The sequence below is a fragment of the Scyliorhinus canicula genome, chromosome 13 (assembly GCF_902713615.1).
Source record: "Scyliorhinus canicula chromosome 13, sScyCan1.1, whole genome shotgun sequence".
Taxonomy (NCBI): Eukaryota; Metazoa; Chordata; class Chondrichthyes; order Carcharhiniformes; family Scyliorhinidae; genus Scyliorhinus; species Scyliorhinus canicula.
Window position 1 is genome coordinate 143839125 of NC_052158.1, and position 144179 is coordinate 143983303.

The window sequence follows — 144179 nt, forward strand, 5'->3', positions numbered from 1 at the left end:
TTTCCAACTCATCAGCGAGATTGAAGTTGAATGTAATGGCTTCCCGGGAGTTAATCAGCTTCCCAGCGAGAATTCTCGTAGGCGTTGTTTAGTACTCCTTTTTAAAAACAAAAAGCTGCTGCAGTGGCTACTGAGGGGAACTGAGGAGGTGAATAGCCATTTCGCCTTTCCAGTATGAAACTCATCGACATTGGAGCCCTAGTGCTCGGGAATGGGGGGGGGCAGGAACGAGGTGTGGGGGAATGGGTGACCCAAAAGGGGGCTGGGCTTGGTCGGGGTGGGGTGCTGAAGCTTTCCAGATCGGGCATCACCCCTGGGCGGTGGGTGATGGGGGGGCCGGCAGGTGAGAGGCTTTTTGTCCATGAGACCTTCAAGCTATCTTTGAATATTTTGGATAGCCATAACAAGGGCAACTACAGCTGCTTCCTGTCTTTTCTCCCAAAAACATTCAGGACAGAGCTCTGTTCTTGAAGGTCACTTTAACTCCCTTTGACTGTGAGCAGCCTCAAGCTTCACAACTGAAGGCTATTGCTGATAAGGAACTGGCCTTGTCAGGTGTGAGAGCACTTCACAGCTGCAGGTTGCGTTTGCTGCTTGCTCCTGCTCCTGCAGATGCCTGGAGGCTGTTGCTGTTTCCTTCCTTTTCTGTAGCCAGAAAGAAGGACCATTTTTTCTAAGATATCTGGGACCTGGAACACCTGGCTCAGGGGTGCGTATGAGTAGAGAAGGTAATCCGGTTTGAATCAAGAAGACGTTGCGGGACCTGGTGAGCAACATTGTTCCAAATGGGTTACCTAATGATGCCCTTGAAGAAATGCTTTCACAGATTGCTGATGCTTTTGTTGCAGGTGAGGCGAGTGCTGCTTGTATCTGACACATTACCGCGGGTTAAACACGCTGGAAGTCAAAGATATTCGACTGCACCTTGAGCACCAGTGGAATATGTGGGTGGCAGGATTTGGTTCCGGTGAGATTGGGCCGTGTGGGAGGGGCCTGCACAGCTGGACTCCTGGATGGAGAATGGCACTGATACATGGGACTAGTAACACATTGATGGACAGATCATTGCTACGACAAAGTTCTGGGTCATGATAACACTTCCCAGGCTTAACCTCCATTTCTGTTAGGGAATCTGCATGGAGTGAGACCGCCTGTGTCTATTTTTATTTTGGCAACATGAGCTGATATAGCTTTGTATTGGTACCAATATGGAACAATGACATTTTCTTGCTATTTAATGGTTAGTGTAATGTGTGGAATGTTCCGTAGTTGATTTTCAAATCTTTGTTACTGTTGACCTTTTAATAAACAAAATATTCTCAAGTGGATTCTCATGGGTACACATGCAATGTCTCAGATGATGATTTATTTCATCGCATTTCAATCAAACTTTGAAGCCTGAACAATTTGCCTGACCTACAGAAGCTTCTCACCGTAGAGGCAGCAGCAAACAATCATACATAAAGATCTGAGCTTCAGTACTGGGGATATCCTCACGACCAAAGGGTGAGTGTGTGGATCAGGGATGAGCATCTGAGCACGGTCTCCCTAATGTTCCTGGCAGGGGTCTGGGGCCAGGGGTCTTGGGGCTCCTGCTGTGGCCGGGGGTGAGTGTTCAGAGCAAGGTTTCCCAGCACACCTGGCTCGCTGGATGGCACGCTGAGGGAAGGTGGGACACTTGGAGATTTGTGGGTCTTGGGGTGGAAGCCCTAACTGGTTGTCAGTCTATCTCGTTCTCCAATTCTTTACAGAGACCAAAATAGATGGTGGAATCAGTCCCAGAGAGGATACCCTCACAGTGCTGGTGGCAGCCCAGGTGGCCAGACGCCAGAGAAGGCAGCAGCATCGACGCAGGCTGGAGGTGGAAACCCATGTGCAGGGGACCACCGTACACCCTGAAGACCCGGCCGCCCATCAGGCCAAGGAGGAACCCAGAGGGGAACACCAATGATAGCCCAAAGTGTTCAGGCGTTGTTGGTCTTTAGAGGAGATGACAGACAGCATGTATGACAGGAGAAACCATCTCAACAAAGATGGAGGAGGACACCCACTCCCAATGGCCATGAAGGTCACAGCAGCCATGAACTTCTATGCAACCGGTTCATTCCAGGGTTTGAGCGGGGATTTGTGTAGCATTTCACAGGCATTCCACAAGTGCATCCATGAGGTTACAGATGCCCTGTATGTCCGGGCAGCAGACTATATCAACTTGGTGCTGGTCAAGCTCACCCAGATGCCCAGGCTGCAAGACACTCCATCAAGGCCAGAATGCCCCAGGACCAGGGCATAATTGGTGGCATACATGTGACCTTGCGCGCACCAGGGATTCAGGGTGTGCCCTTCATTAGCAGGAAGGGGCTCCACTCCCTGCATGTTCAACTCTTGTGTGACCACCGCCTCCAGATCATGCACGTGTGTGCACACTTCCCAGGGTGCGTGCATGACAGATACACCCTGGGACACTCGGAAATCCCCGGCAGCTTCGAGGACCACCCCAGGATGACAGGTTGGCACTTGGGGGTAAGGATACCCGCTGAAGCCCTGGCTAATGGCTCCAGTGCAGAGGCCGGAGACTGAAGCGGAGACCCGATATAACGAGGCCCATGTTACCACACGTGCTGTCATTGAGCGGTGCATTGAACTGCTCAAACCGGGTTCCGGTCACTGGGCTGCTCTGGTGGTGCGCTGCAGTACACCCCCCAGAGAGTCTCACGCTTTGTGGTGGCCTGCTGTGCCCTCCACAATCTGGCAGCGGGGTGACATGCTGGGAGGAGGAGGAGGAAAGACATGCCGCCTCGTCTGAGGAGGAGGAGATGGTCAAGGCAGAGCTTGTGAATGATCTCAGGGAGGAGCCGCAGTAGGTGCGGGAGGGTGGAGGACAGGGGGCGGCAAAGGTCCAGCATGCGCCGAGGACCAGGCAGGTCCTCATCTTGGCCCGCTTCTCATAGGACGAGGCTTTGTCCATCAGCTCAACCCTAACATTCCCCTCCTTCCCCCATTCCCCTCCTTCCCCCCATTCCCCTCCTTCCCCCATTCCCCTCCTTCCCCCCATTCCCCTCCTTCCCCCATTCCCCTCCTTCCCCATTCCCTCCTTCCCCATTCCCCTCCTTCCCATTTCCCTCCTTCCCCATTCCCTCCTTCCCCATTCCCTCCTTCCCCATTCCCCTCCTTCCCCCCATTCCCCTCCCTTCCCCCATTCCCCTCCTTCCCCCATTCCCTCCTTCCCCCATTACCCCTCCCTCCCCCATTCCCCTCCTTCCCATCCCCCCTTCCCCATTCCCCTCCTTCCCCCATTCCCCTCCTTCCTCCCCATTCCCCTCCTTCCCCATTCCCCTCCTTCCCCATTCCCCTCCTTCCCCCATTCCCCTCCCCCCCATCCCCTCCTTCCCCCCATTCCCCTTCTTCCCTCCATTCCCTCCTTCCCCCATTCCCCTCCCCTCCCCATTCCCCCCTTCCCCCATTCCCCATTCCCTCCTTCCCCCATTCCCCTCCTTCCCCATTCCCTCCTTCCCCATTCCCTCCTTCCCCATTCCCCATTCCCTCCTTCCCCATTCCCTCCTTCCCCATTCCCTCCTTCCCCCCATCCCCCCCCCTCCCCCCCCCCCCCCCCCCATTTCCCTCCTGCTGACCGCACAATTCTCCGACCCCAACCACTGATTACCCTGCTCCACCCTCCCAGGATCTGTGCAACATCACCCAAGGGTGATGGGCCTATATTGGCACTGTCAGCGGGCCAATATACAAGGCAGGAGAGTGATGATAGCTCGCTGTGAGGAAAGCTCCTCAGTTTATTCCAAATTCTGACTCCTGTCTTTCTGCTGACAGCGCACGCACAGCCATCCTCTGAACAGGGTCTGCATCGGGGGCGTTTGATTTTGGGCCTGGAGTCTCCATGGGACTTAGGGGCAGATGGAGTGATGTCTAGAGGCCTGTGCATCATCTGTCTCTGCCAGTCCTGGCGTCTACCCGTTGTCTGCATCATGGTGTCAACGTACTTGGCAATGATCCTCAGTGACTGGACCATGCTCTGCGGTGCCTCAGCAAAGTCCACCTGCATCTGGGACATGTCCCTCAGTGACTGGGACATGATGTTAAGGCCCTCAGCCATGGTCATCACAGACTGAGCCACACCCTGGACACCGCCAGTCAAGATTCTGACCTCGTGCTGCAGGCTTTGCACTGCTGGCACCATACTAGCAGTGTTGACCTCTGTGCCACAGATTGTCATCATCTCCTGCACCCCGTAGCCTTTGGGGCTCCTCCAATCGGTCATGCACAGGCTGATATTGCACCCTGAATCTCACAGCCATTTCCTGGCATCTGCATCTGCTCTGGGACAATCTCGTCCAGAGGCTCAGCATCTGACTGGGACTCAGCAGAACCCTGGGATCCAGCAGACCCCCGACTGGTCACTCCCTTGGATGTTCCTGCCCCCACCCGAAATGCATCAGCAACTGGGTGGTTCCCAGCAGATTGTGCCCCAAAAGTCTGTCCACTAATGTCGCCCACCGAGGTGTGTGTCTCTGCGCTGATGCAACGTGGCGGTGATAGCTGTGACCCCTCGATGGTGGTCTCTTGGCTGGTGTTGGGGGGGGATATGATGCCGAATGACACAGCCCCATCAGATGGAGATCCTGTGAGGGAATTCAGATGTGGTCAGTGAGAGGAAAGGATCATGTTGTCTGACATGAACAATTCACGAGATAGGTGAAGGGTCAGTGGATCTTCACCTCTGCGGGCCATGCCAACCTTGGGCTGCAACCCCGCGATTCCCAGCGGCCGTTACTCACAGGAGGTGAGAGCCCTGATCTCTGTACTCTGTCCCTGCCTTGCTCCTTTCCCGCTTAATATGGGCTATCTTCTCTTGTGAGGACAAAGAGAGAGCTTTGCGAGCAGTGCGCTTGTTGGATCAAGGGGGTCTATGGCAGGTGACATGTGTGGGCACCGCAACTAGACATGAAAGGGTTGAGCTGGTGGGCGCCGGGGGTGCTGAGGAACAAGCAGGAAGATCGGATGTGGGGAGGGTACGAGGTGTCATGTCGGAGAGGTTGGGAGTTTAAGGGGTGACAGGCGGGACTGATGCCTGGAGAGAGGTGGTAGCTTATCCTTGCAATTCAGTTTAGGTCATTGGTCTTCTTCCTACATTAGACGCTGGTCCTTCTGGTCCTGCTGCCCGCACTGATAGCCGCTGCCGCTGCCTCCCAAGGGGTATTGATTTTTCTTTTTAAATTTAGAGTACCCAATTCATTTTTTTTTCCAATTAAGGGGCAATTTAGTGTGGCCAATCCACCTACCCTGCACATCTTTGGGTTATGGGAGTGAAACCCACACAAACACGGGGAGAATGTGCAAACTCCACATGGACAATGACCAGAGCCGGGGTCGAACCTGGGATCGGCGCCGTGAGGCAGCAGTGCTAACCCACTGTGCCACCTTTCTCAAGGGGTATTGATGACTCTCGAGGGAATTAGGCATTCCGTCTCGCATCCACAGCGTCGAGAAGCCTGGCAAGGTTGGCATCGCCAAGGAGAGGAGCAGGTCTGTACACTGCCATCCTTATATGTTGATTGGGAATGAGTGGTGAGGGACCCTTTAAAAGCAGTTCCCCCCTTGTTAGCGGCGAGATACTGAGGCGCGGATCTAACCAATCAGACGGCGCGACAGTCAGTATTGGCGAGAAGTTCAAAGGGGCTCATTTCCGGCACTAAGTGCCGTTAAATACGGGCTACGATCACGCCAACACCCCGTCGGGAAACATCCTGCCAATTGCACCCAGAATTGCACTTAGAAATGTTTCCGTTAAATCGCGTCCAAAGTTACTGCTCAAAGTTCAATCTTGTTCAACAGTTATAATCTGGCTGCTGTTAAGGGTGATGGAAATGAAGAATCCGCAGAAGCAAAGATGATCAATGATTTCAAAAGGAGACTGGGTGGGCACTTGCGGTGAGGGGGTGGGGGGGGGGGACTTGCAGGTTACGGGACTAGTGCGAGAGAATGGGACTTATTGGATTGCTCGATGAAGAGCTTGTACGGACTCGATGGGCTGAATGGCCTCCTGTGTTATGATGACTCTTTGACAACAGAGAAGGCAATTAGGTCATCTTCGTCAAATTAGCTGTAAAGGGAAATAATAAGAGGAAAAGAAAGATTGGATCACGTGAAAGAGGTGAAGAGACATCAAGAGGTAATGAGAAAAAATTTACTTTTTTAAATCTCCAAGAAGAATTTATTGCCTGTAGGAATGAGACTCAACTGTTTCAACAGTTCCCTGTCTGGGCAAAGAGAGTTTGATTGACATAAAAGGATGCTTATGCTGTTAAGTATCAGCTCTAACTTTCTGCAGTGAGTCTAATTTGAGGTTAATGTACAAATTCAGCAAGTTCTTAAAAATGACAGGGAGAACGAAAGCAAGTGCGGCTCACAGAGGAACTGTGCAAATCACCCAGCAATTTGTGACAATTTGCAATTCATGGGGTATCTCTTGTCATAAGCTGCAATGTGATTTACCCAATAATAATGGTGAGCCCCAATAAACTAGCTTATGCCAGGAACAAAGTTGCTGGTAGGATGTGACTTAGTCAAAGTAACAACCTCCCAGCTCTGTTTCCTTCAGTAAAAAGACAGAGATTGCTACATAATTTGTGACTTACAATTGTCCAACTATCTGTAGGCTGCCAAGATCCAGCTTGGTCCTGTTTCAGAAAAAGACTTACTAGCCCTTAAATTGATGCATAGTGTCTACTTCTGGCCTTCCTCTGTTACTCTGGGGAGATGCAGGTTGGACATCATGGTGCAATGCACACAAAGAGAACACTACAGATCTTGAGTGATAATTGGAAAAAATATGGCTAACGTTAAAATACAGTTTTCTGTATCGATTGGTCAGATATCCCCAGGAGAGTTTCCAGTAGCAATAGCACAGATGTATCTTGGCAGCAAAAGATTTTTTTTCAAAGTAGCACCTGCATAAATTGCTGAAGCGAGACATTTCAGGGCAATTTACAGAGAGGTAACTCGAAGAGTGGACAGGGACCGTGGGGTGAAAATCAAAAGAGGGCTCAGGGAGCAGGTGGTGATAAAAACCTGAATTTAAAAAAAGAGAGATGCATTCCCAGATGGTCACTTTGTCGGACTCTACACCACCCCACGTGTAAAGCGTGACATAATGGACCATCTGGCTGGAGTAGAATGTTGAGGTAAATTTTACGGCCCCGCCCACCTTGGAAATTGTGGCGGCGGGATGGCAAACTTGACGGATTGTCGCCCTTGAGTGGGATTTTCCATCTCAGGATCGGCGGGACTGGAAAACCTCCTTTGTTATGTCTAGTGATTGTGGCTGTGACAGCAAGTGGAGGGAACAGGGAATCACTTTTTGATTGAGTCTATTTTAGTTTGAGCGTTCCTGACAAGCATTTATTTTGAACCCAGGTTTTGAGCTTTTCCCGTCCCACCCCCGTTACCATGGAATCCATAGAAGCCCCGCAGTGCAGAAGGAGGCTATTCGGCCCGACGAGTCTGCACCGACCCTGCGAAAGAGCACCCTAACTAGGCCCACTCCCTCGCCCTAGCCATGTAAACCCGCAACCCCAGTTAAACCCGCAAATCTTTGGACACCAAGGGGCAATTTTCCACAATTGGAAATATCTTCTTTATGCCAATCCAAACTCAAACCCTTTCATAATCTTTTCAGGCCACCTCTTTTTAACCTGCATCTGACCATATTAAAAGTGTACAAGTGGACGGTAAAGGCACGTTGCATGGACGGCAGTCATTTCAGTTAGCAGCTCACCACCACACCACCACCTTCTCAAGAGCGATCAGGGATGGGTAGCCAGCATTGCTCGCACCCCATGAACGACTGAAAAAAATTATAGAAACAAACGAAATAATAAAGGAAAAGACATTATAAGCAAATCAATGGGAGCACTTAAGTCTAAAGCATGTACAAAGTTATAAAGAAAAACATATGCATAAACTGCTGCAAAAACAGATTTGGTGACTACAGGGTTAAGGCAGGATACTTCTGGAGTGCATGAGACCCTACTTTGTGATCATTTCCGTTACTCTCAGAACTTAATTAATGACGCAAAAGATGATTGCAAACAAACTGGAAACAAGATTCATAGCCCAGGTCACTCGAGACGATAGCTGCACAGCCACTGAAGCACAACAGTCAGCAATAAACAACTCTCAGCAAATTGGGCTGTGACTGGTTGGGTGCTTCTCAGTGGCAGAATCAATCGCCTCTTGCAGATGAGAAATGGGGGCGGATCATCCCCACGTGTGCCTGACAGTGTCCGCACCTCCCCGTGGATGTCAGGCTGAATATAAAGCGAAGATCGGCAGTCATCCTTCCAGTGATCGAAATGCAACATGTGCTTGCCTTGCCCATTCGACAGCCTTAGTTTGCAAACAGACTGAGGATTCCAGGCGAGGTTCTCGTTGGTCGATCGTCGGGTAAGAAGGTCATCCTGCTTCGTTTAAAGTCTCTGGCGCTGTATTGTCTCCCCCTTGAACGTCACACTTGTAGAATGACAGCCAGATTAATTTCCAGCTTTTTCATCCCTTTCCCTGACTACAGAAATGTTTATTCCTTTGACACATTTGGCTTTGCTGGGCTGTGCCGTCACGATTGTAATTCCATTGTTATGCAGTCATTTTTAACCAAAGCCTTAAAGTGTTATTATTATGTGTCTCTTTCTCTTGACACATTTTACAGATTAGTACAGAATGGGGGAGTTACTATTGTCATCATCTGAGGACATTTCACTTTAACACAGCTCAGTAAAGGGTTCAGTAATTATTGAGATGTGCATGTTATTTTAACCTAACTAGCCAACCAAAGTTCACGTTTGTGTGAAGGGCCGTGCGTATTTCTCACTGGCAATCCAGTAACCAGAACAAGAGGCTTGTGCAAGGTGGAAGGAGTGAGACTTCACTTTGCCATCGTGCATCAGCAGCATTCAGTCAAGTACCCCACGAAAGGCTGCTGAATCAGATTGGATTGGATTGGTTTATTGTCACCTGTACCAAGGTGCAGTGAAAAGTATTTCTCTCAGAGCAGCTCAAACAGATCATTTAGTACATGAAAGGAAAAGAAAATACATAATAGGCCAACACAAGGTACACAATGTAAATACATAGACACAGACATTGGGTGAAGCATACAGAGGTGTAGTATTAATCAGGTCAGTCCTTAAGAGGGTCATTTAGGAGTCTGGTAACAGCGCAGAAGAAGCTGTTTTTGATTCTCTTTGTGCGTGTTCTCAGACTTTTGTATCTCCTGCCCAACGGAAAAAGTTGGAAGAATGAGTAAGCTGGGTGGGTGGGGTCTTTGACTATGCTGTCCGCTTTCCCAAGGCAGTGGGAGGTGTAGATAGAGTCAATGGATGGGAGGCAGGTTCGTGTGATGGACTGCAAGATAATGGTCCATGGTGATGGGGGTAGTATATTAGCATGGATAGAGGATTGGTTAACTAATAGAAGACAGAGAGTTGGGGTAAGTGAATCATTTTCAGTTAGACAATCTGTAGCTAGTGGACTGCTACAGGGATCTGTGCTGAGGCCCCAATTATTTAATATAAATGGATGACTTGAATAAGGGAAGTGAGTGCACTATTGCCAAATTTGTAGATGAGACAAAAATAGGTGGGAAAACAATTGATGAACAAAGGGCACAAAGGGCGGGATTCTCCGCCCCGCCGCGCCACATTTCTGCCCCCGACCAGCCGGCGGGATTCTCCGTTACGCCAGCCGGTCAATGGGGTTTCCCATTGTGGGGCAGCCCCACGCCGCCGGGAAAACCCCGGGCGCCATCACAACGGAGAATCACGCCGGGGGAGAATCTCGGCCCAAGAGTCTATAGAGGGATATAGACAGGTTAGGTGAGTAGGCAAAAGCTGTATGTTCGGGCAGCACGGTAGCACAAGTGGATAGCACTGTGGCTTCACAGCGACAGGGTCCTAGGTTCGCTTCCCCGCTGGATCACTGTATGTGCGGAGTCTGCAAGTTCTCCCCGTGTCTGCATGGGTTTCTTCCGGGTGCTCCGGTTTCCTCCCACAGTCCAAAGACGTGCAGGTTAGATGGATTGGCCATGATAAATTGCCCTTCGTGACCAAAAAAGTTTAGGAGGGGTTATTGGGTTGCGGGGATAGGGTGGAAGTGAGGGCTTAAGTGTGTCGGCAGAGTCGATGGGCCGAATGGCCTCCTTCTGCACTGTTTGTTCTATGTTCTATAGAATATAATGTAGGAAAATGTGAAGTTATGCACTTTGGTAGGAAGATTGAAGGAGTTAAATATTATTTAAATGGAGAAAGACGTTATTGAGGCAGAGGGATTTGGCAACCCTCCTGCATAAATAACAAAAATCTAGCATGCGGGTTCGGCAGGTAATAGGGAGGCAAATGAAATGTTGCCCTTTATTTAAAAGGGCATGGAGTATAAAAAGAGGGAAAGATTTGCTAAAACAACACAAGGCACTAGTTAGACAACACCTGACACCATCTACACCTCCCGCTGCCGGTGGAAAGCGGGCAGCATAATCAAAGGCCCCTCCGACCCGGCTTCCTCACTCTTCCAACTTCTTCCATCGGGCAGGAGATACAGAAGTCTGAGAACACGCACGAACAGACTCAAAAACAGCTTCTTCCCCACTGCCACCAGACTCCTCTTATGGGCTGACCTGATTAATACTACATCCCTGTATGCTTCACCCAATGTCAGTGTCTAGGTATTTACATTGTGTACCTTATGTTGCCCTGTTTTCTTTTTATTTTATTTTCATGTACTTAATGATCTGTTGAGTTGCTTGCAGAAAAATACTTTTCACTGTACCTCGGTACACGTGTCAATAAACAAAAAAAAACAGTTTTCATCCCCCTATCTAAGGAAAGATATGGCCCGGGATTCTCTGATCCCGCGCCAGGTCAGAGGATGGCCGTGGGGGGGGGGGGGGGGGGGGGGGGATATGCGAGAAACGCGCCACGCCACTCCGATGCTGGGCCTTTAATTCTACGGCGCTGTTGTAAGCGGCCGCACTGGCGATTCTCTGGCCGAGTGCCCGCCAAGGTCAGCCGAGTCCCGTCGTCGTTGATTACGTATGGTCCCACCCGGCAGGACCTTGGAGTTCTGGCTGCGGGGGCCGCCTGGTGTGGGGGGGGGGGGTGCCTCCAAGGTGGCCTGGCCTGCGTTCGGGGCCTACCGATCGGCGGGCAGGCTAATTCTATGAGGGGCCTATGTTCCTCCGCGCTGGGCCCCTGTCGGGCTCCGCTATATTGCCCGGGGGCCGGCGCGGAGACAGGAACACACGCGCATGTGCTGACCCGCGCCGCCCGTGGAGCGCCAGTTTTCTAGCGCCATAGTAGAACTCTGGCGCCATACTAGCTCCCTAGGAAGGGGTGAATGCCTGGGCCTGGAGGCCCATTGACACCAGAGTGGTTCACGCTGCTTTTGACGCCGGCGTCAGAACTTGGCCGCGGGATCAGAGAATCCCGGCCATACTGGCATTAGAGGCAATCCAGGGAAGGGTTGCTGCATTGATCCCGGGTATGGAGGGATTTTCTAATGAGGAGAGGTTGAGTAGATCAGGCCTGTCCTCTTTGGAGTTCAGGAGAATGAGTCATGGAGGATTCTCGGGGGCTTGACAGGGTAGATGGTGAGAGGCTGTTTCCTCTTGTGGAAGAATCTGGGACGAAAGGCATAATCTCTGAGTATGGGGTTGCCCATTTAAGAAAGAGATGAGGAGGAATTTTGTCTCTCAGAAGGTAGTGAATCTGTGGGATTCTTTACCACACAGGGCTACACAGGCTAGCTTGTTAGATATGTTTAAAGCTGAGATGGACAAGTTTTTAATCAATAAGAGAATCAAGGGTTATGGGGATAAGGCGAGAAAGTGAAGTTAAGGATTATCACATCATATCCATCATGACCTCACTGAATAGCGGAGCAGACTCAATGGGCCAAATAGCCTACTTCTGCTCCTATGTTGTGGCCTAATATGACATTGGCCACCCATTGACACCATGGAAACGAGAATCGGCAGGGGTGAAAAGTGAGTGACGGTAAAAGTGAAAACTGAGCCCCATGTGTCACGTGGTTGTGAAAGTCCTTTGTGTGGAATTTTATGCTCCAATCGTGGCGGTGGCGGGGCGGAAAATGTGGTGAACTGTTGAAGTTTCCATTGACTCTGGTGGGATGGGAAAATCCCGTCGGTAAGAGGGGTGTAAAATTCCAGCCCTCATCTATAAGGTGTCCATAACAGCAATCGTTTCCAGCCAGCCGAATTTATGGGCAAAAAAAAATTGGGTTAGTTGGATTAAGGACATGCAAAAATCTGACTGTTAACTTTCATTCATGCCTTGCACCGAGACAAGATTTACACCCAAGGCCTGAAGCAAAACTCCACCATTAATGTTCAAAGGGAATGGTGACTTCACGACAAATGGTTGGTGTTTTTGTTTCGTTGGTAATGTCAAGGCTCATCACTCTTGTGTGAAACAATGAAGCTCGGCACTTCTAAAGCGAGAAAAGGTTTGCCAAACACGTTTTGTGACTATCCGGCCCTTTTTAGAATCACTGTTAACATGACAGGCGTCAAACCAACTCTGTGTGCTGCTATAGTCCAACATTTATGACCCATGATGCACAAACCAAATGTAATTGCAAAGATAACTGACACGTTATCAGATAGACTTGCACGTATGCAGCACTTTTCACAATCTCAGGATGTCACAAAGCACTTCATGAACAATGAAGTGCTTTGAATTGTGATCGCTGTTGTAATGTAGGAAATGCAGCAGACAATCTGTACATCGAAAACTCCCACAAACATTAATGAGTTGATCATCAGATAATCTGTTTTTTTGGGATGTTGGCTGAGGAATAAACATTGGCCATGATCATTGAAGAACTCCCTTTGAAATAGTGCCATGGGATCTTTTACATCATGGAGGAAGCAGACAGGAGCCTGGATGTTCCAGCCTTGTCTATCACTAGGATCATCTGGTCCCACTGAAAGTCAGCGGACTTTTGTCTGACCCACCACTGCATACCCCATGGTAGGTCCCCCCACTACGGAGCCAGAAATCCCAAACCTGTATTACCCTAAGGAAGACACCTCTGACAATGCAACACTCCTTTAGCATTGCACTGAGCGTCACCCTGGATTTCCTCGTCAAATCTCCGGTCTGGCTCTTGAACATCCAACCATTTTGGCTCGAGGCAAGAGTGCTCCCACTTAGACACGGCTACACCTTAAACATGTAGGGGTCGATTCTCCGAGCACCGCGCCGGGCTGGAGAATCACCACAACCGCCACGGCGCCCTGACGCCGGCCCGCAATTCTCCGAAGTGCGCTGTTGGCACGGCGCCGGCTGCGGGCCACTGGAATCGGCGGGGCCACCGATTCTCCGGCCCGGATGGGCCAAGTGGCCGCGCGGATACGACAGAGTCCCGCCGGCGTCGTGTGGGGGGGGGGCTCCGTCCCCGGGGGGGCCTCCGATGGGGTCTGGCCCGCGATCGGCGGCCTCTCCCCCCCACCCCGGGCCTACTTTCCTGCGCGGCCGGTGCCTGAACACCGACGACATGTTGAGTCGGGGCCGGCGCATGGAAGAAGTCTCTCGCGCATGCGCAGGTTGGCGCGGTGCCCATTTGGCATTGGGAAGCGAGGCTGGAGTTGTGTGAACCGCTCCAGCGCCGTGTTGGCCCCCTGTGGGAGACAGAATAGGTCATACCTGGGCCCTTCACGACGGCGTTCACGATGGTGCGAACACTCGGGCTCCATTTCGGAGAATCACCCCCGTACTCTTTGCTGAGAAGTGCAAATTCACAGAAACCGAGATTAATAATGTTTACGTTGGGCCAGTGAATCCTGAACTAGAGTACAAAAGTCAGCTTTGAGTGGTAATTTTATGAGGCTCCTGTTCCAGCCTTAAGCAAGTCAGGCTGAAAATTGCCCTACATCATTACCGTACACACTGTTAGCCCCTGGGCTTGACAAAATCACTGGGAGAAAGGCTCCACAAAATTAATACAGAATACCATGCGGTGTTATCAAAGGTGGAGAAGGAGAGGATTTGGATGGGACTGTGGGCTATTTAATGAAATAATCCAGTCAATGCAAAACTGGTAGAGAATCATAGAAATGTTGGCATAGATGAATGCTATTGGTCCTTTATCCCAGTGCTGGGCTGATATCTGCCCTGACAGAACAACTTACTGTGATCCCATTTCCCTGCACTTTCCATTTAATATTTATCATCTTTGAGTGTTTATTGCCTTCTTTAATGTTGCTATGATAGGCTCAGCTTCAGTATTCACTTGTGATAATGTATTTCATAGTTGAATAACCCTTTGGATGAATACATTTGCTGTAATCTCCTCGCTGTGCTTCCAGTGCAAAGCCTGGGTGTTTTTCCCTTCTTACTCATTCGCTCACCATTAGAAATAATCTCATGCTCTTCAAGCCCTTATATAGTCTTCAGTACATAGTAGATCCCCATTATAAATAATTAGCTGGGCATTAACTTCCTTTCGTTCTAGAGCTAAACAAATGTTCCATTACATTTTGTGAGAATTTATTGTACAAATAACCAATGGGGCCTAACATTTAAGAGAAGGGAAATGTTAAAGGCCACAGTTTGTTTAGGATTCATAATGTAGAGTGTTACGTTCGTGGGCTCTTGAAAATTACAGCGTTAACGTGTCACTTCCCACCAAAAACTGAATAGGACTTACAAATAAATTTAAGATGGGGCCATCGCTAAAGACTTTTGATAACCCCAGTTTGGAGATTTTAAAAGATCAAGGGAATTGAAGCAAGGGTGAATAAATGTTGAGGTGCAGGTCAGTCACGATCTAATTGAATGGCCAAGTAGGTTCGAGGGATTTCTCTTTTCGTTATTCATTCATGGCATGTGGAAGTTGCTGGCATTCCCGTACCCACCTCCCCGGACAGGCGCCGGAATGTGGCGACTAGGGGCTTTTCACAGTAACTTCATTGAAGCTTACTCGTGACAATAAGCAATTTTAGTTTTTCATTTTCATTTGTGGCCCATCCCTAATTGCTCTTGAACTGAGTGGTTTAATAGGCCACTTCAAGAAGTCAACAATCGCCGTGGGTCTGGAGCCACATATCGGCCAAACCAGGTAAAGGATGGCAGATTTCCTTCCCGAAAGGGCATTAGTGAACCAGATAGGTTTCCATGCCAATCAGTGATAGTTTCATGATCGCCATTACTAAGACCAGATTTTCAATTCCAGATTCATCAATTGATTTGATCTCATGTCCCCAAGGCATTGGCCTGGGCTTCTGGATGACTTTGTCTCTTGCCTATTCCTGTTCCTATGTTCATGCTCTTGGGATCAGCTTCTTGTTGGTCAATAATGGGCGTTAACATGTTGATGATGCAATTAAACTGCAGAAAGTGAGGCCAGATGCGCTCTCAGTGGGCTCGCGTTCACAAGAGAAAAAGTGTGACCCGAATGATACAAAACCGCTTGTGGTAAAGAATCGTATTCCATTTCTGGATGTGATTCAAACAACAAGAGGTCAAAGAGCTATACCCTCATGTTCTGAAGAGATCACTGGAATTAGAGATTACAGATTCTACCTTCCACAGAATTTTAACTGGGGAGTTGGCTTAACTCCAGTAGATAAGGGGGGGGGGGGGTTGTTGGGTTACGGGTATAGGGTGGATTCGTGGGTTTGAGTAGGGTGATCATTGTTCGGCACAACATCGAGGGCCTAAGGGCCTGTGCTGTATTGTTAAAGAAAATAATATTGCTGGCTTCTGGGCTGCTCCACCATCTGTAGGCTGCTTCTCACCATCACTCATGACAGGATGTACAGTACATACATGATCAGGCTTACTGAAGTAACACATAGCTAATGGAATTATTTCATTTACGCATCGCAACCATGACTGTCCCGGTTGTCCCCGTTTGCCCGATATTTTGCAGTATTGAAATATATTTATGTTTGGAATGGTGGCACGGCCACCATTTAAAATATAAATGCCGCCTAAATATTGCTCGAGTGCTAAACTTGACAAACATTGCAGAGCCTCTTCCTATTGTCCTGACCAACAGCGTCACTTCAAAAGGTTTCTCTGACCATTATTACAGTGCTGTCTGTGGGATCTTGCTGTGCGCCAATTGCCTGTCATGTTTCCAAAGATACAGCAGTGAAAGTATTTCAGAAGTATTTCACTGATGTACATCATTTTGGGACATCCTGCGGTTGTGCCAGGCGCTATATGAATGCAAACCCTTTCCCCTTCTTCACAGCCCACCTCACCGTTAGGGGGGTGTGGCAGGCTGCTGGGTCGACAATTGGCGCCAGTATCCCCAGCAGCAATTTTGGGCAGTCTCATCAGCTGTTGACAGGAAAGCTGCACCCCAGAAATGTCTTTTTGCCCATAACTTCCTGTGGCGTGGTAATTGAGTCGGATCGGCAGTCCTCTCTCCTAGTTTCTTACCTCAAATTGAAGCCACTCCTATCTCACCCAACTGCCCGGCTCAGACCAGGTGAGATCACTCCAGCAAGCCCCGACCCTTTTTTTTTTAACAACACTAGCTGCCATAAACCAGGTAAGTTTAAAGGAGAAGGTAAGTGCACAAGAGAAGTGGGAAGAATTGGATTGGGGAGCGGGTGGAGGAGTGGGGTGAGGTGATTGGGCCGGGCTTTGGCGGGAAAAAGGTGGAGCAGAGTTGGATCAGGTTAGGTCAGCAGTGGGGGAAAGGGATTTCAGGCTGAGGCAAGCAGGGGGAGTGACCCTGGAGGGGAGATGGGAGAGAGAGTGGGGGCAGCCATTACAATAGTTACCCTGAAACTAGAAGAGGCATTCATTCTTCTAACCTTTCCTGGATAACTATTACTGTAAGGAAATCAGAACCATCCGAAGATTGCGAATTAAATCACACTGTCGGATGGAACCCAGTGCAGAGCAATTGTGAAAGGGGAGATTTAACTTCCTGGGCTTTGCGATCCTTACCTCGGAACATACAGAGATGGTTCCCCAGCGTATCTTTGGGGTAACCCCACCATTACACTGTACCGTTACGGGTCCATATAGTTTCTGACTGAAACTGCCCTGGTCTCCTGATGAATTGACAGTCTATCCTTCAATATTCATGGTCCCCTGATGGATCTGTAAAGGTTTCCTCCAGTGTTCATACCCCCCCCCCCCACCCCCAATGGAGTGGCAAAGGGGGTATTCATTCCCCCCCCCCCCCATGGAGTGGCAAAGGGGGTATTCATTCCCCCCTAATGGAGTGGCAAAGGGGGTATTCATACCTCCCCTGACGGAGTGGCAAAGGGATTCCTCCAATATTCAGTGATGAATTGGTGAGGGTTTTCCTCTGGCATTCCAGAACGGACAACTGGGTAGACATCTGCGAAGTACCAGAAATGGAGCAGGGACCTGTCCTTTTCATATTTATGGCACAAACCCAGGAACGTGCAACAAGCTGACCGTCTGACTAGGTTGATCGGCGGAGATCCAGCCACACTATACTGCTCGTGGCAGAATGTGTCTCCAAGACACCCGCCCAGTTATGTTTGGTACTTAGTGAAGCAAAAATGGTAAGCAAACCAAGTGCCTGCACATTCAAACCTACATTTTACACACTCTACATGGAGAATCGTCATTCAGACTTTTGGTTTCATCCCTAGCTCTTCCACGTCTGAGGGCAGTAAATCACACGGCACCGTAGTTAAGAGTAATGTTGCCATCGTCCCAGATGACCATAGGCTGCTTTCCCCTTTGAGGGGGAGGGCTGACTGGTGGTGATTTAACCTAAGGATCACCCACACCTCAGGCGAGGAGCAAGGTTGAGAAGGCAGGGCCTTCATGAATCAGCCGGTGTGCGAATTGAACCCACACTGCTGACCTCGCTCTGCATCATGAACCAGCTGTCTAGCCAACTGAGCTGAATCTGCCCCCTGATTTAGTTAAACAGGCATCATAACTCTCCAATATCTCATTGAAGTGACCATTATTCATGTGGCAGCCTCGGAAGTGAGTGCTGGTATGCATTGGAATGTGGAGGTTTAATCCTGGTGTCCCTCAGAAGCAGATTATCTGCTAACATTGCTGCTTGTGGGAGCTTGGAGCTTGCTGTGCACAGATTGCCTGCTGTATTTATAAAAGAGCTAGGAGAAGACGTAGGCCATTCAGCCCATCAAACCTGCTCCCCAGCAGCTACTATATCTCATTGGCTAAATTGCCAGTTTGTCTTTCTTTCCGCCCCAGTATACGTGACCTAACGCTGAACTTTGTTGCATCACTTTCTGCACTTGAAGGGTTAACTGAAAATAAGCTTTCTGCAGCTTAGCCACCATTCACTTTATTTGATCTGCTGGTTTAGTTTGGAAAATGACATTGGCCCATTTAGTTCCATCCTTCCTAATATGTTCCCTTCGCATAAACTCATTATTTCTTAAATTAGCTCACTGACCTAGCCTCAAGTATCATTAATGAGTGTCTTTTCCCTTCCAAAACAAGAAATAAATAAACTACGCCAGGGAGTACAAAGGAAGACCGCTATGTCCGGGAGATAGGGTAGAGTCAAGTCATAAGGTTGATCTCTTGCTCCGCGATTATGAGGAAAGGCTGGAGATTGTTTTTCAATCTTAGCTCGAGGCTACTGAGTTCACAGAATCACAGAATACTACAGTGCAGAAGAGGCCCTTCGGCCCATCGGGTCTGCACCGACACATGAAAGGCCCTGACCTTCCCATCTAATCCCATTTGCCAGCACTTGGCCCATAGCCTTGAATGTTATGACGTGCCAAGTGCTCATCCAGGTACTTTTCAAAGGATGTGAGGCAACCCGCCTTTCCCACCCTCCCAGCTACTGCATTCCAGACCATCACCACCCTCTGGGTAAAAACATCTTCACTCAAATCCCCCCTAAACCTCCCACCCCTCGTTTTGAACTTGTCATAGAAACAGAGGACGGAACATAGAAGCATGGGCCCAGGATTTTGCCATTCTGGTAAGGATAGCCCGGGAAGTTTAAACTTTCTTTGCACAATTGCCCTGCACAGACAACCATTCGAAAATGTGATTTAAATCACGAACCTCGGATGGTTCCAGCTGTCTTAGTGTTAGGATCCCGGAGAAGAACCCAACCACTTGCTATTTGAAAAACTGTGAGGAAACATTACTACATCACAAGAGTGATGACACTGACCAATAGGTATCGTTTATGCTAAAACAAACTTTAATTTAAACACAGAACTAACCACATTAACAACAAAGATATAGCTTTACAGTTAACAGTTACAACAGTGCTTAAGCAAAAGAGAAAACCTTTGCTGATTTCTAAACCTGTTACTATATTCCAATTAAGCAAATCAATATATTTCAAACGTCACTCACAAATAAAGTTAACAACCCGGTTTTTCTTTGCTATTCTCTGTGCAGAATCTTTGGAGCCTTTCAGGTTCAAACTGAAACACTTCTGTCCAGCTCAGAGTTCTAGGAACAAGTGTCTTTTCAGACCGACCTGGCTCCTCTCATTAACTACATCGTCTGTGCCCAAAACATAAGGCTTTTTTTGCCTCTTCTTACAAGATGCCCCTTGACTTGTTTATCCAGGACCAAACGCCCCTCATAAATAATCTCCACCCTAGAATTCCTACAAACGTAAACAATATTCCAACAGCTAGCTATCAGTAAACAATTAAATAGTTCTCATGATCTATTAACAGAACACTTCACCTGCTAATCAATGATTACCTCACTTTCACAAAATCTCAATCACAGCTCCAGCAATCATGCTGTCTGTATGCATCTTAGCCCAGGTTTTAATAAGATTACTGCAAACAATATGGGGCTGGATTCTCCGATTCTGGGGCTATGTCCCCACGCCGACATGGGGACAGAAAACTGGCACAAAATGGCCACCAATTCCCCGTTTTCCTGGGGCCAGCAGCGAAAAGCACCTGGCTCTAGCTGCCGATACGGCCCGGAGAATTGTCAGGTCCGTGGCCACGCATGCGCACAGCGCCGGCCGCGCTGTGCTACATGTCGCCGGCTGCTCGCAGACCAGGCCTGCAAAATAGTCCCCCATCTTCGGCCGACTTGCACACCCCATCACAGTGTCCCCAGCTCCGAATAATGTCCTCCGCCCCCCTGCCCACGGATTGGCCCTCCCCTGACTATGGCGACGCTGGACTGAGTCCACAGCCGCCACGTTGATTTCCTGATGGGTGACACCACACGCGACCCACGCTGCCGGGAACTCGGCCGGTCGGAGGCGGAGCATCGGGAGGGGCGGACCTCAGGCAATGTCCGGAGGTCGTCGATACAGCGTGCTTTGGAGGGGGCAGAGCATCGCCCCCGATTTGGTCGGGAACTTGGATTCTCAGGCTGTTCGATGAATGCGATTTCAGCGTCGGCAACCAGACAGTCCAGCCCCTGAAATATAAAATATGACAATTTCTTACATTCATCACATTTAGTAATAGTAGTGTGAATCTCGAAAGGCGAGATTTTACTCTCCCACTAAAGTGAATGGACTTTTGAATGGCTCGTTGAATTTTACAGCCCTTCATCCCCCTCCCACCCCCCATCCAATCGGTGATGAGGCCACAAAAGTCTTCCGAAAGTGTGCAGAGTGGACCTGAACAGACAGACAGGAAGTCAGAGACTCTTCACAGGAACGGCAGCTGGTGAGCAGGACACAGACAGGCAGCTCAGATGTAACATAGTATACATGCTGGAGAGAGAATGAACTCATACAAACAAAGTATCTACTTCAACTGTAAGACTACGAGCTTTATTCAGACACAAGGAATAACACATGGTACCAGGAGACTTCAGAACGCTTACCTGAAGATTACACAAGATGCAGACACAGAAAGATCAAAATGACAGGAAACCTCGTACCGGACATTCGACGTGGGGAGACTTCACTGAGTCAATGAAACTCGTTGGAACTCCACCGCAACTGGAAACAACCAGTAAGTCATAGCTGGAAAATTTTTAAGCAAATGTTCGAAATATATATCATAGCTAATGAATGGAGCATGGCCTCAGAAGAAACGAAAATAGCACTGCTCCTAGCAGGACATGAAGCTAGATAAATCTATGACGGCTTTAATTACTTAAAAGGTGAAGACAACACCAAATTAGAGGTAATACTCAAAAAATTTGAAGGTCACTGTAACACCAGTAACAATGCTGCTTTAAGACATTCAATGCTTTGAGACCAAATTGCACAGGGAATGAGTGATGTGAAACTTAAACAATCATTACCAGAACAGAAAGGTTTAACGCTGGAAATCACGATTGAAAAGTGCAGATCAAAAGAAAAAAGTAACATTAACTTTTTATCAAGAAAGAAACGCCAAAATCCACGATAAAATGGCGTCTGAGCACATTTTCAACAGTCCGGGGAACAAAGGACGCAAATCTGGGTCTGCGCATGCGCAGGAAACAGAAGCCATGCATGCGCAGTTGAAAATAGCCATATTGGACTCAGATCATTCTGCACATGCGCAATCCGTGCATGCGCAATTGAAAAAGAAGTTTGGGGCGCAGATCGTTCTGCGCATGCGCAAGCCACGATCCGGGGGGGAAAGTCTGTGGGGGGGGAGGGGGGGCTCTGACGCCGGAGGGTGTCTCCGATGGGGCCTGGCCCTCGATCGGTGCCCACCGATCGTCGGGCTGGCCTCTCGCATCCCAGGCCTATTTTCTTATGCGCCGGCCCCTAAACTCATGCCCCATGTTGCGTCGAGGCCGGCACGTTGAGTGAGGCTACAGTGAATGCGCGGGTTGATGCGGCACACAGTTCACACCAGAATAGGAGGCTGGAGCAGTGTGAACCGCTCCAATGCCGTGCTAGCCCCCTGTAGGGGCCAGAATCGGTACTCCCAGTGGCCCGTTCACACTGTTGTGAAACGTGACGGCGTTTCCGACAGCGTGGACACTCTGCCGCTGAATGGGAGAATTCCGCCCAGGAAATCAGAGACTCTTCACAGGAACGGTAGCTGGTGAGCAGAATACAGACAGGCAGCACAGATGTAACATAGTATAAATGCTGGAAAGAGAACAAACTCATACAAATAAAGCATCTACTTCAACTCGAACACTATGAGTTTTATTCAGACACAAGGAATAACACAACCTTCAGCCCAACCGGCCTCTGAACCCAGCATCCTCATCTCTTCCTCTAGGGTCACCCACAGACGTCTACTATAGCTCTTCCCCCCGACTCCCCCTCCTCTGTACTCCCAACCCCAAACGCCACCCCCCATATCCTTTAATACTCTTACTTAAAAATCTAGCAATCTAGATTTGACAGTCTTCTGAGGGAGAGATAACACTTCCCGGGTTTTTTTACTTGAAATATTTTGAGACATTACGCCTGAACTTCTCAGCTCTAATTTTAGTATTATTCTTCTTGTTTGGGACTCGGCCCATGAGAGGAAATGGTTTCCATATAATCCCTACAGTGTAGAAGGAGGCCATTCAGCCCATCTTGTCTGCACCAACCCTCTGAAAGAGCACCCTACCTAGGCCCACTCCCCTGTCCTATCCCCTTAACCCTGCGCATTAATCATGGCCAATCCACCTGACCGATTTTTTAATTGATTTACGGGATGTGGGCATCGCTGGTTAGGCCAGCGTTTATTGCCCATCCCTAATTGCTCTTCAGAAGGTGGGGGTGAGTTGACCTATTTAACTGCGGCACATCTTTGGGCACTAATGTGCAATTTAGCATGGCCAATACGCAGAACCAGCTCATCTTTGGACTCTGGAAGGAAACCGGAGCATCCGGAGGAAACCCACGCGGCTATTTGAAGAAAGTGCAAACTCCACACAGACAGTCACCCGAAGCCGGAATTGAACCCAGGGGCGGGATTCTCTGACCCCCTGGGGGTCGGAAAATTGCCCAGGGCCGGCGTAAATCCTGCCCCCGCCGTGTCCCGAATTCTCCACCACCTGAGATTCGGCGGGGGCGGGATTCGCACCGCACCGGTCGGCGGGCCCCCTTCCCTCCCCTGCGTATGCGCCGGTATGACGTCAGCAGCCGCTGACGCTCCAGAGCATGCACGGACTTACGTCGGCCTGCTAAGTCATTTCGGCCCCGGCGGGCGTGGCGCCAAAGGCCGTTCACGCCAGCCGGCGAAGTGAGACCACTCCGGTCCGGGCCTAGCCCCTCAATGTGAGGTCTTGGCCCCGATTCTCCGCACCTTTGGGGCGGCCCGACCCCAGAGTGGTTCACGCCACTCCGACACGCCGACACCCCCCGCCCCACCGGGTAGGGGAGAATCCCGGCCCAGGTCTCTGGCGCTGTGAGGCAGCAGTGCTAACCACTGTGCCAACATGCCATCAATCTCAATATCCAGCCTATCAAATTATTCAATCACCTTAAGCACCTCAATCAGATCATCTTTAGTCTCCCAGCATTAAGAGAGTACAAGCTTAAACATTGGGTGGAATTTTCCGAACCATCCCGCAAGTCGGGTCTTCCAGTCCTGCCAATGGTGACCCCTCCCTCCCCCCCTCACTCCTCCCATGACGGGTTCTCCAGCGGTGGGGCAGCGAGCCACACAAAACAATGCAGACTTCAGCAAGCCAGGAAGATACCGCCAGCAGCCAATGGGGTGTCGCCCCCACCGCCGGAAAACACTCCGCGGGGGAGGCCGGACAATCCCGGCGGATATCGAGTTGTATCATTACTTCAAATTAAACCCAGGGTACGCCGGCACATGACTGGGGATAAAGCAAATTCAGAACTGTTCAGGAAAATGCATTATTAAAGATAAGACTTTTCATGAAGTGTTTATATTCCAGAAATTTCTGGGTATCCTATTTAAAAGATAAACTGCCCCATTTAGAAGTGGAATTTTCTGCTCTCGGTATCGTGAGCAGTTACTTCATCCAGTGAGTACTTCTCTCCATACTCGTCTGCTCCCCGAGGTGAAGCAGTCCTTTGGCTTCAGGCTTTGTCCTCCCTTAGTTGCAATTATCTGGACTGGAAGCCGCCTGCCACCTGGTGGTAGGTAGTAAGCATTGCAGGGCCCTGGCAGAGAGGGTGAGATAAAGGTGAGCGATTGAGAATGTGAGGTTACAAATTGCCGCCTGCTCAACGCTGGCTGAGAAAGGGAGAGCAGGCACGATCGGTACAAAGTGAAATTCCGGTGAAAGGGATGGAGGTCTGGGGTATTAACCCCTACCCATGCACAAACCTTAATTCTCCATTTCGTACTTCCAGGCAAGATGACCATGTTCATCATCTGCCATATTTGGTGGGGTTCTGGGCGGCACGGTGGCACAGTGGTTAGCATTGCTGCCTACGGCGCTGAGGACCCGGGTTCGAATCCCGGCCCTGGGTCACTGTCTGTGAGGAGTTTACACATTCTCCCCGTGTCTGCGTGGGTTTCACCCCCACAACCCAAAGATGTGCACGTTAGGTGGATTGGCCACGTTAAATTGCCCCTTAATTGGAAAAAATGAATTGGATATTCTAAATTTATTTAAAAAAAAAAAAAAAAATATTTGGTGGGGTTCTGATGGGGACATAGGTGACTGGTAAGACTGAGCTGATCCTGGAAGGTTCTGCTACAAATAGGACAGGGTTACCACAGGTGATTGAGTTTTGAACAGGTTGCTGGCTTGGGATTTACTCTCCTTGCGTTTATTCTCTGCCTTGGACAAGTGTTTGCTTTGGAGGGAGGCCTCATTTTTATTTGTTTGTACCACAGCACTGATCCTGGGTGAGCTCCTCCCAGAGCTCAAAGTCAGTATCAAAACTCCTCAGCGAATCCTTCAGAGTGTCCTTGTTGTGCTTCCTTTGACCGATATGAGAGCACACCGCAGACTTAAGCTCTCCGCAGCAGACTCGCAAGTGATAGGCGTTCCACCTCCGTGACCAGCCCAATTCAGTCCTGTCTCAGTACGGCACGTGCCAGCTCGGGCAAGCACCTCAGTTTCTGCTATTACGCCCTGTCGCCTGATCTTCAGAAGTTGAAATGAAATGAAAATCGCTTTATTGTCACGAGTAGGCTTCAATGAAGTTACTGCGAAAAGCCCCTAGTCGCCACATTCCGGCGCCTGTCCGGGGAGGCTGGTACGGGAATCGAACCGTGCTGCTGGCCTGCTTGGTCTGCTTTAAAAGCCAGAGATTTAGCGCAGTGAGCTAAACCAGCCCCAACCTTGACCATATTTTATATCTTCCCTCGCCTCAGTCTCAGTGTTTGATTGAGAACAGTAAAATAGAAATTACACGTTAACCCCATTGAACCATTGAATTTTTACTTCTATCTGTCAAAGAACAAAGAAACGTACAGCACAGGAACAGGCCCTTCGGCCCTCCAAGCCTGCGCCGACCATGCTGCCCGTCTAAACTAAAATTGTCTGCACTTCCGGGGTCTGTATCCTTCTATTCCCGTCCTATTCATGTATTTGTCAAGATGCCCATTTCTCAGGTTAATACAATCTAAATGTATTCCAATAGTGAACAACAGCTGTAAAAAAAATGAAGTACTTATAATCATAAAGCCCCTTTCAATAAATTTTTTGCACTGTTGTAATGGGGGAAACACAGAAGCCGCTTTTCACAAAGCAAGCTCCCGCCACCTGGGCGGGTAGGCACTGCTGCAGCTTAGCATCCCATCAGAAAGGAAGCACCTCTGACAGTGCAGCTCTCCCTCGATACTGACACCAGCGCATCAGCGTAAATTTTTTTGCTCAAGATTGTGGAGTGAGGTTTGAACCCACAACCTTCAGCCTGAGACGCAAGCCTCAGCCTAACCCATATCGAGCCCATAGCTGATCCTTGGCCTTTTCAGTTGCCGCTGTTGCAGGTCTGCCTTGCACCAAGCCCCCTTCTCACCTGCCACAACCTTTTCATTTTAACTAGGCCTCTGTCAATGTTTCTCCTTGATGCAACAGGAGGAAGGGATATTTGAGTAGGACAGCAAGGTTCAGCCTCTGATAGTTTTCCTTCGCCTGGGGGGGTGGCCTGGAATTTGGGAACTGAGCTTGGCGCAAAGGGACTGCAGTAGAAGTGTGGGAAGGAACTTGTGCAACTTGGTAACTTGTATCAAAGGATCAATATGCTGCATTGTGACTCAACCTGATAGGTAGCAGAATAATGCCTGTAAAATGTCCAAAACTCAAAAAACATAATGTTCTGCACGGCAACTTCCAGGTCAATAATAAACAAGGAAAATATATGAATAATGCAAAAAATCAGAACCAGTAAATAACATTTTATTGACTCTTCAGATGCGGACATTGCTCATAATTCCAGCTTTTATTGCCCATCCCTACTTACCCTTGAGAAGGTGCTGGTGAGCTTTCTTTTTAACCCTCAAGCCTAGAGCCTCTACCACTTAGAAGGACAAGGGCAGTAAGTGAATGGGAATAACAATATCTCCAGGTCCCCCTCCAAGCCACTCACCATCCTGACTTGGAAATACGTCACCGTCCCTTCACTGTTGCTGGGTCAAAATTCAAGACATCCCTCCCGAACAGCACTGTGGATGTACCTGCACCACACGGACTGCAGCAGTTCAAGAGAGCAACTCCCCACCGCCTTATCAGGGGCAATCCGGAATGGGCAATAAATGGTGGTATAGCCAGTAACACCCACATCAAGTGAACGAACAAGCAGTAAAAATGTAAATCCATGGCAATTAGGTGAGGCCTTACAGGATCCTGATGCAGCAAGCTTGAAGACACCATATAAATATACTTGGGTGGATTTTCACCTCACACCAAGGCTCAGAACTGAATCAAAGAGTTAGCAACTATCCCAGATTCGCGTGAGAAATTTAAGGTCAATCTCCAGGACAGTGCTGCAGTATCTCAAGAGGAAACGTACGGGCTGATTCTGTTGAAGAAGGTGGCACAGTTCAGTAACCGCTACCTTGATCACCATCTGTGTTGCTTCATGTTTTGCTCCTGGGTGAGATGGCAATCTGTTAGGGGCAGGGCTTTATGCATAGAGACTTCTTCCTCTTCCTCCTCCCCCTTCCCCTGCTTTCAGTCCCTGCTCTGTACCTTGGTCATGTTTGCAGGCTTTAAACACTGCAACTACAGCCTCAACACCCCTGGCAGAGTTCAGTGGCCAAATCTTCTGCCCTCCTTGATTGCAGCAGCTCATCCAAAGACCATCAAAAACAGACCTTTCCAAAGCAGCAGTGAGTCGAAAGCACCTCACCTCCAAGGAGGTCCCTTAGTGCAAATGGGGGGTTCTCCATGCAGCTGAATGGATGGACAATCAAGAGTGACGAACAAGCAAAAGGGTTTTGACCTCTCTGGTCTTGTGCTCTAGTCCAGTCTTCACTGGAAGTTCTTTCAGCAGAAATCAAGCACTGAAGAGCAAGTTTGCTTGTCACCAAGAGCAGGACACATTGAAAGATAATGACAAAGGCTCTCTGTGTGGGAGATCAGTGTTAGATGTAAAACTCCCTCTGCTCCCCACCCCTTTCCCACTCTCAACCCATCCCAAAAACTGTCAATCATTATGGGAAGAGCTTAAAGACCTCGCAAAGGTGGCTATAAGGTAAGGCTGGACACTCTTGCCAATGTACATCCTTTGCCAATTAAACAGCCTTCACCCACTTTCCTTCCTCTCGTACCGTTTCCCTCTCAATATCTTTGTGTCCTTGGATCTCAATTCTTCAAAGGACAACCGCTGGAAACATTGATGACACTTTTCCAACTCACATTTCCACCTATAAGCGCAGAATTAGTCTTCAAGGGCACTTGATGATTTGCACATCTCACCATTCATGAATTGTATGTACCTGATGGGGAAGGACAGCCTGGTGCCACTTAAGTCATTGACATTATCTTGTCTCCCTTCTAAGGAAATGATGAATGAACAACTGGTGCTAAAGTGATGGAAAGGTTGATTGGTGTTTCTCGGAGAGGTATGGAGACATGTATAGTTCAACAGAAACTCATAACTGTGTACGTATCCAAGATGCAGCTATGCATTGGTGCATGGTGCTGTTCCCATGAGTTTCAGTGTTGGATTTATATGTTCTGACCTGATTTCTATCTTTTCCCTCTCTATCTGCAGCAGAGCTTTGTCCCAATCCTTCCTTTAGGTTTCACTGCTCGCCAGGTCTGTCCTCGGCGCAGCCTTAACTTGTTTCAGTTCTATAATTGTGCTCATCATGGAGCACCTTCCCACCGACAGGATCTTCCGGACCCGCTGAAGGCGACCCCTGTGGTGTATTTCTCAGCGTGTTGGGACAGCCGAGCCATGCAAAACGCCATTGCCATCGGCGGGACCAGAGATCCCACAATCCCACAATCAGGAGCGGGGTGGGTTGGAATCCTACCCATGGTTTCACTTTCCACTCGCAGATTGGAAAGTTCGACAGCTTTTCCTTTCAATGGTCCTCCTTTCCATTCACCTGGATCTTCAGCTCTTCAGTCTGTTTCTTGTACCTCATGGCTTCCTCCTGGAATAATGAACATTGCTGAGTTTTCACTGTAAAACTGAGAAAACGGGCTTTTTGTGTCGCACACATTCCCTCAATTTTGGGAAAGATAGTGGCACTGGACTGGCTAATGGACTGGGGATATGGGTTCAAATCCCACCATGGCAGCTGGTGGGAATTTAAATTCAGTTCGTCTAGAATTGAAATTGAGTCCTAGTAATGGTGATTGTCATAACAACCGGCAGCACGGTAGCATGGTGGTTAGCATCAATGCTTCACAGCTCCAGGGTCCCAGCTTCAGTTCCCGGCTGGGTCACTGTCTGTGCGGAGTCTGCACGTCCTCCCCGTGTGTGCGTGGGTTTCCTCCGGGTGCTCCGGTTTCCTCCCACAGTCCAAAGATGTGCGGGTTAGGTGGATTGGCCATGCTAAATTGCCCGTAGTGTCGTAAAAAGTAAGGTTAAGGGAGGGGGGGGGAGGTTGTTGGGTTACGGGTATAGGGTGGATACGTGAGTTTGAGTAGGGTGATCATTGCTCGGCACAACATCGAGGGCCGAAGGGCCTGTTCTGTGCTGTACTGTTCTATGTTCTAACCCATCTAATTCACTCATGGGACGGAAGTCTGGCCTATTTGTTATCCCAGGCCAACACAATGATGCTGATTCTTAATTGCCCCCTGAAATGGGGCAGAAAAGTCCTCAGCTCAAAGGCAATTAGAGATGAGAAATAAAAGACGTGCTTGTTCAGTAATTTGGACATTCTGAATTCTCCCTCAGTGTTCCCGAACGGGCGCCGGAATGTGGCGACTAGGGGCTTTTCACAGTAACTTCATTGCAGTGTTAATGTATGCCTACTTGTGACAATAAAGATTATTATTATTAAATGCTAACTTTGTCAGGGACACCCACATCCCAAGAAAAAAACAAAGAAGTAAATGCCAGTGTCATACTCTGTGTGGGAAGAATCATCCATCCTGGAGTTTAAGACTGGAAGCGGGTGGGAAAGTTGTTGTGATTCCAACATGACGGGGGATCAAACGTGATTTTCCATGGTTCAGCTCATTAATTATGCATCCTTGAGGTGCATGAAAAATCACGTGGTGGGGTGGTCAGGAAATCACCCACCATGTTGTTAGCCTATGGGGGTCAAAGGTCCTTGCACTATATTTAAACCGCACCCAGACAGCCACTCACTTAATGAAAACCAGGAGCTCTGCATTATTATTCTTCCAGAGTTCTTACGGTTCGTACTACAGAAGCTCACAGATGTCAACAACTGCATCCCAGGATGTATGTGGGCACCTCCAGCATTGTCTTTCCTTCATCTCTAGGTAAGGGCACCGCCGGTGATACACTCATGGTTGGGCCAATGCTCACCGTTGCAGCATAACTGTTTGCCAAACTCTGCTTCTTCTGCATGCTCAGGACTTTACTCCTCCTGGCCCTGTGTCACCTGCGACGGATCCCCCTTCTCCCCAAATGGATGAGAGCCATTACCAAGGCAAGATGCCAGCAGCCTGCATCTTCGATGCCTCAGTCAATGTGTGAATTAATTGAAGTGATATATTTCATGAGTATGAGCTTTACAGGTTTCCCTCAAGGCCCGCAGGCAAGTGCTACACCCTTGACCTGGACTCTGTCGAGACATGGCATCGCCGCCCCACCCCGTCCAGGTGAAAGCCATCCTGGAGAACCAGAGTCGTATATTATTCTCGTTCATACTCAACCTGTGAATAGAGGCTTCGCTCTTTGACCAGCATGGTAAGAGCTATGTCCAAGAAGTCTTCTTCTGAGATTATTCCACTCGCCTCGAATACCCTCGAGACTCTGTAGAAAGACCATTGCCTTGGCATCATTGAAAGAGTAACCACAGGAGTCCTTGTCAGCCATGACCAATCACCGAGGAAGATAAGGATTTGGTGGTGCAAGTTGACTGCTGTCCACCAGCCATGCCCCTCGGTGGCATCCACCTCCCTCCTCCCTTCATTCCTGCCTCTGAATGTAGCCAATGGAAAATGGCAGAGTGAATGGCAGCCCCACACCTTGCTGGAACTCCAATGTTTTGACACCCAGAAGTCAGGAACAAACCTGCTGCATTGAGGACTTTACCAGAGGGAGGAGAAAATAACTGGGCATGTTTTACATCCAGTTACCTCAGAATTATTTGGCTGTCCCCTTATTTGGCCACTTGGATTGTCTTTGACCTCCACCCACTCAAAATGACACTCCTCCCACTCCCAGGGATCTCACCGACGAATTGCCTGGTCACCTTGCTGACTCACTTCACTAACTTCTACTTACCCCTGGCAGCCCCAACTCCTTCCCCTTCACCCTTGCCCCAGCCAATGTATTTTCTCTCCCTCCTGTCACCCTTGAACCTGCTCCCATTATCTTGGGACCCACTTCCATATGCATTTCTTCCCCTTAGAGATGACACCCATTACCATGCCCATCCTGACCTGCCTCTCCTGTTATCCACACTGACCTCACCCATGGGACCTTCAGCTACCAAATCCTCACCCTGGACCTGCCACCCTATTGTATTCCACTCCCCACAAGCTGTGACCGCTCCCTCCTATCACCAGTTCAGAGTTGACCCCACCTCCGCCCCAGGACCCTACCGTGAACACTGCCCACACCCTCTAAGACACTCATCTACAATAGCCCCATTTCAATTCCGCAGACATTCTACCCCTTTCCCAGGCACTCTCCACTCTCGTTCCCCAAACATTCTCTTCCCCTCCCGAATTCCATGCTTAGCCTGCGTCTCATATCACTCCTTGGTGCAAAGTTCGCTAAAAACACTCACGTGACACTTTAGAAGGTCTCTCCAAGAGGCTTATAAAAGGCAATAGACCATGTAATGGAATGGAAACAATAAAGTTCAAAGCTTTTAGACTTCTAAGCATGCTGAGAAGCTTGAAAAAGGTAAAGGAAATTGAAAATCACTGTGGAAAAAAGCACTTCAAATGTTTCATCTTCTTCACAGGGACTCTGGGACAGAGTTTAAAGGCTTTAAGGTTAGAGAGAGAACACTTTCACCTTCTGACAGATCTTTGAACTTGACATGAGACATCAAACCATTCGAACACATCAGAGGGAAGACTTTTAACTATGACTTGACATGCTGATAGACAGTTTAAAGATTTTCAAAACTACAGAGGGAAGGCCTGCCACACGACAGTCATCCTGGGAAAGACCCTGACCTGAGCCCCTCCAGCCCACCCCAAGCGCCCCCCCCCCCCCATTCCACACCTCCCCTGAAGGATCCCCCTCAGAGCGTAAGACACCAGGTCCCCACTTGTCAGGACTTGCTCCAATTCACGCAAGTTTGACTCCCGGCTGGGAGAGGCTGGAGCATCCTAGGAGGCCGGCGGATCAGGATCGCTGCCCGATAATGATTTTGAAATGAAGTTAAATGAGGCGTTTGAATATTCCCGCCCCTTCTGGGCGTGAACCTCATCGGGGACAACTGGCTGGGGCGGGGCGGGTCGCAAGGTTCGCAACAGGTTTGACGCCCGGCGAAATTTCTGTTTTTCCCCTCACACCCAATACAGCAGGCCATTGTGATTCACACATAGTGGCCCTGGAGCCCCCCCCCCCCCCCCCCCCCCCCACCGCCCTCTCCGCCCCCACACCCCACCCACATTATTTCACTCTTTATCGTAACTCGTTGATTGAGGTGTCAAATGAAAGAAGCATCCAATTCTTCTCAAGTAGATGTAAAAAGATTCCATGGTGCTATTTTGGATAACTGAATGGCGGGGCCGCCTCAAAGGACCGAATGGCCTCCTCCTGCTTCTATTTTCTAAATTTCTATTTTGAAGAAGATACAGGCAGCTAATTTTCTCTGGGTGTCCCGGCTAATGGTTATCTCTCACTTAACATCGCTAGAAACCGATTATATCATTGCTGCATGTTGGGGCCTTCTGTGGCTGGGTTGGCTGCAGTATTTCCACGTTGCAACAAAAATAACTTCTTTAGCTGTAAAACGTTTTCGGATATCCTGAAGTTGCGACCCGTATTGAATATACACCTTTCGTCCTTGTCAATCTTTCTCTGGTTGTCCCTCTCTCTGGAGGTTTTCTCCTCGAGGCTGAAGCACCTGCTCATAATCCCAGGATGGCCGCCAGAACTCTCAGGAGAAAATCTATCACCTCTTTGGTCCTGGGATCTCTGCAGCCATTTTAAAATATAAAATTAAAACTGCTAAAAAGCTGGGGAATCAGAAATAAAAAGAGTTGTCGAAATGTGCAGCGTCTGTAAAAAGACAAATTATGACTTTTTGGGAGCGTGGCCGACATCAGACTGAATATTTCCAAAAGCAGCAACAACCTTTTTTCAATATGTTCATGCGATGTGGGCGTCACAATCTGTGCCAGCATTTATTGACCATCACTAATTGTCCTTGAGGGGACAATTAAGAGTCAACCACATTGTTGTGGGCCTGGAGTGACCAGTAGGCCAGACCAGGTAAGGAATGCAAGCGGACTTCCTTCCCTGAAGGACATTAGTGAACCAGATGTTTTTTTTCCGCCAATCGACAATGGTTTCATGGTCGTCATCAGGCATTTTTAATTCAGGATTTTTATTGAATTCAAATGTCACCATCTGCAATGGCGGGATTTGAACCTGGATAGCCAGAGCATTACTCGCACATTACTGGTTTACTAGCACAGTGACAATACCACGACGTCACCGCTTCCCCTCAACTTGTATTTATCTGCAGTACTTTTACCAGAGTAAGATGTCCTTCCGCCCTACACAGCTGGCAGCAAAATGGCGCCAGGCCAAAGAAGGAGATCAAAGGACAACTCGTCAAACACATGATCAATGTGAAAGTTTTCAACGAGCATCTTAAAGGAGACAGAAAGGCAAAATTGCAATGTTTAGAGCCTAGACAGCTGAAGGTACAGCTGCTAATGTTCAAGGATGAAGGAGGCCAGGGTTCTCAGAGGAGCGCATATTGTTGGAGCTCACAAATACACGGCCAATTCTATGGTTGCAAGTTTTGGTTGATTACCATTCCTCTGATCATACTAGCCAGGGGCTGATCCTAAAAGAAAATGCCAGAATGCATCTAAAAGTACAGTGATGTTTTTATTCATCCTTTCCTGGTGTGTGAGCATTGCTGGCTACGCCAGCATTTGGTACCCAACCCCCATTGCCCCTTGAACTGAGTGGCTTGTTCAGCCATTTCAGATGGGCAATTAAGAGTCAACCACATTGCCACGGATCTGGAGTCGTACGTAGGGCAGACCAGGTAAGGATGGCAGATTTCCTTCATTAAATAACATTAATGAACCAGATGGGTTTCTACAACAATCATTGATTGTTGCATGGTCATCATTAGAGACGCTAGCTTTCATTTCCTTTATTTGTTGAACTTCAATTCTGTAGCTGCGGTGAGATTTGAAACCATGTCCTCCCCTCCCTCCCCCATGTTAGCCTGGGCCTGTGGATTTTTAGTGCAATCGACTTTACCACTATGCCACCAACTTCTCCAAGATGGTTTGCTAACATAGACCTCATCAATATCAGAATGTCGGCTCCTAAAGTGTATAATAAACACTAGACAAAAACTATTCAATAAAATGTGTTCCCTGTGTCCCAGAACAGGATCCAGCAGACTGGGTGGTGTTGGTAATCATGCGTCGTTGTCTGCCATTAGCTTTAACACCGCCACTGCAAATAATAAGTTCCCCAGCACAGAAAATCCAGCCCCATTTCTCCGTTTGCTTTTGATTCACAAAAGTGAGAGGACCAGAGATACATCACTGAAGCCAAAAAGGGCAGGATAATTATCAAAAAACTGAACAGAAGGTTGATTTCTCTTGTTACACTGGGCCTTAAATAGTCAGAAAAGTGTTAATGGTTAAAAATATTCCACCAAAACTAGCTTTTAAATGTAAGTACTGGATTCGGGAAAGCAAAAGGAGAATATATATTAGACCAAACTTTTTGTTTCATAACTTCATGACTATATTGAGATAGAATCAAAAATCTATGAGGAATCAACCAGAAGTGCGAGCAATCACTTTTTTAAGAGTGTCTAGGTTTATAAGTCACCGATTAAGTTAAGCCATTTTCCACACTGTACTTTGCAGCTTTATCCCAAATAAATATAAATTGTTACGAGGGATGACATTTATTCAGCTGTTTTCCATTACAGTTTTTCACACATCGACATGAATAATGTACCAAAAGCCCTTGAGGTAACTTGACCTTTGAGCATTGCCCAAGGAACCTTCCTGCATTTATTGCTAACAGTATGGCACATTTGTGTGAAGGCTTTGCATTACTGACCTGTCAAACCTTTTAGATCAGGTAAACAGCACAAGACCTCGGAGGGAGGGGATTTGTTTCAGGCAGATCAAAAGCACATTAAACATGCTGCGTCCTGAAATGGACATAATCCATCACTTTCATAAGAGGTCAAAGAGGAATCCAAGAGTACTGAGCGCCATCTCTCGAGTGTACTGTGGCAGAGAGGGGTGATGCCCCATGTATGACGGCGAGAGAAAATCTACCTTTATCTTTAAATAGCATGGCCGAGTTCAATGTTAGTTCACAGATATTTACATATTCATGTCAAATCAGTTTGAACGCAAGAGTGAAAGAAAGGGTGGCACGGTAGTTAGCACTGCTGCCTCGTGGTGCCAGGGAGCAGGGTTCGATTTCTGCCTTGGGTAACTGTGGGTGTGAAATTTGCACCTTCTCCCCTGTGTCTGCGTGTGTTTCCTCCGGGTGCTCCAGTTTCCTCCCACAGTCCAAAGATAATGCAGGTTAGGTGGATTGGCCATGCTAAATTGCCCCCTAGTGGCTGAATATGTGAGATAAGGTGGGGTTACGGGGATTGGACAAAGGAGTGGGCCTAGGCAGAGTGCTCTTTCAGAGGGTCAGTGCAGGCTCAATGGGCCGAATGGCCTCCTTCTGAGCTGTAGAGATTCTATGGACTTGCAACACCTTTGCACATTTTGTGGCCGTTGACCATCTTAAAACAGTTTACAGCCAATGAAGTATTTTCATTCCAGTGTGGTCACTGTGGTAATGTAGGAATGTTGCAATGAGTTTGCTTTTCAATTAATTTTTGTGCTTTAACAGAAGCACAATACAGGCAATGGTGAATCACAGACTCAATTTCTAATGCACCCTAATTTTGTTTCCATTGAAGTCAATGGCTTCAGCCTGCTGTGAGCGAGCAGAAGGTAAATATGTATTTTTAAAATGAATTTGCAAGATGTGGTCATCTCTGGCAAGGCCAGAATTTATTGCCCATCCCTAGTTGCCTTTGAGACGGTGGTGGTGAGTTGCCTTCTTGAACCGCTGCAGTCCCTGAGGTGTAGATACACCCACTGTGCTGTTAGGGAGAGAATTCCATGATTTGGAGGCCGTGACGGAACGGTGATATATTTCAAAGTCAGGATTTTGAGTGACTTGGAGGGGAACCTCCAGGTTGTGGTTTTCCCATGATATTCTTCTGAAGAGAACCTTTGCAGGATTGTGATGAAGAAACAGGGAGTGGGACTAATTGTTAGCCCTTCAAAGAGCCAAAATAGGCACAAATGGGTTGAATGGCCTCCTTCTGAGCTGCATGGCTTCATGATTTGAATATCATTTCATTACATTCATCCACACATGGGTGGACAACCTGTTGAGAGTTTCAGGGAGTGACTTGAGGTAGTGTTCTGGGGCTTTGAGAGTTTTTTCTGTGTTGGGCTGAGCACAGTGCGCAACTCTCAGGACATTAGGTTTGGTTTCCCCTGTCACCATTGGGCATTGTTCAGCCCTGCCTGCCTATCTACAGATGGGTATTGTTTTTTTTTTAATAAACAATTTTATTGAGGTAGTTTTTGGCTTTGTAAACAGTTGCAGACATCAACAGAAAGAAAGCAAAAAAGGCAAAAATGTGCAAACATCCACGTACATTCAATACTTCAATCGTAACATACTGCACAAGCCCGCTCCTCTCCCACCGTTACTACATGCCATTTTATCCCTCCTACTCTACTCTACTCTACTCTACCCCCCCCCCCCCCCCCCCCCCCCCCCCCCCCCCCCCCCGCTGACGCTCACTCTCCCGCAAAGAAGTCAATAAATGGTTGCCACCTCCGGGTGAACCCCTGTACAGATGCCCTCAAGGCGAACTTAATTTTTTCCACACCCAGGAAACTCGACATGTCCGCAAGCCACAACTCAGTCTTCGGGGGCTTTGAGTCGCTCCACGCCAATAGTATTCGTCGCCGGGCTATCAGGGAAGCAAAGGACAAAACATCGGCCTCTTTCTCCCCCTGGACTCCCGGGTCTTCCGAAACCCCAAAAATTGCCACCCCTGGACCCATCGCCACCCTTGTTTTTAGCACCCGGGACATGACGCAGATGGGTATTGTTTACTCAGCAGGGAACATCTCCTCTGAGGAGGAGGACAGGAAAGAAAGAGGGAGGGGGCCTAATGGTCGCAGGAACTCCCCTCCTGCCTGCTATGGTCCCCCAGTGCTAACCATTGAGCAGGCAGTGATTCCTCAATGGCTTCTGCCTTTCAACTCTGCAGCACGCCACCATTGGACACATCGCCCACCCTTGGTGACTTCGCTGGCCCAACGTGGCCATGGTTTAGGCTGAGTGCCACTTAAGTGGCCAGCCAGCGTAATGTCAATTCTCAATTGATCTCAGGCGGGACGGGGAATCGTGGCCGCTTTAGGTCCCGCCCGCCAAGCATGCACGTCGCACGTGAAATTCTTCCCCATGTTTTAAATCTATGATCTTGGAATGAGGACTGTTAAATTTGCCTGATCCCAGTGGGTATTCATTCACTGCAGAGTTGTAAGTAATGCAGTATTCAACAGGCAAGAAGGAATGAGACATCAGTAAGATGGATTACACTCGGGTTGTGGGCCGCCTGGAACTTGTACAGTGCATGCACTGTTAGTGTGTAGTGCTGTTTTCTTTCCTTAATGACATAAGAAATCAAATGAACGCTGAACTTGACTGTATTGCAGATTAACAGCTCCCTGTAGGTGAAGGAAAAACACTCATCTATTTTCACATCAACTTGGTATTTTGTTTGAATATGGACATATTACACCCTTAAGTGTATCAGCTTTGCTTTATGGGTCATTTGTGTGAAGGAATTCACGCTCCACATTTGCTACCTATAAATTACCGTGGCATTTTGACAGCAGTTTAATACACCTGAGATACCCCTCAGATGTCATTAATCGTAAGCCTTCTGTCCACTTCACTGACCCTAAAGATGGACGTGACGAACAAGCTATTCCTGACAATTCAAATTTGCATTCCATGTCATGACGTGTCGGCAAGTGAGGGAACATTGATTCCTCATTTTCGACATCTGTGGGTTTGATTCCCAGAACGTTTTTGTCACTTCATTAGAACATTAAATTCAACAACTAAAAGTGCTTTGGACATGATTATTGACCATTTACTTAAGGTAGCTGATCAGCAAGCTTTCATCAAACAGGTATATCAAATACTGGGATGTTGTTAAAGGTCTTTTAACAATTTTATGTGGAAATAGGTTGTATTGATAATGACATATTTGGAATGTGGTGTAAAAGTTTAGGCACTAAATATTAAGGTTATTGATACATCAGAGTTTTAAAAAAGATATATTTTGGCTCAGAATTAAATTTCACATTTTTCCAGTTGAAACTATAGAAATTATAAAAGGATAAACACAGTAGGAGACCATTCAGCAAATCTTGCCTCTGCCAGCTCTTTGAAGGAACTATCAAATAAATCTCACTGCCCTGTTCTTTCCCCAGAGCCCTGAACGTTTTTCCATTTCTTTTTTCTTGTTCTGGGTGGCATGGTGGCACAGTGGTTAGCTCTGCTGCCTCACAATGCCAGGGACCCGGGTTCAATGCCAGCCTTGAGTAACTATCTGTGTGGAGTTTGTGCACTCTCCCCGAGTCTGCATGGGTGCTCGCGTTTCCTCTCACAGTCCAAAGACGTGCAGTTTAGGTGGATTGGCCATGATAAAAATGACACTTAGGGCGCGATTCTCCCAAAACGGGAGAAATCGTAAAGCTGGCGTAAAACCCGGGCGGGTTTTACGGCAGCGCGCCCCTTCCCGACCGGGGACCGATTCTGGTCCCCGGTCGGGGCTAGCAGCCCGACGCCGTAGGCTCCGGCAAGACGGGCTTAACGAAAATCGTTAAGCCCGCTTGCCGGAGTTAGCGCCGGCTGACGCGTCATATGACGTCAGCCGCGCATGCGCAGTTTGGAAGACTCCAACCCGCGCATGCGCGGGTGACGTCATCGCGTTTTTGCGCGAAACCCGCGCATGCGTGGGCCGAGTTGCCCCTCAGCCGCCCCGCGAATGGATACTGCGGGGCGGCGGAAGGACAAGTAGTGCGCGGGCATCGGGCCCGCTGCCCGCGATCGGTGCCCACCGATCGCGGGCCCATGGCACCCTTGGCACGGCCGTGGTACGGCCGTGCCAATCGGTGCCATGGTTATTAATAGCGAGTTAGTCACGCCGTTTTTACGAACGGCAAGACCAGGTGTGTTTGCCGTTCATAAAAACGGCGTAAAGGGCTGGGACTTCGGCCCATCTAACAGCTGAGAATCGCTGCCGGCCGTAAAAAAACGGCGGCAGCGATTCGTGTCGGGACTTCGGCGGGGGGGGGGGGGGAGAATAGCGGGAGGGCAGCAAAAATGTCGGGAAGGCCCTCCCGCTATTCTCCCACCCGTCGTGGGGGGCGGAGAATTTTGCCCGTAGTGTCCAAAGGTTAGGTGGGGTGCTCTTTCGGAGGGTCAGTGCAGACTCAATGGGCCAAAAGGCCTCCTTCTGCACTGTAGGGATTCTATGGAACAAATATGGAACAAACTTTCTAAATGCCCGTCAGACAGTTTCACCAGCCTCTCAGGCTTGGCTGAATTATCTAATCTCGTCCAGTTTCCTGAAGGAAGCTCTGTAGAGATGCTGTGTAATGTCACAAAATATGCCGGGTGGGAAACTGATGGGTTTGGTTCAAACATTGGTTGTACAAAGTGCCTGATTTTACTTTTTACTGAAGTCAATGGAGGCTAAGACTAATGAGAGCAGGAGTAAGACACACATCCCATTTAGCCTATTCCATAAGGTCATGGCTGATCTTCTATGTCCACTCCACTCCCAACACTATCCCCTTATCTGCCTGAAAAGTGACACGATATAAAACTATGATGTCCACTGAACCAAGGTATTTTTTTATGAGGACGGATGTCCCTTTTAATGCTGAGGTGCCTCGGGTATTTCATCTTCTAACTTTCTTTATAAACTTAGAGCACCCAATTTGTTTTTTCCAATTAAGGGGCAATATAGCGTGGCCAATCCACCTACCCTGCACATCTTTGAGTTGTGGGGGTGAATGTGCAAACGCCACACGGACAGTGACCCACGGCCGGGATTCGAACCCGGGTCCTCAGCGCTAACCATTGTGCCACATGCCGTCCAGCATTTCATCTTCTAGAAGGGAACCGGTGCATTAACCTGAAACACGTTTTCAGGGAAAAGGCTAACATAATTTAACTGTCTTTTACAAATGTAATAACGTCATACCTTTTTCTGCCTACAGGTTATGAATTGGATGGAGATGGCTAAAAACGCCAGCATTTTTCACAAATTACCATCTGAACTTACACTGGGCATGGAAGAAACCTCACTGAACAATTCCATGGAGGATACCTCAGTGAAGGCAAACCTGACTTGCATAATCGGTGGGAGATACACTTACATTTTCCTGATGATCCCTGTCGTTTACAGCATCATCTTTGTGATAGGAGTTTTGGGAAACAGCATGGTCATCATTGTTATTTATTATTACCTGAAGCTGAAAACGGTCGCCAATATCTTTCTGCTGAATCTGGCGCTGGCCGACCTGACCTTTGTGATCACCTTGCCGCTCTGGGCGGCCTCCACGGCCATGGAGTACCACTGGCCCTTTGGGGTCTTCCTGTGCAAGATGAGTGCCACTGTCCTGCTGCTGAACATGAACGCCAGTATCTTCCTGGTCACCTGTCTCAGTGTTGACCGCTATCTTGCCATTGTGCATCCCATGAAATCGAGGACCAAACGCACCTTAGTCCATGCTTGGATGGCTTGCATCATGGTCTGGATTCTGGCTGGCTTAGCAAGCCTGCCTGCCATGTTTTTCCGTGACGCTGTTCACTACTCCGACTGGAATAAAACCATCTGTGCTTTCCATTACCCTAAGCAGAACAGGAACCAATGGGTATTTGGCCTTGCTTTGTTGAAGAACCTGCTGGGGTTTCTAATTCCTCTGCTAATTATTTTGATCTGTTACTCCCTAATTTTGAAGAGCCTAGTGCAGGCCTACCAGATCGAAAGAAGCAAGCCTGTGGGCAATGAAGCATTTAAGCTGATTAAGGCCGTCGTGGTGTCGTTCATTTTGTGTTGGCTTCCATTTCAGATATTCGCTTTCATGGATGTCCTTTCCCAGCTGAAGATTATCAAAAGTTGCCACATTCCGGAAGTCATTGACACTTCCATACCATTCACAATCTGTGTGGCCTACTTCAACAGCTGCCTGAACCCCATCCTCTACGGCTTGGTAGGTCGCAATTTCAGAGAAAAGTTCTTCCTTCTTTTGAGGTGCGTGCCGCCCAAGGTCAGACCTCACCCAAGGCTGTCGACCAAGATGAGTTCATTGTCATACCATACCATTGAATCCCTGAATGCAGTGACCAAGAAGTCGGCCACCTCAAGTGAGCTTTGAGCTATCCTACTTCAAGGGGCATTACCAGACCATTGGGATTTTCCAAAAGAGTGCTGAAAATATGTCATCAATGATCTGCTGCCGATAGTGCGTTTGAACAGAGCAATCAGCTTCCAAGACCCAGAAAAAAAAAACCAAAGGTCCTGCCACTAGATTGAAAATGCAATCTGCTCCTTAGTTCTGTGATCCATTTCTCAATTACTTGACTCCTTGGTTCCAAGTGATATCATTGCTGAGCCTCTGCTTCCTAAGAGCTATGTAACTGATTTGGCCTTCGACCAAATGGCCAGTCTGTATTTGACAACTTGGACAGTGAAGCATCGCAACAAAGCCCAATATCTTCCTCATCCAATGTCCATTCAATGCAGTTTTCAGGAGGAGTCACTGGATCGGGAATGGAGATTATGAACCTATGACAATCGAACAAGTACACTGGGGCCTGTTGTAGCACACCTCTACTCTCTAGCCGACTCAGCAAACCCCCCCCCCATCTCCCCCCCCATCCCCCCCCCCCCCCCCATCTCCCCCCCCATCCCCCCGGCTGCATTTAACCTTGCACACTTGCTGAGAGAAATTTCAACTTATAACTTCAACCCCGCAGTATCATTTTACAAATAAGATGTCCTGCACTTTGCTACAGACTTGAAGCATCAAGATAGTGAGCACTGCTCGACAACTTTTAACCAAAGAAGTGTTCTGCTCAAGTCAGGAGTGGATTCGGGCAGCTATTTTATGCAAAACTTCAGGTCGAGGTCAACTTCTAAATTCTGCATTTCAACCAATGTGAAGCAGAAAGGAAAGTATTGTATGCAAAACATAAGGGTCCGGATGTTTTAATATTTGTCTGGGCAGAAGAAAGATTCAAGTTCACTGCAGTTGGCTAACCCTTTTTCAGAAGTTGTCAAAATATGACAGAAGACAGGGGGAGTCACCTTTTTGCACCATTCATTTCACGTTAGCTCAAAGAGTTGGGACTAGTATGCTGACAACTCGCAGGGGTAAATACCCACCATTTTCTCTTTAATCGGACCAAGATAAAGACCACCTGCATGAAACACGAGGGCAGAACTAGTATGGTGATGGGGCTCAATATGTGTTTCCCAGTGACCACCAATTGGAAAGTGGCAAACAAGAACCAGAAACAATTATTTTTCAGTCCTTCAGCTGGAACAAACCGGGCCTCTAGACGGAGTTGCAAGGGAGGGGCTGGTCATAAGGAAGAAATGGTGCAGACAAACAATCTCTTTATTTTGATGGTCATCCACAAGGTCTGAGACAAGGTTGCTGTAAGCAAGACTGGCCTGGCAATGGGGAAGGATTCCAGGAATGTTGGCTCCCATTAAATTTCCAGATTTGTGTTGCCATCTCCTCATAGGATTTGACAAGAAGTATTTAGAGTCTCTGATCATTTGCCAAATCAAAAACCCAGGCAGGACAAAGGCAACGAATGGGGATAAGACCGGGCAAGAACATGACTTGAACCATTCTGTTTACTTTGATTCTGTTGAAATTCAATAAAAGTCACGAACAGCAACTTGCGTTTATATAGAACCTGTAACAGTAAAATTTCCTCAGGACACAGAATATTAATAATCTTTATTAGTGTCACAAGTTGGCTGACATTAACACTGCAATGAAGTTACTGCGAAAATCCCCTTGTCGCCACATTCCGGCGCCTGTTCGGGTACATGGAGGGAGAATTCAGAATGTCCAATTCATCTAACAAGCACGTCTTTCAGGACTTTTGTGGGCGGAAACCGGAGCACCTGGAGGAAACCCACGTCGACACGAGTAGAATATGCAGATTCCGCACAGTGACCAAGCCGGGAATCGAACCAGTATCCCTGGTGCTGTGAAGCAACTGTGCTAACCACTATGCTACCGTGCCACCCTTAAGCTGTGTCAGATAAAAATGGCACTGAGCCACAGTAAAAGATTGTTGTATTCAATTGTATGGTATTCGATTATGAGTGTCTGGATCTGTTTTGTATTCCCATGTGTGATTAATTAAGCCTGGATTTGGCAACGGAGAAAGAGCAATTAAGCTGTAATCAAGCAGCCAGAAATGTGAGAGCAGACATTTTAAAGTATTGACTAAAACCACTGGTCAGACATATGACCTGGGCCATATAATTTCTGCATATACCTGAGGCATAAAATACAGCAGAGATATTCGTACTGGTGACCAAAGGCTTGGTGAAAGAGATGGGTTCTAAGAAGCATGTTCAGGGATGTGGCAGTAGTAGAAGGGTTAAGAGGGTGAGGGAGGGTGTACAAGAATCTAGATCTAAATAGCTGAAGGCATGGCTAACAATGGTGAAGATCCTGAGGGAATTTTAGAGGGCAGATGCTGGAAGGTTGTTTCCACTTGGAAAGGAGTCTAGAACCAGGGGACACAATTTAAGAAGAAGAGGTCTACCATTTAAGATGGAGATGAGAAGGTTATTTTTCTCTCAAAGGGTATGTGGGATTTTCCACTCCAGACAGCAGTGGAGGATTGGCCATTGAAATTATTGAAGGCCGAGCTCGACAGATTTTGGGAGTCAAGGGTTATAAGGAGCAGACAACAAAGTGGAGGTCAGAGACACAATCAGATCAGCAATGATATTATTGAATGGTGGAGCGGACTCGAGGGGCTGAATGGCCTTCTCCAGCTCCTAAACCCTGTGTTCCTCACTGTTTCTGTGGCAGCACCCTCAGCGGTACCCAAACATTGCAGTTAGATTTATTTGATGCCCTGATGTGTATTTTACACGGGTCTACCAATTGACTCAGGGCAGTAGCACACTTCCAGCAGGAGGCCCCAAAAAGGTTGGCATGATAAAGCAGTAAGTGAATCACCATTATTCATGTGGCACTGATTCCTCTGCGTAGAAGACCTCCAAATCAGAAACTGGCCTGCCGTGTGCTAATCCAGCAATTGCCCTGCTCCCCGCTTCCCACCCCCACACCGTGCTGTTCAACTGTTTCCCAAATCTTAGATTACTTATCTTTGATTAAGAATTTAATATATTTGGCATCCATACAATAAGGGCCGGTTAGCTCAGTTGACTAACTATTCAGACTGACGCCAACAGCACAGGTTTGATTCCCATTCCAGCTGAGACAGATTGAGTACCTGCTTCCTTACCCTGTCCCCCAGCATGGAAGACAGCTGATGTAAATAACTCAGGGTGAAGCATCAGTAGACATTGAGGCAAGGCCTTTGGGTAGAGAACAGAGGGTCGTGAGTCTCTGGGATGCTCTTCCTCAAAAGGCGGTGGCAACAGAGTCACAAAATCACAGAATCCCTACAGTGCAGGAGGAGGCCACTCGGCCCATTGAATCTACACTGACCAAAACAGCACCCCACCCAGGCCCAGTCCCACGCCCTATTCCAGGAACCCCATAACCCACCTAACCTTTGGGCAATTTAGCCAATCTTTTGGACACTAAGGGGCATGGTCAATCCACCTAACCTGCACATCTTTGGACTGTGGGAGGAAACGGGGAGAAAATGCAAAACCCCCCCCCACAGACAATCACCCAATGTCAGAATTGAACCCGGGACCCTGCCGTTGTGAGGCAGCAGTGCTATCCACTGTGCCACCATGTCTAAGCTAGATAGATTGTTGATTAACAGGGAGGTGAACGGTTATCAGAGGTAGGCGGGATTTAGGTTACAATCAGATCAGCCACGATCTTATTGAATGGTGGAGCAGGCTCGAGGGGCCGAGTGGCCTACTCCTGCTCCTAATTCGTACATTCGTACGGCAATCGTAGAATATGCAAAACAGCTTGAAAACGTTTGCAAAATTAACCGTCAGTTTCTGAACCACGCTTTTAGGTGACATACTCCAAGGAGACACATACACGCCAAACAAACACAAGCCACGGTGTCCTCAACCACACAATGAAAAATTCCTCAACCGCGTTTCTTCTATCAGTAGTCAGAAGATGAAATGTGGTTAAAACGCAAATGAGCTAGGCTTTAATCTCTCTCTGCCCAGAAGCCAGTTAAACAATAAGCTAATTCATTAGCCTGTTCCATCATTCGAATTGCCCTCTTTGATCCATTGTGTGAGGAGGTCGGCTGGACTGGCCAATTCTCCAACCCACATCCCATCTGAGCCAAAGCTCCTGACTGAGACCAGGGGACAAAAACAGGAAATGCTGGGCAGTCTCAGCAGGTCTGTCAGCATCCGTGGAGAGAGAAGGAAGCTAACGATTCGAGTCTGGACACCTCTTTTGTGAGACCAGGGGATGTCTGCATTCAGCCTGAACGAGAGGAAGGCGGCCGAATGTGCATGTCATTGCGTCAATAACTTTCTCATTGTGTTGCATTGCTGCGACTTTCAGGAAATCGAGTAGAACTTTATTCAGCACAGTGCAGTTTATCATCTATTAGAAATTCAAATGTAGAACCTTTTGACTTGTGTAAAATCTTGCTGTGCATGATAATTTATTGTATCTGTCCTATTTGCTTTGCATTTTTATCAACACATAGCTTTTAAATAAAGTGTTATCTCTATTATCGTTAATTATCTGGAATGACATCTTCAATATTATGTAGTTCATTATGCACAGTTGTGAACCGCCTCCATTACTTAAGTCATGTACTAAATGTAACAAAAATGTTTTTTTTTAAATGAATTGAACAACATCAGAATGGGAGCAACAATAGGCCATTTAGCCCATTGAGTCTGCTTCACCATTCAATGAGATCATGGCTGATTTGATCATGGTCTTGACTACCCGTTCCCAATATCTCTTGAGTCCCGTATAGTTCAAGAATCAGTCTATCCCAGCCTCCATAGTGCACAGGGGTAGAGAACTCCAAAGATTCACAACCCGCAAGAGAAGAAATTCCTCCTCATCTCTGCCTTAATTAGCCCAGCCCTTATTCTGAAACTCTGCCCCGAGTTCCAGATTCCCCCGCAAGGGGAAACAAGCTCTCAACATCTGCCATGTCAAGCCTCCTGAGAATCTTTTACATTTCAATAAGATCACCTCTCAACTTTCTAAGCTTCATGCGTATAAGCCCAAGCTGCTCACGTTTTCTCAAAGGACACAGTGGCACAGTGGTTAGCACTGCTCCCTCACCACACCAGAGAGCTAGGTTCAGCTCCAGCCTCGGGTGACTATGTGGAGTTTGCACTTCCCCCTGTGTCTGTGTGAGTTTCCTCCGGGTGCTCCGGTTTCTTCCCACAGTCCAACATTGTGCAGGTTAGGTGGATTGGCCATGCTAAATTGCCCCTCAGTGTCCAAAACGTGAATTGGTGTTACGGGTATAGGGTTGGGGCATTGGCCTATGTGGAATACTCTTTTGGAGGGTCAGTGCAGATTTGCTTGGCTGAATGGCCTCCTTCTGCACTGGAGGGATTCTATGATCCCATGAAACCCTTCATCCCAGGAATCAACAAAGTCAACCTTCTAAGACCTGCCTCCATTGCAAATATATCGCTTCTGAAGTAAAGAGACCAAAACTGTACCAATGCCCTGTACCAACACTCCCCTCCTTTTATACTTCATTCCCCGTGCAATAAATCCAACTTCCCACTTGCCTTCCTATTTCCTGTACCTGAATGCTAACTTTTTGTGACTCGTGTACAAGGACACCCAGATCTCTGTACCACAGTATTCTATTTTCTCTCTCCGTTTAAATAATATTTTGCTGCACTATTCTTTCAACTGATCTGATGTATTGCATTTACGACCGCGTTTCATGTCTTCAGGGCATCCCAAAGTGCTTCGCAGCCAATTAAGTACTTCAATGCAGTCACTGTAGTGATGTAGGAAATGGAGCAGCCAAAACGCACAAAGCAAACTCCCACAAACTGCAAAGAAATAAACGGTCAACTCATCAGTTTTTTGGCAAGGGTACGGACAAAGCTCAGACAGGGATCCCAATACTGGGGCCTTCCCACATTCTCAGCCTGGTAGATCTCAATGGATCGTCATGAATTTGGGGAACCAGCTGGGCGACTGAACAACACCTGTGGACATCATTAAGGGTCTTTGCCGGGAACTGTCCAATGGGAGGTACAGAATGTTGGACGGCAGGAAGCTGTTTGCAGGGCATGAAGAAACAGAATCTATCAATCACGAGGACAGGCTGGCTGGAGGGATTCCCAATCATGAAGTCAGGGAGCCCAGGTCACGGGAAGTCTTAGCTTTCCCAGTGGGAGCCATGTGAATACAAAAAAACAGATTAAAACTTTACCTCTTTGGACCTCATCTGGCCCGATCTCTTCCACGTGCTAGTTTTATCTGGTGGGGATGCTACAATTGGTTGACTAACATAGAAGACGTTTTGAGACTCTACAGGAGATGATAGAACTTTCTCACTTCAGCAGAGACCCCTGACAAGTCCTCGGCTCAACCACCTTCAGCTGTTTCACCCACGGCCTTCCCGCCTTCATAAACTCAAAAGTCAGGATATTAGCTGATGCTTGCAGCATGTTCAACAACATTTGCAACTTCTCAGACACTGAAGCAATTCATGCCCAAATATAGAAAGATCTGGACAATATCCAGGCTTGGTCTGAAAAGTGATAAGTAATTCTCGCGCCTGAGGTTTGGGTGATCCTCAGGTTAAATCATCACCAGTCAGCTCTCTCTCTCTCCCCCCCCCCCCCTTCCCCTCAAAGGGGAAAGCAGCCTATGGTCATCTGGGACTATGGCGACTTTACCTGACCTAACATTGCACCACACAGGTTCCAGGCAATGACCATCTTCAAAACGAGACAATCTCACCATCACCCCTTGACATTCCTATGAACATACGAAATGTGAGCAGAAATAGTCCATTCGGCCCCTCGAGCGTACTCCCACGTTCAATAAGATCATGCCAGATCTGTTTGTGTTTCCAATTCCACGTTCCCATCTACCCCTTTGTCTCTCTTGCCTAACAAGAATCCATCTGGCTCCCCCTTAAAAATATTCAATCACCCACCCACCACCTCCTCCACTGCCTTCTGAGGCAGAGTTTTCCAAAGCCACACAATCCTCTGAGAGAAAAGTAATTCTGCTCATCTCTGTCCTAAAAGGGCGACCCCTGATTTTTAAAAAGTGCCCCCTTGTTCGGGAATCACCCACAAAAGAAAACACCCTTTCCATGTCCACCGTGTCCAGACCATTCAGGATCATGTATACTTCAAACAAGTCAACTCTCAGCCTTCTAAACTCCAGAGAAAACATGCCTAGACTGTCCAGCCTTTCTTCAGAAGACAACCCACTCATTCCCGGTATTAATCTAGTCAGCCTCCCCTGAAATGCCACCAATCAACTTACATCCTTCCTTACAGAAGGAGACCAAAACTGCACACAATATATGAGATGTGGGGCACGATTTAACTAAATGGGAACAATGTCCCTTAGTGAGCCCGTTTAGCAGCCTGTTTCCTAGCGCTCGCCGTGCTGAGAAACACACGGCTATAAAGCAGCACTTGCATTAAATAAGGGTCCTCAACAGGAACTGCGCGACTGAGGCTGCATATAGCCCCGTTACTACACCGAGGAGCTCCTCTCGCTGGAACTCCTCAATATAGCAGGAGATCGGGACACCATTTTTAAACAGAGTCCCGATCTCTGAGGCCCCTGATGCGACCCCCGACCCACCCCAAGCCTCAAAGCACAATGGGAGCCTCCCCACAACTCCCCCCGCCCTGCCCCCCCCCCCCCCCCCCCCCCCCACAGGATACACCCAGCCCCATACTAAAAATGACTACCTGGTATCCTGGCAGTGCCAACCTGGCAGTGCCCCTGCCAGCTGGTAGTGCTACCTGGGCACCTTCGCAATGCCAGGTTGGCATCCAGGCAGCACTGCCAGTCTGCTAGTACCAGGGTCCCTGGGTGGCACCAGCAGTGGCAGCATACCACAGGGCATACAACTGGGGGCCTCAGTTCCCCTGGGAGACCCCCACAACGGCCATTCTATCTGGTCTCCGTTTCTGGAAACAGGCATTGAATGGTGCTCTCCCAAGGTGTCTGAGGTGAAGGAGATTGATTACAAACTTCAGGTAACTTGGGAATCTCCACATTAAAGTGAGACTAGCTCTCTCACTTTACGATGCAGATTCGCCGAAAAGTGAACCTAAAAACTGTGGGCGGGATTCACATCACAATGTCTTGCAAGATCGCTTTGCGATCTGGGTAGATCCTGGGAGCAGGAAGTCTCCTAGAAGGAGGTGGCCTTCTAACGGCCACGCTGCGGCTGCTTTTCGGGCGGCGTGTGGCCGTTCGATCACACCCGGTGTCTCACCTCATTGCCCATTGCAATCATTAAATCCCCCCCCCCCCCCACCACCACCACCATCACCACCCACACCACCACCAGCAATATCCTGCCGGTTACTATTGACCAGAAACTAAAATGGACTACCCAAGTGACTCACCTGCTGACTCTCCAAAGCCTGTTCACCATCTAGAAGGTACAAATCAGGAGTGTGTTGGAATACCCTCTCTGGATGTGTGCAGTCCAACAACACTCGAAAAGTTTGAAACCATTCAGGACAAAGCTCCCGTTTGATTGGCATCCCTTCCACAAACATTTTTGTCCTCCATCATCAACATACCTTGGTGGCAATGTGTATCACCTACAAGATGCAGTATGGAAACTCACCAACGATCCTTGGATAGCACCTTCCAGACCCACGACCATTACCGTAGAATCACAGAATCACAGAATTGTGCAACAGGAGGCCATTCGATCCATCATATCTGCACTGGCTCTCATAATGAGCATCATGACTTAGCGCCATTCCCCTGCCTTTTCCCTGGACCCCAGCACATTGTTTCTATTCAAATAATCACCTAATACCCTCCTGAATGCCTCGATTGAACCTGCCTCCACCACACTTCCAGGCAGTGCATTCCAAATCCAAGCCACTGGCTGTGTGAAAACATTATTATCACATCACATTTCCTTCTTTTGCAAATCAATTTAAACCTGTGCCTCTTCATTCTTGATCCATCTGGAAGGACAAGGGCAACAGATACATGGGAACACCACCACCTGGAAGTTCCTCTCCAAGTCACTCACCATCCTGACTTGGAAATATATCGCTGTTCCTTCACTGTCGCTGGGTCAAAACACTGGAGCTCCCTCCATAACAGCACTGTGGGTGTACCTACTCTACACTACATGGACTGCAGCAGTTCCAGAAGGCAGCTCTCCACCACCTTCACGAGGGTAATTATGGATGGGCAGTAAATGCTGCCCTACCCCGTGATGCGCACATCTCATGAATTAATTTTTAAAAGTACAAGCCCTGTTTGTAAAAGAAGAATAAGAATTAGTTAACTTGAAAAAGATTTGCACTGCTGTTGTTTCAGTATTTATTGCCTTTCAGAGTCAACCATCATATTGCTGTGGATCTGGAGTCACATGTAAGCCATCCCAGTAAGGACAACAGATTTCCTTCCCCAATGGGCATTAACGAAGTAGATCCATTTTTACAACCATCGACAATGGTTTCATGACCTATTATTTCTATTGAATTCAAATTTTACCACCTGCCAGGGTGGGACTCAAACCCAGATCCCCACAGCATGAGTCTGGGCCCCTGGATTATTAGCGCACCGACAATACCACTACACCACTGCCCCCTCCATGCAGTCTGAACATTTGGATCCCAGTTTCTCAACCTTGAATCCTTGACTGAACTCGCATGTTGATGAGGCCATCAATTCACGCGACACGTGGTTAGAAGCGAACAGTGGTTTTAATCGTCTTACAACAGAGCCTGCCTGTGACAAGATGAACTCTAGATGAACTGGCAGGCAGGCTCACAACAGCAACCTTTATACTTCCGGTTAGGGGGAGGAGTAATGGGCAGAGCCATGGGCGGAGCCAAGGGTGGAGCCCAGTACAAGCTCCTCATCTCCCCCTATGGGTAGAACCGCGCAACTACACATGATCTAGTACAAGGTACAGGCTCAACACACGTTGTACAATACAGTGTGGATTATTAGTGTTTAGAATTCACCACACATGTGGAGCAATCTTGTGACAAGGCCCATTCTAAATGCACTAGACAGTCCACAAAATGCATCTGATTCTCACCGTGTTGTCTGTGTGTGTGTGTGTGTATATGTGGGTGGGTGTCTATCTGGCTGTGTGTAGAATCGCCACCCAGACAGTGGCTGATAAAAATTGCACTTCCAGAGTTGCCAATTCTTGTTCCATTACAATAATTAGGGATATTAATTCCGACAAAGAAAGAACCCTCAAGGTCACTAAAGTCATAAATCGCGCCATATCAGCCAAATAACAAACAACTGGACAAGCCTCTGCTGCCAGTGACAGGGCAACTCCAGCAAATAAAAGGCAGCATTGAGTCAGTTTTTATGGTCAGAAGAATGAAGCTACTTTGTCTCCTCGGGCTGGTGTCGGCTGTCCTGGCTGGCCCTGCCTCACAGCGATTCGATGGGTAAGAGAGCTCTCCTGTGTGTCCTATAGTGTTAAAGGCTTCCGCAAGTAAAGGGCCTGACTCACTGGGTTCCTGCTCATTGTTTGTACTCTGCTTTTTTTTTCTCGCAAAGGGAGAAAGTATTTCGCCTGAAGCCAACGAGTGATCGGGCAGTGTGGTTTGTGAAACGCCTGGCCGCCATTGCAAAGGTTCGACATCCATCCACGAACTGTAAACATCTCCCGATGCTGTATTTGAATGACATGGTTAAAGTACTCCTTTCCCGCTCCCTCCCATTCCATGCAGGTTGACCTGTGGCGACCCGACTCCATTGATCAAGTGGCTGTAAACAGTGATGTGGATTTCCGGGTGGGAGCTCAAGACATAAAGAAGACAATAGATCTGCTGGAGAAGAGTGGATTAGAATATGAGTACGCTTCATCAAGCCTCCAAAGTTTCAGCTCACAAGGTAGTAATGCAACTGCTTCTAGTGATGCCGGTCCCGAGTGTAATGCTTTTTTTCCTCTCTTTACTTCCATCTATCCAGAGTTTTAATCGAAGACCTTCAAGCAATGATTGAACAACAGCTTGACAATAAGGAGCGTTCATCCACTTTGCACAGCTACGTAAACTACAATGACATGGATACGGTATGCCTTAATCTTATCTTCTAAAGAGATATCTGTTCCTCTGCTTTTGTCCTTGTTTGGTTAGGTTATGTGTAACCGTTGCTGAGATCGACAGTCGGATTTAGGATAGAGGGAAGCAGGGTTGCTACGATGTGGAGATGCCGGCGTTGGATTGGGGTGAGCACAGTAAGAAGTCTTACAACATCAGGTTAAAGTCCAACAGATTTGTTTCAAATCACTAGTTTTAGGCGCACTGCTCCTTCCTCAGGTGAGTCTGAAGGCTAGTGATTTGAAACAAACCTGTTGGACTTTAACCTGGTGTTGCAAGATTTCTTACAGGGTTGCTACAGCAGCTTATGTGATAGCAGGACAATTGGATGCAGTATTAGGGAAGGACGGAACTAATTTTTTTGGAGGTTACAGTGAAGCAGGATATTACACCATCAAACTGGCTGTGTGAAAAATGCCTTTCCATTTTCCCACATTACAATGATCAGAGCGCTGCCAAACATTGCATGTGTGATATACGTTCGGACATATTGGAAGGACTTTTTAATATTGGAAAGCTGATAATTGTTAAAGCCCAATTTTAAGCATTCGCATTCAATGAAAATGGAATATGTGGAGGAAGGATTAAAATAGTAGAGTCCTTAACTCCTCCTTCACACGGTACCAGTAGGGGGTGGCATTGTAGTATTGTCACTGGACTGGTAAACTAGGGACCCAGATTCAAATCCTGCCACTGCAGATGGTGCAATTTGAATTCAATAAAAATCTGGAATTAAAAAATTCTAACCATGACCATGAAACCATTGTGGATTATCGCAAACGCCCATCTGGTTCACTAATGTCCTTTTAGGGAAGCAAATATGCTCCCCTGACTTGGTCTGGCCTATATGTGACTCCAGACCCACAGCAACATAGTTGACTCTTAACTGCCCCTCAAGGGCAATTAGTGAAATGTGTTGTATTATGCTTCTTCATGTAGCATAAGCTGCTTCCTTGATGTATGCTCTGACAAAGGAAGGTTCAGACTTGGGGATAGGTTTAACACATTTATTGAACAGCTAACAATTCTCCTACTTGAGTCTGACTCGCCTGCTGATCTTGCTATAGTAACTCAGTCTAACTAACCAGTCTGCTCTAATCCATGCGGTGGGTGTGATGCTTCCCTGATCTGCCCCGTCTCTCTGAGTGTTGCCTATGGAAAGAGAAAGAGCATGTGTGCCCTGTCCTTTTATATGGGTTGCCCCTTTGTGGTAGAGCCAACTCTGGGTGTCTTGACTGCCCATTGGTCGTGTCCAATTCTATGTGTTCATTAGCTGTATGCCTGCATGTCTTGATGTCTCTGGTGCTCCCTCTAGTGTTGACTTAGTCCTAGTGTATCTACATTAACCCCTTGTGTATTTACAGTGATGCATATCACCACACCCTGCTGGTCCGGCGCCGCCTCATCATCCTCATACCTCTCCTCATCGTCCTCCTCCTTGGAGGTGGCCACACGTTTGTCATCATCAACCTCCACCTTGTCGCCCCGCTGCTGTGCGAGATTGTGGAGGGCCTAACTGACCACCACAATGCGGGCGACCCTCCCCGGGGGTGTACTGGAGTGAACCACCAGAGCGGTCGAGGAATCAGAACCGCATCTTGAGCAGTTCGATGCACCGCTGAATCAGAGCAAGGGTGGCCACATGTACCTCGTTGCACCGTGTCTCCACCTTGGTCTCCGGCCTTTGTGCTGGCATCATTATCCAGGGCCTCAGCGGGTACACCTTATCTCCTAAGAGCCAGCCGCCCATCCTGGGGTGGACCCCGAAAAGGCTGGGGATTACCGACTGCCCCAGGATGTAGCAGTCATACACACTCCCCGGGAAGCCATGCACACATGTGCATGATCTTCATGTGGTGGTCGCGCACAAACTGTATTTTCAGGGAGTGGAATCTCTTTCTGTTAATGTAGGGCACTCTCAGATGGCCCGGTGAGCACAGGACAACATGCGTGCCATCTATTACCCCCTGGTCCTTTGGCATCCTGGCGATGGCAGAGAAACCTCCTGCTCAGGCATTATGTTGGGCTTGTCTGTGTCAAAGTTGATGTAGTTTTACGCCCGGACAAACAGGGCATCTATGACATGTCAGATGGTCCTGTGGGCTGTAGCCTGCGAGATCCACACAGGTCCTCGCTCGAGCCCTAGACGGATCCTGAGGCATAAAAAGTCAGGGTTGCGGTGACCTTGACGGCCACCGAGAGCGAGTGTCCTCCTTCTCTGACTGTGGACATGTTCGCGAGGACCTGGCACATGTGCTGCACTGTCTCCTTGTTGAGGCAGCACCTCGTGTAGCACGCGCTGTCCGTCATCTCCTCTAACGACCAGCCACGCCTGTACATACTGGGCCATCGTGGGACTCCGCCTCTGGGTTCCTCCCTGGCCTGATGGCCGGCAGGGTCCTCAGGGTGTGGGGCAGGGTCCGGCACATGGGCCGCCGCCTCGAGCATCTGCTGATGCTACTGCTGCTGCCACCCACGCAATCCCGACCACAGTAGGCTCCCCTCACCGGATCCCAGACCCTGTACCCCGGACACCCGCTCACAATATCAACCTGACCGAGCACTGGACCCTCCCCGTGACACTCACCCACCCTCTGGCAGTGGACATGCTCCCTCACATCCACAGGGTGCACCGGTGTTGGCTGCTGCGTGTGTGGTGTTGCCTCCCGCAGTGTTCAGGCATCACAGTCTGATTGGGATGCTAGGCAATGACTCCCACATGCTACATGGCCCGCCCACCCATTGGAATCCACTTGGGTTCTGTAAAGTGCTCACTTAACCACTACTTGCAGCCTTCAGCCACACAGCCAGAGTCTTCAGCAGTCGATAGGGGTTATGGGTGGTCAGTGGGGCAGATGGTAAGGGTTGCCCCCGTAAAGGATTCACACCATCCAGGGGTTGGCATGGTGGTGCCACACACTGTTGCCCACCACAATGCCTTCCCCCCCACCCTCCCATGGTGGCCTACCTCTGCAGAGGGTCCCCCAACCCTGGACTGGGATCCCCCCCCCCCCCTCAAAGCCGAGGGACCCCCACCATCTTCCGAAAACTAAAGTGGCAAGTCCAGCCGCCTGTGCACTTTGTGAAATAAGATGGCCATTCACCTCCTTGGCTCCCCACAGAAGCCCAGGTTAAATTTTTAAAAGAGGAGTACTGGGCTCTGCCCAGTGGATTCCGATCGCCTCCCTTCATGCCCCCACACGCCATCCCTGTGCTCCCTGCCACAGTTGCCCTTGAACTTATCTGGGCCTCCGGCTCCTGAGCCTAGTCTCCCAACTGAGGGGCCGAAGGTTCGCCTGCCGACACTCACCATTCATACGTATTATCCTCCAGTGTAATATAAAGCTGTCAGCATCCTCGTAGCATAGATCATAGTGAGGGTGAGAAAATGCAATGCGACGTCTCACCTGAAAGACATAAACCGGGAATCCCCAACCCCAGGGAGTCCCGTTACCTCTCCTAGCGAGAACGGGGAATTTGGAACTCAGCCAAAACTCGATACACTGCAGTGGGAATGGAAAATTCTGCTGGCATGTTCGGACGGTGGATCCCGCCCATATTCTCCAACAGCAAGGCGAGAGTGCTACCATCGAACCAACTCAGAAGCGTTTATTGTAATCCCTTTGTTGGGATACAGACATCCCTGGAAAATCCAGCAATTATTGTCCATTCCTAATTTCCTTTGAGAAGATTATTGTCTTCTTGGACCTGGGAGCTTGCTAGGTCATACCAAATAATCACTTGTCTTCACATTTTGAGATGTTATTTTTTTTTAACCGAAACAGATCAATACTTGGATGACTAACACCGTGGCCAGACACTCAAACCTAATGTCTCTTCAGAAGATTGGAACAAGCTATGAAGGGCGACCGATCCATGTCATTAAGGTAGCTTGAGTTATTGCTATGGGCATTTTAATTGAAGAAAATTTACGTTAAGAGGTTCAGGGAACTTAACCTGGAATCATGGGTGGGAAAAGGCATATTTAAAATTGTTTTTTTTTTAAATGAAGAATATCAGCCCACTCGTTGTGTGTTGAGTAGGAAATGAGGACCAGCATAACTGATCTCATCAAAGAGCATCTTGAGCTCAATGCAATTTGAGGATTTACAGTGGCTAACTTATGGAGTATCATCCCGAGGAAATGTGACTTTGAAACATAGAACATAGAACATAGAACAGTACAGCACAGAACAGGCCCTTTGGCCCTCGATGTTGTGCCGAGCAATGATCACCCTACTCAAACCCACGTATCCACCCTATACCCGTAACCCAACAACCCCACCCCCCTTAACCTTACTTTTAAGGACACTACGGGCAATTTAGCATGGCCAATCCACCTAACCCGCACAGTGGACTGTGGGAGGAAACCGGAGCACCCGGAGGAAACCCACGCACACACGGGGAGGATGTGCAGACTCCACACATACAGTGACTAAGCCGGGAATCGAACCTGGGACCCTGGAGCTGTGAAGCATTTATGCTAACCACCAAGCTACCGTGCTGCCCCAAAACATTTTTTCAAAAATACAGCGACTAATGATGTTGTCGGAGGAAGATAATCAAAATGTGCATTTGAAACTAAGAAAGAGAAAGACTAAAGTGATCTGAGTGCATCTACTGCTTAAATAGACCTAAATGGAGTGTGAGCTGGGTTGTGTGATTGGCTGTTTTCCATACCTGGCTCTTAATTTGCAACACTGTTTTAGTTACTTTAGTTATTTATTTTGCTCTTTTGTTAAAGATTGGCAAGAAAACAGGTCAAACTAAACCTGCGATCTTCATGGACTGTGGAATACATGCTCGAGAGTGGATTTCCCCAGCATTCTGCCAGTGGTTTGTGAAAGAGGTAAGTGCAAAACACACTTTATTATCGATCATTTTAAAAGAATTACGAATTACGACTCTTTTATAATTTGATAATTCCAATTATGTCATTTTGTGCCAAGTTATATTAAAGGTCCCAGTGCCATGGGCTGACATTGTTGGCTAAATTTGGTTTTGGATTTGGGTTTGTTTATTGCCACGTGTAGCAAGGTACAGTGAAAAGTATTGTTCTGCGTGCAGCTCAGACAAATCATTCCGTACATGAAAAGAAAATACATAATAGGGCAAACATAAAATGCACAATGTAAATACATAGACACAGGCATCGGTGAAGCATACTCTCTACCAGGTCTGCATCAAGGTGAATGTCAGGTGATCAGTGTTAGCTTCACTGTACTTTGGCATATTTATTCGGGGGTTATTTCAAGAGCATTCTGTTTCCCATCTGATTCCAGTCACGTCTATTGTTGCAAATTTCAAAACGCAAAATAACTTTACCCCATTGCCAAGTTGTACATAATCGTGAACTTTTCCACCGCTGCATTGTTGGGATCTTTCTATGTAATATTTGCAAAGGCTGAAGAATTCTGGATCGCCCTTTGATTCTGAATTTAGAAGCCTTCCAATCGAATGATTTTCCAGATTACACTAGTTTGGCTGCGCCCATCTGAAAATAACCTTATCTATCCTACCATGCATTGATGTAAAAACAGCCCTGTCAATCAGTATGCATGGATCTGCTGAAAGACGTATTGATTACCATACATGGGTCTGAACATAGCCTTGTCAATCCTACCATGTAGTAATCTGAATGCAAAAAGAGGAACATCATTTCAAAGTATCCATATATTATTAAGTCAGGTTATTAACATTATGTTGCATTATTCAAAAGCTTAAACGGCACGATTGCACTTATTTTCACAGACCACATTATTGGGTTGCTTAAAACAGGGAAATTAGCTGCTGGAGTGAAATCACAATTTATTGGGAGACAAGTCAAAGGGTGTATCTATGTAAAAACAACCAAGTTTGTGAATCCTGGGAGGGATTCTCCGCCATTGGGATTCTCCGTTGTGCCGGCGCCCGGGGGTTTCCCGATGGCGTGGGGCTGCCCCACAATGGGAAATCCCATTGAACGGCTGGCGTAACGGAGAATCCCGCTGGCGGGTCGGGAGCAGAAAAGTGGCGCAGCGGGGCGGAGAATCCAGCCCCCTATGTTCCTGAATTGAAGCTTCATTTAGTATAAGAGTTGCTTTTAATGCACATCCCTCTTCACTCTAGGCTGTTGCCACCTATGGATCCGATCCCACCATTACCAAAGTTCTGGACACCATGGACTTCTTTGTTGTGCCAGTCTTTAACGTTGACGGTTACTCTTACACCTGGTCTAATGTAAGTATTAATATGTCTGCAGAATTTTGCGGCCCTTCTCGCCGGCAGGGTTTTCCGCTCCCGCTGAAGTCAATGGCTCGTCGTATTTTACGGCTAATGCCTCGCCACGACGGGACCACAAAATACCACCCCGATTTTTTAAATGTCAGGAAGTGTATGCATCTGGCCCCCATCTAGGGAACTTACTGTGCCTACTGCAATGTACAGTTTGAACATCCTTTATCCCTACATCCAAAAACCAAACACATCCAAACCCGATTGTTGTTTTCAATGGCTATGCAGTTAATTTGCATATTAATAAAGCAATGTTACATTATGTTCCAGGTGTAATAAGTCTTAACAGGTAAGAAGTAGGGTGTGAAGGAGTTGGCAAATGGAGAAACAATTTAGTTTGTGTAGACTATAGCTAGCCCAGGCTTAGGCTATTGTAATGTAACTAGGCCTAGGCCAAACATATATAGCTGTAGATCCAAAAAACAGAAATATCTGAATACCAAAACCCAATTGGCCCCAGGTCATTTGGATAAAGGATAACTGACCTGTACTGATGTAATGGTGTATGTTAGCAGATCAGTGTATCAATACCGAGCAGCACCTTCATCCAGTCACAAATGGGTTCCCTGTAACAGTGGTGATGCCGTGGGAAGTGTGGTGATATGCATGTGCACAGTTTTGTATGTAGTTGTCTATCAAGGTATATAGTTATCGATGCGACCTCCAACCAGCTGGTGGCGATAGAGATTTACCATGTGACTCGAGATATCTGCCGGTTGGTAATAAGTCGTATAAAGCACTAAAAGTAGCTCCAGGAGAATTCACTGAATTAATTTATTTTGTTACCATTTGTATCATAGTTCATCAGATATCTTTCCACATGTTTATCTTGTTAATAAATCAACTTACTGGTCAAAGAACTAGATGTTCTGTGTTGATCTTTACTCTGGCCACAACACAGAACGTAACAGCAAGCTTTTCAAAGTCACTTGTGCGATGATCGATTAAATTGATTTTATTCTTAATGCACGGGATTCTAGGCATTCAATTGATTTGTAATTTACTATAATGCTTTGTGGTGGCTGAATAATTCAGTGCCCATTCGGTACAATTACCGGATTTTCCGAGTTTAATACCAGACTTTGGGGGATTCATTCGACAATTCTGTCCATTTGTCATGGAAAAATAAATCACTGGTTTTGTTTTGATTTGATTCCCTGGGCTTACTAGTCAGGGGAAGAAGGAGTAGAGAGAGGAAGCAACGAAATTTGACAGCAAAAAACTCTTCAGCAAGTTTGGTTGACAATCTCAGGATAGGTCGACCTTTGCCCTGAGGCGTGCTCATTTCCCCAACAGCAAAAGGTCAGGAAAAAGGGCAAAGACCATTTGGTCCATGCGCCTACCCCTGTACGGGTGTCCTGGGATTTAGCACTTTCAGATGTTTTCGGAGAGCTGGGACTTCCCAGCATCATCTCAGAGGTCATACACACTTGCACATATACACACACATACATTGCCTCTCATGAATTTCATCACTTACTGTGCACATTCACAGCAAATATATGACAAACATGATTAAAATTAAAAAGTTGCCTCTGCACCGATACAACGGGACTTTCACAACCTTGCTGGTTAGTATCGGTGGGCGAAGACCTTTCCCTGACTGGCAGAATCAAACCACAAAACAATAAATTTGGCTTTTGTTATTTTCACTGCACTCACCGCAGCTCTCACAACAAAGATGCAAAGTTTGGGGTCGCCATTGATGCCCATTATCGTAGAATTCCTCATACCGAAGAAGGCTGTTCAGCCCATCGAATCTGCACCAATCCCCCCCTCGAAAGAGCATCCCACCCAGGCCCACTCCCCCACCCCACCCCCACAACCCCACCCACATGGAATCGTACAGGACAGATTGAGGATATCGTGTCCATGCAAGCTGTTTGAAAGTGCAAATTTATTTAAGCCCACACCCCCACTTTTGCCCCATAGCCCTGCATGTTTTTTTATTTCCACTTCAATTGCATATCCAATTCTACGCCATGGATATTATGGTGGGACGTGGGGGCTCCGTTGTACGTGTGTGTAACATGTCCTCATTTGTTGTCCGTTTATCTGAAGAATCGCATGTGGAGAAAAACCCGCTCCAAGATTTCAGGCAGCAATTGCCGCGGAGTTGACCCAAATAGAAACTGGGATGCCGGCTGGTGCAGTAAGTACTTTCTTTTTGTTGTCACAGGGGTTGATGGCAGGATGGTGAGAGAAGTTATTTTCAAACGTATACATACATGGAACAGATATACTTCCTCTCCCCTTTTGGAATAATTTTTAAATCGGAATCATGGGGGTAAAATTTGCCTTGGGCAATAGTGCTAAACTGGTGATGCATATTGACCCTTTGTTATACACCCATCTTGATTCTTGCTCTATTGATGTTAATGGAATGGGATATCTGAAGGGGAATTAAACACAGTTGTCACAATATTGTCCAAACCCAAAAGGATTTTCCATCCCAAAGCACTTTGTCAGACCATGTTAATTTGTGTTTGGCTATAAATATAAGGCACCTGATATATTTACTGAATGCTAAAGAAGGCATTTTCCTGGAGATTCTGCAACACCTGTGCCAAAGTTACAGCAGACTCAAATTGGAGATTCCCTGCTTGAATGCACCCCACTTTTTGGAGTATTTGCTTCGATGAATATCGCTGAAATGTGAGACATATTGCTGAAGGTTCAGGAAGCATTCATCAGGACGCTTAGGGAGCCTATCATTCCCCATTGCTTTCTTAGCTATCGCAAAGCCTCTGCCAATCAGCATCCTTTTCTCCTGTGGTTTAAATTGTTGTGATCGTTTGAAATTTGGCATTCTTGTGTTTGCCCTGACAAGTGCAAAACATAGGCCCCAACAACTTTGAATCATAGAATTTACAGTACAGAAGGAGTCCATTCGGCCCATCGAGTCTGCACCAGCCCTTGGAAAGAGGACTCTACTAAAGCCCATGCCTCCACCCTATACCGGTAACCCAGTAACCCCACCTAACCTTTTGGAAACCAAGGGGCAATTTAGCATGGCCGATCCACCTAACCTGCACATCTTTGGACTGTGGGAGGAAACCGGAGCACCCGGAGGAAACCCACACAGACACGGGAGGAAGTGCAAACTCCACACAGGCAGTCACCCAAGGCCGGAATTGAACCCAGGTCCCTGGAGCGGTGAGGCAGCAGTGCTAACCACTGTGCCACGGTACCAATCAATGTTTCTCTTTTTAAACTTTCCTTTCTCTTCTCAGCCTTATTGGAGTGTCACGTTCAAGCAAAGACTGTAAAAATATCTCACTGTCATCCTGTGAACAGAGTTAATGCCGTGACCAAAGCACTAAAAATAATGAGACAGTGAAGACACTGGACAAACCTTCGTATCCTCCATTACCTCAATGCATTCCCTGATGACTGGGGGAAAATAGGGTATTTTTCAGCACTGTAGCCACCATCGCTGAAGAAATCAAAGTAAAAGGCAGTAAAAAAAAAAACTACTGCCCCCCCCCCCCCCCCCCCACCCCTCTGTGCCAGGGTAGATGGCTTGCCATTAGCTGGTGTTGGGATCTCCCAGTCCTGCCAATGCCAGTGATATTTTGCCATGTTTGTTGGTCGTGCCGCTGGGGAACCCACCGCAGGGGGTCACCACCAGCGAGACCGGAAGATCCTGCTGGCATCAACTATAACAATCATCACTGCTGCTTCCCCTAGCTATAGTCCTTCCCATAAACTGGAATGCCAAGGGTTATGTGAAAAGAAAGGCTCATGTTTCCATTACAACCCAAACTTCAGAAAAGTCTTGCTTAAAATATCGGCGAACTTTCTTCTCTTTTTGATGCTGAATATTCTGCGGTGCATTTCCAATGTTTTTTTTACTTGCTTTCAGGCTATTTAAAGAGTAGGGATAAATTGGGAAAATCACATGTCCTGCTAACTGTCACATTGTGTCCTGCAGCTATAGGTGCCTCATCGAACCCTTGTTCAGAGACATACTGTGGTCCTCGGATAGAATCTGAGAAAGAAGTCCAGGCTGTGGCAAACTTCATCCGACTCCACAAAGAAAACATCAAAGCGTACCTCACCATGCACTCATACTCTCAGATGTGTCTCTTCCCTTATTCCTACACTTACGATTTAGTGCCGAATCACAATGAACTGGTAAGTGTCTCAACACATTACTCATTCACAGACCATCCTCTGCATGGCAGAATTTGACCTTTAAGATTTATTTTCTTCAAGTGGCAGTGACTCCAGTGGAAGGTGGAGTGCTTGGCTCTGCATATGGGTGCACATCTCCCTTTCACAATGTATTTCCCCTTGCTTATCAGGAAGTTCTGCAGAGTAAAGTTGCTTCTTCCCCATAGAGAAGGAGGATAAGCCAGATGTCTACACACCAAGGGTGACTTCACACACCACCTGGCAACGGGTGCTTGGTCAGGGAATGACTTATGTGGCAGATCCACAAGATCAGAAGAAATAGGACAGCGCGAGACCCGGGTTCAATTCCGTCCTCAGGTGACTGTGTGGAGTTTGCACCTTCTCCCCGTGTCGGTGTGGGTTTCCTCCGGGTGCTGCAGTTTCCTCCCACAGTCCAAAGATGTGCAGGTTAGGTGGATTGGCCATGCTAAATTGCCCCTTGGTGTCCAAAGGTTAGGTGGGGTTACAGGGATTGGGTGGGGGAGTGGGCTTAGGTGGTGGTCTAGGCTGAAATGTTCCTCACTTAACCTATCTGTATTCCAAGGCCGCAGGGTGTAAAAGGAGAAGGAATTTGCTTGCAAATGTCACATCGGAAGGCTCGACAAATGATTCATCCAATGGCCCAGTCAGGAAGTGTGCCACATGATGTCATACTAAACCGTTCAGACTACTACGGTTCAGTAACCCTTGATCTCTACTGAGTCTGTTTCCCCTTGCTGGAGATTCCAGGACTAATGGCCATTGCCTCTGGATAAAGGGTCGACCATTGAAGACTGAGATGAGGAGAGATTTCTCCACTCAGGGTTGTCAATCTTTGGAATTCCCTACCTCAGAGGGTTGTGAAAGCTCCATCGTTGAATACACTCAATCCTGAGTTTGATAGATATTTGGATACCAATGGAATCAGACTGGATGTCCTATTGATGCTTTTATTTCTCATGCTCTTTGGTCTTAGTTGGGACATTAATTGTCCAAAGGAATTGGCCTCAGTGAACCTGGTTCTGGCAGGGTAGGGAAGTCAACCAGGGATTCCATTCTTCATTTCTATTCTACACCATAAGTATTAAAGTAATGTGTTTTATTGTTGAAGGAGGACAGGTTTGGTTGTGCTCCCACTGATTGAGTTGTCTGCTAACTTGCAATCAATTAACTTCTGCATGGGAATGACAAGAGAACATGGAGGACAGGTAGACCATACAGCCCATCAACCCTGCTCCAGCATTCAATATGAGCACAGCTGATCAAGGATTTAACTCCATTTTCTGCCCACTTTATCCCTTGTTTCCCCGAGACAAACAAAATGTCTATCTCAGCCATAAATATATTCAATGATTACACATCCACAATCCTCTGGGGTTGAGAATTCTGAAGGTTTGTGTAGAGATATGCATTAACAAGTATTTGTGTAAATACGTCTCGCCTCCGACCAGTAGGTGTCAGGCAAGTAATAGCACGTTACACTGTAGCCTGGGGGGAGCCTTGAGGAGAAACCAACGTGGTTGGTTGTATTAGTTCCAGTTTTATAGCATTAGTTTCCTACCCACAGTTTATTATACTATAATGCAACGCATGAGGATGCAGTAGCTGCTATGTCTAAGGATAAGGCTCATATGCAACAGCGATACATTGAGCTGTTCTTGAACTCCACTGCGGGAGGAGGATCTGGCAGCTATGGCAGTAACTATGGAGGCCATGTAATGGGGACCCAGGGTGGTTACGGGAGCTCGGGGAACCATGGGATGTCCAGTTATGCTGGTTACGGGGGCCAGAGCAATATGGGCTCTTATGGTCGCAGGAAGCAGCAACGGTGCTGGAGGATACTACAGCAACTCTGGAGGCATGGGAATGGGGAGTAACATGGGAGGAATGGGGGGCATGGGTGGGAGCGGAGCCTGGCGGATGTACCAGTAATTCTGCACAGCCTCATGGTGACACTGGCTGCTTCTAGACATTTTTGTTTTCATGTCTGCAGGACTGATAGTTCTGGGTCAATAATATTCCTCTGTTTCTATAACAGGATCTGTATAATATAGTTTGAATTTGGTGATAATGTTCCTTCAAATTTTCAGATTTCATTTTTGCTTCTATTTTCCTTTTTAGTTGAGTGGTAAGAAGGAAATTCTCCTGAAATATTCCAAGTGTAATAAAAGTTTTTAAAAACTATTTTGAAATGTTTGGTTGTGACTTGCAGTAGTCCTATTACAAAACAAGATCATAAGAGCTTGTGATTAAATTAAAATTTGAGATGTTAAGTAAAAATTTTTAAAAAATTAAAAAATATTAGGAGATGGATATTAGGATATTAGGATATAGATCCTGTACTATAGGTACGGAGGTAGTCCCTGCCTGCTGGATCCGCCCAGTAGGCGGAGTATAAATATGTGGGCTCCCTGTACAGTAGCCATTTCGCCAGCTGCTGCAGTAAAGCCTCAGTTGTAGGGCAGCATGGTGGCCTAGTGGTTAGCATTGCTGCCTCACGGCACTGAGGTCCCAGGTTCGATACCGGCTCTGGGTCACTGTCCGTGTGGAGTTTGCACATTCTCCCCGTGTCTGCGTGGGTTTCGCCCCCCCCAACCCAAAAATGTGCAGAGTAGGTGGATTGGCCACACTAAATTGCCCCTTAATTGGAAAAGATAATTGGGTAATCTAAATTTATTTTTTAAAAAGCCTCAGTTGTAATCAACTCTCGCCTTTCTGCAATTGATCGTGCATCAATTTATTACTCTAAGATGTGTGGCCTCCTACAGCAGCTGGCAAAAAGAGGCCCAAGCCAACGTTTAAACTATGCGGCCTTGCAGGCATTACTTGGCTGGCAGGAGATTCACTCTCCTCACTGACCAACGGCCGGTAGCCTTTATGTTTAACAACACACAACGGGGCAAGATCAAGAACGATAAAATCTTGAGGTGGAGGATCGAGCTCTCCACCTACAACTACAAGATTTTGTATCGCCCCGGTAAGCTCAATGAGCCCCCAGATGCCCTATCCCAAGGTACATGTGGCAGCGCACAAGTAGACTGATTCTGGACCCTGCACGACAACCTTTGACACCCGGGAGTCACACGGTTGTACCACTTCATAAAGGCCCGAAATCTGCCCTACTCCGTCAAGGAAGTCAGGGCAATCACCAGAGACTGCCAGGTCTGTGCGGAGTGCAAACCGCACTTCTACCAGCCGGACCGCACACGCCTGGTGAAGGCCTCCCGCCCCTTTGAATACCTCAGCATGAATTTCAAAGGGCCCCTCCCCTCCACCGACCATAACACGTACTTCCTCAGTGTGGTCGATGAGTAATCCAGATTCCCGTTCGCCATCCCATGCCCCGACGTGACATCTGTCACCGTCATCAAAGCCCTCAACACAATCTTCGCTCTGTTCGGCTTCCCTGCCTACATCCACAGTGACAGGGGATCCTCATTCATGAGCGATGAGCTGCATCAGTTCCTGCTCAGCAGGGATATCGCCTCCAGCAGGATGACCAGCTATAACCCCCGGGGAAACGGGCAGGTGGAGAGGGAGAACGGGATGGTCTGGAGGGCCTTCCAGCTGGCCCTACGGTCCAGAAATCTCCCGGCCTCCCGCTGGCAGGAGGTTCTCCCCGCTGCACTGCACTCCATTCAGTCGCTCCTATGCACTGCGACTAACGACACACCCCATGATCGTCTCTTTGCCTTCCCAGGAAGTCCACATCCGGGGTGTCGCTCCTGACTTGGCTCGCAGCTCCAGGACCGGTACTCCTCCATAAGCATGTACAACACCACAAGGCGGACCCGTTGGTTGAAGGGGTGCAGTTACTCCACGCTAACCCCCAGTATGCCTACGTGGCGTACCCCGACGGCTGCCAGGATACTGTCTCCCTCAGGGACCTGGCAGGTTCCACACACACACACACACACCTCCAGCCCAGCGCCATCCTCCCCTCCCCCCGCGCATCCAGCAGCAACCCCCCCCCCCCAGGACCATCCATCCTTCCCCTGCCCATGCCCGAGGATGAAGAGGATTTCGGCACACTCCCAGAGCCACCGAGACCAGAGCACCACCGGAATCGCCGCCACTACTGCGTCGCTCGCAACATCACATCAAGGGCCCGGACTGGCTACACCTGTAATTGGTTTGGGACTGTTAAAGCACCTTGTACTGGATTTCAAAATTTTTTTTTGCCTCTGTATATTAAACTTGCTCTGTATATAGTTGCCCGTCACCCCCGCCGGACTCAATTTTAACAGGGGGTGAATGTGGTAATCACCACTGTTGTGTATATTAGGAGATGTGTGGTCAGACTCTGTACTACAGGTACGGGGGTTGTCCCTGCCTACTGGCTCTGCCCAGTAGGCGGAGTATAAATATGTGTGCTCCCCGTACAGCAGCCATTTTGCCAGCTGCCGTAGGAGGCCACACAGCTTAGAGTAATAAAGCCTCAGTTGTATTCAACTCTTGTCGTTGTGCAATTGATCGTGCACCACTTTGTTTAGTACTTGCTTACTTTCAAAATGCTGAATGACCATTTTCCGCATTCTCTGTTTCAGAATAACCTTGCTAGAGGAGCAATTCGCACTCTCGCCAGCCTCTATGGAACACAATTCACCTATGGTCCTGGAGCTACCACCATCTGTAAGCCTTTGGTTTCTTTCCACATTTAGTCCCCATTTTAAACAAACAAATAAATTGGTGATGACAGTGATATAACATGATTGGTTACCAGCATCCCAAAATCTGGAAATTCAACCCCAAAACTCTTCTCCTCCTTTATAATGCGGCTATGAACACACCACCATAAGCACATTTCTGGTCACCCTTCCTGACACACCGTCTTTGCCTCCATTCATGTGCCTAGGAAGCACCTGGAGTTAGTTATTTATTTTGAAAGTGCCACTTGAATGCAAATTGTTACCTGGTAACATGGAAATGCACAGCAAGGCAACCTGCTTCTGAGGTTCATAAATAGGTTAATTTAGTAAGGGCACGGGGGGATCGACACCAAGTAAAATAAGAAACAAAGGGCGTGAGCTACGCGAATAAGGACAGAGTACTGTAGCGCGCAGGATAAGCAGGTGTTTTCCCACCACTCGGAACCCCAAGAAACACGCCACCGCCACTCGCTCTCAATACTATCACATCCTTCAGCTGCCATGTTCCCCACTCTCGAGAACTCCCTGCCTAAACCTATCACTTCTCTACTGGCCCCTTCTCCATTTGAAACCATTCTATGGGTGCGAGTTAAAGGCCACTCCGCGCCCAAAAAGCATCTCGCTGCGGGACAGCATGGCCGATGAAAGCCGGGAGACCCCGCTCCCCAGGATCTACCTGGCTCTCGACGCCTTTCGAGATCCAACAAGATGTCACAATGTAAACCCCGCCCATTGTGGGAAAAATCGCTTTTTGGCAAATCAGCGAATTAAAGTGAGCTGTCTCACTTTAATGTGCAGATTCCCAAGGTACCCGAGGCGTGGGATCAATGTCCCTTGCATCAGAGACTTCGGACGAATGCCATTCAGTATTGGTCTCCACAGACATGAACCAGATGGAATGGCACGTATGGGGATCTCCCAGGGAATTGTAGGCCCCTGAGTGCATATCCTTTGGGCAGAGTGGTGCTGCTGCCACCTGGGCACACTGGCACTGCTAACCTGGAACATTGGCATCCAGATTGGCAACCTTGCACTGCCACCTGGGTGCCAGCTTGGCAGTGCCAAGGTGTGTAGGTGATACTGGCAGGGACACTGCCAGGGTGCCAAGCTGGCATTTTTTGCATGGGTGTTATCAGGCCCAGGGTGTCATGTGTTGGAGGGGGGGGGGGGTAGTGCAGGGGTGCCTGGGGACCCTTGCATAGTACATTACGGCTTGTGGGGGAGTTAGGGGCCACTTTGGAGGCCTTGAAGATCGGGAGGTGATTTTTAAATGGCATCCCGATCTCTCGCTACACTGAGGAGTTCCAGCGAGCGGAGCACCCCATTGCACATAACGGGGCTATGAGCTCCCCCACCATGACCACATCTAAAACAAAGTGAATATTGTTGTCATATATGCAGAAAAACCCATCAATGCACTCCCCAGCAAGTTAATAGTTTGGGGATGCAAGGTGGTTAAGATTGGTTAGGTTGTGATCAAAGCAAGGTCGGGGGTCGGGGGGGGGGGGGGGCGGTGCTAGGAAGAGCAGACCAGAAGAGGCCCAAGGAGTAACATTTCTCCCTACTGGCCTCACGAAACCTGATCGAAAAACACCTAACACAGTCTCCTGTAGAAAGGTGCTGCACATAGATAGATCACAGAGGTCTACAGCACAAAAAAGGCCCTTTGGCTCTTCCACACTGGCAACTTTGTAAGGCCTTATTTAGCTGACAATTAAAATGGTGAAGTCACGTTCCAATTTGTTTTAATGACGCTCTGGGCCAGACGGGCTGATTTCAGTCAGATAGGGTGAAGGAGGAAGGAAGGAGATGAGCGGGAAACAGATCAGGAACACAGAACAACAAAGCATATTCCAACTCCCCCCCCCACACTCCACCCCCGCCACCCCTCCTCCTTACCTCACTACTACAGCATTCCTGCCTATTGACACACTGGACGGGAGTGGGACAGGAAATGGTGTTAACATTAACCCCTCTGTTCCCACCTGACACATGAAGCTAACTTTGCTCTGACCAGACAGCATTTCCAGCATTTGCCCGTTTCCATTTGAGGCTTTTGTGGAAAGTGCAAAACTGCCCGGTTGAAATCTTCCCAGTGCGAATACTTTGTCTATTGTCTTTGTGCAGATCCCGCCGCTGGAGGTTCTGATGACTGGGCCTATGATCTGGGAATTAAATATTCCTTCACCTTTGAACTCCGTGACACTGGCAGACACGGCTTCCTGTTGCCTGAATCCCAAATCAAGCCAACATGCGAAGAAACCATGCTGGCCATCAAATATGTGGCCAACTATGTCGCCAACAATTTGTATTGAAATAAAACTGTAGAAAGCATGTTAAAATAAAAAAGTCTGACAGAATAGAGTCCAGTATTCTCAATACGGGGAAGTCAGTGAGGGGCAATATTCATAGCATTTGCACCATGACCACATTAAAGCAAAGTGTATATTATTGTCATATATGCAGAAATAGGGCAGCACGGTGGCCTAGTGGTTAGCACAACCGCCTCACGGCGCTGAGGTCCCAGGTTCGATCCCGGCTCTGGGTCACTGTCCGTGTGGAGTTTGCACATTCTTCCCGTGTCTGTGTGGGTTTCGCCCCCACAACCCAAAAATGTGCAGAGTAGGTGGATTGGCCACACTAAATTGCCCCTTAATTGGAAAAAATAATTGGGTAATCTAAATTTTTTAAAATTTTTTTAAAAATACGCAGAAATACCGGAGAAATTTAAACACTTTTAGTAATATTCAGCATTATATTTGCATGGTACTATTATTATATAATCATAGATTCAAACAGGACAAAGGAACCCACCCAGAACATCTAGACCAGTTCTTTCAAAGAGACATCCAATCAGTCCACACTTTCCCTATATCCCTGCAAATCTTTCCCTTTCAAGTATGTATCGAAATCCCTTTTGATAGTTACAACTGGATCTGTATCCACCAGCCTTTCCGGCTTTAGAACTCAGTGCTCGAAAACAAAGTTACCTTATCTCACTTATCAGTTATGCAGCCTGATGCACAAAGACTTGAGTTGGGTACAACTGAGGCTTTATTGCTCTAAGATATATGGCCTCCCACAGCAGCTGGCGAAATGGCAGCAGCATGGGAGACTCACATATTTATACTCTGCCTACTGGACAGAACCAGCAGTTGAAGCTGTGCGGCATTGGAAACATTACCTGGCCGGCAGGAGGTTCACTTTCCTCACTGACCAACGGTCGGTAGCCTTCATGTTTAACAGCACACAGCGGGGCAAGAACAAGAATGATAAAATCTTGAGGTGGAGGATCGAGCTCTCCATCTACAACTACGAGATTTTGTATCACCCCGATAAGCTCATCGAGCCCCCAGACGGCCGATTCCCAGTTACATGTGCCAGCACACAGGTAGACCGACTCTGGACCCTGCACAACAGCCTTTGTCACCCGGGACAATGTACCTGTAGTACAGGTCCCACCATACATCACCTAATAGAGGTGCAAAGGTGGTTTACCACATTCACCCCCTGTTAAAATTGAGTCCGGCGGGGGTTGTGGAGAACTATATACAACAAATGGTTTTCTTTTTACATTTACATGTACAATATTTGATAGAGAGAACAAAAGTGTCTTTTGAAGTCCAGTGGACCAGTTAGAGGTTTAACCGGTCCGGGGCCATGATGTGCCGCTGGCAGCGACGTAGTGGTGGCGGTGATGCCGATGCTGGTCTGATGTCCGGAGCATCCGGGAGCATACCGAAATTCTCTTCATCCTCGGGCGTGGACAGGGGGAAGACTGATGGTCCCGGGAGGGTTGCTGCTGGGAGCACCGGGGGAGGGGAGGGTGGTGCCGGTCCGGGGGGGGGGGGTGTGCGTGATCTGCTGGTGCCAGGTCCCTGAGGGAGACAGTATCCTGGCGGCCGTCGGGGTATACCACGTAGGCATACTGGGGGTTTACATGGAGCAATTGCACCCTTTCCACCAACGGGTCCGCCTTGTGGAGTCAGAGCAGGATGGAGCAGGACGGGACCTGGAGCTACGAGCCAAATCGGGAGCGACACCCTGGATGTGGACTTCCTGGGGAAGGCAAAAAGACGTTCATGGGGTGTGTTGTTAGTGGCGTTGCACAGTAGTGACTGAATCAAGTGCAGTGCAGCAGGGAGGACCTCCTGCCAGTGGGAGGCTGGGAGATTTCTGGACCATAGGGCCAGCTGGACGGCCCTCAAGACCATCGCATTCACCCTCTCTACCTGCCCGTTTCCCCGGGGGTTGTAGCTTGTCGTTCTGATGGAGGCGATACCCCTGCTGAGCAGGAACTGATGCAGCTCACCGCTCATGAGTGAGGATCCCCTGTCACTGTGGATGTAGGCGGGGAAACCGAACAGAGCGAATATTCTGTTGAGGGCTTTGATCACCGTGGCAGACGTCATATCGGGGCATGGGATGGAGAAGGGGAATCTGGAGTACTCATCGACCACACTGAGAAAATACGTGTTATGGTCAGTGGAGGGGAGGGGCCCTTTGAAATCCACACTAAGGCGCTCAAAGGGGCGGGAGGCCTTCACCAGGCGCGCACGGTCCGGCCGGTAGTAGTGCGGTTTGCACTCTGCACAGACCTGGCAGTCCCCGGTGATTGTCCGTACTACCTCGACGAAGTAGGGCAGATTGCGAGCCTTTATGATATGGTACAACCGTGTGACTCCCGGGTGACAAAGGCTGTCGTGCACGGTCCGGAGTCGGTCTACCTGTGCGCTGGCACATGTACCGCAGGATAGGGCATCTGGGGGCTCGTTGAGCTTACCGGGGCGTAGATGTAGATGGAGAGCTCGATCCTCCACCTCAAGATTTTATCATTCTTGATCTTGCCCCACTGTGTGTTGCTAAACATGAAGGTTACCGACCGTTGGTCAGTGAGGAGAGTGAGTCTCCTGCCAGCCAGGTAATGCCTCCAATGCCTCACAGCTTCAACAATGGCCTTGGCCTCTTTTTCGATGGAGGAGTGCCGAATTTCGGAGGAATGAAGTGTTCGTGAAAAGAATGCCACGGGCCTGCCTGCCTGGTTGAGGGTGGCGGCCAGAAAGGGTAACGTCTCGTCGACTGCATGTATCGCGGCCTTGGCGATGTTGGCCTGAATACGGTTGAAGGCCTGTTGAGCCTCGGCCATCAGGAGGAAAAGGGTGGACTGGATAAGTGGGCGGACCTTGTCCACATAATTTGGAGCCCACTGGGCGTGATAAGAAAAGAACCCCAGGCAGCGTTTGAGGGCCTAAGGGCAGTGGGGAAGGGGGAGTTCCATGAGGGGGCGCATGCGGTCGGGGTCGGGCCCCAGAACTCCATTCTGGACCACATAGCTGAAGATGGCTAAGCGGTTCGTGCTGAATATGCCCTTCTCCTTGTTATACGTGAGGTTTAGGAGAGTGGCGGTGCGGAGAAATTTGGCACGGTTGGCATCATGGTCCTACTGATCGTGGACGCAGATGGTGACATTGTCTAGGTACGGGAAAGTGGCTCGCAGCCTGTACCGGTCAACCATTCGGTCCATCTCCCTTTGGAAGACTGAGACCCCATTGGTGAGACCAAAGGGAACCCGAAGTAAATGGTAGAGGTGGCCGCCTGCCTCGAAGGCAGTGTATGGACTGTCCGCCTTACGGATGGGGAGCTGGTAGTCGGCGGATTTTAGGTCCACAGTTGAGAAGACCTGGTACTGTGCAATCTGATTGACCATATCAGATATGCATGGGAGGGGGTACGCGTCGAGCTGCGTGTACCAATAGATGGTCTGGCTGTAGTCCACGACCATTCTGTGTTTCTCCCCCATTTTCACCACTACCACTTGTGCTCTCCAGGGGCTGTTGCTGGCCTCGATGATGCCTTCCCGAAGCAGCCGCTGGACCTCGGACCTGATGAAGGTCCTGTCCTGGGTGCTGTACGGTCTGCTCCTGGTGGCGACGGGTTTGCAATCCGGGGTTAGGTTTGCGAATAGGGAAGGTGGGTTGACCTTTTGGGTCGCAAGGCCGCACACAGTAATCGGTGGTAGGGGCCCGCCGAATTTCAGGGTTAGGCTCTGGAGATTACACTGGAAGTCCAGGCTGAGTAGCAAGGCAGCTCAGAGGTTGGGGAGGGCGTAGTGGCGGAAGCCGCTGAACTCTACACCCTGGATAGTGAGCGTGGCTATGCAGTCCCCCCGGATCGTCACGGAGTGGGACCCGGAGGCCAGGGAGATTCTCTGATTGGCGGGGTGTACTGCGAGGCAGCAGTGCCTTACCTTATCGGGATTTATGAAGCACTCGGTGCTCCCGGAGTCCAGTAGACAGGAGATCTCGTGCCCATCGATCTTCACCCTTGTGGAGGCGGTTGCTAGATTGTGCGGGCAAGACTGGTCGATCGTGACTGAGGCAAGCCACGGCTGGTCATCGCTGGTGTCAGGCAATGGGGTGCCCGGGGGACACGGGTCCTGGAACGATGATGGTGGCGCCCACGTGCTGTGGGGGAGACAAGATGGTGGCACCTGACGATCCTGAGGAGGACAAGATGGTGGCGCCCACAGGCCGCACGTGGTGGGGGTTGAACAAGATGGTGGCACCCATGGGCCGCACGTGGCCTGGGGATGGGAATATGGCGGCGTCCACTGGCCATGCGTGGTCCGTGGGGGGGAAGATGTCGGCGCCCACTGTCCGTATGCGGGTGGGGTCGGAGTGATGGCGGCGACTGAGCGAGCCTGGCACACCACAGCGAAGTGCCCTTTTTTGCTGCCGGCCTTGCAAAGGGCTGGGCAACATTGGCGGGGGTGTTTTGGCTGCCCACAGAAGTAACATCTGGGGCCCCCGGGGTTGGCTGGTTGGCACGTGGCACAAGCGTAGGGTTGGCTGAATGGGGTCCCTGATGGGGCGGCCGTCTGCGGGGTCCACGATGTGTAGGAGGGATGGGCTGCGCGGCCAGGGGTGTAGGCCTGGATATTGCGCGAGGTCTCCGTCATCGATAGCGCCAGCTATTTGGTTGCCGCGAGGTCGAGCGTGGCCCCCTCTAAAAGTCGCTGGCGGATGTGAGCTAACACAATCCCCGTAACCAAAGCGTCACGCATGAGTAAATTTGAGTGTTCAGTGGCCGTGATGGCCTGACAGTCACAGTCTCTGACCAGGGGAATTAGGGCACGCCAGAAATCTTCTATTGACTCACCAGGGAGTTGACTACAAGTTGAGAGAATGTGCCTGGCATAAAGCGTGTTAGTCCACTGAGTGTTATTCTCTTTCAGTAGCGTCATTGCTTCATTGTAGGTCGGCCCGTCCTGGGTAAGCGGAAAAATGCTGAAACTCAGCCGCGTGTAGAGGATCTGGATCTTCTGAGCTTCCGGAATTGGGTCTAAGCTTCGAAACAAGCTAGCCAGTGTTCAAAGCCCTTTTTGCGTTACTTGATTGCGGATCCAGCTGCAGGCGATCCGGCTTGATGCGGCGGTCCATCTTCTGAGAACTTTAGTGTAATAAATTGATGCATGATCAATTGCACAAAGACAAGAGTTGAATACAACTGAGGCTTTATTACACTAAGATGTGTGGCCTCCTCCAGCAGCTGGCGAACTGGCTGCTGTACGGGGAGCACACATATTTATACTCCGCCTACTGGGCAGAGCCAGCAGGCAGGGATCTACCCCCATACCTGTAGTATAGGGCCTGACCATACATACCCTAATATATACAGCAGTGGTTACTACCACACGAAGCAAACAAGCAAAGTCATATTCCTTAAACAAGCGACCATCCCGGCAGCACGGTGGCACAGTGGGTTAGCCCTGCAGCCTCACGGCGCTGAGGTCCCAGGTTCGATCCCAGCTCTGGGTCACTGTCTGTGTGGAGTTTACACATTCTCCCCGTGTTTGCGTGGGTTTCGCCCCCACAACCCAAAAAGATGTGCAGGGTAGGTGGATTGGCTGTGTTAAACTGCCCCTTAATTGGAAAAAATTAATTGGGTGCACTGAATTTTTTAAAAAAACAAGCGACCATCCCATGAACATGTTAAATATGTTTTCACAGTTGTTATCACCAGCAGCTGTTTCCAGCCTAATGTCCTTCGTCCTTATCAGTCATCTGCCCTTTTCTGCTAAGAAAGCTCAATGTTGTTCGTCATAGAATCATACAGCATTGAAAAGGCCCTGCGGCCCATCGTGTCTGTGCCAGTCAGAAACAACCACCTCACCATTCTAACCCCATTTTCCAGCATTTGGCCCAAAGCCTTGTATGCCTTGGGATCACAAGTGCACATCTAACTACTTCTTAAATGTTATGAGGGTCCCTGTCTACTCCACCCTTTCAGGCAACGAGGTCGAGACTCCCACCACCCTCGGGGTAAAAAGGTGTTTCTTCACATCCCCTCTGACAATAAAGATTGTTATTATTAAACCTCCTGCCCCTTACCTTAAAACTATGCTCCCTGGTCATTGATCCCTCCATCAAGGCAAAAGGTTTGTTCCCTTCTGCTGTATCTATGCCCCTCATTATTTTATACACCTCAATCGTACACCCCCCCCCCCCCCCCCCCTCACTCTCCTCTGCACCAAGGGAAAAATAACAGTCTATTCAGTCTCTCTTCGTAAGTAAGACTCTCCAGCCCAGTCAACAACCTGGCAAATCTCCACTACACCTTTTGCAGTTCGATCACATCCGTCCTGTAATGTGTGAAACACTCAGCTGGCGTGGGCACGACAAATGTAGAAAATACATGCTATTCGTATTTAATTTTAAAAGATCTCCGTGTACACGCGATACCAGATTAACCCTGTGCTCACTGGCATGCATTGCCTTCCAGCAATAATTTACTTTAAAATTTGCATCATTGTGTTCCCTTAATAGTTTCACCCTCCCTCCCCCCTTCACCATCACAGTAATCTCCTCAAACCCTGCCAAGATCTCTGTGCGCCTCCAATTATGGGCATTCCCTAATTCCTTTGCCCCAAAACTGGTGGCCATGTGTTTAGCTGCCTGGACCCCAACCTTTGTAACTCCCGTCTGAATTTCCACTGACTCTATCTCTCCCTTTTCCATCATGTCACCCTTTAAAACCTATCACTCTGACCGCATTTGTTCACCTGCCCTAATCACAAAATCACAGCACAGAAGGAGGCTGTTCAGCCCGTCTTGTCTGTGCTGGCTTATCGAATGAGGAACGCAGATAGTGTCTGTCCTCTGTCTTCCACCTGAAACACTGCACATTCGTCCTCTTCAAATATCAATCTAATTCCCAGAATCTCAATTGAACTGCCTCCACTACACTCTCAGGCGGCACATTCCAGTTATGGGGCATAGTTCAAATCCCGCCGGCAGCCTCCGAGAACAGCTGGCGCCGGCGGGATGTCATTTAATTTTTAGGTTCAATAATTCTCCGGCCCGGATGGGCCGAAGTCCCGCCGACGTGGCCACGGGTCACGTCGGCGAAAATCACAGTAGGTTTATAATGGCGTCAACCATTGATGATGATTGACGTCGTTCAGTTACCTACATCGAGTGCGGCGCGGGGAGGAGGAGAGTACCGCCGTTTGTGTGTGGGGGGGGAGGAGAGTACCGGCGTTTGGGGGGGTGGGAGGAGAGTACCGCCGCTTGTGTGGGGGGGGGGGGATGGGGGGGGAGGAGGAGAGTACCGGCGTTTGTGGAGGGGGGGAGGAGAGTACCGGCGTTTGTGGGGGGGGGGAGGAGGAGTACCGCTGGTTGTGGGGGGGGGAGGAGAGTACCGCTGTTTGTGGGGGGGGAGGAGGAGAGTACCGCTGTTTGTGGAGGGGGGGAGGAGGAGAGTACCGGCGTTTGTGGGGGGGGAGGAGGAGGAGAGTACCGCTGTTTGTGGAGGGGGGGAGGAGGAGAGTACCGGCGTTTGTGGGGGGGGGGGAGGAGGAGAGTACCGCTGTTTGTGGAGGGGGGAGGAGGAGAGTACCGCTGTTTGTGGGGGGGGGGGGGGAGGAGTGTACCGCTGTTTGTGGAGGGGGGAGGAGGAGAGTACGCTGTTTGTGGGGGGGGGGGGGGAGGAGAGTACCGCTGTTTGTGGAGGGGGGGAGGAGGAGAGTACCGCTGTTTGTGGGGGGGGGGAGGAGAGTACCGCTGTTTGTGGAGGGGGGAGGAGGAGAGTACCGCTGTTTGTGGAGGGGGGGAGGAGAGTACCGCTGTTTGTGGAGGGGGGAGGAGGAGAGTATCGCTGTTTGTGGAGGGGGGGAGGAGGAGAGTACCGGCGTTTGTGGGGGGGGGGAGGAGGAGAGTACCGCTGTTTGTGGGGGGGGGGGGGAGGAGAGTACCGCTGTTTGTGGGGGGGGGAGGAGGAGAGTACCGCTGTTTGTGGAGGGGGGAGGAGGAGAGTACCGCTGTTTGTGGGGGGGGAGAGTACCGCCGTTTGTGGGGGGGGGGAGGAGAGTACCGGCATTTGTGGGGGGGGGGGGAGGAGGAGAGTACCGCTGTTTGTGGGGGGGGGGAGGAGAGTACGGCGTTTGTGGGGGGGGGGGGGAGGAGGAGAGTACCGGCATTTGTGTGGGGGGGAGGAGGAGAGTACCGGCGTTTGTGTGGGGGGGGGGGAGGAGAGTACCGCCGTTTGTGTGGAGGGGGGGGGAGAGTACCGGCGTTTGTGTGGGGGGGGGGAGAGTACCGGCGTTTGTGTGGGGGGGGGGGGGAGGAGAGTACCGCCGTTTGTGTGGGGGGGAGGAGGAGAGTACCGGCGTTTGTGGGGGGGGGGGATTGGGGGGGAGGAGGAGAGTACCGGCGTTTGGGGGGTGGGAGGAGAGTACCACCGCTTGTGTGGGGGGGGGAGGAGGATAGTACCGCTGTTTGTGGGGGGGGGAGGAGTGTACCGCTGTTTGTGGGGGGGGGGGGAGGAGGATAGTACCGCTGTTTGTGGGGGGGGGAGGAGTGTACCGCTGTTTGTGGAGGGGGGGAGGAGGAGAGTACCGGCGTTTGTGGGGGGGGGGAGGAGGAGAGTACCGCTGTTTGTGGGGGGGGGAGGAGGAGAGTACCGCTGTTTGTGGGGGGGGGGGGAGGAGTGTACCGCTGTTTGTGGAGGGGGGAGGAGGGGAGTACCGCTGTTTGTGGGGGGGGGAGGAGAGTACCGCTGTTTGTGGGGGGGGGAGGAGGAGAGTACCGCTGTTTGTGGAGGGGGGGAGGAGGAGAGTACCGCTGTTTGTGGGGGGGGGGGGGAGGAGAGTACCGCTGTTTGTGGGGGGGGGAGGAGGAGAGTACCGGCGTTTGTGGGGGGGGAGGAGGAGAGTACCGCTGTTTGTGGAGGGGGGGAGGAGGATAGTACCGCTGTTTGTGGGGGGGGGGAGGAGTGTACCGCTGTTTGTGGAGGGGGGGAGGAGAGTACCGGCGTTTGTGTGGGGGGGGGGAGGAGGAGAGTACCGCCGTTTGTGTGGGGGGGGAGGAGGAGAGTACCGCCGTTTGTGTGGGGGGGGAGGAGGACAGTACCGGCGTTTGTGGGGGTGGGGGGGTAGCACTGGGGGTGGGGGTGGATGGAGTGGGGGGTAGGGGTAGGGGTAGAGGGGTAAGGGTTTTGTTCAGCCCGTCTTGTCTGTGCTGGCTTATCGAATGAGGAACCCACACACAAACGCCGGTACTCTCCTCCCCCCCCCCCCACAAATGCCGGTACTCTCCCCCACCCCCCACAAACGCCGGTACTCTCCTCCTCCCCCCCCCCCCAAACGCCGGGCGACGTTGATGATGTCGCCCGACATCAACCGACGCGCCACTTCCACAGCGGGTGAAACTGACGCGTATAGCGTCAGTCCGCTGCTGGCCCTTTCGGGAACGGAGGTTTAGGGCTTAAAAGAAGGCCCCGACGCCGGAATCACCGGCGCTGCTTTTGCCCGCTGGTAATGGGCATCACGCAGGTCTTCAGAGAATTTCGCCCATGATCTGAATATAACTCTCAGAAAGGGCAGTGAAACATGACATAATCTACCAGCCTCGTCCCGCCTGCATGGGAGCGGGATCCAGCCGGTAGATAGACCTTCCCCCGGGATTCCCGATGGCCGCCATGCCTTGCGAGATCAAACCAGGTCGAACCAGATATCGTGAGATGTTGCCCTGTTGTGGACAGGACCCAGCCTCCCATGGCTAAGTGAATTTATGCAGGGGAGATTTTAGGAATTTGGGTCCAAAATTATACTGAAGATGTAGTAGGTAATTTCTTGGTTAAACAGATTGAGGGAAAAGACTGTTCGCATGGAGTCAGAGGGATTCATCCACACGTAGCCGAGTTACACTGTCCCAGTCAGACTTAAACTCGCTAGTGGGAATGCCCAGGATGCATTGTTCTTCAGGACATAACATTAGTCCATTACAGAGTCTGATGGCCTCTTTATCCATCAATGGGAGGTTAGTTGCATATCAATAACATGACTCTGTTGCTTTGCACAAGCTGGAGTGGGCCATCAAACAGCAATTTTTTTAAATTTAGAGTACCCAATTCATTTTTCCAATTAAGGGGCAATTTAGCATGGCCAATCCACCTAGCCTACACATCTTTGGATTGTGGGGGCAAAACCCACACAAACACGGGAAGAATGTGCAAACTCCACATGGACAGTGACCCAGAGCCGGGACCGAACCTGGGACCTCGGCGCCGTGAGGCAGCAGGGCGAACCCACTACACCACCATGCTGCCCTTCAAACAGCAATGATGACAATTCATAGGTTCAGAGAACCATTGTTTGAGCAGCTGGGAGAAGCTTAGAGAGAGAGACAAAAATTATCGTGTTTTGAACAGGTCAGGATAAGGCTCTGGAAATCAACAGGGGAGGTCACGAAAGTTGTCACTGGGTAGGCTTTGAAAAAAGATTCTGAACAAGACTCCCTAACAAAAGAAAAATTGCTTTTTAATTGCTAGTCGCATTTGCCTGTCTGTATAAGTGGAATGAGACCTGCATGTTTATTCAAAGTGCTGTTTAATGGGAACTAGTGTGTTAAGGTTAGGAAACTACATGTAATTTGTCAATTTTAGAGTTGAAGTTTAAAAATAAATATTGTTTTCTTTTCTTTTCTTTTAATAAAGTATGTTTTTAAAATACCCAAGTCCCATTTCTTATATTTCATTCCTGGAACAAATTGATCTTTCCGCACCGGCTCAAAACTTAAAAAAGTTATGGCTCTGGTGCTGTCTCTTAGCCACTGGTAAGAGTTGACGAGGCGTCCATAACAACCCAGCTCGTGCCAGATCGAATGGTCACCCGGCATCCACCGATCTCGCCGAGGCGACCGCAGCCGAGCGCCGTTCAGTATTGGTCCCCACAAACGATCCCCCTGACTGGTCCCCTCAAACTCGTCCCCCCAACTTGGAGACCAATCAGTTGATTATGGGGGGGGGGGGTGATTTGAAATGTGCATTAGACCCTAGGGTAGACAGATCTAGTTCCAAGTCAATGGACAGTTCGGGGTGTCAAGGGAATTGGGGGTATAGATGGACCAGATGTCGGGGGAACCATGGAGGTTTAGGCGACCAGGGGAGAGGGAGTATTCTTACTTCTCACATGTTCATCGGGTATATTCCTGCATCGATTCCTTTGTGGTGGGGCAGGCAGTTCTAGACATAGAATTTACAGTGCAGAACGAGGCCATTTGGCCCATCGAGTCTGCACCGACCCTTGGAAGGAGCACCCCACTTAAGCCCATACCTCTGCGCCATACCCGTAACCCAGCAACCCCACCCAGCCCCTTTGAACACTAAGGGCAATTTAGCATGGCTAATCCACCTAACCTGCACATCTTTGGACTGTGGGAGGAAACCGGGGCACCTGGATGAAATCCATGCAGACACAGTAGAACATGCAGACTCCACACAGACAGTGACCCAAGCCGGGTATCAAACCAGTGACCCTGGAGCTGTGAAGTGACAGTGCTAACCACTATGCTCCCGTGCCACCCAACTGCTGCTGGGGGCGGTGTATGCAGGAATAGTAGTTTTGAACCTTGCGCTGCATTATGTGGATTTGAGTTTTGAGACGGGGCGGGCGCAGAGACGGAGGTGGAGATTTGACTCGGCATTTTTGACTCATAAGACGTTTTGTGAAAAGTTGGCACTGGCAATAAGAAACTATGTGGAGATCAATCAAAACGGGGAGGAGTCTGCTACCCCGATCTGGGTGGCATTGAAGAAGGTGGTTCTGGGGGAGATTATCTTCTTTAAAGCCTATAGGGAAAGAGTTGAGAGGGAGGAAAGGCAGAGGCTGTTGGATGTTATTGTAGATGTGGATCAAAGGTATTCGGTGGCCCCAATTCAGGAATTGTTGGCAGAAAGGAAGAAATTGCAGGGGCAGTTTGATCAGCTAACAAGGAGGAAGATGGTGAGTTAGCTCCACTGGTTAAGAGGGGTTCAATGTGAGTTTGGGGAGAAGGAGAGTCGCATGCTCGCCGACCAACTGAAACAGCAGACAGCGGCATGGGAAATTGGGCAGGTGAGGGTGGCAGGGTGACAGCCCCCAAGGATATCAATGATTCATTGGAGGCCTTTTACCAGGGTTTATATAGATCAGAGCCTGTCGGGGAGGATACGCATATGATGCCAATTTTGGTTGGGTTGGTGTTTCCGCAGGTGGGAGAGGAGAAGTGACAGCCATTGGAAATGCCACTGAGGCTGCAGGAGGGAATGGTGTATGTATGGATTATGCAATTGGGAAAGGCACCAGGACCGGACGGTTTCCCAGTTGAGTTTGATAAGCAGCTTTTGGTGCAGTTGGCACCTCATAAGAACATAAGAACATAAGAACTAGGAGCAGGAGTAGGCCATCTGGCCCCTCGAGCCTGCTCCGCCATTCAGTGAGATAATGGCTGATCTTTTGTGGACTCAGCTCCACTTTCCGGCCCGAACACCATAACCCTTAATCCCTTTATTCTTCAAAAAACTATCTATCTTTACCTTAAAAACATGTAATGAAGGAGCCTCAACTGCTTCACTGGGCAAGGAATTCCATAGATTCACAACCCTTTGGGTGAAGAAGTTCCTCCTAAACTCAGTCCTAAATCTACTTCCCCTTATTTTGAGGCTATGCCCCCTAGTTCTGCTGTCACCCGCCAGTGGAAACAACCTGCCCGCATCTATCCTATCTATTCCCTTCATAATTTTAAATGTTTCTATAAGATCCCCCCTCATCCTTCTAAATTCCAACGAGTACAGTCCCAGTCTACTCAACCTCTCCTCATAATCCAACCCCTTCAGCTCTGGGATTAACCTAGTGAATCTCCTCTGCACACCCTCCAGCGCCAGTACGTCCTTTCTCAAGTAAGGAGACCAAAACTGAACACAATACTCCAGGTGTGGCCGCACTAACACCTTATCTCTTGAATATGCTCAATGAAGGGGGAGTTGCCTACCACGCTGACACAGGCAGCTACCTCATTAATTCCAAAGGCTAAGTATCCGACACAGTGCATGTCCTATAGGCCCATCTCGTTATTGAATACAGACATGAAGGTGTTGACCAAGGTATTGGTGAGGTGGCTGGAGGGGTGTGTGCCGAACGTGGTCCCGGAAGATCAGACAGGGTTCGTGAAGGGGTGGCAGCTGTCAAGTAATGTTAGCAAGCTGTGGAATGTGGTTATGACCCCGTCCCAGAGTGGGGTGCCAGAGGTGATTGTATTGATGGATGTGGAGAAGGCCTGTGACCAAGTGGAGTGACGGTACTTGTTCGAGATTATGAGGAGGTTTGGGTTTGGGCCAACATTCGTTGAATGGGTACACTTATTATATGCATCCCCCACGGCAAGTATGAGGATGAATGGGATGAATTTGGGGTATTTTAAGTTGTATAGGGGTACAAGACGGGAATGCCCGCTGACTTAGTCGTGAGTTGAGAGGAAAATGAAGGAGCAGTCGAGAAAGTAGAGAAGCTCCAGCAAGAGTCGGGAATCGTTAAAAAGTAAGTGAAAATCCCCATTGATAAACTGGACGCATTTCACCAAAGCTCTAAGGATTGGAGTCAATGGCTCATCAATAAATTAGTTAGGGTCGATTTCTTTATCCCATACTCTCAGGTCCCATGCTCTTTGTTTCTGTGCTGGGTACCTGTCTGTATTCTGTCAATCTGGCTCTCTGCTCAGACTCCAAGTGCACCAGTCCAGAGTGAGCCACCATAACCGATACAAACTACAATGGCACAGGTGGCACAGTGGTTGGCACTGCTGTCTCACAGCGCCAGGGACTCGGGTTCAATTCTAACCTCGGGTGGCTGTCTGTGTGGCGTCTGCACGTTCTTCCCGTATCTGCGTGGGTTTCGTCCGGGTGCTCCGGTTTCCTCCCATGTGCAGGTTAGGTGGATTGGCCATGATAAATTGGCCCTTGATGTCCAAAACTTTAGGTGGGTTACAGGGATAGGTCATGGGAGTGGGCCTAGTTAGGGTGCTCTTTCAGATGGTTGGTGAAGACTCAATGGGCCAAATGGCCCCCTTTTGCATTGTAGGGATCCTATGGTTCTAGGTTGGCATCACCATGGATCTTCCACCTTCTACAGGAAGACCTCAATGAGGACTGATAATAGGTGTAAAGTGTGTAATGTATGAGTCTCAAGGTCATTAATGGGTAGCATTCTTGCCTTTTTGCCAGGAAGTTGTTGCTTCAAAATGAGGGTCCGTCTGGCCTCTTGGCTGGTTGGAAAATAATCCAACGGTACTATTCTCAAGAAGAGTGATGGAGCTCTTCCCGGTGGCTCGGCCAATATTTATCCTTCAACCAACATCAATGAAACAAGTTATTTGGTCATGATCAGCTTTGCTATTTGCTATTTCTACACTGTAGAAATTGCCTTCAGTGGTTTAAATACTTGAACAGTGACTGTTACGATACGCACATATCATCTGTATGATCGGGAGCAGATCTTGAGCTGCTGCTAATCATTGCCACCTTGGCAGGATGAGAGTGATTAGTTCCATGACTTGCACCCAGTCCATAGAAACAGATGATAGAAGTCAGAAATGTATTCAAGTTATCATATTTGTAGATAGTCTTATCTTCTCAGAAAAACCCACGTTATTGTTTCACTAATCCTTGCTGCGTAATTGGTGTGCTTAGAAGACCACCACAGTGACTACAATTCAAACAGAACAAAAGCACTGTGGGAAAACCTGAGGCCATGAAAGGCGCTATAAAAATGCAAGCCCTTTTTTTTTTTGCTACTTTTTTCATGAGTAAATTCTTCACATGCAGCAGGTTCTCATCTGACATGCTGTGATGTTGGATGATTGGAACTTGCTAACGTGAAACATAAATGCAAAGCCGAAGAGGTTTATCAAAGGTAGTTCAGCCCTGAGATTGGTTCAAACTCTGCGAGCATTTCATCAGCTACAAGAGATCTGCTTGCGATCTTGTGCTCCCGGCAAGAGATCGCAACTTAGATCATTACTGCCCAAGACTCTGTTTCTCTGTTAGTAAACACCCTGAGCAATTCTCTCTCACACAGGACAGAATCATGTCTACAATCTGCAATACACCATTAGCAAAATGCAAACCCGATCACAGTGCAAACAGAGCACAGAACAGTGCAGCACAGAACAGGCCCTTCGACCCTCGGTGTTGTGCCGAGCATCAAGATTTTGAGGACGTCAAGGAACACAGAACGCAGATAGCTTTTGGGCATGAATTGTGGATTTGAATTGTTAAGCAATGAGGAGATGGTGGGAGAGTGTAAACATCCCTGGGCTAATAATCCAGAGGCCCAGACTAATGCTGTTGCAGCTGGTGGAATTTAAATTCAGGTAACGAAATCCGGAATTAAAAAGCTGGTCTCAGCAATAGTGGCCAGGGAACTGTTGTCGATTTTCGTAAAAACCCATCTATTCACAAGTGTCCTTATGGGAAGGAAGTCTGCCACTCTTTGCCTGGTCTGGCCAACATGTGACTCCAGATCCGATCAAAGTGGTTGACAGTTAACTGCCCTCTGAAATGGCCGAGCCAGATGTGGGCCGATACTTTGGGGCCCCCGTGGTCTCCCTCTTTGCGGAGGCCCCACGTCACACCCTGCCCACTGGTGATGTCAGGCAGCACAGTAGTGCAGTAGTTAACACTGTTGCTTCACAGCGCCAGGGTTCCAGGTTCGATTCCCGGCCTGGGTCACTGTCTGTGCGGAGTCTGCACGTTCTCCCCGTGTCTGTGTGGGTTTCCTCCGGGTGCTCCGGTTTCCGACCAAAAGTCCCAAAAGACGTGCTTGTTAGATGAATTGGACAATCCCTCTGTGTACCCGAACAGGCGTCAGAGTGTGGTGACTGGGGTCTTTCATAGTAACTTCATTGCAGTGTTAATGTGAGCCTATTTGTGACACTAATAAAGATTATTATTATTATGTGGTGACGGCAGCACAGTGGGGCATTGGGAGCACTGCTGCCTCACGGCGCCGAGGTCCCAGGTTCGATCCGACTTTGGGTCACTGTCCGTGTGGAGTTTGCACATGTGCAGGGTAGGTGGATTGGCCATGCTAAATTGCCCCTTAATTGGAAAAAATGAATTGGGTGCTCTAAATTTATTAATAAATAAAACTATTATGAGGTAACCCGCTCCCAATTATGTCGAGTCCCACCCCATTGATATTTAGCCCCACCCACAATGATGTCAATGCCCTCCTGACCCCGTAACTGGCTGCTGGCAATAATATTTGGGAATGCTGTGGTGCAGCTTTGGGAAAGATGGATAGTCAAGCCAACCCTGATATCATAATGTATACTGACACCAAAAAATGCAGTAAATTCAACATGCAAAAACAACAGGAAGTAAGAAGATGTTGGTTGCCCAGCTCTCTCATTCTCAGCCCTGCGTGATCGGCCTCCGGCTCTGGTCGAGTCACTGCGCTCCCACTGACCGCTTATCCTTGATTCCCCCAGACAACACCGGCACGTGTCTGGCCTTCTTCGCTCCTCTACTCACCTCTTGGCTCTCGCTCTGGTTGCCAGGCCTCAGGCCTTGGCCCTCGATGACTGCGTGTGCTTCCGGCTGGCTGCCTGGCTGCTGGCTATCTGGCCTCGTGGTCTCCGTTTATTTGGCAGGTTGCCCGCTCGCCTTCCTCAGCCCTGGCCTGGAAGTCAAGAGGCGCCCTGCTGCTCCTCTCGATGGCCATCGGCCAGAGTGTCCTCCTCGCCTCACTGAAGGATTCGCAGACTCGCACCCCGATGTTAGGCCGGCACCTCATTTTTGCCTCAGGCTGCCCGCCAGATCAAATGGAGGAAACCTGGCTGCTGCTTTGCTCCTTTACAACATCACCTCTCTGTATGTTGCCCCACATTGGCCGGGGCCCTGTACTGCTATACCTCTGGGCCTAGCACGCTATTCAGTGCAAGGGCCCTTTGGAGTTGGAAACACCCAGCAAAACCCACATCCTGTGAAAGAATAAATGAAAAAATTATCTTAACATTTTTGATGGGATACATAACGGTAGCGTAAACGTTATCATTTCTTAGCATGTTGTTTTGCATGGAAGTTTGCCAACGCATCTTTGCTTTGTCACTGGATAATGAACTTCAATATCACAAATAGTCTCTTGCTGCTGATTCTAGCTTAGCATATTGGATCTATGCCAAGCCTTCATTGTGGAACATACAATGTGCTATTGGAACAAACTTTCCATTTTCTAATAACCCATATGGAGTCCATCTCATGAAGTGATGTATTGCGCAGGTAATGATCAATGGCAGCACGGTAGCATTGTGGATAGCACAATCGCTTCACAGCTCCAGGGTCCCAGGTTCGATTCCGGCTTGAGTCACTGTCTGTGTGGAGTCTGCACATCCTCCCCGTGTGTGCGTGGGTTTCCTCCGGGTGCTCCGGTTTGCTCCCACAGTCCAAAGATGTGCAGGTTAGGTGGATTGGCCATGATAAATTGTCCTTAGTGTCCAAAATTTCCCTTGGTGTTGGGTGGGGTTACTGGGTTATGGGGATAGGGTGGAGGTGTTGACATTGGGTAGGATGCTCTTTCCAAGAGCCGGTGCCGGTGCAGACTCGATGGGCCAAATGGCCTCCTTTTGCACTGTAAATTCTATGTCTATGAAACACAAATGTTACATTCCCGTCACAGCTCAGCTTTGGTGCGCAGAGCCTGGGAAAAGCACACTAAAGTGGTTATAGCGACACTCATCCCAGACACTCCAGAAGAAGGAAGGTCAACGAGATATTGTTAGAACATTTACCAAATTCCCCAGTTTGAATTGAAATGCAGCTGACCTACTATCCAAATTCAAAATGTTTCAACAATATACGGAGTCATGGGGCAGGATTCACCGTCTCGCCAGCCCCGTTTTCCGGCGCACCCCCGCCAGCAGCGGGATTCTCCGTTCCCACAGCCGGCCAATGGAGCTTCCCATTGTGACCATCCCCATGCCGTGGGGAAACCCGAGGGCATGGGTGCGCTCCCGGCAAAACGGAGGATCCCGCCGACAAAGAATCCCACGGATGGAAAGCTTGGATGAATCTGTTTACAGGAGAACCACGACGGGCTGCGTCGGCAAAGTTCAGAGTTTTCTAACTCTCCTCAGAAACGTGGGTGTGAATCGACTAATCCAGAAGGCCTGCTGCCTGGGAGTACTACCTTTTCTGCACTACAGAGGTCTGAAAATGAACCAAGAACTGAAAGCATGGTTTGAGGAAACAAAGTCTCTGGCCCTCCAGGAAAGGTGTGAGGATGGTGCTTTTAAAAACTACAGGAAAACCAGCACGGACTGCAACACAGAGACTGTAATCTACAAGCTCACTGTTAAGAAAGCATGCCAGGAACCATCGTCTGAAGCAAAGACTCTTTTCTCTTTCACTTACGTTTTCTTACCCTTTTCCACCCCATATATTTGTCTGTCTGGTGTGTGTGTGTAGGCTGGGGAGGCAAGGTAAAGTAGCACTTATTAATATTTAACAAACTGTGTCTGCTGATGTCATGTCCACGGATTTGCTGATATCATGTGCACGGTATTAAAGACAAGGATGGCACCGAGTCCAGAGGTGGCGATTTCTGGAGTGTCGGAAGACCCGGGAGTCCAGGGGGCGAGAGAGGCTGACAATTTGGTCTTTGCCTCCTTGATAGCCCTGATACGGATCCTATTATCCTGGAGGGACTCGGAGCCCTGAAATTGGGAGTATGGGTTAGCAACATGGCTGGGTTTCTCAGGCTTGAGAAAATTAAGTTCACCTTGCGAGGAACAATGTTAGGGTTCGTCCGGAGGTGGCAGCCGTTTATCGACTTCTTTGGGGGAAACTAAAACCTGTTTGCAGATATGGCAGGTGGCGGGGTGGGGTCAGGGAACGGGGGGCCGGGGGTATGGGAGCTAGTTTAGTTTAGTTCAGGCGGGATCAGCGAGAGGAGGTGGAGGGACTGGGGAAATGTGTGTATAAGCCATGTTGGCTGTATGGTTGTTGGCTGCGTGGGGGACGGAATTCTGTTTACATTTGTTTCTGTACTTCTGTTATTATAAAATCATAAATGCCTTACGACACTCCAAAATCGCCACCTCTGGACTCGGTGCCAATCTTGTCCTTAATACCGTAGACATGATATCAGCAAATCCCTGCCAGAATCCCCTAAGCTTCGGAAATAACCAAAACATGTGGACATGGCTTGCTGGCCCACCTGCACACCTCACACACCTGTCCTCTATCCCCCAAAACCTGCTCATCCGGGCCACCGTCATGTGTGCCCGGTGAACCACCTTGAATTGCATCAGGCAGAGCCTGGCACATGATGAGGACGTGTTGACTCTGCTCAGAGAATCCTCCCACAGGCCTACCTCTAGCTCCTTACCCAGCTCATCGTCCCATTTGCACTTTACCTCCCCTATCTGGGTTCCCGCCCACTCCATGAGGTCTTTATAAATTTCTGAGACCTTCCCCTCCCCCACACCCATTTTTGACACTACCCTGTCCTGTATCCCCTGTGGCGGTAGAAGCGGAAAGATCGAAACCTGCCTTCGGACAAAGTCCCTCACCTGCAGATAGCGAAACCCATTCCCACCCTGCAATTCAAACTCCTCTGCCAAATCCTCCAAATAAGGAAAGCTCCCATCGATAAACAAATCCCCTAGCCTCTCAATCCCTGTTGTTTCCTACCTCCGAAAGCCCCATCCACCCTCCCTGGCACAAACCGGTGATTGCCACAAATTGGAGCCCAGACCGATGCTCCCTCCACTCCCATATGCTTCCACCACTGCCCTCATACCCTTACAGCTGCCACCACCACCGGGCTTGTGGAGTACCGAGCCGGCGAGAACGGCAGAGGTGCCGTTACCAGTGCTTCTAATCTTGTGCCCCCTACAAGATGCCGTCTCCATCCGCTGTTGGGTTCTCTCTTGTGGGAGATGGTCATTTACCTGGCATTCATGTGGCACAAATGTTACTGGCACTAATCAGCCCAAGCCTGAACGTTGTCCAGGCCTTGTCGCCTGCTGGGAGGGACTGCTTCATTTTCTGATTTGGTCAGAAATGACACTGGGCACTGTGCACTTATTGTAAAACATCTCCACTTCTGACCTTTTGATGGACGGAAAGTCATTGATGAAGAAGCTGGAGCTGGCTAAGCCTTGGACATTGCCCTAAAGAACTCCTATAGCGATGGGATTGAGATGGTTTCCATCCACCAACCACAACCATCTGTGGCAAGGATGACTCTAACTAGTGCAGGGCTTTTTTTCCCTGATTCCCACTGATTTCAATTTTACTGAGGCCTCCTTGATGCCTCAGACGAAAACTGCCTCAATGTCAAGGCCAATCACACTCACCTCATTTATTTTTGCTTGGTTAAGCTAAGCTGCTGTCGATTTTCACCTGACCATTTACTCAGCAGGACATGCAGGTCATGCATTTTACCACAAGAATCATTGTCACTGGTAAGTGCACAGAAGCTCGATTTTGCATGATGCCTCAAGAAATACCCCAGCAACAATGCAGTGACTCCTGAACACTTAGCGCTGGGCATCAAAACCACAGCCAAACTTCAGGCCGATGGATCTCTAATTGTGACCAGTCAACTTTCTGTGTCAATGTCAAGAGTGGCACTAACTGGCAGTACGGAACGGAGAGTTTGAGAGATCCCATTGGGGTTACCAACTGACTTATTGCTGCTACTAATGAGCGATTGAGAACATGCGGATAACAGTGGCATTGCCAACTCTTGTCGACTGAACGTGAAGATTACACAAAGCAATATCACCGCAAACTGATTGGACCAATTGGTGACCAATGATGCAGCAATGAAGCAATTATATGTGCCACAAAGACTGAAGAGGGTAAATCATAGTTAAAGCACTAGATTCTGCATCAGCGAGATCCTCCGCTTTGCCAGCAGCGCACTCACACCCTCGGATTTCCCGTAGGGGTGGCCACAATGGGAAACCCCATTGGCCGGCAGGCGGGACGGAGAATCCCGCTGCCGGCACGGTGGGGGGACGCCGCACCAGAAAAAGGGCGCAACAGGACAGAGAATCCCGCCCAAGAGCTACAATTCTTGTTGCATGCTAACTGGCACAAAGAGATGTCAGGAAAAGAGGGCCTCACGGTAGCATGGTGGTTAGCATCAATGCTTCACAGCTCCAGGGTCCCAGGTTCGATTCCCGGCTGGGTCACTGTCTGTGTGGAGTCTGCACGTCCTCCCCGTGTGTGCGTGGGTTTCCTCCGGGTGCTCCGGTTTCCTCCCACAGTCCAAAGATGTGCGGGTTAGGTGGATTGGCCATGCTAAATTGCCCGTAGTGTAAGGTTAATGGGGGGATTGTTGGGATACGGGTTATGTGGGTTTAGGTAGGGTGATCATTGCTCGGCACAACATCGAGGGCCGAAGGGCCTGTTCTGTGCTGTACTGTTCTATGTCTAAAGGTGGTAAAACAGAACGTTCCCTTTCCCTGAGGTTCGGCTCACAAGTTGTGGGTACATGTTTACAGCACAAGGTCTCATTGCTTGTTACTAATTGGTGGAAAATTAATATTCTTACACCAAACTTTCTGTATGTAGTGATGCAAAATCTCTTGGAGTGAGAAGCTCCAGGCTAGTGGTGCCTGTGAAAAATAACTTTCATCAGAAACATGACAATGAGTTGTTGCAGTACCGGATGTTCACTGTATGTATTGATGAGAATGTCACTGTTCAGATAATCAACCACAGGGAAGTTCCATTTCAGAAATACCCACATCGGAAAGCGCGTGGATATTGCCAAAGATATAAGACAGATTTCAGGCGTGCTGCTCTGCACTTGTTGCGAATTTGCTGCGGATACTGTATCGGATACAAGCCTAACCTGACCAAGTGTCATCCACTTAAGGGAAACAATGAAAGCGTTTTTCTTTCTGGGTTTTGTTGCAGCTTTTTCAGTTGGAGCTACTGTTGGTAAATATGCTGGGTAAGGAATGTCTCTAAACTGGTAAAATTATTGCCTTTATTTTTATATCCTTAGCCCTTCCTATCTCTGGAAGCTCCTTCACTCGACAACCCACTGATGTCTCTGCACTCTTTCAATTCTTGACTCACATGCATCCACAGGGCTAAATCGCTGGCTTTGGAAGCAGACCAAGCAGGCCAGCAGCACGGTTCGATTCCCATAACAGCCTTCCCGAACAGGCACCGGAATGGGGCGACTAGGGGCTTTTCACAGTAACTTCATTTGAAGCCTACTTGTGACAATAAGCGATTTTCATTTCATTTCATTTCATCCCCCATTTCCTTTGTCCTAACATTAATGGCCAGTCCTTCAGCTGACTCAGCCCTAAACTCCAAAATTCCCTCCCTCAACCTCTTTGCCTCTCGACCTCCCTCTAATCTCCTGAAGATATCCTTGAAAACTATTTTGTTCATCAAACATTTGGTCACCAGTTATAATCTCTCCCTTGGATCAGTGTTATGTTTTTTTCTGATTGCTTCTATGAAGCACATTGGGTCACTTACTTTGTGATGGCTGCTAGATAAATGCAAGTTGTTGTTGTGAGTGTGCCGTGAGACGGAGATGCGAATTTCAACAGCATGCGCTAAAGTGACGTACCATTTTTGTTGAAAGGGATAAAGTTTTGCGTTTGAAACCAGAAAATGAAGAGCATCTCCAGTATATAAGAGATGTGTCCCGCTCTGCGAAGGTATGATTCACGTTGTTATTTCACTAGCCAATATTTAATTTAAGTTTGAATGAATTAAAACATTAATTGTGTTATCGATGTGCGCACAGGTTGATTTTTGGCAGCCGCATTCGGTTGAGTTGGTGACCACGAACAGGAGTGTGGATTTCAGAGTGGATGCTGATCGGGCCTCGGACATTCAGGCTGGACTGGAGAAGATTGGATTGAAATATGAGTTAGTTTCAGATCCTGTATTGATTTTTACCAAGCAGAAACCCGAGGGGACGGGTGGGGGTAATGTTTCTGCTTTGGGCGTTCGCGGTGATCTGGCACAAATTGAGTTCAAAATAGCCCTAGTTTTCTCGAATGCCATTGTTTGCTCACGTTTCATTCAAACTCATTTAAGAATGACAACCGGGTGTCGTTTAATTAATGCAGCTAAAAATTGGTTAGTCTCTAAAAATAAGCATTTCTAAAGGCAAAATGAGAAAATACTGGATAACCTCAGCAGGTCTAACAGCATCTGTGGAGGGCGGATAGAGCTAACGTTTCCAGTCTGGATGACTTTGAGGATAAATGCAGACTCCAGCTGTTAAAGCTGGAGAGAACTGGAAATAGAGTCAGATTTATACTGTTGTGAGTGGGGGTGTGGAGCAGTGGGGCTGGATAGAGGGCCAGCGATTGGTGGAGGTTGACAAAGATGTCGTGGACAGAAAGGCAAAACAGAATGTAAATGTGGATGATTGAGACCAAGAAGGAAGGAGCTGCGCTCTGAAAGCTAGTGATTCCAAACAAACCTGGTGGACTTTGACCTGGTGTTGTAAGACTTTTTACTGTGCCCATCCCAGTCCAACGCCGGCATCACCACATCGAGGCCAAGAAGGGCACTGATAGTGGCACATTAAGAAATTAGAATGTGTTAACGGCAGAGCAAAGGTGAGCAGTGTGTCAAACAGCAACACAAACAGGGAACAGATGGTCTAAGTGGGGTGAGGGAGGGAGCACAATAACGAGGGAAAAACATCGATGGAAGAAATGAAAATAAATTTAGATAAATAAAAATGGGGTGAAGATGGAGCAGAGAGTTCATAGTCTGAACTTGATGAACTCAATGTTAAGTCCAGAAGGCTGTAACGTGCCTAATTGATCGGTCCAGTTCCTCCAGTTTGTGCTGGACTTCACTGGGACATTACAGCAGGCCAAGGACAGACATGTGGACGGGTGAGCAGGATGGTGAGTTGAAATGGCAGCGACAGGAAGGTCTTGATCCTGCTTATAGATGGACTGAAGGTGTTCTGCAAAGCTGTCACCCAGTTTGCATTTAACCTCTCCAATATAGAGTAACCCGCATTGGGAGCAGCAAATGCAATAGACCGGATTGAAGGAGGTACATGTGAAGCACTGACTCACTTGAAAAGAGTGTTTAGACCCTTGGATGGTGAGCAAAGGGAGGTAAAGGGGCAGGTGTTACACCTTCTGCGATTGCATGAGAAGGTGCCATGGAAGAGGGTGATGGAGGAGTGGATGAGGGTATTACAGAGGGAACGGTCCTCATGAAATGCTGACAGGAGGAGTGAGGGGAAGATGTGTTTCGTGGTAGCATCACGCTAGAGTTGTCGGAACTGGCAGAAGATGATTCTTTGAATGCAGAGGCTGGTGGGATGAAAAGTGAGGACAAGGGGGAACCTTATCCTGGTTCTGGGAGGGAGGGGGAAGGGGTGAGAGCAGAGGTGCGGGAGATGGGTCGGACACAGTTGAGAGCCCTGTCGCCCACAGTGGGTAGGAAACCACAATTGAGGAAGAATGAAGACATGTCAGCAGTACCGATTTGGAAAGTGGTGTCATCAGAACAGATGTGACGGAGGCGAAGGAACTGGGAGAATTAGATGGAGTCCTTACGGGATGTGGGGTGGGAATAGTTAAGGAAACTGGGAGTCAGCGGGTTTGTAATGGATACTAGTGGATAGTCTATCCCCAGAAATTGAAATCTAAAGGCCAAGAAAGGGAATGGAAGTATCAGAGATAGATCTTGTGAAGGTGATGGAGGGGTGGAAATTGGAAGAGAAATTAATACATTTTTCCAGATATGCCTGGTCCACATCTGTAAATCAATCAATCACAGCTCCAGGGTCCCAGGTTCGATTCCAGCTTGGATCACTGTCTGTGCGGAGTCTGCACATCCTCCCCGTGTGTGCGTGGGTTTCCTCCGGGTGCTCCGGTTTCCTCCCACAGTCCAAAGATGTGCAGGTTAGGTGGATTGGCCATGATAAATTGTCCTTAGTGTCCAAAATTTCCCTTAGTGTTGGGTGAGGTTACTGGGCTATGGGGATAGGGTGGAGGTGTTGATCTTGGGTAGGATGCTCTTTCCAAGAGCCGGTGCAGACTCGATGGGCCGAATGGCCTCCTTCTGCACTGTAAATTCTATGATCTAATTTACCTGGTGTGCAGCAGCCACTTCCTCAGCAAAATGAAAAGTTTGCTTTCCACATGCCCCCTTAATGTCCTTGCTGCACAATCTTAAGAGTTTCCTCAAAGGTTTGCAAACAGAGAAAATTCAGAGAATTCTTTCGTGCTGATTTAACTCGACCTGGGCTATCGCCCGCTTTGTGGGCACAGCTGCCTGGCACCGCAATGTTTCTCCCATCAACATAAAAGATGGCTGAAACTCAATTTGTGCTGCGCGTAATCTATAATTTTCGGCGAATTGTGAAAGTTCCGGCCCTTTGGCTTTACAACCCAGATTTATCATTTGAAAATTAATCTTACTGTGCTCAGTATATTAATAGAGGATGTGCAGTCCCTGATGGCGAAGCAGTTTGATGGAAACAAGATGAATTCAACCGGCTACAACTATGAAAAATATCATCGGTGGGATGAGGTAAAAATATGATTATAACAATAACTAGAGCAAAGGTTTTCCACATGTAAAATCATTCTGAAGGTGTAACATTTGAAATTCGGGGGAAGGGAGCTCCTCTGGTTACTATTAAGGACGTGGCTGTAGGTGGAGATGAGTTGCCTTGCTGAACCGCTGCAGTCCGTGTGGTTGTTTTGATGTTCCAGGTGTGCCCACAAATATTTTTTCTATTGTAGATTGTTTGCTGGATTGCCAAGATCACGGTGGAAAACCCCACACTAATTTCGCGGTTTGAAATTGGACGGAGCTATGAGGGACGGCACATCTATCTCCTCCGGGTAAGATCACTTCTGCCAGATTCATTATTGTTGTGAAAGGGCAGGATTCTCCGGTCCCCTAGCCGTGTGGTTCTCGGTGGCACGCCTTTTCTCGGTGACGGGATTCTCTATCCCGCCTGGTGTCGATGTGAATTCCCATTGAAGCCACTCCACGCCGCCGGGAAACCCATGGGTGGGTTTGCGCTGCAGGTGGGAAAAGATAATCCCAACAGCCACAGAATTCTGGCCATAGTATCTAATCTCTCCATCCCACCCCCTGAGAAACGTCTGGAGACGAGTGTTAAGTGAAAACCTGATGAAGTCTGTGGTTGGACCAATAAAGCAGCCTGAAGGAATGATGGTGCATGTGCCCATCCCTTGTTACAGGTTGGCAAGAGAACAGGGCATGTGAAACCCGCCATCTTCTTGGACTGTGGGATCCATGCCAGGGAGTGGATTTCTCCAGCATTTTGCCAGTGGTTCGTGAAAGAGGTCAGTGCAACATTTATTTAACACGTTCGCAGCCACTTCCGTTGAGCAGTGGAGAAACATGCCATTCAATAAACTTATGCTTTCACAGGCTGTGAGAAGCTATGGATCTGATTCGGCTATGACCAATCTCCTCAATAAACTGGATTTCCTGGTTGTCCCTGTTATCAATGTGGATGGTTATGTCTACAGCTGGACCAAGGTAAGTGTCAAGCCTCTGTGGATGGCCCAGAGTAATTCTTAAGACAGTCGCTAGGGCTCCAGGATTAAGAAACAAAGGCCCTGTGTTATGACACCCTGGGTGGGTATGTGGCCAATTCCAGCACCGCAGACCCCGGAGTCCCAACATAAGTGAATTAAACAATACTTTGCATATTTCCCTGAGATCCTTAACCTTTGACTGGTCCAATGTGTTACAGGCACCAGATTTATAAGTAAAACATTAAAAGACTGTTTATTTATAACAAGGAAAAAAGATAAATATGTATTGGTAAGAATGGAACAATGGTCTGCTAATTTTTTTTGAGAAAATATTTTATTGAGGCATTTATAATTTTAACAATTTTAAACAACAGGTTTCAAGAAGAACAAAACAATATAAACCGACCCCCCCCCCCCTCCCCCCCCCCCCCCCCCCCCCCGTGACAAACCCCAGCCAACATGGCTGACACAAACAGTACCAATGGTCTGCTAATCTAACTATTCCCCAAACCCCATGCCACCCTCCACCCAGACACACAGATGACAAACATAAGATGGGGGTAGGGAAAGGATTGAAAATATCAGGGATAAAAAGGGCTTGAGATGGTTCTTTGCTGCTGAGGTAGCGGCCTTTGTAGCTGCCAAACTTCCACGGTCGCGAAGCATTCCAATCATCGGTTGGTTAGGATCTTCTAATGCCTGGCTTCAATTCGAACTGGCAGCCTGTAGAATTCTCTGTGAGGAGTCACTTTCACTTGACTGACCTCAGTCTCACACTGACGGCCCCCCTCAGGTCTGTGCAATTCTAGCTTGCGTCCACCAGATGGACTATCAGCCTCACTGAGTTGAAACTACTGCTCTCAGCTTGAGGGTTTTAAGAGGAACCCTCAGGAAGAATCCAACAGGGGAGACAGGATGTGAAGCACTGCATTCATAGTTCTTAATCAGGATAGAAATGTCTACTTGCTCACAGCTCCTCTCATAGGTCACTTTCACAGCCTAGTTGGAAGCATTTAAATCGCCAGACCTTTCAAACAGAGTTTTACAGTTTCACCGACCTGGCTGTAGACATTAAAGGTAGAAGCTACTTCCCCAGTCTGGCTGGAAGCATTCAAATCACCAGGCCAGAGGCTGATAGCGAGAGAGCCTTGCTGTGTGCTGCTTTCCAGGTCAGCACAGAATTGAGAGACAAAATGGAGCTGGCCTGGGTTTTCATAATCTTCCAGCAACTCTCTGATAAGCTCCACCAATCCCGAACAAGAACAGAAGATGTCCCACAATCTCAGAGTGTGGGTGCTTGCCAAGTCCATCAAAATGATATCATGGGCTGTGCCACAGAGCATCAAGGGGGTCCTCGGTAAGTACATTAGACCCGGGGTGGTTTCAGTTTGACCAAAGTCTGCAGTTTAAACCAAAATCTGCAATGTTGCAGACAGGGATTAAAAAGGGAAACACAAAACAGACAAGGATCTAGCCAGTTCCTTACACCTGAGCTATCTGGGGGTCAAGGGTGGAAAGCAAAAACTCAATCTGAAAAGGTCAGGATTTGCTGCAGAACCCAGATACATAAGAGCATTCGTAATGGCATCAGCAGCAGGTGGAGAGTATTTAATCACATTCCTGACGTGTACATAGTAGATGAAGGACAGGGATTAGGGAGTCAGGAGGTAAATTACTCACTGAAGAATTCCCAACCTCTAACCTGCTCTTGTAGCCACAATATTTATATGGCTAGTCTAGTTCAGGTTCTGGTCAATGGTATCATCCCCAGGATGTTGATTGTGGGGAATTCATTGATAGTAATGTCATTGAATGCCAGGAGGCGATAGTTAGATTTTCTCTTGTTGGAGATGGTCATTACCTGGCACTTGTGTGGTGTGAACTTTACTTGCCGCTTATCAGCCCAAGCCTGAACATTGTCCAGGTCTTGCTGAACATGTGCATGAACTGCTTCAGTGCTTGAAGGATGCAAATGGTGTTGAACATTGTGCAATCATCAGTGAACATCTCAACTCTAACCTAATGATGAGAGGAAGGTCATTGATGAAGCAGCTGAAGGTGGTTGTGCCTGGGACATTATTATGAGGAACTCCTGTAGTGATGTCCCGGGAATAAGATGATTGACCTCCAACCAACACAACCATCTTCCTTTGTGCCAGGTATTATTCCATCCCATGAAAGGTTTGCTCCCTTATTCCAATTCACTCCAGTTTTTCTTGGGCTCCCTAACACCACGCTTGGTCAATGCAGTCTCCCTAACCCCACTTCTTGAATTCAGCTCTTTTATCCATGTTTGGACCAAAGTTGTATTAATGTCAGGAGCTGACCGCCCTTGGTGGAACCCAAAATGAGCGTCAGTGAGCAGGTTATTGTTGAGTAAGTGCCGCTCGATAGCACTATTGACAACCCCTTCCATTACCTTGCTGATGTTTGAGTTTAGACTGTTGAGGCGATAATTGGCTGGGTTGGAATTGTTATCGCTTTTTGTTTATAGGACATACCTGGGCAATTTTCCACATTTCCAGGTAGATGCCAGTATTGGTCAAGAATTTATCTATCTTGACCATAAAATCTTCCTCCACCACTCTCTGGGCAAGAGAGATCGAGAGACTCACGAGCCTCTGAAAGAGAAGGTCTCTCCTCATCTCCTTCTTAAATAACTGACTCCTTATTTTGAAATGGTTCCCACAAGTTCTAGTATCCCCCAAAAAGTGGGAACATCCTTTCCATATCCACCCTGTCAAGTCCCCTCAGAATCTTATGGGTACGATCTACCCGAATGGGAGCTCCTCGATGCAGAAGGAGATTGGGACGTCACTTTTAAATGGCGTCCCAATCTCGCGATCCCCCAACGCGAACCTTAAATTTCTCCCATAGCCCCAACTCACCCATAAGGGGGTCCTCTGGACCCCCACACAGGGCACCCCCCGGTGTGGGAATAATTCCATCCTGGCACCCTCGCAGTACCCCTGCCAGTTGGCAGTGCCACCTGGGCACCCAGGTATCACTGCCAGGGTACCAGTGCCAAGGTGGCACTCGCAGTGCCAGGGTATTAACCCACCCAGAAGGCAACCACCTGTGCACCTCTGATCACCTGAGAGACCACCATGAGTGCTGTCCCATCTGGACCCTGTTTGTGGAGACCAGCACTGAACAGCACTCGCCCGAGCTCTCCAAGGTGAAGGAGTTAGATCCCTACGCCCCGGCTAGATCAGGGGAGAGCATATTAGACTAGCTGTCACACTAATATGCAGATCTGCAAAGTAGTAATCCTCCCACAATGGGTCGGATTCCGATCGCGACAACTGCATTGGATCTTGTGAGGCGTGGTGAGCCGTGTGGATCCCAGAAGAGGAATCTCGTGGCATCTACCGGCCATGCCACCTTTACGGGCGCAAGGCGGTCGGTAGATCACATCCTACGTCTCCCATCCCAGGTATCAATCGAGTGAACCTTCTATTGTTTGCTATTATTTGGCTATGTGAGGAATTGCTCATCTGACATGATGGCAGTGAGGAACTTACACATTTATTTGTTTGCAACGTATATCGACAGGATCGATTCTGGAGGAAAACACGTTCCAGGAATCCTGGCTCTCATTGTGTGGGCACTGATCCAAACCGAAACTTTGATGCCAGATGGTGCTGTAAGTGGCTGTATTTTAACAAACCACACAATGTGTGTGGGCAATGCGTGCTTTCTAACAGATTAAAAGAAATGGATGGCATCATAACATTGGCTAGACGCTTCCCAAAATCCTGTGCAAGGAGTGCGTTTTCGATCCACAAGTCTTAAAAACATTTTAAAAACATATGAAATAGGAGAAGGACAAGACCCTGTGGCAATAGGGTAGAGGGTGGGCTGGGATTGAGGAGGGGAGCAGCAAAGGTGGAAATGCAAGGGATAGTAGAGGGAAAGAGATAGTATCATAAAAGCACACATTCACAGAATTGTTACGATGCAGAAAGAGGCCATTCAGCTCATCGCATCTGCACCAACTCTCTGAATGAGCATTAAGACTCCCTCCTGTCTTTTCCCCGTGACCCTGCATATTGTTTCTGTTTAAATCATTATCTAATGCCCTCTTGAATACCTCGCTTAAACCTGCCTCCACCACATTGTCAGGCAGTGCATTCCAGACCCCAACCACTCGTTGTATGAAAAAGATTTTTCTCACTTCACATTTGCTTCTTGTAAAAACACTTTAAAGCTGTACCCTCTCGTTCTCCATCCTTTTACAAGAGGGAACAATTCCTCTCCGACTACTCTGTCTGGCCACCTCAAGATTTTGAACATCAGATTTGATAGAGGAGGTAAATAGGTGAAGATAGTAAAATGGAGGACGAAGGGGAGTGAATAGAGAAGGGAGGTGACAGGGGTAGGCTGAGAGTGCACACAGGAGGAGAAAGGAGTGGAGAAGAAAAGGAGGGAATGCGGAGGTGAAAGTGGAGGAGGAGAAATAGAGGAAGGGTAGGGATGCAGAGGAAGGTGGGAGGGTAGGCAAGGAAAGGGGACATGGATAAAGGGAAGACATTTGTGAGGGGAGGAGAACGATTTGATGCAAAAGAAAAGAGGAAGAGGAGATAATAAGGGGACACTGAGGAAAGTAAAATAAAGAGGGGGAGGAGGGATGTACAGGAAGGTGAGAGAGAGGGAAGTCGAAGAGAGCCACAGAGAAAAACTGCAGACAGTAGAACGAGGAATGTAGAGGGTCTTGAGTAGAATAAAGGAGGAATTTTTCCTTCTCTTCAATACTCTCTTCTCTCCCCCACCCCCACCCCCAATGTAAAATTGGTATCATAGGTGATGACAAGAATATGTTTCTGTTGCTCTCCACAAAAAAAACTCTTGACCTCCACCATCGTTGCAAACGACCACCACAAATCCAAAAGCCTTTCCTTGCCCCATAATGGGCTACCATCTCCAAAATCCATTCCCATCTCTTCCGGAACTCCATGTGTGAAACTCTCCAATCCAATTCCCACCCCTGTCACCCGAATGAAACATCTTTGTCACATACACACCCCCTCCCCACATGAGCTATATGCTGTTCCTCAGTGACATCACTCAAAAGCTTTACTTTTCCCACGTGCATTGTCGAAGACCTCATTCTAGCTCACCACCACCTCTCTCCACTTATAGGATAAGGTAGGAGAGTAGGCCTAGGTAGGGTGCTCTTTCAGAGGATTGATGTAGACTCAATTGGCCAAATGGCCTCCTTCTGCACTGTAAGGATTCCATGGATTCTACGGACTGAATGAGCACAAATTCCCTTCAAATGAATATTGGGAAGAATGAAGATGTTGCTTTGGTATTCCCGAATGGCTGACGCCATCCTTTACCTCGGACCAGCCAAGCATAAATAATGAGGTTTGTCTGAGAGTACAAGCGTGTTGAAATACCTGCATCCCTGACCTCTGCTTTCAATTCCATAATGTGTAAAGTTATGTGGTTTGAAGGGTTTGTGATTTTTATCATTGACACTTAAAAGTGTCTGGGTGATTGACACTTTTACTGGCTTGCAGTGAAATTACCTTTTTGAAACATATTAGAACGTTATGAATGAATTTCTTTTTAAAAGAGGTTCTTTTTTTTAACACATTCACAAGTCTGGAATGTGATGGGATATACTCCACTTGCATGGATGAGTGCAGCCCCAACAACACTCAAGAAGCTTGACACTGTTTAGGACAGAGCAGGCTGTGTGATTGGCACCTCATCCACAACCTTCAATTTCCACTTCCTCCTCCACTGAAGCACGGTAGCTGCAGTGTGTCCAATCGACAAGGTGCACTGCAGCAACTCACCAAGTCTCCAATTATAGCATCTTCCAAACCACCAAGAAGAACAAGGGCGGCAGATGTAGGGGAACTCCAGCACCTGCAAGTTTCCCCTCCAGGCCCCACACCATCCTGACTTGGAGATATACTCGCCGTTCCGTCACTGTCCCGGGGTCAAAACCCTGGGACTCCCTCCCTAACAGCACTGTGGGCGTACCTACACCTCATGGACTGCAGAGATTCAAGAAGGTGGCTCAACATTACCTTCTCAAGAGCAATCGGGGCTGGGCAACATTTTGCATCCCGAGGCGTGCAGGCCGTGATGGAAATATTCCCGACTTTCCCATGCCCCCCTTGCGGAAGGAAACCCAAGCCAGCGAGGTACAAAACCAAAAATGGAGATATTAAGTCAGATGACCAAAGAGTAGGTTTGAAGGTTTGCCTGTTAGAAGGAAAACAAGGTGGAGAGGCCTCCTAAGCCTGTCCACCTGTCAATCCCAAAATATGTTTCACAATGTGCCTATGAAGGGGCCTCACGGTAGCATGGTGGTTAGCATCAATGCTTCACAGCTCCAGGGTCCCAGGTTCGATTCCCGGCTGGGTCACTGTCTGTGTGGAGTCTGCACGTCCTCCCCGTGTGTGCGTGGGTTTCCTCCGGGTGCTCCGGTTTCCTCCCACAGTCCAAAGATGTGCGGGTTAGGTGGATTGGCCATGCTAAATTGCCCGTAGTGTAAGGTTAATGGGGGGATTGTTGGGATACGGGTTACGTGGGTTTAAGTGGGGTGATCATTGCTCGGCACAACATCGAGGGCCGAAGGGCCTGTTCTGTGCTGTACTGTTCTATGTTCTATGTTCTATGTTCTAAGTGCCTTAGGATATTTTGTTGTGTTTATAAATATAATTAATTTTTTAAAGTAAAAGTCATCATTAAAATTCCTCCCTTTGGTGCAGATAGCATCATTTGCGGAGACATAAGCGCTTGGTTTAAAAAGTTTGAAGCTCCCGCTGAAGCAAGATGGCAAACGGCCTGAGGATCCGCTGAGAGCAGGTCTCCAACAGCGTTGAGCTACGGGAGTGGGGCCAGCATCAACAGAGGGAGCGCGTCAGGGCACAGTGACCAGGGCAACATTGACAGCTGAGAAAGGGCCATGGGGAATTTCTGCAACTAGTTAACAAACACAGTGGGGAAATGTTCGGTGGCAGACCATTGTGTTGGGAAGCAAGGGTCTGGGCTCTCACGGACCGATATAAAAGATCCCAATTGGGATGGGGAGGGGGAGGGAAGCAGGAGCCTCCCCAATTCTGTCCTCCTAAGAACCCTCAGCCGGTTCCTAAAACAGATGAGCTGCTTATACATTTAACTGCTGTTTATGGCAGCTTACATTGGCTGCTGCATTTCAATAGTGCCTACAGTTCAAAAGCTCCTCATTCACCTTAGGTGCTTCAGACATCCTGAGGTTGCGACCTACATAGATACAAACCCTTTCTTTTATTATACACAGCCATTGGTGCTTCAAGGAACCCGTGTGCCGATATTTACTGTGGACCACGCGCAGAATCTGAGCAGGAAGTCAAGGCCGTTGCAAACTTCATCCGGAACTACAAAAGCATCAAGGCTTATCTGACCATCCACTCATACTCCCAGATGTGTCTCTTCCCTTACTCTTACACATACTTATTGACATCCAACTACAAAGAACTGGTATGTGACGCTTATTAGTGAATGAAATTCGAGAAGCATATTTCAATTGTGATGAGATTATTTGAAGGGGTTTAAGGGGGGCTGGTCGATCGGTAATGTCCCTGGGCTAGCGATCCAGAGGCCCATAGCAGCTGGTGGAATTTAAATTCAATGAATTAAATATCTGCACGACAATACTGCACTGGGTGACGGTGACCACGATAACAATCATAATGGTCATCAGCGACATGAGGCTGCCATCCTTACCCGGTCTGGGCTTACATGTGACTCCAGGCCGACAGCAATGTGGTTAGCTGCCCTCTGCGACGGCCTAGCAAGCTGTTCAGTTGACGGGCAATGAGGTATGGGGGACAATTACTGACCCAGCCAGTGATGCCCTCATCCTATAACAGAGAAAACAAAATAAAATGCAACATAGTGGAAGACACCATGGGGAGAGTGTCATCTGTGCACTCTGAATAAAGAACTTGCACACTCGGGTGCAAAGAATATGTATGCATCGTCATGTTCTATCTTCAGATGGCAAGATATTACTTTTAATCCCACTAGATCTTGGAATAAGTATTGTTGTGCAGTCGTTATTTCTCTCCGGGGAATTTTTATCTCAAACAACGCTTTGCCTTTGCAGAAGACAGAAGCATTTAGCAGGCATCACCATACCGGGGGCCGGGGCGGGAGGGGGGGGGGGGGTGGCCTGTATAGCCCTCCTTGCCATTTATAGAGATTCGGCAGGGTTGTGAAGCTCTACACTGTTGGCGGGTGTGAGGATTTGTGGGGTTTGTGAAGAGGCAAAGACCCTGGCTTGTGATCATTCTCATCAGGTTCAAAGCAATGTGCTGTCATTGCAACAATATCCATCTCTTCAATGGAAGGTGAAAAAAAAATGAAAATCGCTTATTGTCACAAGTCGGCTTCAAATGAAGTTACTGTGAAAAGCCCCTAGTCGCCACATTCCGGCGCCTGTACGGGGAGGCTGGTATGGGAATTGAACCATGCTGCTGGCCTGCCTTAGTCTGCTTTAAAAGCCAGCGATTTAGCCCAGTGTGCTAAACCAGCCCTGGGTGGCAGTAGTTAGGGGTGTTTACATAGACCTCACCACAGAGCCGTAAAATCGTAGGGCGGGATATTCCCGTTGACAGTGGCAGTACCAGCAGAACCTGCCATCAGCCACTGGCACGGCGCCCTCTGCAGCCGCAGAACACCACGGAAGGCGAGGAAAATCCCATCCACGGAGTTTTGCAGCAGAAAAGAGGCTCTTTGTGACTGCTCCACCCATTCAAGCACCTCTCTAATCTGATCCCATTTTCCAGCACTTGATTTGTAGCCGTGTTTGCTCTGACGTTTCAAGTGCTCATCTAACTGCTTCTTAAATGTTGTGAGGGTTCCCACCTACACCACCCTATCAGGCAGCGAGTTCCAGATTCCCACCATTCTCTGGGTGAAAAGGCTTGTCCTCAAAACCCCTCTAAATCTCCTGTCCCTTACCTTAAATCAGTGCCCCTGGTTATTGACCCCTCTGCTAAGGGGAGAAGTTTCTTCCTCTCCACCCTATCTAGGTCCCTGATAATTTTGTGCACCTCAATCAGATCCTCCCCTCAGTCTTTCTGCTCTAAGGAGGATACTCTTTGCAAACTATGCACTTAAAGCAGAGGGGATATCCCAGTGCATTCGTCAAGGCAACGCCTGGTGAATTGTAAAATTGCTATTTCACCTTTCCCCCCACCTACACAGCCTGACTTCCTTATTAACATTAACATCGCACAATGAACATCTCCTGCCCTTGTCCTGCTCAGCACATGGCTCTCTGGCACCCTCTGGTGTTGACATAAAAGATTTAGGTGAAAGAAATTATTGCAACATGGATAAGTTTGTATGTTTACTCTAACTGCAACTTAAGCTGAAATGCCACATCAGCACCAGGTGTATGTATTCGCACACACAGGAACCACAGGGTGTAGTTTCCACTGCAATACCCAATCAAAATAGGGTGGAAGCCAAGAGCTGGTTCGATCCATGTCCCAGCAATAAATCTTTCGCCCTCTTCCCAATCGAAAATATGTATTTTCTTTTATTCCCTTTTCTTCCCATGTACTTAATGATCTGTTGATCCCAGTATTCTTCGCTTCCGCATTGTTGGCAGGGCTTTCAACTGCTGAGCCACCTACATTCTAGAATTCCCTCCTTAAATCTTCCCATGTCTTTTAAGACGGTCCTTAAAACTGACCTCTTTCGCCGATCTTTTGATCACCTCTCCTAGTATCTTCCTATATGGTTCGATGTCAAATTTTGTTTGATAACACGTCTGTGGCTCGCGTGTTTCACCACTTAAATGGGCTACACAAATTCAAGTTGTTGTTGCTGACAGCTATTGGCAGTGCTAAATATATATTTGATTGTCTTTGAAGGTCTTCTCGAGGAGGTGGCACAGATCAGTCATAATCTCTGGATAAAATGGGCGGAATTTAATCCCACCCATTGCAGTGAGAAACATGGCAGTGGGGCCCACTTAATAATGGGAGGGGCCGCACGTCAGTCTGGCAGCAGCAGGAAAACATCCCGCAATTAAGTCGGAGACAGGAAAGGGCACTTGCAAAAGAGCGAGCCCACTCATGGTGGGATGCCAGCTAGGCTCATTAAACAACCAATTAACAATTATCCCTGAGCTCAATTTAGTCCTGGACTGAACGTTTCTCCCGTGTTTCCTTAAGGCCTACACAAGGCCCTCCCTATCCCTGATACAGGCACCCACCACCTTACTTCCTTAAGGCCTACACAAGGCCTCGCCGTCCCTGATACAGGCACCCAGCACCATACTTCCAACTCTCATTACCCCCACCGCCTCCAGTCATACCCACCCCCCTCCCTGAGGTACCCCCATCGTACTGACACTCACCTGGGTCCAGGGAATCAGCGACAATCCCTGGTGAATTCCTTAGATCATCACTGGCAGCTGGCACCACTCTCAGTGGCCTCTGATTGGCTGGCAGCTCTCAGCAGGCAAGATTTCAACCCTTGGGGTCCTGAATCCTATGGGACGGCCCAGATTAAAATGATCCAGGTTGTAACTGGGTGAAGAGGTTATTCCTGACATCATTCCGACATCCCCTTCTGCAGTTGCGGTTTAAGTTAAAATGATGCTCATGACTAATCTTTTTGTTTCTAATGAATAGCCTATGTAATTACTATCCCGTATCAAATCCCATATCCAGGACTTGGATGTTCTCCATCTGTCTTGCTGACAGAACTGAATATTGTTTTATTGAATTGTTCAAGATTCAGCCAGCTCTGAAGACGAAAAGAAATGATTTGTATTTATGTACTTCACTTTGTGGCCTCTAGACATCGCAAAGCATTTCACAGCCGATGAATCTTTTGCAGCGTGGACATTGTTGTGGGGGCCGGTTCAGCTCAGTTGGCAGGAAAGCTAGTTTGTGAAACGGATCCGCCTTCCCAACCTCATCCCTCGTTTGAGGTGTGGGTGATCCTCAGGTTAAATCACCACCAGTCAGCTCTCCCCCTCACAGGGGAAAGCAGCCTATGGTCACCTGGGACGATGGCCACTTTACTTACTTTACTTTTGTCATTGTTGTAATGCAGGAAACACACCACAGCAAGATCCCACAAATAGCAGCATGATAATGACCAGATAATCTGCTTTTACTGATATTGATTGAGAGATAACTATTGACTAGGACTGTGTTTTTCAAACTTCTTTTCCATTTTGACCAACCGGCCAACCTTCGGGACCCAACCCAGCTAACCTTCGCGACCGACGCCGGCCAACCTTCGCGACCCACGCCGGCCGGCCTTCGCGACCCACGCCGGCCAACCTTCGCGACCCACGCCAGCCAACCTTCGCGACCCACGCCAGCAGACCTTCGCGACCCACGCCGGCCGGCCTACGCGACCCACGCCGGCCAACCTTCGCGACCCACGCCGGCCGGCCTACGCGACCCACGCCGGCCGACCTTCGCGACCCACGCCGGCCAACCTTCGCGACCCACGCCGGCCAACCTTCGCGACCCACGCCAGCCAACCTTCACGACCCACGCCGGCCGGCCTTCGCGACCCACGCCGGCCAACCTTCGCGACCCACGCCAGCCAACCTTCACGACCCACGCCGGCCAACCTTCGCGACCCACGCCGGCCAACCTTCGCGACCCACGCCAGCCAACCTTCACGACCCAAGCCGGCCGGCCTTCGCGACCCATGCCGGCCGACCTTCGCGACCCACGCCGGCCAACCTTCGCAACCCACGCCAGCCAACCTTCGCGACCCACGCCGGCCGGCCTTCGCGACCCACGCCGGCCGACCTTCGCGACCCACGCCGGCCAACCTTCGCGACCCAGGCTGGCCGACCTTCGCGACCCACGCCGGCCAACCTTCGCGACCCACGCCGGCCAACCTTCGCGACCCAGGCTGGCCGACCTTCGCGACCCTCGCCGGCCGACCTTCGCGACCCACGCGGGCCGGCCTTCGCCACCCACGCCGGCCGACCTACGCGACCAATGGCGGCTGACCTTGGCGACCCACACCAGCCGACCTTTGCGACCCACGCCGGCCGACCTTCATGACCCACGCCAGCCGACCTGAGCGACCCACCATTTTCTCTTACCTTGTTTGTTGCTGACAAAAATGGAGGAAATGGTTTTGGGTCCGTTTGGCCCCAATGGTCCCATTGTCCCTTTGGCCCCCCGAACTTGGAAAAAAAAAATGGCTGCGACCATATTTTTTAAAATGGTCACTAACGATTGGGCATGCATGCGCAGTGTGGCTGATTTGCTTTATCTGTTCCTGGCCTTTTTGAAGGCAGCTCGCAGTCGGCATTGTTAAAAGCCGGCTGTTGCGGCTGTTGCGCACGGTTTTGCGCGATCGGGAGCGTTGCGACACCTGCCCGCGACCCACCCGCGTGCCGCACCCCTATGTTTGGCAATGCCTGGACTAGGGCACTGCGATAACCCACCTACTCACCTTCCAAGTAGGGACAGAGGAACAAGAGTAGGCCATTCAGCCCTCAGAGCTTCAAATTTCCCCCCATTTAATGAGATCAGGGCTGATCTGTGGCCTAATTCCACATAAAAGCCTTTCGTCCATATGGCCTAAAGGACGGGATTCTCCCCTGCCCGGCGGGGCGGGCCACTCCGGCGCCGAGGAATGGCGTGAACCACTCCGGCGTTGGGCCGTCCCAAAGGTGCGGAATCCTCCGCACCTTCAGGGGCTAGGCCGGCGGCGGAGTGTTTGGCGCCGCGCCAGCCGGCGGGGAAGGGCTTGGCGTCACGCCAACCGGCGCAGAAATGCCTCCGCCGGCCAACGCGAGTTGCTGCATGCGCGGTAGCGCCAGCGCGTGCGGGCATCATCCCAGCGCATGTGCAGGGGGTTCTTCTCCGCACTGCCCATCGCGGAGGTTGACAGCAGCCGGTGCGGAGGGAAAGAGTGCCCCCACGGCACAGGACCCCGCGGATCAGTGGGCCCCGATCGCGGGCCAGGCCACCGTGTGGGCACCCCCCCGGGGCCAGATGTCCCCGCACCCCGCCGAAGACTCTGCAGGCTGCCCGTGGAGCCAGGACCAACCGGTAAGGACCTGTTGCGATTTACGCTGGCAGGACCTACCGAATACGGGCCCATCGCGGGCCGGAGAATCACCGCGGATGGGCTGCTGCCAGCAGCCGCCGACCGGCGCACCACAATTCCCGTCCCCGCCAAAACTCCGGCGCCGGAGAATTCGGCAGCCGGCAGGGGGTTGGAGAATTGCGCCCAAAATCCTTTCTCAACAAAAATCTATCTGTCTCAGATTTAAAATGAAACTGATCCAGCTTCAACTGCTGTTTGTGGGAGAAAATCCAAATCTCTACCACCTTTTGAGTGAAAGAGTGCTTCCGAACATCTCTCCTGAACGGTCTGGTCCTAACATTTTGGGCGCAATTCTCCGCACTCACGATGGTGCGGAGAATAGCGGGGGTCGTAAATTTTTACGGCCACGCTACTCCGACGCCCTCCCGCTATTCTCCCCCCCCCCCCCCCCACCCCCACGCCCGACACGAATCACTGCCGCCGTATTTTTACGGCGAGCAGCGATTCTCAGCTGGCCGATGGGCCAAAGTCCAAGCCCTTTACGGCCGTTTTTACGAACGGCAAACACACCTGGTCTGGCCGTTCGTAAAAACGGCCGTAAAGTCCCGATCTTGGCAACCATGGCACCGATTGGCACGCAGTACCACGGCCGTGCCAAGGGTGCCATGGGCCCGCGATCGGTGGGACACCGATCGCGGGCAGCGGTCCGATTCCCGCGCACTCTTTGTCCTTCCGCCGCCCCGCTGTATCCATTCGCGGGGCGGCTGAGAGGCATCCCGGCCCGCGCATGCGCGGGTTTCGCGCAAATGCGCGATGACGTCATCCGCGCATGCGCGGCTGGCGCCATGCGACACATCAGCCGTCGCAAACTCTGGCAAGCGGGCTTAACGAAATTCGTTAAGGCCGCGATGCCGGAGTTCACGGCCGCGGCATGCTAGCCCCGACCGGGGACCAGAATCAGTTCCCGGTCGGGGAGGGGGAGGCTGGCGTCAAACCCGCCCGGTTTTGACGCCAGCCTTACGATTTCTCCCTGTCTGGGAGAATCGCGCCCTATGACTATGCTCCCTAGTTTTAGAATCTCTAACCAGTGGAAATAGTGTGTCTTTATCTACCCTGTCTTTTAATGTAATATCTCGAAGAATTTGAGCCCCTTGACCTTCTAATTTCTAGTGAAAACAGGTCTAATCTGTGTAATCTCTCCTCGTAACCTTGTAGTCCAAGTATCATTTTTGTAAACGTATGTTGCCCTCCCTCCAAGGACAATATATCCTTCCTTCACAGCTCCAGGGTCCCAGGTTCGATTCCGGCTTGGGTCACTGTCTGTGCGGAGTCTGCACATCCTCCCCGTGTGTTCGTGGGTTTCCTCCGGGTGCTCCGGTTTCCTCCCACAGTCCAAAGATGTGCAGGTTAGGTGGATTGGCCATGATAAATTGCCCTTAGTGTCCAAAATTGCCCTTAGTATTGGGTGGGGTTACTGGGTTATGGGGATAGAGTCGGGTGCTCTTTCCAAGAGCCGGTGCAGACTCGATGGGCTGAATGGCCTCCTTCTGCACTGTAAATTCTATGAAAAAAAAAATGTGTTGCCCAGAATTGCTCACAGTACTCCAAGTGGGGTCTAACCAGGCTTTTGTATAGCTGCAATATAACCTCTGTATCTTTATACTCCAATCCTCTGGGTATAAAGGTTTGCATTCCATCAACCTTTTAGATTATTTTCTGCACTTGTTCATGGCATTTTCAGGATCTATGCACCTGAATTCTGAAGTCACTTTGGGCATCCACTGTACCTAACCCCTTTCGTTTTATAAAGTACCCTGCTCTATCCTTTTTTGGTCCAGATGGATAGCCTCACACATTGAATTCCATCTCTTTACCTAGTCTGTTAATATCTCCTTGCAATTTTATGCAATATCTAGGCTGCCTGTGATGCCACCTAACCTTATGTCATACAATATGATTTTCTACGCCATCATCCATGTCATTAATGAATAGTGTGAATAATTGAGATCCCTGTGATACACCACCAGCTACCTCCTGTCAATCAGAGTAATTACCCATTACGCCCACTCTCTGCTGCCTGCCACTCAACCAATTTCCTACACCCATGAATAATTTTCCCTCAACTCCATGGGCTTCCACCTGAGTAAACAGTCTCTTATGTGGAACTTTACCAAATACCTTCAGGAAATAACATCCATGGACATTCACTATCCACTACCTTAGTCAGCCCTTCAAAAAAATCAATATGGTTAGTCAGGCATGACCTTCCCTTCACAAATCCATGCTGGCTCTCCCTGATCAACCAAAATCGTTTGAGGTTTGCAGTTACACCCATCCCCGAATATAGACTCCAGTAATTTCCCCACCAGTGGCAGTGGCTGTCAGTTCGGGCAGAATGACAAGGAGGACTGTGGCCCAATGTCAGAAGAAGACCAACAGCCTCCAAGGGTAAGTTACCACCTCTCTCCTGGCATCAGTTTCACCTGCCACCCTTCAAAAATTCCCAAACCCCCTTCCCCCAATCCACTGGCTGGCAGCTTGCACCCTGCCCACATCTGATCTTCGTGCTTGCCCCTCAAAACCCTCTGCCACCCGCCAGCACAACCCCTTCATGTCCAGTTGCAGTGCTCACCCGTGTCACCTGTTATAGACCCGCATGACCTATCAAGCATGCAGCTCACAATGTCCTCTCTTTGCCTCCGCAGAACAAGATATCTCATAATAAATGAGAAAGGGCCAAGACGGGGGAGGGGGGGGGGGGGAGGATGCTATAGATCCCAAAAATACACTTTCAAAACTTCTCACATGATTATACTTTCCCTGAGTGGTTTGGTTTCCGAAATCCAGACCACGTTTTCCAAATGACACTTTTAAACACAACCTCTGTCCCACTTTTAACACTGAATCCAGTCCAGGATTTTACACCACCCACTTTTGGGTTTCATTGAATCATAGAATCCTTACCGTGTAGAAGAAGGCCATTTGGCCCATCGAGTCTGCACCGGACCTCCGAGGGAGCACCCTACCTAGGCCCAATCCCCACCCTATCCTTGCAGCCCAAACTAACCTGCAAATCTTTGGACTGTGGGAGGAAACCGGAGCACCCGGAGGAAATCATGCAGACATGGGGAAAACATGCAAACTCCACACAGTCACCCATGGCCGGAACTGAAGCCGGATCGATGGCACTGTGGGGCAGCAGTGGTAACCACTGTGCAACTGTGCAGAGGCTATAGTAAAATCTCACAAACCTGAACATCGGGATATCATTCTGGTGGCTTAGACTTGTTCTCAGCTTTGTCTCCCTTTACTGTATCATTCTCTATTTAACCTCAGATTCCTTAAAACCTCTCTTTACTTCTCTAGCCTCCTTAACTAGCTTCTCTTCAGATCTCTGAACTTGTTTTCTTAACATTACTTCATGGTACGGCTTTTCTTCTAGCAAGGCTGACAGAGATGATCCCTCCCTAGCCTTCTAAACCAATTGCTTCGAGCAGAGTTGTGAGAGAGCTGCCTTATCTTTTACTATCGATCTCCAACTGCAATCAAATTCAGCTAAGCTAAAACTTAAAAGCTTTTCTACCCTACGAGGCCCCAGGTGGCAAGCAGCCACCGCTGGTTTATTTACTCTTCACGCTGTAGCTCTCTTTTTTTATATAAATTTAGAGTACCCAATTCATTTTTTCCAATTAAGAGGCAATTTTAGCGTGTTCAATCCACCTACCTTGCACATCTTTGGGTTATGGGGGAGAGACCCATGCAAACATGGGGAGAATGTGCAAACTCCACACGGACGTGGGCTGCTTGCCTTACTGAAAGTTCATCAGCCAATACACCTAAAAAAGATGTCTGCCCTGCAACTACAATGTGCTAAACGAGGAACGAGTGGGATTTTTACACCATTATGGAAGAGCATTCCTCAAGAATGCCAGCCAATCAGATTAGAAGGCAGCTCATGAAGACCCAGGAGCACCATAGCTCGGTAGGTGGGCACCGCCAGGACAGCGGGCAAGCCCATGAAGAAGAGAAGGTGGACACCAGAGCCCATGAGCTGGGTTTGGACAGGTGGGGGACCTGCCACACATCTACCCACTTTATCTCAACTTGGGCTCAAAACATGGACTGCCCACTCCCGATTGCCTGCCCATGACAACTATATTGTGGCAACTCCAGGACATCACTGCAGGAGTTCCTCAGGGTAGTGCCTGGGGCCCAATCATCTTCAGCTGGTTCATCAATGACCTGACTTCCATCATAAGGTCAGAAGTGGGGATGTTCGCAGGTGATTGCACAATGTTCAGCACCATTCACGACTGCTCAGATAATGAAGCAATCCACGTCAAAATGTATTGAAAATCCTCAACTTGTTAACAATCACAACAATGCCTAACATTCGGGCAGTTTTATTGGATAAAGAATGAGAATAACATCGTTGATGATTACCATCCGTCCCAAAGTAAAAAGATATCTAATGACAGGGGAATGTTTAACAGCACACTTTGTGCTATTTTTAACATCTCCTCCAGCACCGTTGTCAGGCGAGATAGGCCTCTGCATGAACTCCCTCCCCCACTAGCCCCGCTCCAGACCCACCTCCCTGCCACGTGTCAACATGAACATAGTTGCTCCTGGGGACTCAATAACAAGTAGAAAAGTTTGGTGCTATAAATATTAAATAGTCATTAATTAATCAAACAAGGAGTTTATCAGAAAGTTCTTTCCCCAGAGAGTGGGTAGACTGTGGAACCCGCTGCGATAGGGAGCAGTTGAGTAAACAGCAGAGATGCACTTAAGGGGAAAGTTAGATAAAGACATGAGAAAGAAAGTAAAAGGATTATGGTTAATTCAGTCAATGTCATAGAGTCATAGAGTTTTACAATGTGGAAAGAGGCCCTTTGGCCCATCACGTCCACACAGACTATCAAGCACCAAACTATTCCAATACCATTTTCCAGCACTTGGTCCCTAGCCGTGTACGCTGTGGAATCTCAAGTGCTTATCTAAATACTTCTTAAACGTTGTGAGGGTTCCCGTCTCTTTTCAGGCCATGCGTTCCAGATCCCAGCCACTCTCTAGGTGAAAAAGCATTTCCTCACATCTCCTCTATACCTCCTGTCAATTACCTTAAATCTATGCCCCTTGGTTATTTACCGCTCCACTAAGGGGAAATGTACCTTCTTATCTACCCCATCTATGTCCCTCATAATGTTATACACCACAATCGGGTCTCCCCTCAGCCTTCTCTGCTCCAGGGTAAAGTGTGGCGTGGGTTTCCTCCGGGTGCTCCGGTTTCCTCCCACAGTCCAAAGATGTGCAAGTTAGGTGGATTGGCCGTGCTAAATTGCCCTTAGTATCCAAAAAGGTTAGGTGGGGTTACTGGGTTACGGGGATAGGGTGGAGTGTGGGCTTGGGTAGGGTGCTCTTTCCAAGGGCCGGTGCAGACTCGATGGACTGAATGGCCTCCTTCTGCATTGTAGGTTCTATGATTCTATCCAGTCTCTCTTGGTAACTGAAAAGATCCAGCTCAGGGAACATCCTGGTGAATCTCCTCTGCACCCTCTCCAGTGCAATCCCTTCCTTTCTATCGTGTGGTGACCAGAACTGTATACAATACTCCAACTAGGGCCTAGCCAGCATTGTATACAGCTCCGGCATAACCTTCCTGCCTGTATATTCAAAGCCTCGGTTAATAAAGGCAAGTATCCCAGAGGCCTTCTTAACCACCTTATCTACCTGTTCTGCTGGCTTCAGAGACTGTTTACCTGCACACCAAAGTCCCTTTGATTCCCTGTACTGACCATTCGTTGTATATTCCCTTGCCTTGTTAGTCCTCCCAAAATGCATCACCTCACACTTTCATGATTGAATTCCCTTTGCCGCTCTTCTGCCCAACTAACCAGCCCATCTGTGTCGTCCTGTAATCTAAGGCCTTGCTCCTCACAATTTACCACACCACGAACTTTGTATCGTCTGCAAACTTAATTATCATACCTCCTACAGTCACGTCCAGATCATTAATGTATACCACAAATAACAAAGGACCCAGCAACAATCCCTGTGGAACACCACTGGACACAGGCTTCCAGTCATAACAAAAACCTTCAAGCATCACTCTCCGCCTCCCCCCACAAAGCCAGTTTTGGATCCAGTTTGCCAAATTGCCCTGGATCCCATGGGCTTTATCTTCTTCATCAGCCTCCTATGTGGAACCTTGTCAAAAGCCTTACTGAAGTCCATGTAGACGACATCAACCGCACGACCTTCATCTACTCACCTAGTCACCTCCTCAAAATACTCAATCAAATTTGTAAGACCTTTGACAAAAGGGAGATTATGTAAAGGCTCGTGTGAGGTATAAACATGAGCATGGACCAAATGGTCTATTCCTGTGAAGCACATTCTATGTAACAACTTTCTAAATATTGGCAATGGAGCATCGAGATGCAGCAAAGTGAGACTTCCTGCATCATATTTTACTAATAATTGTATTTTTGTCCTGTATTTTATTTCAGAATATTATAGCTTTCAATGCGGTTGAAGCCTTGAGCAGTCTTCATGGAACTCGATATGAGTATGGTCCAGCATCAATCATAATATGTAAGTGTTTCTGAACAGTGGAACGAGAGGAAGCTATCAAGCCTCTCAAGCCTGTTCTATCATTCAATGCAATCATAACTAATCTGGCGGCACGGTGGCACAGTGGTTAGCTCTGTTGCCTCAAAGCACCAGGGACCCGGGTTCGATTCCGGCCTTGGGTGACTGTCTGTGTGGAGTTTGTATGTTCTTTCCTCCGGGTGCTCCGGTTTTCTCTCACAGTCCAAAGATGTACAGGTTAGGTGGACTGGCCATGTTAAATTGCCCCTCAGTGTCCAAAAGGTTAGGTGGGGTTATGGGGATAGGGTGAGGGCATGTGCCTGGCAGGGTGCTTCTTCGGAGGATAGGTGCAAACTTGATGGGCCGAACGGCCTCCTTCCGCGCAATCGGGATTCTGTGATCTAACTCCATAAAATAAATTTTGTCCCATATCCTTTTGTAGTTTTGACCAACTGAAATCAAAATCAAAATTTAAAATTACAACTAACTCAGCATCAACTGCTGTCTGCGAAGAGAATTCCTAATTTCTATCACTCTTGGTGTGTTGAAATATTTCCTGACTTACTGAAAAGCCAGGTGCATACTTTCAGGGCTGGAATCTCCAACCGGATCCACCCGGAGACCGGCGAATCCCACCCGAGGTTAATGGACTTCTCCATGGCGTTCCTGCAGTGGGCGGGGCAGATGAAGCCAGCCCTTCGGCTTTGTCCGCTTGCTCGGATTCCCCAACCAGCAGAAATAATTTCCCACCATCTATTCTATCAGTTCCTCTTAATGTCGTGTAAACTTCGTTTGGATTTCCTGCTGGCCTTCCAAATTCCAGGGAATTCTAACCTAGTCTGTCGGATCCCTACTTGTGTTTTAATCCTTGGAGTCTAGGCGCCATTTTCGTAAATCTAAGCTGCTCTCCATCCGAGGAAAACATATCCTTCCTCAAGTGTGGCGTCCAGAACTGAACAAAGTACTCCAGGATTAATTTGTGCTTCTTTTGGGGAACTAAATCAACGAATTGAGGGACAAATTAAAATGCAGCCCCATAAAGGGACACTGCATCAATGGAGACAGAATCTCAAAGGAAATTGAAAACATCGAAACAAAGTGTGATTAAACAGGCTTAATTTGTGACGCAAATTTAGAAACAAATTTAGGGTGTGATTTAACCACAGAGTTGCGCCCGCAGTGCATATGGTCGCGCGGTTAAAAAAAAAAAAAATTTTTCGCGCGGTTAAATAACGGGAAATGCCACAATCGAGATTTGCGCCGGCCGCAAATCAGTTTGCTATCTAACTGGCCCGCTTCAAATGGCAAGTTCTGGTTCATGCCCAAATAATAACAACCGTTTACTCTCACAAGTCGGCTTCAATGAAGTTACTGTGAAAAGCCCCTAGTCACCACATTCCTGCGCCTGTTCGGGGAAGCTGGTACGGGAATCGAACCCGCGCTGCTGGCCTATGTTCTGCATTACAAGCCAACTATTTAGCCCACTGTGCTAAACCAGACCCTGCAAATGATTTGGCAAGCATATCATTAACCGTAATTTCCACCACATTAGCGAGATTGAAGTCAAATTTAACAGCCTCCCAGCAGCTAACCGGCTCTCCAGCGAGAAATCGCGTGGGTGTCGTTTATTACTCCTTTGTGAAAATGAGAAGCTGGCGCAATAGCTACTGAGGGGGACTGAGGAGGTGAGTAGCCATTGCCAATCTCGGGGATGCAGCTCAAGGGGCACTGGAATTGCTGACCCAGTGCTCGGGGAGGGGGGGGGAGGTCCTTAAGGGGGTTGGGGTTGGGCTTGGTCAGGTCTGAAGCATTCCAAGCAGGGGGTCGCCCTTGTGGGCGTGGGTGGGGTAACCCCCGACCATGAGACCTTTCAGACATCTTTAAATATTGTGTAGACCCATAACAGGGGCAACTACAGCTGTTGCCTGCATTGGAATGATTCACCTGAGGAAGGAGCAGTGCTCCGAAAGTTAGTGTTTGAAACAAACCTGTTGGACTTTAACCTGGTGTTGTAAGACTTCTTACTGTGCTCACCCCAGTCCAACGCCGGCATCTCCACATCATGGAATCATTGAATCATAGAATTTACAGTGCAGAAGGAGGGCACTCAGAGAGAACGTGCAAACTCCGCACAGTCAGTGACCCAAACCGAAAATCGAACATGGGACCCTGAAGCTATGAAGCAACAATGCTAACAACTGTGGTACCGTGCCGCCCTGTCTATCCTATCAAAAACTTCAAGGACCGAACCCTGTTCTTGGTTATACGTTAACTTCATTTTAACTTCCTGTGACTGTGAGCAGCCTCTAGCTTCACAGCTGAAAGCTAGTGTGAATAAGGAACAGGCCTTGTTAGTTGTGAGAGCACTTCACAGCTCTCAAGTGGCCTCTTGTGGATACACATGTCATGTCTCAGATAATGATTTATTGCATCGCATTTCAATCAAACTTTGAAGCCTGAACAGTTTAGATCATAGAATTTACAGTGCAGAAGGAGGCCATTCGGCCCATCGAGTCTGCATCGGCTCTTGGAAAGAGCACACTACGCAAGCCCACACCTCCACCCTATCCCCATAACCCAGGAACCCCACCCGACACAAAGTGCAATTTAGCATGGCCAAACCACCTAACCTGCACATCTTTAGATTGTGGGAGGAAACCGGAGCACCTGGAGGAAACCCATGCACACACGGGGAGAACTGTAGACTTCGCGCAGACAGCGGCCCAAGCTGGGAAGCAATTGTGCTAACCACTATGCTACCTTGCATGACCTCTAGAAGCATCAGCACCATAGAGGCAGCAGCCAACAATCAAACACTCAAGAGCTGGCCTTCAGCACAAGGTAAGTGTGTGGATCAGGGGGGGGCACCTGAACACAGTCTCCCTAATGTTCCGGGCAGGGGTCTGGGATATGGGGTCTATGGGCTCCTGCTGTGGCCGGGAATGAGCGTGCAGAGCAGGTTTTCCAGCACAACCGGCTCGGTGGCTGTCACTCAGAGAAGGCGGGAAACGTAAGGGTAGGGGAGGCTTGGGGGATATGAGGGACACGTCGTGGAAGCCTTAACGGATGGTCGGTCTCCTTGCCCAATTCATTACAGATATACAAAATATGGATGGTCATGTCAGTCCCGCTGGTGGCAGCCCAGGCGACCAGACGGCAGGGAAGGCAGCAGTGTCTACGCAAGCTGGAGGCAGCACCCCACGTGCATGCGGCCACCACACATCCTGAAGACCCGGATGTCCGCCAGGCCAAGAAGGAAGCCAGCCGGAGATGCCAGCGATGACCTAAGGTGTGCTGGCATTGTTGATTCTTCAAGGAGATGACCGACAGCATGAGCCGCAGGAGACTCCATCTCAACAAAAATACAAGATTGCTCCTTGCCCACGTCTGCGCGGACTTGGCACTCTGTGGAGGCGGAGGAACCCCCCCCCCCCCCCCGGTGGCTGTGAAGATCACTGCAACCCTGAACGTCTATGCAGCCGGGGGACATCCCAAGACTCGACTGGGGTCTTTTGCGGCATTTCCCAAGCTACAGCCCACAGATGCATCCGTGAGGTCACAGATGCCCTTTATGCCCAGTCAGCTGACTACATCATCTAGGAGCTGGACCAGACCCACCAAGATGACCGTCCTGCAGGATTCTCCACCAGATCCAGGGGGTAATTGATGGTACACATGTTGCCTTGCGCGCATCGAGGCATCAGGGAGTGCCCTTCATTGACAGGAAAGGGTTCCACTCCCTGAATGTTCAACTTGTGTGAGACCGCCACCTTCATATCAGGCACGTGTGTGCACACATCCCAGGGACTATGCATGACAGCCACATCCTGAGATGCTCAGAGATGCCCGGCATCTTTGAGGACCACCCCAGGTTGACTAGTTGGTTCATGGGGGATAAGGGTACCGTTGAGGTCCCTGTGTACCCAGAGCATGCAGATCAGAGGTGGAAGCAGCCTGCTGCTTTCCACGCCCTGTGACCTTTGATGCCCTGACATCCTCTGGAGGGCCTGGAGCCAAAGGGCCTTGGCTGACTTACCAGTGCCACAGTCGTTGCCATGCCACCGTGTTCTGTCCGCTGTCCTTGAGATGTGCCGGATGTTAGGAGCGAGCGATTCAGAACTGGAAAGTGCGGTAGTCTCCTTGGTGGAAGGCCCTGGATTGGTCTCCAGAGCTTCGTCCACCCTGATGGTGCCCATACCCTGAGGTTCTCCATGGTTTGGAGGGGCAGCTGGTGTGAGCTTCAGAGACCTCTGTGTCATCTGGCTCTCCAGTCCTGGCGCCTCCCAGTTGTCCGCACTATGGTTTTGCTGCCCTCAGCAATGCTCCTCAGTGACTGGGCCACGCTCTGCAGTGTCCCGGCCATATCCACCTGCCTCTGATACACATCCCTCAGGGACATGCTCTGCAGTGCCTTGGCAATGACCACCTGTGTATGGAACATGTCCCTCAGCGACTGGGACATGATGTCGAGACCCTCAGCCATGTTCATCACAGACTGAGCCATGCTTTGGACACCACCACTCAAGACACTGACCTCGTACTACAGGATTTCCACTGCGGTCACCACCCTAACAGTGTTGTCCGCAGTGCCACGCATCATTTCCTGCACTCATAGTCTTTGGGACTCCTCCAATTAGCTATGCAATCGCGAGAATGTCACTGATCTCCCCTCCTGAATCTAATGGCCATGTCCAAGCATCTACATTGAATCTGCATTTAGGCAACGCGGTTGCACAGTGGGTAGCACGGTTGCTTCACAGCTCCAGGGTCCCAGATTCAATTCCCGGCTTGGGTCACTGTCTGTACAGAGTCTGCACGTTCTCCCCGTGTCTGCGTGGATTTCGTCCGGAAGCTCCGGTTTCCTCCCACAGTCCAAAGATGTGGCCATGATAAATTGCCTTTAGTGTCCAAAAAGGTTAGGTGGGGTGACTGGGTTACGGGGATAGGATGGAGGTGTGGGCTTAGCACGGTTTTCCAAGGGCCCGTGCAGACTCGATGGGCTGAAAGGCCTCCTTCTGCACTGTAAATTCTATGATTCTATGAATCTGGGATAACCTTGCCTCGAGGCTCGGAATCTGACTGGGACTCAGTAGATTCCTGGGATCCAGCAGACCTCCGACTGCTGTCTCCCTTGAATATTCCCGCCACCATCTGATGTGCATCAGCAACTGTGTGGTGCTCACCAGACTGTGTCCCAGAAGCATGTCCACTAATGTCGCCTACCGAGGTGTTTGTCTTTGTGCTGGTGGAAGGTGGGTGATAGCTGTGACTCCTCAATGGTGGTCTTCTCGGAGCTCTCTTCCAAGGTGTTATCTTGGGTGGGGTGGGGGGGGGGGGGGGTGGGATGACTTTGATGGCCCGGCCCCATCAGATGGAGGTCCTGCAGGACAACGGACATGTGATCAATGAGAGGGATTGATCATTTTGTCTGACATGAACAACTCACTTGAGACAGGCCATCTGGGCGAAGTGGGTCTTCACCTTTATGGCACAGGCCAACCTCACTATCAGTGGCTGCACTCTCTTCAATCAACCCCGTGATCTTGAGGGCACATTCCTCATAGAGAGTGAGGACTAGGATCACTGGTACACCCCCCCCCCCCCTCCCCAACCCTACAACCTTGGCACTTTCCCGCTTGCTATGGGCTATCTTCTCCTGCTGGGAAAAAGAGAGGGCTTTGTGAGCTGTGCACTTGATGGATCAGGAGGTGTCTATAGAAGGTGGCATGTGTGGATACTGCAACTGGACATGGAGGGGTTGAGCCGGTGGGAGCCAGGAGTTGCTGAGGAACAAGCAGAAAGTTCGGATGTGAGGATGGTGCGAGGTGTCAGCCAGTGACTTGTGGAGGGTTGTTGGGAATTTGAGGGGTGGCAGGCAGAACTGATACCAGGAGAGAGGTGGTAACTGACCCTTGCAGCTCAGCGGAGGTTGTTCGTCTTCTTCCGACATTGGACGTCGGTCCTCCTGGTCACGCTGCCCACTCTCACAGCGGCTGCCACTGTCTCCCAGGCGGTAATGGTGGCCCTGCTGCTGGCCCTCCGACTCCCTCGAGGGAACAGCGTGCCCATCTCTCATTCACTCTATGGAGAAACCTGGCCAGATTGGCATTGCCAAAGCGAGGAGCAGTTTTGGCCGCTGCCGTGCTTGTGTGTTGGCTGGGAGTGGGCAGCTCCCCCTTGTTATCGGCGAGACGCTAAGGCACGATCCTGGTGAACGGGACAGCGAGCCATCCAATAATGGTGAGACGCTCGTGAGAGCTCATGTTTGCTACTAAGTGCTGTTAAATACAGGCCTCGATCTCCCCAATTCTGATCTCATTTATTTTCTCGTTGCATCGGCACCGAAAAGGGTGGCCCCATGACATTTAACAGCAGTTAAAATCAGGCACTGAGTCATTAAACCAGTGAGTAGCGGAACTACACTGACCAGCAAACGTTCCAGGTCTGACCAGCAGACCATGCTGAATTGGGTGACATTGGACAGAATGACAAGAAAAGCTTCACTTGGCCTCACTGGCCCTGCTTTAGGGAGGAGAAAGTTAACCATGGCTTTTGTTCCTGCACAATGCTCAGTGCAGTAAGAACATACGAATTAGGAGCAGGATAGGCCACTCGGCCCGTCGAGCCTGTTCAATAAGATTGTGGCTGATCTGCTTGTAACTTCAACCCCAGATTGTTCTAACGGAAAGTGACAGAATTGTGCTTTGCTTCACAGTCATTTGATCAACAGAACATCAGAAGGAAATCCCAGGCCTGTAAGACCTATCCATGTGTCAGTGCTATATGTTGTGTTTCCCAGTTGCCATATTCTGTAAAAAATCATAAGCTTGGGCTTTTCTTTGTTTATATATAGATCCTTCTGCTGGAGGTTCAGATGACTGGGCCTATGATCTGGGTATTAAGTATTCTTTCACCTTTGAACTGCGAGACACCGGCAAATACGGCTTCTTGTTGCCCGAGTCCCAAATCAGGCCAACATGCGAAGAAACCATGTTGGCGATCAACTACATTGCAACCTACGTTCTCAACCATCCCTATTAATCCACAGGGTGAAAAGAAAATATCTGTTGGGTTCTCAGAAAATGTATGTCGACTGAATTTAAGGTCTAGAATTTCTATCTGTGCCTTTTAGTTTAATTCTTTCTTTTAGGAACCGATATAGACATGGGGTGATGTGATGGGGAAAAGAGTTGCCAATGTCTCCAGCTTAGCAGGGGCTATCACCCTCCAATGCTCCTTTCCCATTCTCTCATCATCTCTCCCCCCCCCCCCATTAGACCATAAGACCATAAGACACAGGAGCAGAAGTAGCCCACTTGGCCCATTGAGTCTGTTCCGTCATTCCTTGTTCCCATTGCATCTTTGCCCTTTCAATCTCCCATTAGCGCTCTCCATTATTAGTTCCTCTTTCCTCCCTTCACTATTCCCAATTCTTCGCCATCAAACTCACAGCTCACTTTGTCTCTCCTCTGCTTCAGTCAATTTTCTGTCATTCAACCACCCTTCCATCCATGTTGCTGGATCCTGAGAGGTTAGATGCCTCAACCGCCACTAATTCTTACACATTTCTCTCACCCGAGATTTCGCCCCCTTGCAAATTCAAACATTAAAAAATGTAACGAGAATGCTGAAAGACACGGGGGGGGGATTCTCCAACCCACCCCGCCGGGTCGGAGAATCGCCGGGGGTCGGCGTGAATCCCGTCCCCGCTGGCTGCCGAATTCTCCGGCGCCGGGGTTTTGGCGGGGGCGGGTATCGCGGCGCGCCGGACGGCGGTTGCTGGCAGCGACTCCCCAGCGATTCTCCGGCCCACGTTTTCAGCCAGTCCCGCCAGCGTAAAGCACAACAGGTCCTTATCGGCGGGATCTGGCTCCACGGACAGCCTGCAGAGTCCTGGGGGAGCGTGGAGGGGTCTGGCTCCGGGGGGGGGGGGGGGGGGGGGTCCACGGTGGCCTGGCCAGCGATCGGGGTCCATCGATCCGCGGGTGGGCCTGTGCCGTGGGGGCACTCTTGCCCTGCGCACCGGCCGCTGTCAACATCCACCATGGCCGGTGCGGAGAAGAACCCCTCTGCGCATGCACTGGGATGATGCCAGCACAACAGGAATGTTTGACCATCTCAAGGGCAATTAGGAATGGGCAACAAGGGCAGTACGGTGGTGCAATGGATAGCACTGCTGCCTCACGATGCCGAGGTCCCAGATTTGTTCCCGGCTCTGGGTCACTGTCCATGTGGAGTTTGCACATTCTCCCCGTGTCTGCGTGGGTTTCGGCCCCACAACCCAAAGATGCTCAGAGTAGGTGGATTGGCCGCGCTAAATTGCTTCTCTGCTCCCACTTGTCAGTGGGATTTCGCATTGAAAGCCACCCCACACCGCTGGGAAACCCGCGAGCGGGGATGCGCTGCCGACAGGTATCCCAACACCAGCAAATGGCCAGGGAATTCAGGCCCACATTAGATTATCGACAGAGGTTGCAACACACACCTGCACACAGGCTTCAGAGCAGCTCTCGGGTTTCTGCGCTGCACAATGTAAGGAGATGTCAGATGCAAATCAATGCTGCATGTGCCAAAGACTATTACTGGCCTCTTTGTTCGTTTTCACTGGAAAGAAATTCTTTCAACCAACAGTTTTGTTTCCTTGTTTGTGAAAGGCTTTAGAATGTAAATTCTGTTCTAAAATAAAGAAACTCAACAGATCTACCATTGTTTCAAGACTGACACCAAGATAACCTCCGTTCAACATTGCTGTTCTATTGTTCAGGGTTTGCTTTGGTTCGAATTATATTTTACAAGCCATTTTACAAATGTAAATGAAGAAAATTTAATGAGAATTTTAATTTGATGACGAAATCCCCCTCAGGACAAAGATGCAAAAGCAACCTTTGGCCAGCTTGAATTTGCTGTTATTCTGACAATTGAAAATGTGCCTTAATCTTATTAAGTGTCCTTCACAACAATATGGAGCCTTAGTCAACAAAGAACAAAGAAAAGTACAGCACAGGAACAGGCCCCTCTGCCCTCCAAGCCTGCGCCGACTATGCTACCCATCTAAACTAAAATCTTCTACACTCCCGGGGTCCGTATCCCTCTATTCAAGTGGGAGGTCGGTCAACTTTGGTTAAGCTTGATGGGTCCAGAAGGGGTGGGGGGGGGGGGGGGGGGGGGGCGGAATGGGGAGGGGGTTAGAAGAGACTGGTGGAGCAGGGACAGGAGGGGCAGGGGAAACTGACAGTGAAGTTATTTTTTTCTGCTCCACCATTTCGGTGGGATGGGTCGCCATCTTAGGTGAGCCTGCGGCCTGAGAATCATCGGTGAAGCTATGACATTTTGTGGTGGTAATGACTGACTCGAGGCTGCAGGGGTGGGGGCAAGTGGTCACCTGGAATGTGTGGGGCTTCAGGGACCCAGGCAAATTTAAAGAACTTGGGAGCCGATGTGACATTCCTCCAGGAGTCGCACACGTGTGAGCAAGATCAGGCGCAGCCAATCCTTATCAGTAAAAGGGTCCTGTTTCGATCGGAGAAGGTATGCTACAGTGACAGGAGTGTTAGAAGAGATATCGGTGGTGTTGGTGAATGTTTACGCCCCAATTGGAATAATACAATGTTCATGAAATGGCTGCTGGCAAGGACTCCGGATCAAGGCATCCATCAGCTTATTATGGGAGGAGACATAAATTGAGTGCTAGATCGTTCTAGGCATTAATTGCTTCATGGAAGGGGGGGGGGGGGGGGAACGGACCATTGGCGGTTCGGTCACCCGGGGGAAAAAAGAGTTCTCGTTCTTTCCCTCAGTACATAATGCTTAGTCCAGGATTGACTATTTTATCAAAAGCCGATCGCTAATGGCAGGGGTTAAGGAATCGGAGTACTTGGCAGTGGTCATTTCTGACCATGCCCCACATTGGATGGACTTGAGTTTGGAGGAGGTAAGGGCCATCGACAGGGGTGGCGGCTAGATGTGGGTCAGCTAGCGAACATTGGGTTCTGTGCAAGGATCTCCGGGGCTAACCAGGATTATATTTTGAACAATGATAATGGGGAAGTCTCTCCTTCGACACTATGGGAAGCACTGAAGTTTGTAATTAGAGGCGAAATTATGGGCAGGATTCTCCGTCCCGACGCATCAGTTTTCTGGTGTGACACACCCTTGCCAGCAGTGGTATCCTCCATCCCATTGTGGGCACCCCCACGCTGTTGAGAAATCAGCGAGCGTGAGTGCGCTGGGGGAGAAGCCAAGGATCCCACCGATGGAGAATCCAACCCTCGATCTTTTAAGGCCCATGTATAGCTGGAGGAAAAGAGGGAGTGGGATAAACTAGTAGACGATATCATAGAAATAGTTCGTAAGAACTATTAGCAGAAAGGAGGAAATTGCATATGCACTTTGATCCAATCACTACAGAGCGGTAGGACAGCTGAGGCGAGCTAAAGGGGCTATTTATGGATATGGGGAGAAGGCAAGTCAGCACCTGGCATATCAACTGAGGAACAGGAAGCTGAGAGGGAGGTTGCCCAGGTTAGGACATGGGGGCTGATCTCAGATCAGGAAAAGATAAATGAGGTATTTAATACTTTTTACCAAAATATATACAGGTCAGACCTTCCACGAGATGGGAAATAATGGTGGAATTCCTGGGTAAGTTGGAGTTTCCCAAGGTTCAGGGGGAGATAGGAGAGGACCTTGAAACTTCGCTAGAGTTGGATGAAGCTGATGCAGTCGGGGAAGGTACCGGGACTTGATGGGTTCCCAGTGGAACTTTGCAAAAATTCATAATATTAGCCACTCTAATGTTAGGGATGTTTAGAGATCCCTCAGAGAAATGCGCTTTGCCGCAGACGCTGAGGCAGGCTTCGATTTCGCTGCTCTTGAAAAAAAAGGACCCTTTAACTGCGGGTCGTATTGTCCAATCTCCCTGTTAAATGTGGACGTGAAGCTGTTAGCAAAGGTGTTGGCATTAAGACTGAAACCTTTTTGAAGAACTTTCTCCTGACCTGAGTCCTAAATTGCAGACTCCTTTATCTAAAGGCAAATTATTTGGAAGCGCCTTGGGATGGAGGTTGTGGGAAATATGTCTGAGAGATTAGCCGTAAACTCACTGGTTACAAATTTTATTGGGGGTTTAGGCCTTTAACCTATTTATATAAGAGAGGGGAGGTTTTGTGTTGCAGGGGTAGTGTCCCGGCCTCGGAGTCAGAAGATCTGGGTTCAAGTCCCTCTCCAGGACTTGATGAAGAAGGAAGATGTGTTCATAATGTGGCCAAAGATGTAGCAACCTGCAATCTGTGAATCTTTCCAGCACACACCAGTGGGAAGAGTGGGAGAGATTTGTGGCCAGTCATATGAGAGAAAGGAAGTTGGAGCCTCTACTTTGACCATCCATATCTCTAGATTGTATAAGTTGCACCCTCTGAGTGATTTTTTTAAAAATAATTTTTATTGGAATTTTTTTTGAAAAATATATAGCAACAGAACAATAATAATAATAATAATAAACACCCCCCCCGGCACCCGTAACAACGCATGTAACGAACCCCCCAAACCCAATAAACAACAAAATAAATTAACAATAAACAAATTAACTTAAACAATACCCCCCTGAGACACCCCCCCCCCCCTTTCGCCCCTTCCCCCCCGGGTTGCTGCTGCTGCTGACCTAGTTCCTTATCGTTGAGCCAGAAAGTCAAGGAAAGGCTACCACCTCCTAAAGAACCCTTGTACTGACCCCCTCAGGGTGAATTTGACCCTCTCCAGCTTAATGAATCCCGCCATGTCATTAATCCAGGTCTCCACACTCGGAGGTCTCGCATCTTTCCATTGCAGCAAGATCCTCCGCCGGGCTACTAGGGACGCAAAGGCCAAAACATCGGCCTCTTTTGCCTCCTGCACTCCCGGCTCCACCCCAACCCCAAATATCGCGAGTCCCCAGCCTGGTTTGACCCTGTACCCCACCACCCTCGACACCGTCCTCGCCACCCCCTGCCAGAACTCCCCCAGTGCCGGGCATGCCCAAAACATATGGGCATGGTTCGTTGGGCTCCCCGAACACCTAATGCACCTGTCCTCACCCCCAAAAAACCTGCTCATCCTTCCCTCTGAGTGATTGAGAACACACCACTACAGAGGAGAGACCAGGAAAGAGACATCTAATGTTAAAGGCTACTTTATTTTCCAAGGTTCATTCCGATGCAATGGTGTTGAAGAGATCATAATTAAGAATACATTTTACCCTGCTTACCACCTCAAAACTTCCCCAAACTAGATGGTAATTTCTCGGCAAATCCAGGCCATAACCTCTGGATTATTAGTCCAGTCCACATCCTCGAATATGTAGCAAAAGAAAACTATGAAAAGCCAAACCCAACAATGTCTCAAAATAACAATTTTCTTCTGCAATCAACATACGTTTATCTACCTCCGAACAAAAAACTAGCACTTTAACAACAAAATGGGTGGCAACCTTTCCTAAAACGTAGGGGGGTGGAATTCCCCAGCCCTTTAGAGATGGATTAGAAGATAGGACTGGGGGAAATTCGGATAATAGAACATTGGGTTGGCTATTCAATGTGTTCCCGCCTCCGAACAATCTTGGGAGGGGGGCGTCAGCGTACCAGTGGCTGCCCATTGAGCAATGGTAGCTTTAGCCGAGCTAACTGGGAACTGGTTTATGGCACCTCCTCTCAATCACCCCAGCAAGAAGAATACAGCCAATGCAAAAGCTATCCCGAGATCAGAGGAGTTACCTCTCCACACCGTGGTTCTGAATTGTTTTTAACAACTGTTGCAGAGAGTGCCTCAATTTTGAAGCACTCTTCTGTTATATTACTCTCTGGTGAGTATTGATTATCAGTGATCCTTAGGTGTCAAGGAGCTTGAGCTTTATTCATCGATCCTGTTTTCTTCAAAGTTCTGTTGTATGCTGATGATGCTTCTCAAGTCGAATAGCTTCTTACCTTTTTCTTTTTTCTAATCATACTGGATTATGCGAGTTAGCCAATGATCTGGTCCCATAGAACATAGAACATACAGTGCAGAAGGAGGCCATTTGGCCCATCGAGTATGCACCAACCCACTTCACCCTCACTTCCACCCTATCCCCGTAACCCAATAACCCCCCCAAAGGGCAATTTATCATGGCCAATCCACCTAACCTGCACGTCTTTGGACTGTGGGAGGAAACCGGAGCACACGGAGGAAACCCACGCAGACACAGGGAGAATGTGCAGACTCCGCACAGGCAGTGACCCAGCAGGGAATCGAATCTGGGACCCTGGCGCTGTGAAGCCACAGTGCCAATCACTTGTGCTACCGTGCTGCCCATGTTAGATTACTCTTTGGTAACATATCGTTGCTCTTTGCTTGTATATTTAGTATGGTCTGATGGCGTGATTCTGAAGAAACACCATTCTTTAACTTAAAGCAAAACAGATTTATTGAATAACGAATAATGATTAATATTGAGTTTGCACACTCTACAGAACTATAACTAGTAATCAAGTAATCGATATTAAAGTATTAACTAATTTAAACTACATGTGCTAACTATGCTGTGACCAACGATAACACTCTGCAGTCTAGTCACTCCTGGTTGGAAGAGACCCAAGATCCTTTGAGTTCTCATATTTATAGTGGGATCTAGTGCTGCCCCCTTCGTGGTTGCGTTCCACCAAGATGTAATCATTAACCCTTTGCATGTCTCTATATATACATATCACTCTATTTTCCTGCCTGCCTCAGCAGTGCCCACCACAGTAGTTTGACTGGCCCCTGGCTAGAGTTTTGCACCCATTAATGAAGCTGCTCACCTCTGGAACTATCCCCTTCCCGCCACACCCCAGCTCTCCTCAATTGGACGGACATTGTGACCCTGTGCTGCTAGCCAATACCATCAGGGTCACAAACCGCATTTGTACCCAACACCAGAAAAACTTCAATGTCGATACGATTCCGCCATAAGGTGGCATGGAGAGTGACATGTACATCAACATACTCCAATAAAGGCCGTAATGAAAACTTGTGAACTCCATTTACCGGATCTAAGCACTTCCACGCTGGTGAAACCTTGGGATTTTATGCATTCTACCCGCTTTTCCCGTATTGTATTACAAGGCTGACATAGGCATTAAACAATTTGCCCTTTTATCGTATCCATATTATTGACCCATATGGTGAAAGGGCAGATTTGAAGTGGAATTTCTCTACCCAGAAAATTATGGTCTGGAAGGGTATTGAAAGCAGATCCAGTTCAATATATACTTCTCAATGAAAACTTTACAGGGCTATTGGAGAAAGAGAATACAAATAGGACTAATTGGACAGATCTTTGCAAAAGCTTTTGCAGCCACAATGCGCCAATGGCTTCCTTCAGTATTTTATGATTTTATGTGTACCAAGGGCACTGTCGATTCAACCAGTCATTGTCTCGTATTCCAAGGCAAATATTATCCTATGTAGAATGTACCTTCAGATGCACTGAAGAGTGCTGGTGCATTGTACTTTGTATTAAAAAAACCTTGAACCCTTCCACCTGAAAGATTAAAGGAGATTTAAATTCTAAACCTTAAACTTGAAAGACAGCCAGCGGACATTTATCATTTCGTCCATTCGCCCACTGGTTTAATACAGATGGTTGAGAACATAAGAGGCGATATGGTTGACTGCCAACATTGTTTCTTCACACGTTGGTCTGATCTGAGACTCAGGTAGCAGAAAGCCATAGTTGCCAGTGTCACGCAGCTCAAAGGTGAACGCATACTTGATGCCAAGGTCATACACCCAGTCATCTGAACCACCAGAAGCAATATCTAGTGTAAAAGAATTTTAAAAATCAATTAGACCATTTTAGAGAATGTATCTTATAAAATGTACAAATATACAAGGCTGGGTTTTCCACCGCATTCCTGATAGAGATGCTTCCCTTTTGATTAAGTAAAGTTGCCATAGTCCTAGATGACCACTTTGAGGGGGAGAGCTGACTGGTGGTGATTTAACCCAAGGATCCTCACACTTCAGGAGACGGGCAAGGGAAGGCGGGTCCTTCATGAACAACATTCGGTACGGGAATTGAACCCACGCTTCCAGACAGTCCAGCCCTAATGTAGAACATAGAACTTAGAACATAGAACATACAGTGCAGAAGGAGGCCATTTGGCCCACCGAGTCTGCACCGACCCACTTAAGCCCTCACTTCCACCCTATCCCCATAACCCAATAACCCCTCCTCAACTTTTTTGGACATTAAGGGCAATTTAGTATGGCCAATCCACCTAACCTGCACGGATTTGGACTATGGGAGGAAACAGGAGCACCCGGAGGAAACCCACGCAGATACGGGGAGAACGTGCAGACTCCACACAAACAGTGACCCAGCGGGGAATCGAATCTGGGACCCTGGCGCTGTGAAGCCACAGTGCTAGCCACTTGTGCTACCGTGCTGTCCATCTGCCCCGTGCTGTATAATGTCAATGATTATAACATGGGTGGAACCTGCATTGATGAAACTGGCCAAGATCAGTTGCTATTCATTCATTTGGATCACCCTCAGAGTGTGCAATAAACACATGTAGACCATAGAATTTACAGTGCAGAAGGAGGCCATTCGGCCCATCGAGTCTGCACCGGCTCTTGGAAAGAGCACCCTACCCAAGCCCACACCTGCACCCTATACCCATAACCCAGTAACCCCTCCCAACACTAAGGGCAATTTTGGGCACTAAGGGCAATTTTAGCATGGCCAATCCACCTAACCTGCACATCTTTGGACTGTGGGAGGAAACCGGAGCACCCGGAGGAAACCCACGCACACACGGGGAGAACATGCAGACTCCGCACAGACAGTGACCCAAGCCGGGAATCGAACCTGGGACCCTGTAGCTGTGAAGCAATTGTGCTAACCACTATGCTACCGTGCTGCCCAATGTAGCCCAGTGAATGCTGTTGGACACTTTCTATCAGCACACAGATGATATTAAATAGATGATCATATTTCAGGTCCCCAGGATTATTTATATGTGGGTGCTGGGCTCCTGGATTGGGAGTCACACCAGTCTGGGGACGATGGTCAGCCTCGGGAGATATTAATCATAGAATCATAGAATTTACAGTGCAGAAGGAGGCCATTCGGCCCATCGAGTCTGCACCGGCTCTTGGAAAGAGCACCCTACCCAAGGTCAACACCTCCACCCTATCTCCATAACCCAGTAACCCCACCCAACACTAAGGGCAATTTTGGACACTAAGGGCAATTTATCATGGCCAATCCACCTAACCTGCACATCTTTGGACTGTGGGAGGAAACCGGAGCACCCGGAGGAAACCCACGCACACACGGGGAGGATGTGCAGACTCCTCACAGACAGTGACCCAAGCCGGAATCGAACCTGGGAACCCTGGAGCTGTGAAGCGATTGTGCTATCCACAATGCTACCGTGCTGCCGTGGGAGGAGCAAGCAGTAAGTGTAAAAGAAACAAAATATTTCAACGTAATGTTGGGCATTGCATTATGTAAATTTCAGCCTCATTGATTTATGCTGGTGTTTAAGCACTCTTCTCACACAATCTTTGCAAACCTCATCTCCGCATTCTGCTATCTCTTTCACTGTGTGTACTTATCTAACTTTTCCTTAAAACCATCCATGATATCTGTCTTAATTACTCCCTGTCATACCAATCATTACATTCTAATCACTGAAGAGGTTTCTCTTGAAATATCTTCATGTCCCAAGATCTGGTCCATAGGCATCTGATTGCTCACGTCTCCAGTGTTCGGGGAGACTTTTTTGTAATTCATCCCTGGGATCTGGGTGTCGCTGGCTGGGGCAGTATTCATTGCTCATCCCTAATTGCTCTTGAACTGAGTGTCTTGCTTGGCCATTTCAGAGGGCAGGTAAGTCAATTGCTGTGGGTCACATGTAGGCTAGACCAGGTAAAGATGACAGATTGCCTTCCCTCAGAGGCCATAAGTAAACCAGGTGGATTTCTACAACAATGAACGATGGTTTCATGGTCATCGTTAGACTTTTAAGTCCAGACATGCTTAAATTCAAATTTCACCATCTGAAATTCGGACCCTTATCCCCAGAGCCTTGAGATTACTAGTCCAGTGATAATACCATGACCCCACCGCAAAACAAGGATGAGAATAGTAAAATGAAGGTATCCAGTGCCCTAGGAGCCAATGTAGGTCCATGGACATAGCAGTGAAGCATGAACAGGATTTGGGAATAAATTGGGACATGACCATCAGAGATGTGGGTGACCTTAAATTTATAGCATTTGGGAGCTGGCAAACGAACCAGGTGAGCTCTTGAATAGTCGAGAGGAGATAAACTCTCAGTTAGGATGTGTAGGTGTCTTCAGTAGGTTGCAGAATTTCCTCCAGGTCATGAGCAGTTGGAGCTGCTCCTTTGATGTGCTTCGATTGAGTTGATTCCTTTGTGAACCAGTGAATTGAATCAGGTAATAAAAGCAAAACACTGCAGGTGCTGGAAATCGGAAATAAAAACAGAAAACGCTGGATGAACTCAGCAGATCTGTGGGAAGCAGAAGCGGACACGAGGAACACGGACTTTAGAGAGTGCACCATTCCAGCCTTGCCCTTTACCTTGCAGCAGCTCAGATACTGGCACCTCAAGTGCATCGCCCACATCGCATCGCCCACATCCAGCAAAACAGTTGCACAAACTGGGTGCAGTCAGAGCAGCTGTTGAGGGCTGTGATATTCCACGTCTCTGATCCCAGAGGATTTGGGGAGACAAAACAGATACTGAGCTGCAGGCAAATGACAAGCTCTGGGGCTCTCCGTCAGGCAGTAAACATTAGAGATGTCCAGCAGGAGATCTGAAGGATTTTCCACGGTTTGGCAGGGACAGGGAAGGAGTCTCTTCAGGCCTTGCATGCTGCTCTTTCCCTCTCTGTGGAATGCACGGCTCCTTCCATCCAGAGAATGGCAACTCGCCTGGAAAACTAGACACTGTAGCTCAGTCAAGGGTGCCTGGGTAAACATTCAAATTGGAAAGCACGTACTGTTAACTAACTTAGATGGTCATTACCAGTGCGACAGAAGGACAGAGCACCTGGAGTTGCGACCAGGTTCCAGTTCATCTACAGTGAGCAGAGAGTTCCAAAAAAACCTCACATTAGTGGACAAGCAGTAGCTCTCTGCATCGAGGGGCTCCTCGCCTTATACTTTTAAAGGTGACAGCAGATCTTCCACCCCTTGTTCCTCAAAGTGCCTCAGCGACAGAGGAGGTTCCTGTCACTGTGCAATTTCCCTCATGATACCTGGGTCCTCGCAGCTCCAGATGAGCAGAGGATGTCTACAATAGTCACCCAGGCCAATTAAACATCAGGGACAGCAGCCTGCCTCGAGCACAGCTGACAGCGACGATGGGACACCAACGTGCAGCAGTCAAAAAACAAACGTGAGAAAAACATTTTAGACACATTTTGATGTGGAAGCATGGTCCCAGGTTCGATTCCCAGTTTGGGTCACTGTCCGTGCGGAGTCTGCACGTTCTCCCTGTGTCTGTGTGGGTTTCCTTCGGGTGCTCCGGTTTCCTCCCACAAGTTCCGAAAGACGTGCTTGTTAGGTGAATTGGACATGCTGAATTCTCCCTCTGTGTACCCGAACAGGGGCCGGAATGTGGCGACTAGGGGCTTTTCACAGGAACTTCACTGCAGTGATAATGTAAACCTACTTGTGACAATACGGATTATTATTATGAATCTTGAGTGTAGTGTTGTTCAGCTGCTCTTGATTAAATTGTTTTTCACGAGATGTTTGTGTGATGCTTGTGAATGGGATAAGGCTGTTTTTCACTATAAGGCTGCAAAACAATTACATATCCATCTTGAGATTCAGGGGCCCTTGAGACAGATGTGTGCATAAAGAGACCAAAGAAGGTTAGTAAGGACATTCTCGTACGCTGGCCAAAGGTTGTAGGGCAGCTCCTTTGCAGTGTATTTAGAAGTCTGTGTCACACTATTAAAAGTGCTTCAGGATCAGAGCCTCCCTCATCTCTCGAACTCCACAAACTTGCTGCCCTTATTCTCCCACATCACGCTTCGCTCTTCAGAGTCCTCATCTCAGTCACTGGTAGATTCATCCTTCAATGTTTCCTGGTGACCCTCTACAAACTCACCTCCTAACAGAGCAAAATTATGCAGAGCAACAACAAAGATACTGTATCCATAGGATATTGCAATGCGCTCACAGATCGATCCAGGCTCAAAATAACCTCATCTTCAATAGACCTTTGGTCCACTCCATAGCTGTCTTTGTGGATATGTGGCTGGCATTAAAGCTCTCCTCTGCAGGGTTTCAAGGATGTCAGAAGCCACCTCTTCAAAGGATATCCATTGTCTCCTGCCAACCTGCCATCCAGATGTGCAGGTTTGGTAAATAGCCATGGGTGTGCAAGTAAATGTACTCATCATAGCAACTCCCAATATTTCACGCAAACATCTATGGAATGTGCTGCCTGTAATCACAGACTTTCTGAATGTTTTATGAGCAGAAGTCTTCACCTTTACAAAGACCGCTTGGCTGGTCTTTACGGCCACAGTGATGAATTAACTTCGGGTCTTTGGAAAGTTTGCAATGAGCCCAAATCCCCTCACTCGCTCTGCCTGACTCTCCTCGTCAGTTGTGAACCTCATGAATGCCTCTACCCTTCTGACTAAAATGGCCGTGACACCTATAACGCAGTGGTACATAGTGGATTACTATCCCCTGTAGACCCTTGGGTAGACCCTAAAGCATAGAAATTCAGGGTAGTAGTCACTTTCAAGGTGAGAGGCATTGGGTAACCCCTTAGGCAGTTTGATGGAATCTTCCCTACAATTTTGTCAAATATTGAAGTGACTACCACCTTTGAAAGACAAAGCCATTTCCTCCAGTGACCCTCTGTCATCTCCAAATAGTTACAAGCTGTTGAAATGCTGTGCTGTACCGGGTATTGGTGTCTTGTTGTCCTCATCCATATTCCCCTCATTGGCCTTCAGCCACTTCAGTGTTTCCCTAATGTATTTGATGCCAGACTTGTTGCTGCTGCCCCTGACCAGCTTCCCCCCTTCTCAAAGGAGAAATCTCCACCTGAGTAGATGACCCCCATGGCTCAATAAGGATTTCCGTGCAGCAGTCAAGCTGCACGGGACCTTCAAGCCCTGAACCCAAGGCAGTGCCACAGGATCATAGTTTCTCAACATAATAAGGAAAATATCCTACCATATGTGGCTGCAACATTGGCAGCAGCCTCCTTAGGTCTTGCTCTGCCATAGTGCTGTGGCTTTAATGCCACCCTTGCTCATGGAGGATTGGCCGAGCATGATTTACACTCACCCGCTTAGCCCATGTATTGGCTGTAAAAATGCACTGTCTGCGTGAGGTTCAATTTTATTTACTTTTAAATGATGTCGTTTGACCTTTTGACTTTTAAGCAAGGCCACCTTCTGTAATATCCAAAACAGACCTCGGAAAGCTCTCCCAACGCCATTACACATAATTTAACAGCGCATCAGAATGAACAGCCGCCCCCTCCCACACCACAGGATTCTGCCCCAGGACCCGGGAAGACAATAATGATGACTTGGCTGCATTATTTTCTATTGGCAATACAATTAATGAAGGAGATCAGTGTGTTAACTTGTGGCCATATTCTCTAGTTGGCTAAATGCGTAACTCAGTAACATAGAGCATTTTAACACAGCGCAGCATTATTATAGCATTAGTACCCAAATCGGGATTGGATGACTGACCGATGTCACAAAATGTACAACCGGGGAGCCGTGTCAATATTCACTCTAGGATCATTAAACAGGGTGCTTACACAATGAGTTTGCTCCAGGCCCAAACTCAAAGGGAGTTCCATAAAGACTTGTCAAAGCATCAACTGCATTCGAAGCTAGGTTATTCTGAAATAGAAACACCACATATCAAATCTGGTTGTTAAAGATAATAAATATGACAATGCAAGACATTGGGGACAATTCACTGGATTGCAATGCGCTTGGTTTTTCATCTCCATATGGTTTAAACATCAAGTGGTGCAATGACAGACATTAGGTGGAGAAGCCGACTGCCACCTCGTTGCCACACTGTGGGACAAAACCCACACCCTCTGGGGCAAATAGAGAAAGCTGGTTTGCAATGCAGAACATGGCCAGCAGCGCGGGTTCAATTCCCGTACCAGCTTACCCAAACAGGCGTCAGAATGTGGCGACTAGGGGCTTTTCACAATAACTTCATACTTGTGACAAGAACAGATTATTATTATTATATATGCTGCTCTGCTTCTCTACAATCAGGATATATTGGAATGTGTTTCTTGGCTAACTCATTGCTGATACATAGATACATTGCAGAGTAAATTTAATGCAGGTGAAGCATGAAACAATAGATTTTGGAAGGAAAAATTAGGAGAGCCCACGTAAATTATTTAGACGTGGATTTCAAGGGCATTCCCAGGAACAGAGATGGGTTTCTCAATACATACAGCACGGTAGCATTGTGGATCGCATAATTGCTTCACAGCTCCAGGGTCCTAGGTTCGATTCAGGCTTGGGTCGCTGTCTGTGCGGAGTCTGCACATCCTCCCCGTGTGTGCGTGGGTTTCCTCCAGGTGCTCTAGTTTCCTCCCACAGTCCAAAGATGTGCAGGTTAGGTGGATTGGCCATGACAAATTGCCCTTAGTGTCCAAAATTGCCCTTAGTGTCCCAAATTGCCCTTAGTGTTGGGTGGGGTTATTGGGTTATGGGGCTAGGGTGGAGGTGTTGGCCTTGGGTAGGGTGCTCTTTCCGAGAGCCGGTGCAGACTCGATGGGCCGAATGGCCTCCTTCTGCACTGTAAATTCTATGGTAATACCAACTTACATTTGGAGGGTGTAACTCTCCTCCTGTATCTCCAGCTATGATCACCTCACTCTTAATTAAATTGTGCAATGTTAAAAGGGACTGCAGGGAGACTTGGGGTGTATGTGTACAAATCGTTAAAGGTAGCAGGGCAGGTTGGGAAAGTGGGTCACATGGCACACATGATCCTGGGCTTTATTAATAGAGGTAGAGAATACAGAAGGAAGGCATTGGAGGGGATGCAAAAGAAACGTTACCGGAAATGTAACGGGCATGAGGAAATTCAGTTGGAGAAGATGTGATTAGTCTCCTTTGAGCAGAGCAGAGAAGGTTAGGAGAGATTGAATGGAGATGTTCAAAATTATGAGTGTCTTTGAGAAAGTAGCTAAAAAAGCAACTGTTCCCACTGGCAAGAGAGTCGTTAACAAGAGGTCACGGAACTAAGTTAATAGAAAGGGGAAGATGATGAGAGTTTTAATGCAGCGAGTTGCCATGATCTGGAATGCATCTAAAAAGCTTGTGGACTAAGAGAAACTTTAAAGGCAAATTGAATATGTGCTAGAAATTGGCAAATATGCGTGATTACGGGATAGAGCAGGGGAGCGAGTTTAATTTGTAGCTCTGACGGAGCGCAAACACAGGTACAATAGACTGAGTGACTTCATTCTGTGTAGAATGATCCTACGTCATGTATGAAAGTAGCATTTTCCAGATGGCATGCAATGGGCCATAATGAAGCAGTGACTACAACATGGAGAACGTTTTATCCCCAGTGTATCCTGTGCAAGCAGCAGGGAGCCAAGTCCCTTCGTATAATAAACAAGTAATTTACATAAATGCCCGTAATTAATTCAGAGTTCACTTCTGAGATGCGGTCACCTACCAGTTCCTCATGGTCAAATGCCAACGCGTAGGTGTAGGAGTATGGGAATAAGCACTTCTGCGAGTATGAATGGATGGTGAGATATGCCTTGATGGTTGAACTGTGGCTACGGATAAAACCTGCAATAGCCTTGACTTCCTTTTCAGATTCTACATGTGGTCCACAGTAAATTTCAGAACATGGGTCCCTTGAGGTTCCATCGGCTGCAGGTAAGGCAGGTGTTGAAAAGTTACAATTGTCACCTTCTCCTTTTTAACATTATACACCTCTACCATAAGCTGTGGATCAGAGAGAAAGAGCCAAATCCTCCACCCTTATCCCAGCCTCACAGCCCCCTATCCACCACACCCCCTTCCACACGTGATGTATGATAATGTCAGGCATAGAGGTGGGAAAATGAGTGCTTATCTCATGGGTACCCAGTCCACTCCCTTCCATCATACCCCTCTTCCTCTGTCTCCCAAGGCCCATCATATGAAGTGTGGGTCCAGAGCAGCATTGAGGGTGGCTCTAAATGTACAAGATGGAGGGAGAGGGCCCTGTGACACCCTCCTCACCCTCTTCGTATTTGAGATTTTTGCGGCATGAGATGTCCAGTACGGGTTAGACAACTGGAGACTTGGGATCAACTGTAGCCCAGCTTAATCCACCGAAAGGCTCCTCTGTCTGATGGCTGAAGCTTCTGTCTGAATGAATCTCCAGTGGACATGAAGCTAAAATCAAATTACCTCAGATGCTGGAATCTGAACAAAAACAGAAAATACTGGGCAATCTCAGCAGGTCTGACAGCGTCTGTGGAAAGGGGAGGGAGCTCACGTTTCAGGTCTGAATGACTCCAGATGACAAAGAGTCATTCAGACTCGAAACGTTAGCTCCCTTCTCCACAGACGCTGTCAGACCTGCAGAGATTGCCCAGTATTTTCTGTTCTTCCTCCAGTGGACATGGGTCTGTATCATCAACCTGCTCATAATGCAGCAGCAATTTGACAATGCCAAGGTTATATATGTTGGTTATTGTAGTTGTGTGCAGGGTCTCTTTAAGATCACAGTCACGTGACATGCGCGACTTCACTGGCTGCTTCACAGGCTTTTAGGGAGTCTAATGCCAAACGTTATTAGACCCCTGCAAGAGGCCACCCACCAGGCATTGGCAGCAGCCATGAGCTGGATGAATTTCCATTGGCTGGCAATTACTTACCCCCATGTGACGCAACCTCCAGGGAAAACACATCTCATACCTAATTTCCAAAGGGTTCAACTCAACTGCCCAAAGTCCAACTGGAGATTAAATTGGCAGTGCAGGTCCAATGGCCCCCTTTGTCTGCTGTAACAATTTTCAATGGGGCACTTGGCGCTGACATTGTGTGAGTGAAAAGCAATATTTAAAGAATTATATATCCTCAACGTCTAATTTCGCTAATCACAAATATATATTTAATTTAAAAACACACTGCCTCACATTGAGGAGTGGCAGTGACTTACCACCCCATTGGGCATTGAAGTTTCTGTTCGGATCAGTGCCCACACAAGCAGAGCCAGGATTCCTGGATCGTGTCTTCCTCCAAAGTCGATCCTGTGGTTAGGCATTATGGTCAAGCACAAAAGCAAAAGGAAAATGTAGTAAAACATGGAAATGTAGGCCACCAGTAAAACTTGTCCAAACTGGTCTTGTATGCCTTAAAATAGAACTCGAGTACATCTTAAAATAGAACTCTAGGGGTACTGATGCCAGTCTTACTGTTTTTTGCTGGGATTTGAAGATTTGGAACTTTTTTTTAACCTTCTGATGGATAATATCTTCATCCTCATTGTGTTAGATGAATACATCATTTTCCATTTTACTCCAATGCAGTATTTAGAATTGGAGAGCGCAGTAAATATCACCCTGTTTTCTTTGCACGTTACTTGGCACCATGATGTGCGATAAACCCTGAAATTTCCTCCCTAACTCCATCCGCCTCTCCAACTCATTTTCCTTCTTTAAGCTGTTCCTCGGAACCTACCTCTTTGACCAAGCTTTAGGTCACTTGTCCTGATAGCTTCTGATGGGGCTCTGTGTCAAATCCTGTCTGGTAAAACTCCTGTGAAGTACCTTGAGAACTTGCACATTCCCAAATATTGGCCAGTTGTGGTTGCGTGGGAGAAGGAAATTACAGTGGTACTGGGAGAGAAAAGGGGAGTCGGACGAATTAGATAGCTTCATCAAGGAACCAGGACAGGCATGGAGGACTGGATGGCCTCGTTCTGTTATGTATCTATTACAATGATAGTAAGAGTATTGAAAACAGTCATTGAAGATTTTGTGACCACCAACACTTTAGTAATATAAGTAATTAAGGACTCGGGAATATTTTTTGGGTGTAAGTGGGTGGGATGAGTGACAGGGAGGATATGGGGTCAGAAGTTCGCCTCAGAGTTCAATAGAATACCAAAGGTTATGAGCAGTCATATTCGTCTTCAAACAGAGAGGGAAATGGAGTCATTGGCTTTCTGTCATCAGATGTTTTTTCAGGTGATGCCACTGAGCGTTAGCAGGTAGATGATAATTTGGGCACAGCCCAAATGTCAGGAAAGAGAGATAGTTTGAGGTAACCTATATTTGTATTTGTGAATACGAGAAACAAGGTTTTGCTTCAAGTAAGTTTAACTTTGTGCTTCTGTATAAGAAAGGGTTAAAACATTAGTGAGCTTCATGTTAACCAAAGGTGCCTGCATGCCTGTGGATTTTAGTCATTTTAAACTGTGCCTGAATTGTAATTAAAGGTTTTACAATGTGAAAACAAATGGGATTTAAAGAAAGTTTGAGCTGTTTCTTCACAACCAGGGGCCACACCATACACTTAAACACTTGTGGTTCAGTTGAAAACAGGTACCTCAGATAAAAGCAGCTTTCACAGAAACGGTCAGCAGAGAGACAGGGCAATGGAGTAAGGGGCAGAAAGTAAGTCTCAGAAGTTAAAGAACAGATAGTTCTAAAACCAGGGAATGAAAGAAGTCCCAGGATAACTGAAGTCAAAGGTGATGATAACTGGAATCGGAACAAGGTACTGTTGATAGAGGATCTGGATCGGCACAGGCTTGCAGGGCCGAAGGGCTTGTTCCTGTGCTGTAATTTTTCTTTCTTCTTCTTTGTTTTTTGAAGGAGCAGAGAGAGGCTCCCAGTTAAAGGGAGAGTTGAAAGGTGCAGACCTGGGGAAGAGAGCTAACAGGAAGCCAGACTTTTGAAGTAATCCTAAGGTTGGTAACACCTTAATACACCCTGTGAAGCAGTGGTGTTCTGTTGGCATGGCTGCATACCTGAGAGATTGCCTTGGAATTCCAAGGCAGAGGAATACTGAATGGAGAGATTGAAATCCTGGAAGTTGATTCTTGGTAAAGGCACCCAAGAGAAAGCCTTGTTTGGGAGAAAATTCCAAGAAGTGTTTCTTCAAGAATAAAGTTTGGAAACCCTTGTGTGGAAGTCAGAGTTCCAGTGAGCCCAGTTGGCTCTTTAAAATGACAAACATCTGAGGGATTTGATGAGAAATCCACAGAGGTTCTATTGAGTGGCATCTGCCACTTGGTGTGTCTGACCACAGCTGACCTGTTGATTTATATGGACTGTGTACTTACCGAGACCATTATAGCACAAGATACACTTTGCAATTTGTGTTATCCTTAAAATTACATCTGTGAATATATAGGTGGGGTGAAGGAGTATGGTAATATAGTCAGACTTTTTATGCTTAAAAAATGTTTTATTCTTTTGTTAAAATTTAATTAGCGGTTTTGTGGCTCCGTTCATCCATGTCTCTAGTAGTGACATCAACGGGATTGTACCCAAGGAGAAATCCTGGCTGGACTTCATGACCAATGCCATGACTGCAGGAAAAGAGGCCATTGCAAGCGTCTCTCTAAGCTTTGACTGGATATATAAGAATGGAACAAGGAAATTGCAATCCAATGCAGTTAGAACTGTTGTAATATGCCATTAAGGGATAGCAGCACATCACAAGAAAGGAGGTGTGTCATACGAAGCAATTTTAGTTTAGCTTTTGCTTCAAGTAGAACACACAGCTGCTATAGTCTTCAGGCTTTCTGTCCATGGATATCTATTTGTTCACATGTGCCGAGACTTAATAACTGGGCAGCACGGTAGCATGGTGGTTAGCACAATTGCTTCACAGCCCCAGGGTCCCAGCTTGGGTCACTGTCTGTGCGGAGTCTGCACGTTCTCTCCGTGTGTGCGTGGGTTTCCTCCGGGTGCTCCGGTTTCCTCCCACAGTCCAAAGATGTGCAGGTTAGGTGGATTGGCCATGCTAAATTGCCCTTAGTGTTCAAAATTGCCCTTAGTGTTGGGTGGGGTTACTGGGTTATGAGGATAGGGTGGAGGTGTTGACCTTGGGTAGGGTGCTCTTTCCAAGAGCCAGTGCAGACTCGATGGGCCGAATGGCCTCCTTCTGCACTGTAAATTCTATGACTATATGATTGGTGCCCGTATATCAGAATTACACATGCAACAGAAACTAATACCTTCAAATTATTTTGCCCATTTGATTCTTACCTTTGTCCAAGAATAGGTATAACCATCTACATTTATTACAGGAACAACCAGAAAATCCAACTCATTGACAAGCGTGTCCAGGGTAGATCTTGTTCCAAAATTTCTAACGGCCTGTGGAATGTATAAGCCATTTTCATTCAATGTCCCTGGAGCATGATTCGCAATATCAATTCAACAAAATTCCTGAAAGTGCTATGGATGTGTTTGCGTCACTGACCTCTTTCACGAACCACTGGCAAAATGCTGGGGAAATCCATTCCCTGGCATGGATTCCACAGTCCAAGAAGATGGCAGGTTTCAAAGAACCTGTTCTGTTGCCAACCTGTAACAAGAGATTGGCGCACTCACAATATCTTTCCCTAAGGCTGCTTTATCAGTGCAAGCACAGACGTTATCACACCTTCACAAAGGGTAGGTCCCCTGTCGTATCTGCAGCGTGCGGGGGAGATCTGAAACTGTCACGGCAAAAATAGAGTATGAAACATGTGATCTTACCCGGAGGAGATAGATCGGTCGTTCCTCATAGCTCCGTCCAATTTCAACTCGAGAAATTAGGTTTGGGTTTTCATCAGCGATGGCAGCAGTCCAAGATTCAATCTGCAATCGATTATCGCACCTTAACAGACACTGAAAATATTTTCTCATACTTTGCATGCATATCTTTTTGCCAGTAGAATGAAAATATGTGAATACATCTTATCCAGAATGCCCATTCCTCCCGTGCTCATTCATGTATGTCTTACCCCCTTTTGTACAGGGCACAAAGAATCCACACCGAGCTGGTCAAAAGCAAAAAATTACTTTATTTTATACTTAGTATTTAAAACAACTCCAGTAGTTCTGTACCGGATCTTCTCTAGTCGGTGCCTTACTGCCCGCCTCTATTTATACAAAGTGAACATTGTTAATGGTCCCCCGCCCCATTTATCGAAGGGCGCTCGTATTCTGCAAGCTCCACGGGGTAGTAAAGCATCCCTACCCCTTGAGACCCATGCGAGTTATAACACCTCCATTACCCAACTCTGCAATCTCCTCCAATCACAAATCCTCCTTTTGCATTTTCAAGGAATTGCACAGGATATGCAGTACTGAAACAGGCCAT

General features: G+C 48.6%; 4 protein-coding genes across 5 annotated transcripts in view; 3 read left to right on the top strand and 1 right to left on the bottom strand.

Annotated features, from left to right (window-relative positions):
• The first annotated feature begins 8245 nt into the window (after positions 1-8245).
• Positions 8246-69661, top strand: LOC119976260 (carboxypeptidase B-like). Of its 2 annotated transcripts, none has more exons than XM_038816625.1 (11): positions 8246-8457; positions 51678-51753; positions 51851-51975; positions 52092-52194; positions 56008-56109; positions 56967-57071; positions 58331-58441; positions 60557-60647; positions 62430-62632; positions 67198-67282; positions 69427-69661. In XM_038816625.1, the coding sequence occupies exons 1-11, from the start codon at positions 8261-8263 to the stop codon at positions 69612-69614; spliced, it is 1386 nt and encodes a 461-aa protein (XP_038672553.1). In that variant the 5' UTR covers positions 8246-8260; the 3' UTR covers positions 69615-69661. The 2 variants fall into 2 exon arrangements, with proteins under 2 accessions (XP_038672553.1, XP_038672554.1); XM_038816626.1 differs by lacking the exon at positions 8246-8457 and adding an exon at positions 51480-51565.
• agtr1a (angiotensin II receptor, type 1a) lies at positions 8368-41593 on the top strand. Its single transcript, XM_038816627.1, has 2 exons — positions 8368-8457; positions 39993-41593. The coding sequence occupies exon 2, from the start codon at positions 39996-39998 to the stop codon at positions 41151-41153; it is 1158 nt and encodes a 385-aa protein (XP_038672555.1). The 5' UTR covers positions 8368-8457; positions 39993-39995; the 3' UTR covers positions 41154-41593.
• A 21737-nt stretch (positions 69662-91398) lies between the features above and the next one.
• LOC119976606 (carboxypeptidase B-like) lies at positions 91399-122915 on the top strand. Its single transcript, XM_038817217.1, has 11 exons — positions 91399-91582; positions 92234-92309; positions 92399-92523; positions 95064-95166; positions 95382-95483; positions 95850-95954; positions 96043-96153; positions 99708-99798; positions 103435-103634; positions 115718-115802; positions 122653-122915. The coding sequence occupies exons 1-11, from the start codon at positions 91512-91514 to the stop codon at positions 122838-122840; spliced, it is 1257 nt and encodes a 418-aa protein (XP_038673145.1). The 5' UTR covers positions 91399-91511; the 3' UTR covers positions 122841-122915.
• Positions 122916-129216: 6301 nt separating this feature from the next.
• The window catches only part of LOC119976262 (carboxypeptidase B-like), a 19848-nt gene continuing 4885 nt past the window's right edge, over positions 129217-144179 (bottom strand). The window contains exons 5-11 of the mRNA XM_038816628.1: positions 143573-143674; positions 143295-143399; positions 143078-143188; positions 140017-140107; positions 138535-138737; positions 136631-136715; positions 129217-130606 (exon numbers count right to left, since the gene is read on the bottom strand). Of these exons, the coding sequence (XP_038672556.1) occupies positions 130419-130606; positions 136631-136715; positions 138535-138737; positions 140017-140107; positions 143078-143188; positions 143295-143399; positions 143573-143674 (885 nt within the window). The 3' untranslated portion in view covers positions 129217-130418. The remainder of the gene's footprint in view (positions 130607-136630; positions 136716-138534; positions 138738-140016; positions 140108-143077; positions 143189-143294; positions 143400-143572; positions 143675-144179) is intronic.

Bases quoted from the DNA above. Each gene is read 5' to 3' on its own strand.
- LOC119976260 (XM_038816625.1), top strand. From the start codon at position 8,261: ATGGGGGCGGATCATCCCCACGTGTGCCTGACAGTGTCCGCACCTCCC. The intron at 51,976-52,091 runs GTACGCTTCATC...CCATCTATCCAG, and splicing joins AAGAGTGGATTAGAATATGA to AGTTTTAATCGAAGACCTTC. The intron at 67,283-69,426 runs GTAAGCCTTTGG...GTCTTTGTGCAG, and splicing joins TCCTGGAGCTACCACCATCT to ATCCCGCCGCTGGAGGTTCT.
- agtr1a (XM_038816627.1), top strand. From the start codon at position 39,996: ATGAATTGGATGGAGATGGCTAAAAACGCCAGCATTTTTCACAAATTA.
- LOC119976606 (XM_038817217.1), top strand. From the start codon at position 91,512: ATGAAAGCGTTTTTCTTTCTGGGTTTTGTTGCAGCTTTTTCAGTTGGA. The intron at 92,524-95,063 runs GTTAGTTTCAGA...TACTGTGCTCAG, and splicing joins AAGATTGGATTGAAATATGA to TATATTAATAGAGGATGTGC. The intron at 115,803-122,652 runs GTAAGTGTTTCT...GTTTATATATAG, and splicing joins TCCAGCATCAATCATAATAT to ATCCTTCTGCTGGAGGTTCA.